At 38.5% G+C, this 139,358-nt stretch overlaps 3 protein-coding genes across 3 annotated transcripts; all 3 read left to right on the top strand.

Annotated features, from left to right (window-relative positions):
* The first annotated feature begins 29,156 nt into the window (after positions 1–29,156).
* Positions 29,157–117,267, top strand: ntn4.L (netrin 4 L homeolog). Its single transcript, XM_018252404.2, has 10 exons — positions 29,157–29,582; positions 49,897–50,426; positions 61,519–61,797; positions 70,848–70,974; positions 74,866–75,054; positions 94,480–94,693; positions 95,326–95,438; positions 103,850–103,918; positions 114,500–114,670; positions 116,521–117,267. The coding sequence occupies exons 1-10, from the start codon at positions 29,528–29,530 to the stop codon at positions 116,655–116,657; spliced, it is 1,884 nt and encodes a 627-aa protein (XP_018107893.1). The 5' UTR covers positions 29,157–29,527; the 3' UTR covers positions 116,658–117,267.
* Positions 117,268–119,319: 2,052 nt separating this feature from the next.
* LOC121401237 lies at positions 119,320–121,122 on the top strand. Its single transcript, XM_041585572.1, has 2 exons — positions 119,320–120,352; positions 120,478–121,122. The coding sequence occupies exons 1-2, from the start codon at positions 119,840–119,842 to the stop codon at positions 121,120–121,122; spliced, it is 1,158 nt and encodes a 385-aa protein (XP_041441506.1). The 5' UTR covers positions 119,320–119,839.
* Positions 121,123–130,845: 9,723 nt separating this feature from the next.
* Positions 130,846–136,678, top strand: LOC121401492. Its single transcript, XM_041586313.1, has 2 exons — positions 130,846–130,962; positions 135,778–136,678. The coding sequence occupies exon 2, from the start codon at positions 135,817–135,819 to the stop codon at positions 136,420–136,422; it is 606 nt and encodes a 201-aa protein (XP_041442247.1). The 5' UTR covers positions 130,846–130,962; positions 135,778–135,816; the 3' UTR covers positions 136,423–136,678.
* The last annotated feature ends 2,680 nt before the right edge of the window (positions 136,679–139,358 follow it).

The following is a 139,358-nucleotide window of genomic DNA, read 5'->3' as shown; positions in this document are numbered from 1 at the left end:
AAATTAAAAATGATTTGCTTTTTCTCTGTAATAAGAAAACCTTGTACTTGATCCAAACTAAGATATAACGATCTTTATTGGAAGCAAAACCAGTCTATTGAGATTATTTAATGTTTACATGCTTTTCTAGCTGACTTAAGATCATAGTATATAAATGGCCCAAATGTATTGCCATAGCGGGTAGCAATGCTGTTTAATATACTGTAACATGTATTTATAGATTTGCATCACTTTACATACTAAAACATACAGGAAAAAGATTAATATGATTTGAAGAGGAAACTAGAATAGAAATTATTCTAACAATGTCAGAGAAAATCTTATGGGCAAATTCATCAAGGGTCGAATATCGAGGGTTAATTAACCCTCAATATTCGACTGGGAATGAAAATCCTTCGAATATCGAAGTCGAAGGATTTTTTGCAAATACTTCGATCGAATGATCGAAGGAATAATAGTTCGATCGAAGATTAAATCCTTCGAATCGAACGATTCGAAGGATTTTAATCCAACAATCGAAGGATTATCCTTTGACCAAAAAAACTTAGCCAAGCCTATGGGGACCTTCCCCATTGGCTAACATTGGGTTCGGTAGCTTTTAGTGGCGAACTAGGGGGTCGAAGTTTTTTCTTAAAGAGACAGTACTTTGACTATCGAATGGTCGATTAGTCGAACGATTTTTAGTTCGAATCCTTCGATTCGAAGTCGAAGGACGAAGTAGCCCATTCGATGGTTGAAGTAGCCAAAAAAACACTTCGAAATTCGAAGTTTTTTTTCCTTCTATTCCTTCACTCGAAGTTAGTGTTCATCAGTCTATTTTTAAATCTCTGCTAAATATAATCCAGATTCTTGATCTTTTTAAACATCCTCACTGTGTTTTCTTCTTAAATCCCCTGATTTTCTGGCCAAGAAATTTCATGCATTTTTGCTTACTGAAAATCCTGTCTATAATGCTGAAGACCTTTGATGACCAGGTGTTTTGATCCCCTGTCTCTAATTTCTGTTTCGTAATGGAGAAAATTAATTGGTCGAAAACTGAACTTTGGACTTAGGGATTTTCTTTTTAATAAATACTGCCATGTTAGGAGAAGATAAAATGTCTCATCAATCAGTGTTCATCAGTCCCATCCAGTCTTGGAGGAGTCATGTGAGGTATGTCCGCATGTCTGTGGTTGCCTCTGTGCCCCCTGGATATTATAGCAAGAGAGTAAGTACACTAATAAGCGATTAACTCCTGTACCTACATAAGCCATTATCATGAATGATGATTTACTAGTGCTTGCCTTGACTGAAAATAAGAAGTTTTTTTTACAAACAAGGATTATTCAAGTTGTTGCAGTTTTTTTTTATGGTGGAGCTATTTCGATGTGATGACTTTTACATCAGTATTGTCATATACTGTACTTACTAATATAAAAGTATTAACAACACAGGATTATTAGTTTCTTATTTTTTTTAATTCATTGCTTTTGGTTTGCCCCTGTTTGGCCAGAAGGACATGCTTTCTTTTGGCTTTTTGTTAACGAATTTAAGGTCAACAGGGGACATATAGTATATAATAATCAATCCCAAGAACTCTGCAAGGTAGCGATGGGAATAAATGTACACTTTGATATCCTGGTAAAATGTATAGGAGAGCATACAAATTAAATCATTAGAGAGACAACTGACCAAACGTAGGGCTGGACTGGCCCCAGACCTTCTGGTCCCTGCTGACCCAGACTTGGTCCCTGCTTGCCCTCTGCTGCCCTCCCTCCCGATTGTGGAAAAAGTAAGTATAAGGTGTGCACGGGGGGGGGGGAGAGTGGTTGGGTGTTTTTATTTTATGTCACATGATAAGAGCTGTTTCAAATTCTAAATATTAACATAATTGTGCAGTTTTTTTTTTTGGCCAAAGAAATCTTCAGTAACCTGCCTGAATGACAACCGCCCTGTTGCACTAACCCCGGTCATCATGAAATGCTTCGAGAGACTTGTGATGGCACACATCAAGAGCACCCTCCCCCGCTCACTGGACCCACTACAATTTGCATATCGGCCAAACAGGTCAACTGAGGATGCCATATCTTCTGTACTCCACCTCTCACTAACTCATCTGGACAAGAAAGACAGTTATGTGAGAATGCTGTTTATAGACTTTAGCTCAGCATTCAATACCATCATCGCTCAAAAGCTGAGCCCTGTGCCCAGTGAGCCCTGCCGACCCAGGACATCTAAGCATTCAAACAACAGATACCTGTAGATGCCTTCAGCAAACAATTCCATGAGGTTTGTGAATTGTATGCCTTATTGTCAATCCATCCATGCAATACAATAACTCTGTAAAAAGTGTGCTCTTTTTAAAGGTGCATTAGTACAGTGGGTTTCAATTCTCCCAGCTGTCTAGATCTTTAAGATATAAATCAGCAAGGGTTTTTAGCCAATCATATAGTGTACTTCAACTAAGTAAGAATTGGAAGGATCCAAAACATGTTTTTGAATTTCATCTCTCTAAAGAGTGATTGACAGGTTGCTTAACTAAGCTATTCAGTCATTAACTTGTTGTAACTAGCAACATATTTGGGAGGTGCAGTTTAAAAATGGAGGGACAACTTCATCACTTTCTCATATATCTGCCAATCTCTATTCTTTGAATCTCCTTTTCAAGAAATTAAAACGTAACACACTGTCTATTCTGATAACCATGCATACTGGTATTATAATAATTAACACTGAACCCCATTGAAGTACACAATACAACTCTTTTCCCCCTTGCAGTACTAATTGCTAAATTCAACTACTGATGCTAAAGGAGAGTCTTTAAGAACTGCTGTTGATTTATTTCATTTAGCTCTCTCAAGTCATTATCATCGTTCCTTAAAGGAGAACTAAACCCCCTGTACCAAAAAAGCCCCATATAACTGCCTGGCATTGCCCCCTCCCCTCTCATTCCCTGTATGGTGCAGTAGTAAAAAAAAAAAACCCTTAAAAAATTCTGACCCTAAAATGCAGAGCAGCGTAGCTCCAAGGCACCATATTCTTTTGGGACTCAATGCCAACACGAAGCCTGCGGAAGCATGCACATTGGCCTAGTCAGGAACCTGCTTCATCTGCACATGCTCAAATCAGAGTCCCAAAAGAATAAAAAGAAGTAGAAGATGGTGCCATGGAGCTCCGCTGTCCTGCTCTGCATTTTAGGGTCAGATTTTTTTTAAGGTTTTTTTTTTTTTTTACTAATGAACAGTGCGTATAGGGAGAGGGAAGGGGGGGGTAATGGCAGGCAGTTAATGGGGGCTTTCTTTGGTATGGGAGTTTAGTTCTCCTTTAATTTTACTTACTAACCTTGCAGATAATAATGTGGGTGGGGCCTTAGCACCACCACCATTCAACAACATTTCATCTGCAGTTTCCAAGATTCAAGCTCATTTTGTATTGAGCATATTCACCCAAAATATTGTTCAGACTGTGCTACACATTAATAGCATGTAATGAGTAAAGGGAATAATAGATGAGCACTTAAAGGGGTGTCATTTATTATAGGCAGGGTTTGAAATACAAAAAAACAGAGCACAGAAACGTGTGCCTGCATTGAGCTGCCTTATAGTTGTGAGGAGTAGGTGGTGGTGGTGGAATGTAGGCCCATGTTCTACATGTCCTCTAACTTGCACATCATTCAGATAAACAAGTTAGGGAATGCTGCAAGGTGCAGCCCACAACAGCCAATTAGGACTGGGCTGCCTTGAGCCCACCGACACTGATAATCTCTAGTCTACACCTTGCAACATTTTGTTATGATACCGCGGGGGCAGGCTGGTTACATTGTGGGTGGATTGATGATGTGCCAAGGGTGGGTTGATAGGTGGAGCCATGATGTGGCGATCAGAGATTGACCGCATCAATCTTAGGAAATCATCATTATCAAACATGTTTTATTCATCTCAGCTTGGTTTATATGGCTCACATGATTAACTATTGTCTTTGAAACCTCATGCCACCAAATCTGATTTACATATTTCATTGCAATTGTACAAACAAAGACAGAAAAGAAAAGACTGCTCTATTCTATTCTAGTTATTCTGTTCTAGTTCTATTAGCTAAGTGCTCCGTTGTTATACTGCCTGCTTTTGAAACACATGCAAACTCTGGAGTTAAAGATGGAGGAGTAATAATAAGGGTGACATTTAAGTGAACTAATTACACATTTATGAAAATAGAAGCTCTTCAGTATTAAAAGGGGCAATATAACAAGGGAGTGCTGTATAGTACTACTCTATTGCCTATAAAAAAAAAGAAATGTGGCCTGGCTCGGCTGCCTTTTCATTTATACATCCTCAAAATGATGTGGTGTGCTGAAAGAGAACTCCCGGAGCTGAGCATAATTTTGTGAGGACACTTAGCATTTTGCAGTTATTAAGTACTGATTCAAGTTCAAGTGCTGATTAAAGCTGGTGAAAGGCACCTTGTAGAAATAAACTTCAAAACCTGTTTTAAATCACTTGCAGCAGTAAAGTCTATCCAAGAGATAATCTTGCTAGTCTTCTGTTTAGCAGAACAAGATTCTACAAAGACGAAAATTCACTGGGCAATTAAGTTGTACACAAACATGCATGGTCCTGTATATTAAGCCTGTCAAAAAAGGCAATCAAGTCACTCTTAAAGGCATTAAGGGGAATCTTAACATCACCCAGCAGAACATTTTACAGCCTTACACCCCTCGTAACTTTGCTTCAAGTGAAAACTTCCATCAGTCTAAAGAGGTGGTCCTTGTCCCGACCCTTCATGTATGTGTGAAAAAATAACCCCTAATTTGTCTTAAGGCCCTCTACTGTATTTGTAACGTGTTACCCTCTTTCAAGCGCCTTTTTTCTAGAGAAAACAACCCCAACCTTGACAGTCTACCCTCATAATCGAAGTCTTCCATCCCTCTAACCAGTTTAGTTGCACGTCTCTATGTTTCAGGCCAACATTCCTTAATTTAACCAGTAACCTTCTGTGTGGCACTGTATCAAATGTTTTAGCAGAATTGAGGTCCCTACTTACCTTCCCATAAAAAGAAATGAATTAGTCTGACTTTTTACGCATAAAACCATGCTGGCACAAACTCATAGTATTATGATTTGCTATGAAGACCAGTATCTTATCCTTTAATAACCCTTCGAAAAGCTTTCCTACCACTGATGTCAGACTAACTGGCCTATAGTTTTGAGGCTGAGAATTGGATCCTTTTTTGAATAGCGCACTACATTAGCAAAATGTGTTTTACTTTTCACCACAGTTTTCAAAAATCAGAAACAATTGTCTGTGCAGTATTGGCATGAATTTCTGAACGTTGTATGCAGTGATTATTCTGTATGTAAGTAAAAAAAAAAAAGCTCATTTAAGCACAACACATTTTCATAAATCCCAGGCTGCTCCATGAATATAGTCATGCAAATTTCTTTGTATGTGGGCTGTAGCCCTACAGCATTTAGTTTACGCAGATACCAACAGCACCACTGTGTGCCTGCTGTTAGTAACTGCCTTCAATAAATGCTGTAGGGCTACAGACCACACATAATGAAGTCTGCATGACCTTCCCTTCTATGCAAGTAAAAAAACATGGGCTATTATCAAATATCTTGTTTTTGAAAATGACCAATCTATTAAACACATACAAAAGAAATAAAACATAGTGCATATGAATGTCCCTTTTGTATAAATATTGCCACTGAAAAAATAGCCGGTGCAAAGCCATTGCTGCTTCAAAATGGCAAATTTTCAAGTGCCACAGGGTTAATGTAGATATTAAAAATTCAGAGCGGGTGATTGTTTGTTTAGCAATCTGATGATCTCTGTAGCATCTTGTTTAAAAGTGTGTGCAGATTATAAAATGATCTTGCAAACAAGTTTTTGTTTGCGTGCATGTCATTCCATCAAGAGAATTCCACAGATTCCTGAATATTATTTCTGCAGAGAGCAATCTTTCCCTGAGGGCCTGTATTACTACCCACACATCATTCATTAGATTTCACAATTCCTTTTCAGTCACCCATGCCACAAGGTCTTTGCAGTGCAAGTGCCTACATATGATCTGTTTTGATCGCCCTTTTGGCACTTATTTTCACTATGAAACATCTATGTACATATTTCAGACAACTGTATACACATATAAGTATTAAGAATGCCTTGAAATGCTTCAGGCCTTTTAAGAAGGTCACATAACTAGGTATACAGTACATGGTTCATGTTTTTAAAGAGGTTAAGGTGTTTTATGTAGGGGTCACTCCATAAAGACTGATTACTTTCTTCTTTATGTTATTATCAGTGAAGCATTTATTCTGCCTCAATACTGAGGTGCTTTTGGTAGCAATTCCCATCTCAGGCTGGCAGCTGTTTGCCATTTCAGTTAAAGGGAAGCCTGCTGCTCATTGGGGCATTGCCACACTGCTTAGCATTAAATCAGTATAAATAAGGCATACTAGATATTAGTATATATAGTTTAGTGAGTGTATGGAGGGGTTGGTGTGAGTGGGTGTATGTATGGATGCTGGGTTTCATTTGGAGGGGTTGAACTTAATGGACTTTGGTCTTTTTTCAACCCTTAACTATGTAACTGTGCTTCTTCTCCAAAAATGGAAAGTGGCTGTTGGTGGAAAAAAACTATTTGTTTGCTTTGGTTGTCTCTTGTCATCTAAGATTGACATTATTGGAAAATACGGCAATTATCGACAAAAATGCCGTAAAGTAGCATGAAAGATTTTAGCAAGAAGGATTTCCACACCTAGGAGTAGTGAGGTTTTCCAGGTAACTGAATATCTGATCTGCAGCAACTGTGGTCAAAGAGACCCAATGTTGCCCTAGACTAAGATTAAATATACAGGGCTATAAGGAGATCTTAGAAGAGACCAGTATCAATTCATCTGATAATAAGCTGCCAACAGGGCCACAAGGATGTCAATCAACTATGCCAACAAGCAACTGTGCCAATCTGGCCCTCTCACCCTGTCAGTGATGTATGGTACAAAAGCAAAATACACATACATGTATAGGATGCGTTATCCGGAAAAGCATTGTACATTTTGTTGCTGTGTTTGGCTTGTGGAATGAACTAGGAAACAACCCATGGTCTAACTTGCGTTACATTACTTATGTTTGTTAAATGGTGCAATTGGTAGAATTAACTATAAGAGACAAATTAGGTGGAGTGCACTTTACAAGGTCAAGTTGTGCATTCTTTTGAGTGACAAATTAGAATGGGAATGCATTTGAGCAGTAAAGGATTAGCTATGATGCAATAAGTAGATTGTGTATGTTTTTAAAATTGTATTTGTATTTATCCCTGTCACACTACTATATTAGTATATACCATGCTAAAGCAAATATTTACATAACGTATTTGATGCTATTATGAGGGCCGGGTGCAGAATCTTAAGGTAAGTTACTGATATAGTATTTATAAACATATATTCAACCTAATTCCTGCCTGATTCCTGTCTTTATTGGCTCCCAGAATACTCAGTGAATGGTTCAGCAAGTGTTGAAATCATTGGAATTTTGATGGTTTATTACTGATGAAACAATTTAGAGTAAGGTCACCTTTGAATTGTATCATATAGCAATTACAATTTGAGGGAAAGTTTATCACATGATTTAAGGTTTCTATAGAAACCCCTTCCATTAGCACCATTTGCCAGTGGATGCTAGTAAGTGATTTGGAGCCACCTGTGTCTTAATGATTTATAGGGAAACTCAGCAATGAAGTGAAGGTGGGAGAAAGAGAAATTAGGAAAAATAGAACTGTTATTATGTCTGTTCTTCCTTTATTTACAAAGATACCGTGTAAAGGACTGGCATGGAGGTTATACCAAGGCTTAGGGGGTTATTTTTTTTTTCATAAATAACCCCCTAAATGTATTCATACAGCTGCTCTGTTTTTACATGGTCCAAAAAAGAGGTTAATGTTCTATTACATCTCCAATTCTCCATAGAAAGAAAATAATATGGCTACTAACCAAGTGTCCATCTAGGTTAGCTATGCATATGCTTTAAAGTAATTTTTATTTAAAATGTCTGCTACTTCTGTACACTCATTGCTTTTTTCAGTCCCCTGATTCAGTCAGTCTGACACTGATTGATGTAGTGGTAGCCCAGCCTAAACACAATGGTGGTAAAACAATGTCATTGCAGGGCTCGCTGATACTTCCATAAATGAAATAAGGTTATACCTATTTATATGCTTCTGCTTTTCTTGGGTTGGCTGTTATTGAACTCTCACTAATGCCCTTTCACAAGTAGCACAAAAAGATACACACCTTAAGTAGGGTAGTTGTATGAAAAAGAGGTTATGGGCAATTCTCTATGAATTCCCGTGAGGTGGTTTGTAATGCCTTCCTCCAAACAGAGATGAATCAAGAAAAGCCCACGTGTAAGAGCTGTAGCTCAAGTTTCAACCAGGCCTTTCACCTTTTTACAATATTGGTTGTTAACGAGACACAACATTGGATTAAATGATGTATGAAGAGTGGGCTAAAGGGGTCAAACCACAATGAGCTATTAAAGAAGCAATTATCTATAATTAATTATGAATTCCTTTTTGAGTAACAAGACTGTTATTAGTCTTACCTAGATAAGATCAGTGTTTGTTTTCCTTTAAAATTCAGTTGGACAGGTTTCCTTGTGCCTCCCCCCCCTCCATATCCTGCAGGACAGTCACATATTTCACCTTCATGTGTTTGGCCTGTGTTTGACCACAGCTTGAACTTTTCATCTAAAAATGGATTAACGATTTTAACCAATAAGTAATTTGGCTATTATAAGGTAATGGGATACATAGATATACATAGGCGCAGTCCTTGGGTGCCACATAGAATCAGGGGAAAAGGAAAATTTGTTTCCATCAAAATTCCATGTTTAATTTTATTACATACTAGACATTAAGCCCGTTAAATTAACGGGCGCTAGAACATATGTAGTCAAACATTTATAAAAACAGAATTGTTCTAGTCTAAAAAAAAATTCGCCAGAGACAGTCCGTGGGGCACATGCGCAGTAGCGCAATCCCACGGACACAGGGACTGGACGCAGAGACCACTTCAACTTTATTATATAGGATTATCCTCACTGAAACTGTCAGATTTTAATATCTCTATTGTGGGTATCATACAAACTTTGGTAACAGTGTCAGGGATTTTAATCAGACATAGGAAAGGTTGTTTGGGAAAGGCAACTACAACAGGGAAATGTGTCATTTCTGGTATTTGCATACAAATACAGAATATTCCAAGCTTTCATATTCATATTTTATTTAAAATTAGTTGTAGCCTTGCTTTGGTACTATTCAGTATGTTGGAAGTTTTAGTGGACAGCAAAATGGAAACCAATAATGATAAGGATTATTGAACTCCTTGCCTTGAACATGACACTAGATGGCTCTGTATTTCAGCATTTTCATTCCTGTATGGCGTGCCCTCTGGTGAGCTCATAGGGCTGACTTTCTTTAACAATCACTTGTTTTTACTGTAGTAAAAGTCTTTTTAAATTATTGGGTCGGAATATGTACGTAATAGATAGATTGCTTTAATGTATCATGTTAATACTGCAGTTAGTGTTAGACTCATTTTTCTCCATGAGATATATCTCTCTGCAAAGTGACCATGCAAAAGTTGCACAACAGGTATGGGATCTGTTATTTAGAAACCTATTATCTGGAAAGCTCCAAATTACTGGATGGCTGTCTCCTGTAGACTCCATTTTATCCAAATAATCCACATTTTTATAAAGGATTACCTTTTTCTGTAATAATAAAACAGTACCTTGTACTTGATCCAAACTTAGATATAATTAGTCCTTACTAGAAGCAAAACCAGCCTATTGGGTTTATTTAATGTTTACTGATTTTCTAGTAGACTAAAGGTATGACGATCCAAATTATGGAAAGATCCATTATGCAGAAAACCCCAGGTCCCAAGCATTCTGGCTAACAGTATAGAGAAACCACAGTGTAGGGCACACGGGACCCATTTACTTAGCTCGAGTGAAGGAATTGAAGAAAAAATACTTCGAATTTCAAATGGTCGAATATGGCTACTTCGACCATCGAATAGGCTACTTCGACCTTCGACTACGACTTCGAATCGAACGATTCGCACTAAAAATCATTTGACCATTCGACCATTCGATAGTCTAAGTACTGTCTCTTTAAAAAATACTTCGACCTCCTAGATCGCCACCTAAAACCTACCGAGGCCAATGTTAGCCTATGGGGAAGGAAAATCCTTCGATCGATGGATTAAAATCCTTCGAATCGTTCGATGCAAAGGATTTAATCGTTCGATCTTAGGAATAGCGCTAAATCCTTCGACTTCGATATTCGAAGTCGAAGGATTTACATTCGGCAGTCGAATATCGAGGGTTAATTAACCCTCGATATTCGACCCTATATAAATCTGCCCCTATATGTTGATCTCCATTATGGAGTTCTTGGAAACAAATTTGCAAGTGAGAAACAGTGAGTAACTGCAATAGGAAACTTCATTAATAGTGGAGATAAAAAATAAATGTCAATGTTGGCATCTGAAATAAAGAAACAATGCATTTCTGTGTTTTATTTGTTTTTCAGTCACAGAACAATAGAACAATGTCAGAAGTTCTCACAATTATATTTTAACTGTAAGCATCACTCATAACATGAGAGATTTCTTTTTTTAAACTGTTGGAACAGTCTCTACAAATATTCTTTTTCATACAAATGTGATTTTGAAATTCTTAGCCACATCTTGCACACGCACAAATTGTGTTAATTTTTATGCTTCTGGCATAACTATAACTTAGCACTTGGTCTGTAGGTTCAGTGTTCCATATGTCTTTCTAAATCTAAAGTAATGTACAGTAAATAGACATGTGTGGAAACTACTAAATGTATTCATTACAGAATAACAGTTCCTTATACACATGATTTTACTAGATTAAATGAGAATGAGAACTAATGCTAGAAAGTTAAAGCTAAAAATGCTGTTCATTATATTTTGGGGTTCTGTGCCAGATCAATGCCCCAGTAACTCCCATCTTCTTTTCTGCTGATTCACTGCACATGCTCTGAGCTGCTGTCATTTGCCTGAACTTAGGGGCAAACTCACATTATACTGTATATACAGAATATAAATGTCCTGATGCACGGTAATTCATTTAGATTCACGTCATTACATGGCAGCTCTGAAACAAATGCAATTTGTATTAGAAGTAATTAATCAGCCCTGTAGCATTTTGTTCTGCTTCACTGACACTGCATGCATATTTCTGTACATATTTTCTTGACAGTGAAGTGTGCCATTAATGCCTCTGCTTAATAAGATCTATTTATTTTAGAGGGCAATATTTCAAATACTGTACTTTCTCTGCAGTTTGGGTATTGTTAACAATCTCTTTGATCAGTGAGTACTGGCTCTCCTGTTGCCAACATTTCTAGTTCGTTTTATGTGCCTCATCATCCAGGTAATTTCTGGCTGATGTCTGATCTGACCTGGCACATTGTCATCTTTTCCTTCTCTGCCTGAATCAAAAATACAAAATGGTACAGAGGTGTACTTTTTGTCGAGGAGCAAACAACTGCTTAAGATTTAACAGTGTCATTTCAGCACTGGAATTCTTTGTTCCAGTCCAAAAAATAATTGTTTGAATTCTTTCTACGCAGCTGCTATATACTTTGGGGTGTCACAGTGCTGCCGCTGAGAACTGTATCAAATTTGATAGATATGCCAGTTAGTTAATGCTTTTCTGACTGTCATGAATGTTTTGATACATTTTAAAAATTGATCAGACTGCCGTGCACCTTCCTGGTTTCCCCATTTAAATCAGCCCCATGGTTATAGAGGTAAAGTATGAGGCCTGTTATTCAGAATGCTCAGGACCAGCGTTTTCCCAAATAATGGATCCTTTCGTAATTTGGATCTTCATAACTTAAGATCCTAGAAGATAATTAAAATATTATATAAACTCAAAAAGATGCTTTTGCATCCAATAAGGGTTAATTATATCTAGTTTGGAAGTACAAGCTACTGTTTTATTATTACAGAGAAAAGGAAATCCTTTTTAAACATTTGGTTTTATTTGGATAAAATGGAGTCTGTGGGTGACATCCTCTACGTAATTTAGGAACCTTCTGGATAACGGGTTTCTGGATTACAGATCTCATGCCTGTACCACCGTGGATGGTGATTCCAATTTGACATGGCACCAAAAAAGAGCAAAGGCGCAATGTATATTTAAATGTATTAGCACTTAAGGCATTTACATATATAAAAAGGATCTAAACACTCCAGCAGACATACACACTTAAAAGCCCTATAATTAATAGGAGCAAATATGAGTAAGATTGTATTACTGTGTTCTTAAGTTTCCTTAAAAATACAGACTCTGCTTTTAGCCACACTTCTGACTGGATTCACAGGGAAAAGACATCATCCATTTATGCATTATCCCAGCATGCAAAGCAACGTGCAAAGGGAATGATACTGCTGTATATTTAGTGTTGCTTTATATTCTCTTTCCTCTTGATGACATCCTAGACTAAACTTAGAACCTTTGCCAATGAATTGTTAATATATATTTTAAAAATAAAAGTTAAACATCCGGAGCATATGTGAATTAACTGTTTAAGGATGTTGTTTTTTTAGATTCCACTAAACCTCACAATCACAATGGAAAAAAACTTAGACTTCTCCTTTTAGAGATACCACTTTTTAGGGATACCAGTCTTGAAATTTCTGCTATACCATCCCCAGGGCTTTGGCAATTAAATTTATTTTTCTAATTGCCAAATGTTTGGGGCTACAGCAGCTTCATTTCTTAGCCTGACTCAATATGGAGTATTTTAGAACATCGGGCTGCTGTGTACTCCCACAGAAATGCAGCGTCTTATTCTCCATGGTGAATAGGCTGTAGAAATCCCGAGGGCTTTAACCCTGAAAATAGGCCATTGTAAATGTGCCTCCCTCAGTATATAAGGTCAAAATATAAGGTTAAACTTATGTTGGTATTGCATTATACAATTCTGTATTATTTGCAGGTACGTACTGTATATTTTCTGAATCTTAAAAAACCTTAGATGTGTGAAACTGTATTTGATATTTTGTAATATAATATATTTTTATTGAATATGGCTTAATATGTTATTGTGCCCCACATCAATGCAAACTTACTGAACTTTCACACAGCATAGGGCCCTAAATGGCCTTCAGCACTACTGCCCACACCTAGGAAATACAGGGACTGTTTCCCTATTGTTACCTGCCCTACACATGTTATTGGGAAATTTCCCCAATTCCACTTGGTTTTTTTTTTAACGTTGCCTCTGGACACCTGCTGTAACTATGTAACTATATGGTTTAATACAACACACCTTACTCTAAATGTAAGATCGCATTTTGGACACAACAATTAAATTTTAATAGTCACCCCAAATATGAAACTGTACTGCTTTTTAACATGATATATTAGCAAATAGCAGCGGCAACTCTTACTCTGACTGGATGGATCTATCTTGCAACAATTCATCCATGTAAAGCAAGAGATAGAGCAAAGTCACTATGGCTGTTGGGCTCTGCACCACTAGTCTGAGACCCCGTTGCACTAAAATGGTCTCTAGCCCTGCTCCTGCCATGACTAATACAAATAAGATTAACAGTTAAAGCCAGAGTTAATTATGTAATGTTATTAATGAGTACCATTAAATTGATGGGTCATTTATCAGAAATACTTAAAGCCAATTACTGAGTATATTTATCATCACACCAAACTTAAATGCCTCGATGATTAACTTTTTCTACTGTAATGAGCCAATAAAACACTTGAAACGCAACAGAAACCTGTTTGTCAGTGTGCTATGGTCGTATGGACTGAATCGATGATTAACTGAATGATTTTATTGTAGTTCACATATTGTGCCTGTATTTTTTTTAATAGAATCAGATGGTGTTTTTTTGCCAGCTTTAATTTTGGACAGAGATTCTAGATTATTATAGTATTACATATATGATTAGTATTATTATTTAATTTCAAAACTTTTCTAAACTAGCATGAAACATAAGATCAACAAATCCGTCCTTTGGGCCACTTTACCCTTTATTTTGTATTTGTCTAGTGGAAACTTTTAGAGGTGATCATTTTTTAGGGAGTGTTTTTAATTTTAATTTGAGCAGGTTTTTCATTGGACTCCTAGGGGCACATTTACTAAGCTCGAGTGAAGGATTCGATGTAAAAAAACTTAGAATTTCGAAGTTTTTTTTTGGGTACTTCATACATCGAATAGGCTACTTCGACCTTCGACTACGACTTTGACTTCGATTCAAACTAAAAACCATTCAACCATTCGATAGTCTAAGTACTGTCTCTATAAAAAACAACTTAGACTACCTACTTCGCCACTTCAAACCTACCGAGCTACAATGTTAGCCTATGGGGAACTTCCCCATAAGTTTGCTAAGCTTTTTTTGCGGTATATCGAAGTCGAAGGATTTTACTTCGAAGGTCGAATATCGAGGGTTAATTAACCCTCGATATTCGACCCTTAGTAAATGTGCCCCCTAGTGTTACAGTTGGTACAAAGAGATATGCTGGAGGCGCTTTGCCATGAAATGCTGGGTACATACAAATCTGTGGTTACTGTGTCATGAAATGCTAGTATCACTGTATAATTTACTGCAAGGGTCACCCTAGGGCCCCTCTGTCATGAAATGATGGGGTCACTGTGTATTGTAATGCTGGGACATGCATGTCATATTAAATGAGACCCAGAGAATGTCATTCAGACACCCAAGTTATTGAGCTCTTATGGGACATGGTACAAAGGACCCCTGCCCTTCCCTTCTGCACTTTGGTTGGCAGTAATTACATGGTTGCTTTGTGCCTGCCAGCACTTACCTCTGTACCAATACAAGGTGCAAGCACTGATATTCCCCTGATAAAAGTGTTTGTTGAATAAGCCACTTTTGCCTCCCTTAGTGATGCTGTGTTTGGGCCAGAGACATAGGCTTAGGTTGAAAAAAAGAGACATGTCCATCAAGTTCAACCTTTTAACTTTTTTTGACCTGCCTAACTGCCAGTTGATCCATAGAAAGGCAAAAACCCCATCTGAAACCTCTCCAATTTGCCTCAGATGGGGAAAAAATTCCTTCCTGACTCCAAAATGGCAATCAGTCCAGTCCCTGGATAAACTTGTACTATGAGCTATCTCCCATAACCCTGTATTCCCTCATTTGCTAAAAAGCCATCCAACCCATTCTTAAAGCTATCTAATGTATCAACCTGTACAACTGATTCAGGGAGAGAATTCCACATCTTCACAGCTCTCACTGTTAAAAAAAACTCTTCCGAATATTTAGGCTGAACCTCTTTTCTTCTAAACTAAATGGGTTACCTTGTATCAGCTGGAAAGACCTACTGGTAAATAATGCATTAGAGAGATTATTATATGATCCCCTTATATATTTATACATAGTTATCATATCACCCCTTAAGCACCTCTTCTCCAGCGTGAACGTCCCTAATTTGGCCAGTCTTTCTTCATGGCTAAGATTTTCCAAACCTTTTACCAGCTTAGTTGTCCTTCTCTGTACCCTCTCTAATAGAGTATCGAGTTCCATTAAATGACTGAATATTAAACTTGTATAGACACATTCCCATAATTTTTTAGCTACTAGGTAAATTTGCTCTGACCCTACAAATGGCTCAAATGCATAATCCAGCTTCTGCCACTTGCTCACAAAAATACATACCACAACAATGAACACATATAAGGACAATCGTAAAGTATATACACCTGCACAGTGGAGTCCCACCAAGATTAATGATGGGGTTTAATGCCCCAGGCACAGATGTCTTGCTGATTTAAATGTTCCTGCAACAACTACCAATTTTCTTCTGTGTAATATAACTTTTTAATGTTTTTAAGCTCATGAGATTTATTCAAGTTCATCTCTATCATTAAATGGGAAAGAAATGCTTGACGTTGTTTTGTCTTTCTATGTGGCTGCTGCTGAAAGCCCTTGTGAGGTGCTGAAGGCACTTGGCACATGAGACTCTCCTAATTAAATTACGCACCCAGGGCGTATTCGGATTTAAACACAGCCTCATCTTTTCTTACAGAATACATGATCTGAAGAACTCTAGTGTGTGTCTGGAGAGTGTATGGCCCCAGGTATTGTATTACAGATGGTGCTTTCTGTTTTCATTCAGAAGCTCAGCTTCTGGCACAGCTATCCCTGGCCTGTCTGGCGAAAAGTTTGATTTTATCTGACACAGCAGAAAGCGGGAATACATTAGCCTTGCCTACATTCTATTAACCACACATCACTGCAAAACATCTTGTTAAACTGTAAAATACACAGACAGTAGAATTATGCACAGCCTAATAAATGGACTTTGAACTTATGTGTGGTTAAATATTAAATTTCTCACTGTGCACATTTCAGGAAGTGGATCTATTTTTTCAGAGAACATAGTGGGCATACTTAATGAAATAAACCCTTGGTAATTGGATTCCAATTCAGACAATATACAGTATGGTTGTATGTAATGTATGTATGTATATTTTTATTTGTAAAGCGCTCCTTGAGGGCAAAGCACTGTACAACAAAACAATAAATTAGTAGTAACAAACAAGGGGTCATTGGAATAAAAAGTAACAATAAGTGCATTATTAGAATACAATTCAAAAAAATATAAAATATAATTACAATGCAGATTAAGTGCTCAGTGTCAAGGAAACAAAAGGCTAGAGGACCCTATCCCGTAGGGCTTACAGTCTAAATGGGAGGGTAACATACAGACACAATTCAGAGGGGTATTAAGGTGCTGTGGGTTACAGTTTGTTATACTGTTATATAAGTGCTAGTTCAGGTGTTATCCAGGTGCTCCCAGAGGTAGTCTTTGAGTTTTGTTTTAAAAACATTGAAGGAGGATTCTCTCCTGAGAGATTCAGGAATGGCATTCCATATATAAGGAGTCGCAAGAGAGAAGGGTTTGATCCGGGAAACAGCAGTAGTAGTGGGGGGTACAACCAAGCGGTTGCTCTGAGAGGAGCGGAGGTTTCGGGCAGGAACATATAGAGAGACAAGAGATGAGATGTAGTTAGGTGCTTTTGGATGAGAGGAGGATAATTCTTGCAGCAGTGTTTAATACAGACTGTAGAGGAGAGAGATGGGAGTTAGGGAGCTGTTTTTGAGTTTACTGTTGCTGCTATTGAAGTGGCATCTTTATGCAGCTGTTAGGGAACAGGTTGCAAAAGCCCATTTGATATTTAAAGATACATATTTGTATTGTAGGTCAATTAATCTCCTGTTGAGGAGAGAAACTGTCACTTACCCATTAGCTAAGATGATCCAGTCATGACATTTTATAGGTGACCATACACAGGCAGATTTAAGCTGCTTATTCGGTCCAATAAGACCAAGTCGACAGCTTATCTGTCCATGTATGGGGCCTCCAATGGGCCTGCTCAACCGATATCTGGGCAGATGTCAATTTGGCAGATCTAAAAAGCCCATTGGGAAGAGGACCGCATTGGCTCATTGATGTGGTCCTCGCCTCAAAAGCTTGTATGTCTGTCATTATGAACCTGTCAAATTGGCAATTTCACCAAAAACATGAATCTTTCCATGTATGGCCATCTTGAGTCCTTATTCTATGTTTTTATTCATTTGTAACATGTGAATATGTCTTAACAATATAAAGACTAGATAATTGTCACCATCATCACACTGGTTAGATCACAGGAGTGAGCTGCTATAAAGATTACCCACCCAGCACAAGAGTTAGAAGAAGAACTTAGCCATCGATTTTGAACTGTAGATGTAGGATTCTTCTAAAGTCTGTGTAAAAAGTCTGTAGTCAAGATATATGACATATCATATTGTATCGTAAAAAAGAAGTTAGAGCTTTATACGTGTGGTGTGGTTACAAGACTGAATATAATGTTATATTTATCATATGTATCCACCTGTATTAGGCACATTTACCGTATATACTCGAGTATAAGCAGAGTTTTTCAGCACTCAAAATGTGCTGAAAAAGTCTACCTCGGCTTATACTCGAGTCAGTACCTGCAGACAAGCCCTCTCCCGCTGCCTTCTCTCTGCGCATGCCCCTGGGAGTCGATGAAAAGGAAGACGTGGGTGGTACAGAGGCGTGACTTAAGACTGTACGACGGAAGTATGAATGCGCACTGTTTGCGCGATCACGTTTACTTGACGAGCGGCGCGTCCTGGCATGTATGTGAGTGTGGGAAGTGATATCTGGAGTTCGGCAGCGATACAATCCGACCTGGTTTCGGCAGCAGCAGTAGCCTCCCACGTACACAGAGGAGGGACAGGCTGATTCGCCGCCTGCAGGTACCGGATTTTTTTTCTACGAGTGCAGCTAATTAGGCAGCAGCATGCAAGTCTAACGCCCACTCACCGGGGACCCTCGGGCTCTTTGGGCAACTGCCCCCAGCTCGGCTGTGTCTCCACCACAGCCTGTAACCTGCTTCCCTTGTTGGAGCAATTATACTGCACGTTTTGGCTGTGCTAACAGCGCAGCTAGCACACGAATAACCAGTGCTAATTTAGCTGTCCAGTTATATACATTAAATGTCAATATAAACTGCTCATCAAGAGGCTGTCATCCCTTACTTAATGGAATTCCTTGCAGAACAGCAGTCATTTATGAGACTATAAAGGGTAGTGGCAGAAGGGTTAATACACTCTAGGACTGTGGCTGTGGGATAGCAGTGACAATTCTGAAGGGAGGGGTTAAAGGGCTGAGCAAGCAGGACAGAAGCAGGAAGAACATATGAATGAAGCAGCTGAGCTGTTTGCTTTTCAGAGACCAGAGTAAGAGGTATGTAAAGAATGTAGTGAGCCATTTCATTAATTAGATTTTTGTTGTGACCAAATTTAGGAAAACTTACCAGTAGCTGCTGCATTTTTCAACCTAGGCTTATACTCGAGTCAATATGTTTTCCCAGTGTTTGTAGGCAAAATTAGGTACCCCGGCTTATACTTGGGTCGGCTTATACTCGAGTATATACGGTAGTCCAATAATTGCTTTCATGTAAGTGGTCTGCTAAGGCCCTATTGATGTGGAAAGTGTAAAATAAATAGAAAGAAGCCAACAGTTAAAAAACAGAATATCTTTATTCATATCCTTGAAATGTTACCATCTACTTCATATATTCACTACAAGAATTATTCTTAATGTAGAACAGTTTGTGCACAATCTACAAACCATCCCTCCCACAACCGGAAAGCTCCAGACCAGTCTAACTCCAAACAAAAATAATTATACTATATACCAGATGAAAATCATTTGAGCTTTTATTAAACTTATTCTAGCCAGAAACACAAATATCATCATATCTATTATCATTTTAAGCTATGCCAGATGCCCTGTTTGCCAGTAGGCACAATGTACTCTACATGAAAAGGCCGAACTACACGTGCAAGTAGTAAGCTATAAGCTTCTTATCGTTTCCCAGTGCCAATAAAGTTCTTAACAACCTTCCGCAGACCATCTGGCACAGAAAGAATGTTCCATGCTGCCAGAACATATGATTAATAAAATAATGAATCACAAATATAAAAGGCCAGCCTATTTCCAGTTTGGTTCTATAAAACTCCCTCATAATCCACACTGCTTGCAATAGAAGGATGTGGACAGTGAAGTGTATTATAAGAATGGTTTAAGAAAAATGTATGTAGCCAAGAAATTCCATATCTGTTATATAAAGACTTTGTATGTTTCATCGGTGCTTTTGCTTCTCTAAAGCCTATGCAGTCAATTAATGTTTCCTGATTTCCTAACAGAGTTCCCCATAACTAGCTAAAAATGAATCCTACTAACCAAATTTTGAACCTATTTTTTATCTACTTTTATCACAAAATCACGTTTTTTTGTACTCCTTTACTCTGCCTCAGCCAATGTCTGTTACCAAATATTTTCCCCTATTCTCCCCATGCAAGTAAAGTTAATAAGGGGAAGAGTGAACCATCATCTTTTGAAATTTAGAAAAAATCTGGTTTTCCAGCTATAAATAATATCAGCAATTCCATCCCATATTTGGATTTATGCATACAACTATGCAATTACCCACATCTGTGCTGCAACTGCATTTTTCAAATTGTTGATCATCCCTTCATATTATGAGTTATTAGATAGCTATGGCTGAATCATCCCTGTGTTATTTCTGGGGAAAGAAATCAATGCAAAAAGGCGCAAGGCTCAAAACAACAGGTTAGTGGCATGAATATAAGCTATTGTTCTAAGAAGAAATTATGATGCAATTTAAAAATTGCTGAGATGGTGTTTCTGTGAAATGGCAGGTTAAATACACTGTGGCTGTTTAAATCTTTGTCATACTGAACCTATAGGAGCAGATTTATTAATTGCAGATCAATCAACTGTATATGACATTGACTGTATATGATATTGACTGATTTTAAATGAAAATAAAAATAAAATTGTGCTTCTATAGCTTAAACCAGTTGTTACATTTGGGGTCTAAGGTGTCAAATCCATAGAAGCCTTTGATAGTGTTAAAATGCAGAATTTGATCAAATGAATTACACTGATAGGCTAATTTGATGGGATCAATCAAAATTCAATTTTGACTGAATACCTAAGAAAACGGTAACGGCAGGATTTCCCATTCAGTCTTTGATAAATTTGCCCCACAGTTTTCAGATACACCCTGATCTTTGAACAAATTCATGGAAGATTTAATAAAAAACATTTGCAAGGGGGCTCTTATTATCAATCTTCTAAACTAAATAGCCATGGAGTATACCATTTCATATCTATGGAAAATGCGGGCAAATGTTTTTGCCCTTTATAGAAAACAAGGATTATTCATACAAAATCCAATGTCCTGCAGCTCTTAAAGTGAATATCAACCCAAAACATAATTTTTGCCTAATAAAAGAAAACATAATTCTAAGCAACTTTACAGTATATTTTCATTAAATTTTTCTATGGTTTTTAAGTTATCTGTATATGTATTGCTACTGAAAACAGTGTGTGTTCATCCCTGTCTATTCTCTGCCCTAGTGGCTCAAACTGTCGATACAATGTAAGAGAAGCCAACTGATTAACAGACCTGTCTTTGTTGGGGAACTAAGACGTTAGCAACATTGTTTAAAAAGTAACAAACAGGAGTTAAGGAAATTGTACTTTCAATAGCACTGAAAATTGTTAAAGGGGTTGTTCACCTTTGAGTTAACTTTTAGTATGATGTAGAGAGTGATATTCTGAGACAATTTGCATTTGGTTTTAATTTTTTATTATTTGTGGTTTCTGAGCTATTTAGTTTTTTAGTCAGCCTCTCTCCAGTTTGCAATATCAACAATCTGGTTACTAGGGTCCAAATTATCCTAGCAACCATGCATTGATTTGAATAAGAGGCTGGAATATGAATAGGAGAGGGGCTGAATAGAAAGATGAGTAATAAAAAGTAGCAGTAACAATACATTTGTAGGCTTACAGAGCATTTGTTTTTAGATGGGGACAGTGACCCCCCCATTTGAAAGCTTGAAAGAATCAGAAGAAGAAAGCAAATAATTAAAAAATGATAAAGAATAAATAATGAAGGCCAATTGAAAAGTTAGAATTAGCCACTCTAAAACATACTAAAAGTTAACTTAAAGGTGAACCACCCCTTTAATAAAAATATATTGGAAAGTTGCATAGAATTATGTTTTCTTTTATTAGGGAAATATTTATTTTGGGGTTGACTTGCCCTTTAAGAAATCTTTCATTCTTTATTTATTTTCCATTGTTAAAATGAACATCTAACATGATTTTGCTTTAGGTCCCAGAAACTTTTATTCACTCTACTGAGCCCAAAATAGATATCTTCAAATTTAATCATATAAAAACAGTATACTATTTACCCTGCTAAATTATGCTTAGTACAGTGGAATGGTTATGCTAAATAGTTTTATGATACCTCTTTGCAAAAGCTATGATCAAATATGGCAACTTTGCGTATTTGTTTTTATCTGACCATAATGACAAATATTTCGGGCCACAACCTAATTGGCTGTCCTATAAATTTTGTATTTAAATCTTCTTGTTTCCATTAAATAAATACAAAGCTAGAGCTAAAAGCGTATTATGTCAACAAATCATTGAAATAGAAACACATATTGCAAATGGTCAAAAATACAACAATAAACCATAATGCCTATAGCAGACACTACTATTGTAGTCCTGTGGGGGTAGTTTCCAATTTAATCCAGTATAAAAGGGAAACATTTGCTGTTAGATATGTGACTGTCAGCAAGGAATTCAGTCATATAGTTAAGGTAATTAAAGAAAAGTCATTTTTATGGTTGGGAATCAACGATTTTTAGAAGATTAGATTTTTTGCTCAGTAGCAGTGGCCTATCATTAGACACTGGCTTGTACTCAGCATTTTCTTCACATCCTTCTTCACTTTTTTTGCAATGTATAAAATATTATAGCTCTAAACTAACAACATAAACCTAGGGTGAAGCTGCTAAAAATCCAATGTAAATCCACTGTTGATTAACCAGGACTACAATGCTTACAAATGTTATCAGCTCATCCTAACAATCTACACAAAGAATATGCTGAGCTGTATTCACTTTACAACAGCTATTTTCCTTCTCTTTCTTGTAAAGAAAAAACACATTCAATTCTAGGTTTTTCAGCATTTGTGTTTTATATGGGTGTGCAAATTGATGCAGTTCCAATATACAGTGTGTGATTAGCCAGTGGCCACTCCAGCACTACAGACAGCAGCACACATCATTAACCAACCACCATCTCAAGAATGCTTTCAAGAACCACAATCAACCTGTAGGGACCCTAAGGGTTAATTTCCCCTTTAGTTGGAGCCTCATGGTATATACAGGGTTTCCTAAGGGGCAGAGCCACAAGGTGTCGCTGTGCAACAATATAGAACTAGATGCCATGTGCTCAGTCAGCCATTACATATTACAGTTTTACAGTTTTTCTACTGAACCTTATTCACTGTGGCGATAGTGAATCCTATCCGGCAAAATGTAGGCAAAAGGGATAGGCCTGCCAAGGCTGGGCAGTGAATCCTATCCGGCAAAATGTAGGCAAAAGGGATAGGCCTGCCCAGGCTGGGCAGTGAATCCTATCCGGCAAAATGTAGGCAAAAGGGATAGGCCTGCCAAGGCTGGGCAGGATCCTCCAGTGCCTGAAAGCTCAACCAAGGAGGGTTTGAAGTTTGGATTTCCGGATTTGTATGTTTACACTATGGAGAGTGTTGAGAGCTGCAGTTCAGCATGGATGTCGGGAGAGCTCACCCTATAGACAGTGTTGAGAGCAAATACCCAAAGGATTCAAGCCTTGTTATGTGCTCGACTGGGAGAGTCTGGAGCCTATAAAGAGATCATCGCTGTGGATAGCTCTGTGTGAGACTACCCGTCTGTGTGACTCCTTTGGGGTGAGTGTTACCTGAGGGAAGGGGTAGGAAAGGATAAGGATCCAGCGATCTCCATTTTGGAGAAACAGGCTGTTTGTGTGCCTGCCACGTGGGAGCAAATACTTTCCATCGGGAAAGGTATTTGGGCAGGTAGCGCTACCTAGGACTGGTACTCTTTTGGGGACAAGCGATGGAGACTCTTGGGCTGCCAAAATGGAGTTGCGGGACTTTTCCTGGCAGGGAATTACCAGGACTGGACTGCTACAGGTTCCTAGGGTAGTGGGTCATGCTTTGAATGCATTTATTTGTATAATGTTACAGTTTACTTCCACTTTTAAATTGCACTTCTTTGTATAAAGTTTATATTTTTATATAATAAAGTGTGTGATTGATTTGTTTTCTAATGGGACGATCCTCAGGTGTATTCAGGGACCCCATTAGGTGGAGGCACTGCCAGAGAGGAGTTTCCCAGTACCTTTCACTTAGCAAAGGGGACTCAGGACCTGCATCGGTAACAATTATGTGATGTACCACCTTGGCACCAGACGGGTGGCCAAAAATGGGTTACAAACCTGTAAATTATATCCTTATAATTCAGTGATATCATTAATTATAATTGGTTCAGGTGAGGTCATTTGTGTAATATTACTCGGAGTTCCATGATTTCTATAAAAGCCGGTCACGGAACTCCTTTTAAATTACAATAGAAGGGTACATTATTTCACACACACACTTTTGTCAGACTGCAGTTATCAAAAACTCCAGCCACAAGGAACTGTATTTCAACAACAGTTAGTGTGCTGAACACCTACACCCGCATGTGAAGAGCCATCTGTGTAATATAGATTCTGCATTATTGATTACTGATTGGTTCTGTTATGTAAAGGCGATAGACAGAATAATGGCAATAGAAACATTTTAAGTTGGGTTACCAGATTCTGTTTGTGTGGCCTGTATTCTATATGGAATACGCTTGGATAAATCTAAATTACTGAAAGACTCATTTTCTTTTCATTGCCAACAGTGAAAAGTGGTTGCCATTCAAGTAAATGGTACATAGCTCAGGTGGTGACAGGCTTTTCTCCACTGGCTGAAATACACCGGCAAAGAGAACACTACATGCATAAGGGTGAAGGTTTTCCATCTTCCAGCAGAACATCTGCCAGTTCTTTTAGTGGGGCTAGAATTGTCTTGTCAACACTATGAAAAAATACAAGGGCAATAATTCTAAACAAGCAAGGGGTAATTCATTGCCTCTTAGTGATGTGCGGGCCAACCCGAAGCTGGTGGGACCCATGGGTCGGACTGGTTCGGGACGACTTCTGCATAAAGTTTGCAGGCAGGTGAACTTTAGTCTGCGTCCACCCCGCCCGTGACCTTTTAGTGCTCCACTTCCACCTGGATGTGCTCCTTTTTCATAAACTCGCACTGGTGTGCCCCGTTGTCAAAAATGCAACTCCTGGTAACTTAAAGAGACACATTTCTGGTTTTCTTCTAGCGCAGAGAGCGCTTTCTGTGCTAGCATCCTGGTCCCCTCTGCCAACATTGTGGACCTGTCCCCCTATGGCACAAAAAGGTGAGTGAGCTGGGGAGGGGTGGAAGCAGCAAGCTGCCTCAGGCAGCAGAGGGGTCAGGATCCCCCCTGGGTGCGGGTATACAAATAGTAGTGTACAGTGGGTCAGGGTTGGGTGGGGGTTCTCCACGGTCCAGTGCAGGTTGTTTTTCTTGACCTGCACATCACTATGCCTATAAATAAGTACCAGTGGGTATGAAACGGGTAAGATGGAACACCGATTGGTCTGTATGCCTACTCTTTAAATTCTATGTTAAATAAAGATTAACTTTTTAACTTTATTGTAGAGTTTTTGGGATATATTTTTGTATCTGATATATGTGTCCTGTGAACTGGGGGCTATATCCCAGCAACTATGACCCTTTAGACAGGCCTTACAGACTGCAGGAGACAAGTGCTATATTTTTGAATCTGCACATCACTACTGCCTCTATTATTAATCTCTGACAAAGAAAAATCTAGTGTATACACTGACCCTATATTTCGATAGACATTGTTATATATCACAAGCACTTGTGATTCTGAGCCCCACGCCATCATGAGGTAGCCTTCCCAATGATGCCACCCAGTGTAGGACTGGCCCATCGGATACCAGGAAAACTCCTGTGGGCCCAAGTTCCAGTGGGCCCTCATGCTGCTAAACATTTGACCTATTTCATGGCCATTACCTATTTCTATGAGAACAAAGAGGCTAACTAGATGGAATAATAGATTATAGTATGTAAAGAAAAGAGACTAGGAGAATAGAGTGAGGAGAGGAAGAATAATAGCACTGAGAGTGGGCCCCTGGTCTAAGGTTTTTGGGTGGGCCCCCAGTGTCCCAGTCTGACACTGATTCCACCCCTCACTTCAACAAAAATAGAACAGGTCCCCCTCCCGGCACAGGAAAATGTAAGCTCTGGGGGGCGGCATTGCTTTGCCTCAGGCCAGTGCCGGGCCACGCTGTGCAGGCGCCCTAGGCAGGCCTGGCACTCACGGCTCCTGTATAGTGTGCGCTCGCATGCGCATGCGCAAATTTGCGCATGCGCAGAAGCGCACAAATTGCGAAAAGTCGGCAAGAGAAGGGAACCGGACTTGGGGTAGGTGACAGAGGCGGTACGTGCCTGGCGCCCTCCCAGCTTTGTGCCCTAGGCACGTGCCTACTCTGCCTACCCCTAGTTCCGGGCCTGCCTCGGGCAGCTCCTGCATTAGAAAGAGCGCTGGAGTAAGGGATGGACTTAAAAGAGAACTAAACCCTAAAAATGAACATGGCTAGAAATGCTATATTTTATATACTGAACTATGTTCATCTCTATATGTATATGAATTATTTACTAATCGGCCTAATATTGTGACATTTATATATATTCTGTATATTGTGGATCGGTCCCTAAGCTCAGTAAGTGACAGCAGCACAGAGCATGTGCAGTGAATCAGCAGAAAAGAAGATGGGGAGCTACTGGGGCATCTTTGGAGACACATATCTTGTCTGCTAAAGGGCTGTGGTTGCCTTGGGCTGGTACAGAAGCACAAATCACAATGTACAACATTTCTAGCTACTTCTTTAGTTAGGCTTTAGTCAGGGGCGATCCTGTCCCCTCCGCCGCCTGAGGCAGCAGCAGTTGCAACTGCTGCTGCCTCAGGCGGCGGAGGGGACAGGATCGCCCCTGACTAAAGCCTAACTAAAGAAGTAGCTAGAAATGTTGTACATTGTGATTTGTGCTTCTGTACCAGCCCAAGGCAACCACAGCCACAGCTGGGAGGGCGCCAGGCAACTCCTGGTAACTTAAAGAGACACATTTCTGGTTTTCTTCTAGCGCAGAGAGCGCTTTCTGTGCTAGCATCCTGGTCCCCTCTGCCAACATTGTGGACCTGTCCCCCTATGGCACAAAAAGGTGAGTGAGCTGGGGAGGGGTGGAAGCAGCAAGCTGCCTCAGGCAGCAGAGGGGTCAGGATCCCCCCTGGGTGCGGGTATACAAATAGTAGTGTACAGTGGGTCAGGGTTGGGTGGGGGTTCTCCACGGTCCAGTGCAGGTTGTTTTTCTTGACCTGCACATCACTATGCCTATAAATAAGTACCAGTGGGTATGAAACGGGTAAGATGGAACACCGATTGGTCTGTATGCCTACTCTTTAAATTCTATGTTAAATAAAGATTAACTTTTTAACTTTATTGTAGAGTTTTTGGGATATATTTTTGTATCTGATATATGTGTCCTGTGAACTGGGGGCTATATCCCAGCAACTATGACCCTTTAGACAGGCCTTACAGACTGCAGGAGACAAGTGCTATATTTTTGAATCTGCACATCACTACTGCCTCTATTATTAATCTCTGACAAAGAAAAATCTAGTGTATACACTGACCCTATATTTCGATAGACATTGTTATATATCACAAGCACTTGTGATTCTGAGCCCCACGCCATCATGAGGTAGCCTTCCCAATGATGCCACCCAGTGTAGGACTGGCCCATCGGATACCAGGAAAACTCCTGTGGGCCCAAGTTCCAGTGGGCCCTCATGCTGCTAAACATTTGACCTATTTCATGGCCATTACCTATTTCTATGAGAACAAAGAGGCTAACTAGATGGAATAATAGATTATAGTATGTAAAGAAAAGAGACTAGGAGAATAGAGTGAGGAGAGGAAGAATAATAGCACTGAGAGTGGGCCCCTGGTCTAAGGTTTTTGGGTGGGCCCCCAGTGTCCCAGTCTGACACTGATTCCACCCCTCACTTCAACAAAAATAGAACAGGTCCCCCTCCCGGCACAGGAAAATGTAAGCTCTGGGGGGCGGCATTGCTTTGCCTCAGGCCAGTGCCGGGCCACGCTGTGCAGGCGCCCTAGGCAGGCCTGGCACTCACGGCTCCTGTATAGTGTGCGCTCGCATGCGCATGCGCAAATTTGCGCATGCGCAGAAGCGCACAAATTGCGAAAAGTCGGCAAGAGAAGGGAACCGGACTTGGGGTAGGTGACAGAGGCGGTACGTGCCTGGCGCCCTCCCAGCTTTGTGCCCTAGGCACGTGCCTACTCTGCCTACCCCTAGTTCCGGGCCTGCCTCGGGCAGCTCCTGCATTAGAAAGAGCGCTGGAGTAAGGGATGGACTTAAAAGAGAACTAAACCCTAAAAATGAACATGGCTAGAAATGCTATATTTTATATACTGAACTATGTTCATCTCTATATGTATATGAATTATTTACTAATCGGCCTAATATTGTGACATTTATATATATTCTGTATATTGTGGATCGGTCCCTAAGCTCAGTAAGTGACAGCAGCACAGAGCATGTGCAGTGAATCAGCAGAAAAGAAGATGGGGAGCTACTGGGGCATCTTTGGAGACACATATCTTGTCTGCTAAAGGGCTGTGGTTGCCTTGGGCTGGTACAGAAGCACAAATCACAATGTACAACATTTCTAGCTACTTCTTTAGTTAGGCTTTAGTCAGGGGCGATCCTGTCCCCTCCGCCGCCTGAGGCAGCAGCAGTTGCTGCCGCCCCCCCTCCCCTGTGCACTAACCTTTTTGCGCCTGAGGGAGTCCAGGGGGGTCCACGAGGGCGGCAGAGAGGGCCAGGACGCTAGCGCAGAGAGCCTTACTGTGCTCTCTGCGCTAGAAGAGCTGAATTTGCAGTTTGAAAACCAGAAAATTTGTCTCTTAAAGTACCAAGAGCAGCATTTTTGCCGCCCCGGTACATAGTGGGGTCCTGCCGTCTGAGGCCTCAACTCGCCCCTGGCTTTAGTTCTCCTTTGGAGAGGTGGAAATTCAAGCCTCTTCTGAGCATTCATATAACCTTATTCTTTCTAATATTTCCTTTAAAAGGTGAGAGATACCTCGAGTTGTGTTGTAATAAATGGCACTTTATTGTATTATACTAGTAGACACATTTCCCTTTTTGTACTGCAGCTACCCACAGCACAACTACTACTAGTGGTGTCCATCAAACATTGCTCCAGATATAAGGCAGGATCAGACTGATTGTCCACTTGCTTACTGTACCTCATGGCTGCACACAAACCAATACGATCCCGCATTTGCCTGAAATGTCAATTATCCAACACGGGATTTTTATTTTTTAAATAATAGATGATGTAAAGTTGTATGAGCTCATGTGCACTAGTGTGAGCGGCCTGTGTGAAGGAGCTGTGGGAGAGCTGTGCTCGGGGCAGGACTTGGGCGGGGCCTAAACACTGTAGCTGCACTAGTCTGCCTGCCTGTCCCAAGCTTCTCCAGAGACACGTTTGTCTGAGTAACAACAGAGACGAAAGCGCAGTTGTATATGGAGGAGCCCCGACTGTAGCGCAGGGACAAAACTGGGCAGGTTGGCAGTAGGAAGCCGCGGGGGGAATGAGAGCACTGATGTGGGGACTCGGAAAATCGCAGGACTGTGTGGGACACTGAGACAAAAACAAGAAGTTATGCCCCACGTTCCTACCGACGTGACCCTGCTTTTATTACTATATTGCCTGTTCACTCGGCTGTTGTAAAGAACCTCTGGATCCCATGAAAGCGCTACAGGGCTAAGCGCAATCCTTGCACTATCCAGGAAACTTTGCGCCTTGGCACCATGGATTGCCCGGGCTGGCTGCTGGTGTTGCTGGGATGCGTCTCTCTCGCCGCAGGTTGGTTCAGATGCTCCTTACCTCTATCCTTTGGCACTAGCCATACATATTACACTCCATCACTGTGATCCTTCCAGTAGCCTAGGCAATCGGCTCCAGTGCCCAAAGGGCACCAGCTACACCTGTGTGTGCCTATACCCATATTACCCTTATTATTTTTATTCATAGTAAAAGCACCTGGGTGGTGTTTAATGAACATATATAAAGTTTGACAGAGCATATTTATTGGTAACCATCCTCTTCTGCCCCTTTGCTTTCAGGTTGCTAGGGTCAACAAGCCTAACAACCACAAGTGCTAAAGGTCGGTGTGTTCAGAATTTAATATTTACATTTAAGGATTCCGTTTCCATTTACTTTGTAAAGATACCAGGACATGATTTCTTAAAAGTAATGTTTTCTTCAGTCTGTGACACTGGGGACTGATCTAAATATAGATGCAATGTAGCTGAATAAGTCCAACAGTCTTACAGAATTATTACACATTTAGGTTAGAATTGTGTGGTCCGGGAAATGTAAGGGAACTGCCATGCTGTGGGTATCTTATCAAAGGTAAACCTACACAGGAACCTTCCTGGGCACAGAGGCCATCAACAGCCCATGCAATTAAATGTTTTGTTTTTTTATTTTAATATATGTTGGTTTCTGATCAGGCACCAAACTCGCATCCCAGGACAACATTTTTAACGTGTCATCTATGGGGCCCCCTGTGTAGCATGATCACAGGAGGTAAAAAAAAAGAGTAGAGAACATGGCATACCAGCATTAGAAAAATAGCAAATCCTTTATTTCATAATATTAATTTGAAAAAAACCCCAAGGCATTTCAGCCACATGTAAAGGGTTTTGTTGGGGGAACATGCAAAATAATACAGTGCAGGTGCCTTTTTATTATTGCATGTGACCCTGACGAAGACCCCTTACATGTGGTTGAAACACATTGTTTTTTTTTATTAATATTATGAATTAAAGGATTTGCTATTTTTCCAATGCTGGTGTGCCATGTTCTCTACTATTTTTGATTTGAATATTATGGAGTCTAACAGGTAGCCCCGTACAGTGAGCATAATATAATTATCATATGGTGTGCCAAACTAACACATTATTAATATGACCACAGGAGGTAGGCTGTGAGAACATTACATAGTGTCACTCTATGGGGCCACTAACAATCTCATGTACAGGGGCCCTTGCATGACTTGTGTCCCTGCAAATACCTTTGGTTTATATACTGTGGAGCAGTACAGCATATTAAAAAGTTCATATATCTTAATTCAACAAGTTGCAATAGCATACCTCCCAACTGTCCCTTTTTCGGAGGGACAGTCCCTCTTTTGATAGCTCAACCCGCAGTCCCTCATTTGTACTGGAAAGTCCCTCTTTTCTTTGCACTGAACAGCCAGTAAAAGAAACAAAGTTTCTCACTTAATTGGCTTTCAGCAGAGAGCCCAGAACAACTAACAGGTACAAATAAGATACTTTGTAACAATTTTGAGACACAAAAACACCGTTTAGATAAGGAGAAATATTTTCAAACTTTCATAACCTGCCAAATTTTGTAAAACAAACATGCTAATTAGGGGGTGTGGCCACAGAAAGGGGTGTGGTCAAAAAATTGCTGCGCTACATGTGGAAAAAAAATTTGTGTCCCTCTTTTTACTTCCAAAATGTTGGGAGGTATGCAATAGTGCAGGTTCTCTGTCCACTTAAAGCTGATGTGAGCAGTAAATACAATGTGCCTGGGACTGTACTGTAAATAAAAGAGCTGTCAGTCACTCAGCGTGTCAGACTTAATTACTTTAATGATTCGCCATTGGGCAATAGCAGTGCTCTGACACAGGTCATGTCACATTCATGCACATAAATGCAACAGTCTGGAAAGGTGGCAATTCAAGCAGTACATCATTTCCAGATTTAAAAACAATGTTTACTCTGTATGGTTTATATCAATGAAATGTAATGCGGTTCATGTCTGAATGACTGGATACACTGCTGTTGTGCCATTAGTGCATGTTAATTAGTGCACGTGTTATACTGAGTCCAATCTGTTTCATATGAGTTTATAAGCAACGTATATTCATGTTGCCCAGTTGAGAGAAACAGAGCTGTGGTTCTGGCCTGACTTATGGACCTCAATAGTGACTCCACCTAACACGCAGGAAAGTCACATGGTGTTTATTAGGGATGCACCAAATCCACTATTTGGGATTTGGCTGAATCCCAGAATCCTTAGTGAAAGATTTGTCCGAATACCGAACTAAATCCAAATCCTAATTCTCAGATGCAAATTAGGGATTGTAAAGGAAAAAGTAGAAATAATTAACTTTATGCCCCTATCATATATATATATATATATATATATATATATATATATATATATATATATATGCAAATTCAGTTCGTCCAGGCACAACGATTGGGCCAAATCCGAATCCTGTAGAAAAAGGGCAAATCCTGTCTGAATCTAGAACCAAATACTGGATTTGGTGCATCCCTAGTGTGAACTGGTGTTTAAGACTGCTAGCGGAGTAAAAGGGTGATGTTCTTAGCCAGTGTGCGTTTAATATGCAAATCATATATAGTAATATCATTCACTATACCCTACTATTGGATGTAATTACTTGAGTTGCCATCTAAGGGATTTAATATGGTGTGTGTTTGAGGGGGTGTTAATTTATAGGTGTCCCAAACAAATAAATCAAAAAGATTTAGAACTTTACCAACTATGCTGCAAACTTCAACCAATAGATGGCACATATAGATTCAGTTTTTTTTCTTCACACCGGCCAGGTGTTGGTTGTTGTTTTGTTGCTCTGCGACATTGTTGGACAAAAAGTAGGCACATTTTTTCTTTAAAGATATTTATTTATTTTCCTCTAATACACATAGTTGTGTATTATTTGCACCATACTGCCTGCAATGTTTTGTTCATTAATTGGATATTTTCTTAGCCTGCAGCAAACTGATAGTGAAAAAAAGATCTTATGCTTTGTAAGAGCGCAGAAGAAATATTATCTCATTGTAACAGTAATTTACTATCATTCTTTGAGACTCTGAAAGGTAATTCTGGATTTAGTGGAAAACACCTATTCCTAAAATTGGATATTTTTGGCATGTGACATTGTGACATTGCTTAAAGGGGTTGTTCACCTTCCAACACTTTTTTTCAGTTCAGTTGGTTTCAGATAGTTTACCAGAATTAAAGACTTTTTCCAATTACTTTCTATTTTATGTGTGACCATTCTTAAGTGTAAATCTAATTTTTCACCTTTCTAAAGCAGCTCTGGGAGGGGGGTCGCCGACCCTGTAAACTGTTCTACATTTATACATTTAGTTGATACATTTCTTATCTTTGTCCCTGCTGAGCATAATCCCTGTGTTTTATTAAAGGCAGCTGTTACAATAGTTGCCAATACTCCATAGAAAATGAATCAACTAAATTTTGCAAAATTTTAACAGTTTTGAGTCTGCATCTGAATTACTGAACTGCCAGACTAAAAAACCAGACAGAATTATTTAACTCTAAACTTAAATTTTGGAAAAACAGTAAAAAAAAAAAAAAAAAAAAAAAGAATTGAAAAAAGTCTTTATTTCTGGAGAACAATCTGAAAACAACTCAACTGAAAAGGTGTTTGGAAGGTGAAAAACCCCTTTAAAAGACCAGTAACATAAATTTTTTTTAATTTTTTTTTTTCGTATACCACGAAAAAAAAGGCCACACATCCACAAGCCATCGTGCGGCGCTTGATTTCTTCTCCCTGGCTATCTCCTATAAGGAAGGCAGGGAGTAGAAATTGAGTGCAGCATGATGGATTGGCTTTTCTGAAGAGGAGCGCAAGCGGAGTTTCAGTAAGTTATTTCTTAATAAAGGCTGTGCGATTTTAAAGTTTAATTAGTCTTGGATTTTTTTTTTCGTGGTATACTAAACATTTTTTTTGATGTTACTGGTCCTTTAAGAATATTTTATATGTGAAACAGATTCTGTTTCCAGTACAAAAAAACAATTAGTCTATTCCTCACTATTCTGATAATTTAGGCCACATGGTCAACAATTAAATCACAAAACTGGCAACAATTGTTCCCAGCCGTTAAATCATGAAACTGGCAACATATGTAGATATTTTAATTTGGCCCATTCAGATCCAGCAATAATTATGTGACCACCACCATATACCACAAAAAGTACAATCTAAATGCAAGTTAATAGCTCAGACCAATCATGTGGTCTCGCATATAGGGTAGTGGTGCACCAGTGTAGCTGAAATTAACCAAAGAAACCTTTTTTGCACCTAATGTTCTTTACTGACAGGAGAGACAATTTGGAGTTTTGGCAAGACCTTGGGAATAAAAAAAATATTTGTACATTATTAAAGTAAAAATATAATTATAAAACAATGTGGTGACATTCCGAGAATTAGTGTCAGTGGTTTCAAATTCAAAGCTACTGAAACTCAAGTAGAGTCCTGGAAAGTTTAGAAAAGTCCCCTTTGCTAGTAACAGAGACTTTTATTCTTCACCTGTTATCTAGTTAGATAAAAAAAAACCTACTGACAGATCTTATTTAGTATAATATATCATCTATTGCTGGTGGTACCTGGTAATGTTAAAATGGATTTTTCTGGGTAAACATATTAACTTCATATGTATGTAAATTTGCTTCAGATCTAACTGTGGATTGAAAATAGTACTGTATTAAAAATATGTGAATTCTTGCTTTGATATTCTGCTGAATTTGTCCTCCGCTGTGATAAATATCAGTGGTATTTTAAACATGCACAGCTGAAATTAGTGGTAGTAGCACAAGTATCATGCATTCCCTGGTTTTCCCCAGAATGCCATGATTAAGTTCTCTACATTTTCAGCTCGGGTTACGATTTTTATACTATAGAGTGTGAAACATGGTAGTATGGGCCAAAACTGCCTATTATACTGATGATCAATGTACAGAACCAGTACAAGCGGCTTGATAAAAGGCGATTGTACGCCTGAAACGTCGCTGCTATTTTGTTCATGCTGAAATAAGCCCTTTTGGAATAAAGGCATTTTAAGAATTTACCTCAAGTGTGGTGCTGTCTGCTTTTCTACATTGTGTTTACAAAACGGGTGGAAGTGGCCACCTTAGACCTGCACCTGCGTCCAATATACCCTATGGGTGAGTGCTGACTTCTAATCTCTAATTCAGAACCAGTACAAACTCATTTCTGATTGGTATTTGTGTGTTACAGGACTAACTGGAAGGTTCAAATTATAAAGATAAATGACTATTCACAATGCAGGGTGATCTTAATGTGAACAGACCCATATGAACTTTATAAAGGTATATGGGTAGTGTTGATATTTGCCAAATGTAAAGCCTGTCTCTTTCTGTATATGATAGGCATATCTCAGTAACATATAAAATGGCAGTGCTTTCATCCCACTCTCCTTGCATTGGGTAAGGCAAATGCTCTACTTCAGCAGGTGGTGAAAAATAGTGTACATATATAACATGCACTGTTAAAAGAAAATGAAAAGTGCAATGTAAACATTTTTCAGTCGAAACAATGGGCAGACACATTTTTAAAGTATGTCCTACTTACTTGCCTTATTTTGAACACAGATGTGCATTTTTTCTTCAAGTTTTGATAATAGATGCGAAAAAACCTATTGAGTTCCAGATGCAGAAACAGCTGTAAATTTTGCTTGTTAAGGAAGGAACACAAAGGCAGTTGTGCAGTTTACAAGAAATAATATACTTTAATAATAATATACATTAGAACTTTCATCTTTATGAATTTCAGTTTTGAAGCCATAATGGTTTTATACAAAATACAAGTTTTTTTTAACTGCAAAATTGCTCCAGAAAGCCCTGAAACCAAGAAATTCAATCATAAAGCCTCATTTAAGAACTCAAAGTGAAATTTTGCACAATGCAGAGTTTTTTCCGATAATTCCAGCAGAACTTGTTGCTAAATTGTAACATAGTAATCCATCAAGATCAAACTTTCAAGTCTATATATAACCTGCCTTCCTGACTCCAAGATGGCAATCGAACCAGTCCCTGGATCAACTTGTTCTATGAGCTATCTTCCATAACCCTGTATTCCCTCACTTGCTAAAAAGCCAGCCAAACCCTTTTTAAAGCTATTTAATGTATCAGCCTGTACAACTGATTCAGGGAGAGAATTCCACATCTTCACATCTCTCACTGTAAAAAAACCCACACTCTCTAAATTCAATAATGTCCCGTTTGAGCGCTGGAGACCAAAATTGTATCACATATTCTAGATGGGGCATTTGCAGCTCTCTATACAGTGCCTTCTTAGTTGTGTGTTTTGTGATTGGTTGTGCATGGTGTTAAACAGCATTTGAATCTGATTTGTTGGTAGTAGCAAAATCAGTAGCAGCTATTGACACAACCCATTAGCAGAACCCTACAGCCAAATCAATCTTTAAGCTGGCAATAATGCCAGGGTTCACTGGAAGCACTTGCACATTATTTTATTAGAGCTGGGTGGGCACATTGGCACTGGCCATAGGTATCTAGGTTTTTTTTTACGCTTTGCAATTACAGTTGTAATTTAATTTGTTAATATCTAAGGTCTCTACTTAGACAACCACTGTATTTTTGCATCTGGTTAAGACCATGCCCCAACAGCCCACTTCATCTCAGGGGTATATTTATCAGAGTGAAGTTAGAAATCACCACAGTCCACTAGAGTGATATTCCACCACTCTCCATTCATTTCTATAGCATTTTTTAAAGGCATGTTTATCAAAGGTCGAACTTTCATTTTCAATCATTTGATAAATACTCTTTTAAATATCCCATAGAAATGAATGGAGAGTGGCAGAATTTTACTCTAGTGGATCTTTTTGAGCCAAAGGACAAATATTAATTAACAAAACCTCCTGAGTCACTCACACCATTATTCCTCCAACACATTGTTTGGGTCTAGACAAACAATTAGGTTAATTCTTAATGTAGTCTATCTTGGCCTGTGGATAAACACAGGCCTAGAATCTGCTCCTATGCTTCTTGGATGTGCCACCCTTCACCAGGATACATTATGTTGGCCAGGGTGCAGGCACACGTGGCAGATTTTGGTGCCAAACTCACATTTCAGCATTGAAATCTGCCAGCGTAGGAGAGGAGGGCCTGTGTTTCTCTACAGAACAAGATCTGCTGCATCTGGCATTAGCCTTAGGCTTGCATAGAATACAAGAGCAGAGAGTGGAGGGTTATAAATCTTACTATTACTGCCCTGCAAATATTCAGGTAATGCATTTGATAGTACCAAATGTGTTATCACCCACAATAGATACCACAGCAGAAATGCTTACACTTGAGGCCTTTATATGTAAAATCACCCCTCTTACTGTTGTCCCGAAAGACTAGTTCGTTTTCAAACGTAGTCATTAAGTTGATATCAATAATTTATTTTGCTGGTTGAGTTTATAGTGAATTGCTTTCATAGGCCTAAAGGAACTGCGCAAGTTTCAGTACCAGGGACAGGGGCAGGATTGACACGGTCTCATTCCATGCACTCTAAACAAAGGAAGCACAGAACTTTCACAAAATTTAGTCAGTATTAATAATTGGGGGAAGTATGTTGCTGAATTCAAATAGAAGCGTTTGCCTTACCTGAGCAATGTCTGGTGCATAGTTTCACACCTTATATAGATTAATTAATGCCTATATTCCATAATATTGTGATGCTGACCATTTACTCCTAAACTCAACTGCTGCCAAAATAGCAGTGCAAAGGGAAATACCATAGCGGCACATGGATTTATTGAATTTCAAAGGCCCATAATGCACAGTGGTTTAAAAGAAGCACATTCTATTTACTGAATCTAGTGAATGCTTTAAGATACAAATCTTAGTGAATCACTCTGTAGAGCCCCCAGGATAATTTATGTGGAGACGACTGAAAACTGCTAAAGTGGGTTAAGTACAGGGGGAATATATGTGATGATGGCATAGTTGTATGGCATTTCTTTACATGGATAATAAGTGAACAGAGGGGGTAGATCCTACTGCAGCTATAGCTACAGTATGTTATTCTCATACCATGCATTTTTAGGCATCTACTGAAATCCCTTGCCACAGAGATGAAGTATGGAGATTTTGACACTTCAGAAGGACTGTGGGGGCGATAGAATGGCATAACCAGAATGATTGAGCACACTGTTATTTGATACAGGCCTTGTTCCAGATCTTTGGACTTTGTGTGTTCTGGTGCCATCTTGTAGCTATGTTTTCAGCCACTTCCAAGGCTGTATAAATATTTACCTTCAAATTTTAGCCTATATGTTGAGAGGAATGCCCCCCATCTTCCACAATTTTTGGGTCCCTCTAGGGGTAGCAGCTTCACAATTTATAGCCACTATCTTACACCTTGTTTGGCTGCCCATGCCACAAATTTTCTACATCCCTAGTTCCCTGGGCCGCTAATCCATACCATCTTGTAGTTTACGGTGAACATGCAAATTAAAAGAGTAACTGCTTCAAAAAAGCATTGTAAAATTTGGAAGGAGTTTTAAGGGTTCCGCATCTGAAAAGGCTTCAGAAAAAAAAATAAAACAGTACCTAATAGCATTCCATAGCCACAACAGTATGTTTACAATTAGCTTACAAGTAATAGCCCTCATTGCTAGGTGTGTTTTACCTTCACTGATTGACTTATATCATAGTACATATGCAAACAAAAGTCACCTGTTTGCATATAGCAAATCCAGGAGCTTTAAAATGAAAAAACATGTTGAAGAAATATGCATCTCAGCAAACTGCATCTAATAATAAAGTCCCTGATTTTGTTTTTCAAATAATCTGGAAACCGTAGCATATCTGATGGCCTGTGCCCTTAGAGGAGAGAAAGCAATACATTTTCTGTGCAAGCAGACGCTAAGAGATTTTCTTTTGAACAGCCCATGGAATGAGTAATACATTTCAGATGCCTTACTCAGTGTAAACAGGATCTCATGTGATTTTAGTAACAATCTTCATTAGGCAATCAATTGTAAGTTATCCAGCCTCTGCACAAACACTGCAACAGGACACCGGCACGAGTGACTTTTAAGGGAAGTGCAGGCGTTTGGGCATTGTTTCAGGGAAATATTAAGAATCTTAACATGTTGGGTCTTTTCTAGGGACAACAATATGTATTACTATTTTGAATAGCATGGGTTTCCAAAATATTAAACTTGTCCACCCTTGCATACATGAATCTAGTGCATATACCCTGATGGACCACAGGTGAACCAGCCAATTGCTGACCCTAGCAACAGGGATATCAGTGACAATAAACACTGTGCATGAATGATTTCAGCACATTTCAAGGTATGTACCTTGAAATGTTCCTTAATAATGTATGCACTGTGTTTTGCCTTAGCATGATTTACGTTGAAATCATCATCCTGTGATATGTCTAAATGGAGGAAGCAGTAAGATTGGCGTTAAGGAGGCTACAAGGAGCCAAAAAGCCCTTCACTGTCTATCAAATAAAGTAAAAGCATTTTGTAAAAAGAAGGTTTGTAAATACCTCATGGAGCATCACTTCATGTATATAAAAAACTGAGAATTTAACTAATACTTAATACCAAATCACTATTTTTTGCCCTTGCACAAAAGGCAGGGTGTAATTAAAATGAATGAGAATTACTTATGAATTCAGCCAACAGCAACTCCCCTTTCCTATATGGAAATTCTCTCTTTCAAGTACCACTTCATTTAAGGTGGGCATACATATAGTGATAAAGTCAAATGTTTTGCACAGTTTTCAGTCTATGCTGGGCAGTTGATCTAAACCTATATGCCCAGCTTTACATGAGTAATAGACTTGCCCCAGATAAAATAAAAGGAACTACTCCTATAGGTAAAAGGCATAATGCTTGTCCAGGTGCAGTAAATATAGCAATCAATAAGATGTTTTCTTTTAAACAGGTGACCAGTAATAAAAGATCCCTGCTGATTGGTTGCTATGGGCCAAGCCTAGTTCTTGGGGTACTACTTTTTTCTTGCCGTCAGCTTTTCTCTATACTTGTATAGAGATGTAGGGTGTGAGTTAATAATACTTCTCTGATGCGTGGTGCAAAGACGCGGGGAAGGGTGAAAGTACAAGTGCATGTGCTATTTACAAAATTTGCAAGCAAGCACTGTAATGTGCATAACTTTTATGAGTACGTTATACACTGATGGTAAAGTGTTTGCAGTTTCTTAAATATTGCACCACATTTTTCAAATCGACTCCTTTATTATCTATGATATTTTATCTTCCAATGTTCCCAGAGTGAACCCTTTTTTGTTCACTAACCCTATCCATATTCCCATTAAAAATAGCTAGACTCGTAGGCATGACAAAACATGACAGGGCGCTTAAAATGAAAGGAAGCAGACCCAGCCAAACAAACAACATATCACATAAAACTATTTTATTTACACCAAATCCCAGATTTACTCATTGGTTATAGTAATAAATAGAAACATAGTGCTTGATGACAGTGTCCCTTTAATTGTGAAACAGTAAAATGCTATATATAATTGCTAGAGTATTTCAGTTTGCTGGTTTATCTACCACAGCTATAAAGCTGAATGATTTATAGATATGATAAAGACAGCAGGCACTGGGTGGTAAGAGGACTCTGCTCAGAAGGTTGCAGTCTAGAGGGTAAGAGTAGTATGGCAGGCCAAATAAAGACAATTTAAGAAAAACATGCAGAAATTAAAACCATTTAGGTTCCATTTAGAGCAACCATTGTAGAACAAATAAGACTTTTTCATGGCAGTAAGATAGGAAAAATATGTTTTAAACACAGGAATAAAATATATATTGGCTATGAGCAAAATATTATTGATCTACATATTTGTCTTTATACGTAACAATGAGAATTTCCATATCTCTTGCTTCATCTCCAACTTTACTAATTGTCTTTAAAATTGACTGCTAACCACAGAGATGGGCACTATCTTGATTTGTATTGCAAAAAAAGCAAAAAACTCGTAAAAAAAATCCTTTCACTTCTAGTTTTCTGTGGCCCTTGTTCTCACAGTTCTATTAATGATCTAAATCAGTGCTGTCCAACTGGACAACTGGCGGCCCCCCGCTGTGTGACCCCCCACATGAAAGTCTGCCTTCTGTGACTGCTTACCTTGTGTGATCTGAAAAAGGTATCAGTACTGAGATTAACTGGCATTAACTGTATTGTTTAACTTCAAATTCAGACAGTAAATTCCTGCTTCGTTCACACCTGTAATCCCCCCTGCATTGTTTACACATGTAAAACCTCTATTGTTCATACCACTAAAGACAGAGTCACACCTGAAGATTCGGGGAGATTTTGTCGCTCAGCGACAAATCACCTCTTCTTCCGGTGACTAATCTCCCCGAAAAGCCTTCCTGCGGCTAGAATCTAACTCGTCGGCGGGGTAGCACTCGGAGTGCTTTGTTTTCCCAAATAGCCCGAAGTTTCCTGGTGAGGCAACTTCAGGCGATTTATCTTTGTGATATTCTGCTATTCTTCTGCAGCTTCACTGTTGAAATATTTTTATATGAAATTAAGACTACAAAGTTAATCTTTCTGTTTATTTATGTCTGCACTGTGTTTACAGTTGTTGTGTTGTAGTCAACACTTTTACACTATGACGCAAAGTTATACACATCTGCACTCGACAAATCTGGGCCATCTTCAAAAAGTGTTTGATAAGTATCTTGTTTCTGAGGAACAAATCTTGAAAGAGTTTTTGTTTGAAAATAAATTGTTATTGGATAAACAAACTCACACACAGGTTTGTATTTATGATCAAAATGCAAAATCCTTCCTTGTGTCTTTGAACATGGAATACAATTTAATTCACTAGGTACTAGGCTGATGTCAGTTTACTTCATGACAAAATTAAAATAAACATCTCCCCAGGCAATCGTTTTTAGATCGATGTTTCATGGGTTTGTTTTATTCATCATGCCTTTTGATGTTTGCCATTAGCAATACAGTTCTAAAGATTAACGCAGTAGACCTTAGTCTTGGTTACTGTACAAAGTGTTACTTTATAAATTAATAATACATTTTAGGTACAACTAGATGAAAGATATAATGCAGCTTGTTAGGATTAATTGAACAGTCTCCGGTTATTATATCTCAAGGTAGCATCCTAGTGTGTGTGAGGGTCTGGTCAGTAAAGAAGGTGTTAAAATAAGGAAAATGTCACTGATTTCGACAAAATGTCCCTATTACTATAGTACTAGATACAATACAATTCAATACAATACATAAAAACAGGCCATTTTAATGTTTGGGTTAAGATGTCATTCATTGCCACTAATATTGGATGTTTCTTATTTTGCCCACTATGTGTATATTGTATGGGACCAAAACACAGGCTGCAGGTTTAAAAACAGGCCATTTTAATGTTGGCTAAAGATATCATTTATGGGGCAGATTTATCAAAGGTCGAGGTGAATTTTCGAAGTTAAAAACTTAAATTTTCGAGCTATTTTTTGTGTACTTCGACTAGGGTATAGTCCTAATTCGATTCGAATTTAAAAAAAACTTCAAAATTCGAATATTGAAATTTATCATGTACTGTCTCTTTAAAACTTCGACTTTGACCATTTGCCATCTAAAACCTGTCAAAGTGCTGTTTTAGCCTATGGGGGACCTCCTAGAACCCATTTGAAGTCAATTGGTGGACTTTGAGAAATCAAAGTTTTTTTGGGGAAAAACTTTGAATCAAATTCGATTGAATGTGGTAATCCTTCGATCGTACTATTCGAATATGGACCTCTTCCACCCAAAAAACCCTTCGACTTCATTTCGGTTGGTCTTTTTGATTTCGAAATTCAACCCTTAATAAATATGCCCCGATGTGTTGCTAATACAGAACATGTATTTTATTTTGCCCATTATGTGTATATTGTATAGGAACAAAACACAGACTACAGGTTTTGGGGCTTTGTCTGGTGCATTAGCTACCATTTAAATATGATGTTCCAAACAGCTTTTTCTGTGTATTTTCTAACTTTGGCTATATGTTCTAGTTTTAGTTGTAAACAGGATGTATACGAATGTCATGGTTATTTATTTTAGGGTTGTGTAATGGTATTTTAAAGTGGCTTATGATTTTTATGGTGTAGTTTTTATTTCTAAATTACATTAAAATTCTGTTGTTTCTCCAACTCAATGTAACTGAATGTATCTTAGTGGGGCCCATATTTTACTATTCAGAGCTGTTCTTGGATCTACCAGGCAGCTGTTATCTTGTGTTAGAGAGCTGCTATCTGGTTACCTTCCCATTGTTCTGATGTTAGGCTGCTGGGTTGTGGGAAGGAAGGGGGGTAATATAACTCCAACTTGCAGTACAGCAGTAAAGAGTGAGTGAAGTTCATCAGAGCACAAGTCACATGACTGGGGGCAGCTGGGAAACTGGTAATATGTCTAGCCCCATGTCAGATTTCAACATTAAATATAAAAAAAAATCTGTTTGCTCTTTTGAGAAATGGATTTCAGTGCAGAATTCTGCTGGAGCAGCACTATTAACTGATGCATAGTGATTTTTTTTCCCCATGACAGTATCCCTTTAAGGAATTATCACGTAATGGTATTATAAGAATGGTATATATAATATTTGTAGGTAACTGAATTCTATTTTTGAATAGCTTGTAGTCCAAAAGATTGTGCTAATTCCTCTTTATATGCAGCGAGCCCCACCTTAGCTACTCAGTGGTGTAGGACATATTGGTAACTTCAAGCATATTTTTTGCATTTGTTAATGTTTGTTGATATTTTGCTTGGCCCAGTACAGTGGGTTCTGCAGAGATATTTTGTGTCCCCTGGTAACACGTAATGTGTAAGGCTTCTTCTTTTATTCATAATAAAACATGAATTCTAAATTATTTAAATGATAACTTAAGGCTCTTGTTTTCAACTATTTGGTCCAGTATGGTGCTAACCTGCAACAATGTATCTCTGCGCAAACTCCCCTTGCTAAAGGTCTGGGACATTTGTATTATTCATTTACCTTTGGCAATGGCTTGTGCTATATCATTTTGACCATGGAGTGTGAAGAAGAGACCAATGGAGGTTTTTTTCTACCCTCAAACCCATGCTTAGTTCTATTCTCTTATTGTGAATTCTCCCAGGCACCTTGAGTCCAAGTGAAGCAGTAGAAGAAGCATAGAAGAGTTATACTGCAAAGGATTGCATGCCCAAAACATGTTGTGTGAACAAAAATAAAAGTTTTGCAGGTCATCCTCTTGGCTTCTTCTACAGTTTCCCAATCTGTGTCAAAACAAACGCAGTTGCACCCCCAGTTTCATGAATTGGTGCAAGTTGTGGTCCAAATTGTCAGATTGTCTGGATTTTGCTCAGTCTTAAAATGATATTTACATGTGATTCTTTGGGTGCAAGTCTGTCGCGCCTATTGACGCAGCCCGCATTGGGATTTACCACTATGTTTAGGGTAGCTCCTGCATTCCTCTGTGTCAGTAGGTACACCTGCAGACCATTCAGACTGGCCAGATGCAAGGTGCTTATCAAAACCTTAATGAAGTGCAAGTACCTTTAATAAGTAGCATTAATACGTACTACAATTGCATCTATTCTAGTGTGACCATTAGCTCAACTGCAAGCTTGTTCATTAAGCCCCGGTGTTTTACAATTGTGGAACTTTTATATTGCAATTTATTTCCTGTTCTTAAAGTGCTGAGGTTACGCTTGGGCAACTAGAACCTCAAATGCACTTACTCTGAACTTGTTTAGGATTTTTAATGTATAAAAGTCCCATGAACTGTCTATTGGCCAGTCCTCCCTCCCACCCATGCGAACAGAGTGAAGCTAAGAGTCACAAACAGTAGTACAGATGTCTTGTACATAAGCAGGAGAGAGGAGACATCAGATAAAGGAAGCCTTGTTGTCCACCCAAAATGTTATGTTGCTTTCACACCCTGTGGCCAAAATAATGGGTAAAACACAATTTTAAATTCAACTTGTATGAGTGGCTCCTACAGTGTAATTTGTTTTCCATTGCAGTACAAAAAAAAAGAAGCTCAATCCAGAGAGAGCCAAAGGCTCTTGTAGTTTACTGATCCTTTATTGCTGCATATCTTAGTGTAAATGTGTGCGTAGTTTTAGGACCATTTTAGAGCAAATTACCTTCAGCTGTACATACAAATCTCTGTGCACTGATAAACATAAAAGACATTTTGATAAAAATCTAAATCCTTATTTTGTTTTGCTATCTGATAAAAGGATAAAAGTAGCTCTTAACCCATCCATAAATATTTATGTGAATATGTTTTTTTCTTTTAATCATTTTATAGCAGCCATAAATGCATGAACACTGTAAAACCCCAGACATCACAATAGCATCTGAAAGTGCAGGCAGTAAATACAAATTAACTTTTAGATTGTAAGCTCTTCATTGCAAATCACTTTTACCACCAGTACCTGTCTCCATTATAATGTGACCTTGTTGTAGGTTTACAATTGCATTTTAATAATGAAATATAAAAATAATTGGCTTTATTAATATATAATTACGCAATAATTTAGATATCTAATTTATAACACCTATCAATGTACTGTGACTTTACCTATAATTAAAGAAAGTTTAGCTGCCATTGGTTGGCTCAGATTGCAGCATTTTGTTGGGGTAGAAGACTGATTAGCAAAACCATCACTGAAGTGATTTTGAAGTCGGAGCTTTAACAAAGTCCCTGGAGCTGCTGTAGGGCTTCCCTATATTTTATATTTTTCAGTATTATTAACATTGTCATCAAGCAACATTTTTACCTGCCAGGGTGGTAAAATTCAGCTAGGTGATAACCCATACAGGGGGTGGGGGTTAGAAATATACGCATGGACTCCAGTGCAATTTTAGTGTCCTCCTCATCTCCGCCAAACAACAATGACCCCTATGAACACCAGCTCTTTACATCCTATTCCTTTCTCCCTGTGTATTGGGATTGCCTCCCATCCAGAATGCTTGGGACCTGGGGGTTTCTGGATAATGGATATTTCTGTAATTTGATCTTAATACTTCATTGTACTTCATTTAATAAATCTAATAGGCTAGTTTTGCCTAAAATAAGGATTTAAATAATAGCTGTGATGCTCTGACTCACTTACAATCCAGTGATGTAGCTGCCCCATGAATAATGTTATATCTGCATTTGGTAAAATTGTATTCTTTAGGTAATGGGAAGTTAGTAGGTATACCCTAGTGATGTGCAGGTGGTCGCGGGCAGGTTCAGGTTGAGTTCTTCTGCCTGCTCGGGTTGGGTGCAGGTTAAGAAAAACCGACCCACACATCACTAGTTTACCCCCCACCCAACCCCCTGCCTATCCCTTAACTGTCATGTCATAGGCAATGGAAATTTTTATTTAAAAGATCACTTTACATTAATCAATTCAATTCAATCAATTCATAAACCGTTTACAAATCATACAACAAAACAAAAATAACCAAAAATCCCACAAACCCCCCATACACCCTCCAGCCCGCAGAGTCCATCCCTCTGTCCATTGGCAACTTTTCTATCAAACACACCAAAAGGCCAGTTTGCAAAGTCTTGAATTGTCCATACGGCCTTCCTTCCCCCACCACCATCCCAAATGAGCAAACTTCTCCTGTTTTCATCACCCAACAAAAACATCATACTTTCATATTCAAATCTGAATAAATTCTTCCAGGCTACAGAAAGCTGCACATCCAGCCTCTAGAAAAAGAGAGGAGCAGTATCAGTGCCCAGGGAGCCATATACAAACAATAAGTATATACCTTGAGACGAGGGCATGTTCATGAAGATGAAAGAGTAAGGTTCACCCCTCGCCATAGGTTCTGATATGATGATGACCTCTTTATCTCACTTCCCTTCAGGAAACTCAACTGAGCCAGAGCTGCCTTCACTATATTATCTGGGGTAGCGCCCAACTGGCCAAAAGATCTCCTGCATCTATGCTGCCAGATCTGGTACCGCGTGCATGCAAGTAGGATATAAATTATCTCACGGTCCAGTGGGTGGTGTATAGCGGGAACCCCATAGGCTGAGTCTGCATAGTTCAGACTGTTCAGGAGTGTTCAGGCTGCTGCCATCTGACTATAGACATCTCTAGTCACTGGGCAACTGACAAGAAAATGCTCTTGGGTCTCCACCTCCCCACACCCCCAGGGACAATCTTTGCTGCCAATGGTAAGATAAGTCAGGTTGCCTCGGACATAGAGTTTCCCTTGGAGTGAAAGCCAGCAGTTGTCAAAAAACTTAGAGGGGAGTCTCTTGCCATTAAGAAAACGAAGGCTTTTCTGAAGGATGTCACCCATACAATCTCTCAGAGCAAGAGGAGCAGCAAAATAGTCCCTGATCACCCTGTGATACAACTGCCTTCGGGAAGATGTGGCCAGCTCACCCACCCTGACATCCCACCTCTTCAGAATCCTCAGAGCGAGAACTAGGATGTCATAGGCAATGGAGGCAGGCCACAATGGGGTCTTGTGGTAGGTGGTAAGGAAAGGGCTTTCCTGCACCCAGCAACACTGTGCCCGGGGTCTTAGTAAAGATCCCTACAGTTTCCACATGGTTGACACTATATGAGACATACCCCCATATGTAATACAAGGCACTAACTTTGCCCAGGAGCAGTAACCCATAGTAACCAATAAGATATTTGCTTTTAAACAGGTGGACAGTAAATGCTACCTGCTGATTGGTTACTATTAGTTGCTGGTCCTGTTTTTTAATACATAAAATCCATGAGGCACATTTATTTAAGGAGTCTAAAGAAAAAGATGATTGTAACTTAGTTGAAGCTGTAAATTAGTTGTATATAAAGTTTAGTTTACTACTGCTTTTAATCTAACAGGTGTTACTGGTCTTATCTTTGACATTCTTTGTATTGCTTATGAATTCATTCATTGATGGAAATTTTCTCTGTTTATTAGGCAATAAAGTATAACTATCATAATTACATATTGTTGTTAGATTCCAGATCTGGTTGCTGTGATACTAACGTTTAATTGTCAAATGTCTTATATTACACTTTTTTTTCATTTTTATTTGGTGGTTTCAGTCTTTTATTTCATTCATTAATCCAAACCACATGCCATGAAATGTGGAAAATGCATTATTGGTCCCCTCTGAATCAAAAGAATGTTTGTTAGTAATCATACAGCGTATTTTTTATATTACAATTAACCATGATAAACAGTATCACCTCTAGCTAATAGCAGTGAGCTTAAGATTTAAATATAACTGGATAAATGTAGCCAAAGTTAAGTCAAACTTACTTATATATACTACCACAAAACTATGATGTACTGATTAGGGATGGGCGAATTTGACCCATTTCGTTTCGCCAAAAATTCACCGCCGACACCAATTAAAGTCTATGGGCGTCAAAATTTTTTTGACGCGCAGCAAATTATTTTTTTGACACATGACGCCATACAAGTCTATGGGTGTTATTTTCTGAAACAAGGCGAAAAAATTCACCCATCCCTAGTACTGATTATTCAAAAACCAATAATGCTGCTAGAAATTCTACTTTCCTTCTAGGTTAAATGCAGTTGTGTTATACTGCATGTCTGTGTATTATAACATTATCTTTAAAAAGACCTCTTGACATTGTTTAAATTGTGACTTGCTAAATAGCAAAAAAAAAAAAAAAAAAAAAAGACATAACTAGAAAAAAACACTGATCATGCAGGGCAAAATATAAATGGCAGCTTCACCCGGAAAAGACTGGTGCGATTTTCTTTTACCATTCTTATTTTCTTATTGGACACTGTTTAGTGGCTTGGATGATGAATAACTAAATGCTTTGGGGAAGCTCTGTAGTTACGCCCCTGCATTAATCAAAATGTTATTTCCTGCAAGCAGGATATTGGTTCCAGAACATTAGAATGCACTGTGCATCCTGCACTAAGACTCAGCAGATGAAGGAAAGATGGGTTTCAGGGAGTGTTTAAATTTAGAAAACTTTTAAAGGGGAGAGCTGATTAAGGAGAAGTCTGGTCAGAGAGGGGTTTGCTGTAGCCAAGAGGATGCATAACAAGTAGAGGAAAAGGGAATGGCGAAGAAAGTGCTTAAATATGACTTATGAAAGAGATGACAGAATTAATACCAAAACTTAGGACGTGGAAATGACTGTTGGATTGCTTAGGGTCAGGGCGATTCCCAAATGGAACGATGTTTTATTTCAGTTTAGAAAAGTTTCAGGAAATTACTTAAAGGAACATCCCGGAGATGGAAGAGACAACAGAAATGCACACAGAACATAATTTAGATCAAGGATGAAGAGGTCAGGCCAGGAACACTTGCTTTGCTATCTTCAGCATTGAGGTAGTAGCAAAATGAAGCTGATGAGTTTTCCAAAGAATCTTTAAGTGAAAAGCAAGTTGTACGGAAGTTGCAAGAAAGAGACTGATTTACAGTAGACAGGCTGTATTGGTGTAGAGGGAACCATGTAGTATAATAATAGTATCCTTGTAAAATAATGCACATATAGGAAAAATGTTCTAAGCAATAAAATACTGTCAAAGCATTTATGACAAAACTTGTTCTTGTTTTATTAGAAAACAGCCCTGAATTCTTTAACATATAATTCCCTTTCTACAGGTAGATGACATCATTGCTGGCAGTACAGAACAGATCAGCAAATACATATATATAATCCCTATGCATTTCCACTTTATATTTTGTATCTTGCAGTTTGAAAACTAATAAAACAAGGCTTGTCTTGTTTCACATCACCCATTCTGTACACCAAAACCAGTGCACATAACTGGTGTCACATAATTATTATTATTATCCTTTATTTATATAGTGCCAACATATTTACAGAGATTATCCATCATTCTCCTAAAAATATCGAAATTTGTAGGTCTCCTTTATAATCAGAAATGATGTGCAAAATCTAAATATTCTCGTTCGCGTGCCAATAAATTGGACAATGTATTTATGGAATAGGCATGTTATAGATGTTTTCATAAAAAAAATGATTGATAGAATAATCAAGGGCACAATTATAGAGGAACAAAAACTTCAACTGCTGAGGGGACCAGAAGGTACAGGGGGAACTGACTGATGAGTAGTTTCAATATATGAAACATTGTCCACACTCATAGGTCTTAATTTAATGCAAACATTTGAGAAGGTCTAATTCCCAAAGCTTGAGGGGGGTGCTATAACTTTGTTTTTGAGCCCAGTAACTGGTAGTAATGCCACTGATGGAAATGATTAATTTAAAAATATAAAACAAAAGACCACTGGAAGACTTAATGCAATTTTTTAGAAATACTATTCTAGTTTTATATTTAAATTTTTTGCATCTAAATTTTGTTTTAGGGCTGAACAGCATGGTCCGAATTGGGTCTCAATGTGAAAAGGCATGTAATCCCAGAATGGGAAATCTAGCCATTGGCCGGAGTTTATGGACAGAGACAACCTGTGGTCACAATAACACTGAACTCTACTGCTCATATCGAGAGTACATTGAACAGACTTGCACCGAGCCAAAATGTGACAAATGTAACTCCGCAATGCCACGACTCTCTCACCCTCCTTCAGCAATGGCAGACTCCTCCTTTAAAATTCCACGAACTTGGTGGCAATCAGCAAGGGATACTCAACGGGAGGTCATAAGAATGGATTTGGAAACAGAGTTTTATTTTACTCATTTAATTATGGTGTTCAAGTCTCCCAGACCAGCGGCTATGATTTTGGAGAGGTCACAAGATTTTGGTGTCACTTGGACTCCATACAAATATTTCTCCATAAACTGTTCTGCAACATTTGCTATGGAAGACGACGTCCATGAGAAAGGAGCGCTTTGTACTTCACGTTACTCCCAGGCACTTCCTTGTACTGGAGGAGAGGTAAATATCTTTTGTTCAAAACTGCATTATTATTATGCATGGGATGTTTCTGTGCACTAGTGATCTTATTCATTTCCTTGCAAGAAGTAGAAACTTGGGGGCAGATTGATCAAAACGTGAGATAAGAGCTCACTGCAGAAAAATTCACTCACTTTTTATTCATTTTATTCATTCCAATCTGAGAAATTGCATCATAGCGGGGTTAGTAAGATTAGAAGAAGGATAAAAAGATCTCACTTCCACCGAGTTCTTTTTAAAACAAGTTATCAGAAGCAGTTATTTAGTTAAGGAGTCTTGCAAAGTCAGCATCATTTTTCTAGTATTAGTCATATTATATTACAGAAGTTGTCTATGAACCAAATTTAATTGGGACAGAGGCCAATTTTATTACAATGAGGGCTGTCTATGAGATTACAAGGCAAATGGAGTCTGCATTTACTACAGATAGTATCATTCACATTTCTGAGCCAATAGAATATTTCATGGGTCTCTGCAAGGAATGCTAACTTTGAAATGCAATAAACCCGACTAAGATTAATTTTTAATAAGGAAAAATGTTAATAAAGCGTTATCAAAAGTAACTGTGTCACAATCATGATGTTCCCTTTGCTGCTGAAGGAACAGAATAAGACAACCAGAAAATACAATTGGATCCCTTCATATCATGATACAGCATTGACAGCATGCTTGATTTTCAGTTGTTATGAGGCACAGCATAGATGTTGGAAAACTGGTCTATGTATGGGCCTAAAACTATCCTTTTCTGGATTCTTATCTAAAGGGGATCATTCATGTATTATTCTGACAGTCTTCTCATAGACTGTCTGTGTGATCAGACCATTGGGCCAGACACTTGTGAGGCAATTGGCCAATCAAGCAGATGTTTCTGCAGAAGGCCAACTTACAGACTCAGGGCTTCTCTCATCTAGTGCTGCTGAAAGGAAATTACATTATAACTATTGTTAGATTGTGGTGCTTATACCAATATTCCGTTCTATAAGCTTTTTTTCAACATTTAAAATACTCAGAACAAAGAATTCAGTCTGAATTTAAACATCGGTTGATAGACTCTTTCATAAACGAGTTCTCAATTTAGTTGATTTACTTATCACATAATCACATAAGAAATGCATATAAACTTATCAAAAAGATTTTACATTCTAATTTTCTTTTCTTTATGGCTATATATATAAAAAGATTTATAAACAAAGTAGTTAAACCTTCCCTCCAGGGAATTAAAAAGACTAATTAAAATTTCTCTGTGTTTCTTTTGTTTACAAATAAGAAGTGCCAAGGCTTTATAAATAACGGAAGCCCTGTTTGAGGTTGGCGCGGCTTCCAGATGCACAAGAATTTGCATTTATCTGCAGACTACACAATGTACCAGTGCAGAAAACACTCTCTTTATCCATATTCCTGATAGGTTATCAACTGAAGAAATGTCACCTCTCCTCTGAAAGTTACAGTTTAGCATTCCACTGGTATCATTTGTTTCTAGGAGACACTGGGAAGTGTGAATTGGAGAAAAGTGTCTTTCAGTACTTGCACTTGTTTTATTTTCCATATACATTTGAATTTGACAAAAAGTCAAAGGAGAAGAGAGAATTCTAATTTTACTCATTCTAGCTCAAAAAAGTGCATTTTTCTCACAGAGATAAACCATAGCAACAGTTGAAAGGGAATTCTGTGGACATTGTTGAGATCTACTGCAATTTCTTACCAGTAGAAGCATATAGGTAACTTGCTCAATGAGGGAATAAATACTAGAACCTGCAAGAAATTATACTAAGTAATATGAGAATGTTTCTTAAATGTTAGTATAAATGCCCAAAAGAGCTGGAGACAATTGTCCTGGACCTTCTTTACATGACTATTTTTGTTGCAGACTTGATTAATGCCTAGGATCAACTAGACTATAAGACTAGTTTTTCTATGATTTTTTTTAGACAGATTGGTACTGAGCCATGCATGAGGAAATAGAGCAAGATAACATAGATTGTATTCACTGTAATAAATGTGAGCATTAAGAACATCCCACGAGAAATTGCATTTTAACTGAAGGCAGATGTAAATGAATGGTAACTTCAAACATTGTTTCTTTTTTACATTTCTTTAAAAAGCAATTACCCATGGTATGATACTGACATGACTTATGCTATACATAAGTAAAATACGCTTAGGTGTTTGTGGCATTAGTATAATGCTTGAGTTTATTCATATGTTGTGATGGGTGGACTGGGTAAAACTAATTTGACAGCTGGTTGGCAGATTTTCAACTGTGAGCTAATTTATCTGATGCCAAAATGGTATCAAAATACACTTTTGAATATTTTATTATCATTTTAGGACTAGAAAACATATTGTTTCATCTATGAGGAAAAAACTTGATTTCATAAATTCGACTTTACTTCTCAGTCTCTTGTTGGGAGAGGTGTAGGCTGAGTGTATAGTGTATATACAGGTATGGGATCCGTTATCCAGAAACCAGTTATCCAGAAAGTTCCGAATTACAGAGTGAACATTTCCCATAGACTCCATTATAATCAAATAATCCAGATCTTTAAAATGGATTCCCTATGTCTTTGTAATAATAAAACAGTAACTTGTATTTGGTCCCAGATATAAGCAGGGTCGGACTGGCGCATTTGGGGCCATCAGGGTACAGTGTGCATGTGCGAAATCCTGCACACTGCGCCACACATATTTTTTTTATTTTCTACCGATCAGGGATTGGATCTGGGCCTGCAGGGGCCCATGAGGATTGGGGCCCACCAGGTTTTTTCCCAGTGTCCCGTCAGCCCAGTCCAACCCTGAATATAAGATATAATTATTCCGTATTGGAAGCAAAACCAGCCTATTGGGTTTATTTAATGTTTACATGATTTCTTAGTAGCCTAGGTAGATCTGTATAATGGAAAGATCCGTTATCCGGAAAACCTCAGGTCCTGAGTATTCTGGATAACAGGTCCCATACCTGTAGCACTATTTAGGTTCCAGTGGCTCTTAGGGTCATTTCTTCAGAAAACCCAACAAAGATGCCTAGTTCTTCTGTAAAATAATGTACATTTGCACTAATTGCTGAAATGTTTAAGATTTTAAGGATTTTTTTGCTGCTCAACTACCCTAAGGTCAGGTTGAAATCAAGTCTCTACCCTCTGTGTTTAATAGACTTAGGGAATTTGGTAACTTTTTAACCTCAGTCCATTTATTAATTGTTGTGGCAGGCCTATCTTAATGACAGGCCAAAATATCTAGGAAACACAAGGCAGGATGGTCAGAATTAAGAACAATAAGATAAACAATGCATTTAACATAGCTTGAGAACATGCCACCAGTTAAGTTCCATAAATACACATCCAGTTGCAGAACACAGTCCGAAAATGGGCACAGGGTCAGGGCAAGCAGCAAATAACACATATCCAGATAACAGACCAAGGTCAAAACCAGTGAATTAGAACTAAAAGAGACAAGGGCTGGGCAGGAACCAACTTACAGGACAGGAACTCAGATGGCTTGTACAGATCAGTATAGCTAATTATTTAGCTCAGTTTGTAAGAAGAGACAGACTTAAATTGCCCCCTAATTGGGCTATTGCCCGCATCTTGATTGTAGGTGGTTACTTGATTGGTTACCAGAGAACACTGACAGGGATAAATTATCCATCAGTCCCAAACTACACTGCCCCCTGTGGCTGAACCCAGGGGTGCAGCGGCCAGAATACCTCAGGTCCCTGGTTCTAGATTAGGGAGATCCTGACAGGTATTTATTTAGCAAGCTGTGTAAACTGCATCTTGACAGCCTTAGACTATTGAATCGTAATACATTTCTTGCTATAAATAACTGCATGTATCTTAGTTAACAACACAATCCAAATAAATTGTACATACTTACCTAGCCTGAATGATCCTTTCCTGAACTGGCAGGATATATAACGGGGAATTAAACTTCAACATCTGTACCCCTGCCCACAGCTATAATCCATAGAATTATAGTTTTGTGAATTGAAAAAAAGAAATACACAAATGTGCTCAAGATGTAAGCTTTCGCATGTTGGTGACATTCTCTAAAGAAGGCAAGATCCCCAGGGGAAGTTCTTGCCAATATTGTACGAGTATGAATAAAAACAACCCTTCCTGCCATCTAGATCAGCATTCACTCCACATACATTAATCCCTGTATGACTAGATATCCTGCTCTTTTAAACAAAGACCTTTTAACTAGCACAGATTCTTTTACTATTCATCCAGAGAGGATACTTATTTTCAAATCAGTAAAGTATGAGTTGTGTATCCTATCATACAGAAACAATGGCTAAATAATACCATCCACCTATGTAAGCATGAGTTATGCTCAGAAATATGTGTTTTATGTGGCTGTATATAAACTCCAAAAGGACCGCGGGTGTAGGCACGCACTGTTATGTCACCACACACCAAATGTGCACGCTCACATGAGAATCTGTGTGTGGTACCTTTCCGAAGAGGCCACATTTGAAAATATAAACAATACCTGGCCCCTCTTTCATTGCCCAAAATGGCTCTGTTTATACAGTTCCTGCCAAAGCCTTTGCTGATTTTATATCCTGCCTATTGACTTGTCTGGTTCCAGACTTTGCTTGAATGCTGCCTGTCCTGACTCCTTGGCTGTCTTTGACCACAATTCTATTTAACCCTTGCCACCTGTTGATCCTCAGTATAAAGTTCTGAGGCCCCAAAAGGGAGTTGGTGAAGACCGGATCAGGTAGGGCTTTCTTGCTCACTAAGAGTGCAATCTTTCTAGCAACCTCCAGGGTTTTTGCCATACGGATTGGGACAAAGGCATTAAAAGAATCTGGCATGACATTTCCCAGCAGGGCATTCCACAACCTCACTGCCTTCACCATAGAACCATTTGAGCTACTTCAAATGAAAGTTAATTCCTGAAGTCTAATGGGGCTGCCTTTCGTTCTTTGATAAGGGAGAAAAGATCCCCCGCTATCTGTCTATAATGCCCTCTAATGTAATTGGAAAGAGTAATCATGTCCCAATCATGTTTCATCTCCACAATCTTCTTGGGGTGAAACGGCTGTCATCGAAACACCTGGAAATGCTTGGACCCTGTGCACAACTTATGCTCTTGCCAAAAATATAAAATAATCTCACGCTCACAGCCTCCTCTAGTTTTATGTTTTCCTATCTGGCAGCCTATACACGCGCTTCCGAATGGACCAATTCCAGCCTTCCTGCTATGGGAATGCATGGGGCTCATATTATCTTTCTCTCAGATTTGTCTCTTTTTCTCTTGAACATGTTACTTTGTTATTGCACAGCTGTGGTTGGCATTTAGACTGCTTATATTGATATGTGTGTAGTGTTAAGAGATGGGAATATTCTGTGGAAGCAGACTAGAGCAGATAGTAAGCAAGTGTCTATACATGTGCGAGCAGGCCTCTGTCTAGCTTGTACTGCACCTTAGGCACTGTTGTTTACTCACATAAAGAGCAGGTATTTCAAGAATAAGTCAAGCCAGGGGCCATAAATCTTTGCCTATGAAGGGGTGTGTGAGAGTTTACCTGAGGCAAAAAATACTTAAGTTCAACAACAAAACACAAAGTTATCAGTCATTGGTTATGATATGTACTGTTAAATGTTTCTTACCCACAGCCGTGTCAAAATAGGATTGGGAGAACCTATAATTTGATACAATGTGTAGCACGCTAGCATACCATTTGGAGACACTGAGAGGGATTTGAAAAATGAATAGACAGCAACTATTTCTCAGGAGCTTTGTACTGAAGGTTTTTAAATACTGCATGAATGCTTTGGGCAGTGAGCGATTCCCAGACTCTGGATGTTGTCCCTTTAGGGCCAGTTACAGTGAGATTTAGAGAGAATGTCTATTTGCTCTTATTTACAGTATATTTCTAGAAGCCCAACCTGAATTAGTGTAAAGTATTATTTTCTGCCGTAGATATTCTGAAGGGCATATACAGCAGTGTTATGTACAGGTACAGGACCTAATTACTCAGGACCTGGGGTTTTCCGGATAAAGATCTAACCATAATTTGGATCTCCATACCGTAACTGTACTTGATAATCATGTAAACTTTAAATAAACCCAATAGGATTGTTTTGCCTTCAATACAATTTAATAATATCTTATTTTGGATTAAGTACAAGGTACTATTTTATTATTACAGAGCAAAAGGAAATAATGTTGAAAACTTTGGATTATTTGGATAAAATGGAGTCTATGGGAGACGGTCATCCCATAATTCGGAGCTTTCTGGATAATGGGTTTCAAGGTAGCAGATCCCATACTTGTATATCTACACATGTTTACTTATAGCTCTAAATAAGCCCTACTATGAGTTAATTTATTGTATTGAGGTTGATTTTTTTTTTTTTTTACTAATTGTTCCAAATAGTTATATAAGGGGATGGAAAAAGTGGACAAATACAATATAGGTGCTTGAGCAATATAATTCAGGGTAACTGGAGACAGAAGTTATATGTGAAAATATGATTAAAAGGATCCAGAGACGTAAATTGTTGCCGACTATTTTAGTAGGAAGTCAAACAAAATGTCTGGTATGTGACACAATGCACCTGGCAAGGTATCCGTGTTTATCTAATTGCATAGCAGAATCTGAACAATTTTGATATATATTTTGTCTTATATCTGCACATGGCGGTTTAACTCATTCAGTAATGTACGAGTATTACTCTAAATATATTCAGCAATAAATATTTGAGAGTTCTGCTTTTTTTAGGAAGTAGTTTCAAGGAGAACAATTCACCAAGCATCTCTAGAACCTGAAAACTATGGAAATTCTTCTTGCAGAATAAAACAGTCATATTCATATCTAAGAGAGGATTTGTTTAAAGTATACAGTTGAGCTAACATTCCATAATTTTCCAAGCAAGTGGCACTGTTGTTCTGGAGTCTGGAATATTGGCTATTTGCTGGTAGGAAAATTCAGTTGTAAGCTTTACTGGGGAAGTATCTGATGCAAATGATTGAACATTTTCTATAAAGTGCTGTATAAGGTTTCAACCCTCTCTATATATAAAAACTAGTAAATAACCCTTGCTCATATGTGATAGAACTGTGACAAATGTGTATGTCTTCTGATGTCTCAGACCAAAAGGTTTGGGGTTAACTGTTAATAGGGGACAGTTTGAGATTATATTCTTATTACACTGTATCTGGTAGCATTTATTTTCCACCGATTTAGAAAAGCCTGCTCTGTTAATGAGGCCTGAGCTCTGCACTTCAGCCTGTTGGGGCAAATATTAGGTATCTAGCTGTGAAAGGTTATCAGGGCTGGAATTATGGAGAAATTTTAAAATTAGAGCAGATGGCATGTTGTCTTTCTACAACTCTTGAACCTATAGATGTGGGTAACATATTCCTCTTGTAAATTTGATACATCATTTTTACATGATATAATATGTTATTTCATGTGCCCTCACTCCTGCCCCAAGGGGCCTCTTTTATTTTGGAGACCTAGAGCATGTTCCCTCTTCTACCCTAAACCAAAACTGTATGGGTCTATGTTGGCACCTGCTGTGACTTTCAGGTCAGTCTGTTGAAGTGGAAGTCTGAGTTTATGGCATCTTGATCACTTCAAACTGGGGGATTTGTAAATAAATAGGAATCCTGCTTGTGGCGCTGAATAGAAGTTCACTTCTGTGATTTCATAGGGAAGTGTAATGAGTCAATGACGTTCTCCTATCTTTCTTTCACAGAGCATCAGTTCTGTTATGTGTTCTGGGTCAGACTCTAGCTTTTAATAAGATAGTAGAGATAATTGTATAAGAAAGCTAGCAATGTATATGTTTAGTTACAGAAAGCTGCCCAGCAATTATTAGAAATGCATAAAATGAAACAAATATTTAAAAAGGGAGAATTAAGGAATTACAGCATGATAGTATCATAGAGAGAGACCAAGAGTGGGTTTACCACAAAGCAGAAAATGTGTGTAGGGTCTTGTTATTTTTGCAAATGATTCACTCTTAAATTGAATGGAAACCAATAAAAGTGGTTTAATTTAAACCACATGCACAGTTTTAATTTATTACATGCTTGGTCTTTAGGGACACAAATGTTAGCAAGATTAAAGGAGTTCGGCTGAATATTTTTTTCTGATACAACAGACTTTGGGTTCATGTTTTGAGACTCTGAGACGTTTATATCCTGCCAGTGATGGATGGGTTTAACAGCTTTCTCATTCATTGCCAAAAAAGATACAATAGATACTAAACAGCTTTGCAGATTTATTTGAAATCATATTATCTAAACCATTTGTTTATTTTTAATCTATCTATAAGATTATTGTATCCATAATCTGGCTCAAATATAGATATGTAGATATGTAGTATACTGCACAAAACTTCCATTTTCAGATAGACTTCCTTATCTTGTAAAGTCTGAAAAATTGTGCCAATCCGATTATGTGGCCCCAGGGCCAACATTCTAATCATATGAGAGACTGAGCAAGCAGATCTGTTTAGAGTGGACCACAGCAACAGCCACATGTGATCATTGTCCAATAGGACTTTCCCAAATTCGCGTTGAATAGCTTACCTAGCACTTAAAACAGTGGTCCCCAACCAGTGGCTTGGGAGCAATATGTTCTTCACCAATATCTTGGATGTTGCTTCCATTGGCCTCAAAGCTGTGTTTATTTTTTCCTCCTGGCTTGGAGGAAAGTTTTGATTGCATAAAAACCATGTGTATCACCAGAGTCTCTTGTAAGCTGCCAGTTCACAAAGGGCCTAACAAAAACAACACAGCCATATTTGGAGCATCCCAGGAACTTTTTTATGCTTGTGTTGCTCCCCATATCTGTTTAATTTTAAATGTGGCTCATGGGTAAAAAGGTTGGGGACCCCTGCTTTAAAATATTGAGAGGAGTGCGATTGTTTCCAGGCCAAAGAGCACAAGCAAAAGAGTTGGCAGCTGATACCTGTCTGTATCTAACAAAGCTAGTAATCATTATAGTTATTTACCCTTTTTCCAGAAACAAACTTTGTGCATATCAGCAACAACCTGCATTCTACTGTTTTGGTGCACACCTTGGAAACAGGAGAAATCTAATCTAATCAAGAAAGCCTTGTATGTTGGGACATGGAGATGTCTTGTCCAGGGCACAGCAAGTTGACTGTAGGATATGTGTAGATTGAGATCTTAACTTTTTTTCCACATCACCTCACATACTTATAATAGGCAACGCCCAGGACTCTGTTTGAAATACCACTACCAAATGTGCAGGTGCCTGCAAAACATGTCTTCACTGTGAAAATAGTATTATTGCAGTGTATATGGCACACAACTTTTGTGGTGCTCAACAATGATGACAGCAATTGTTAGTGTTTTGTACTACTCCTGCTCTCTGCTTTAGGCCCTGGACATACGTGCGGTTTTAAAAAAAGCCGACCGCTAAGCAGTTTCAGTCTTAGGCAATGGCACCTACGGTAGCCTATTTACGTGGTGCTGCGGTCATCTTTTTTTAAAAACCGAGGCACTAACCAAACCAGAAAAACGCTTGTGTGTCCGGGGCCATAGCAACACAATGGTCCAAAATTTCCTGTGTCATTGGGCTTATGTTAGAAATGCAAAAGGAAATCACACCTCACTAGAAAGGCAATTTTGGCTAGTGGTAATGTTTGAGACTCACTGCTCACTGCAAAGTCTTTGCTTTAACTCTCTTTCTTCTGTACCTGTTATCCAGAATGCTCGAGATCTGTGTTTTTCCGAATAAGGGATCCTTCTGTAATTTGGCTCTCCATAGCTTAAGTCTACTAAAATATAGTTTAAACACTAATTAAACCCGATAGGATTGTTTTGGCCCCTATAACGATTAATTCGCCTCTTAGTTGGGAACAATTACAATGTACTGTTTTATTATTATAGAGAAAAATAAAATCATTTTTAAAAATTTGAATTATTTGATAAAAAAAGAAATCTATCACATTTTCTAAAGAGTGAATAGTGTTTTTCTGATGCATTTTCTGATGCACAAGACAATTCGGAGCGACATTGCCAATTTGCTTAAATGACGAGCAACGCACTTTGCTAGGGAATTAACTTGTCGCTGGAGAACTTTCGCTGCATTTCGTGTTTGAAATCTGGATCGTAAATCCACTAATTTATCAAAGTGTGAAAATTTCAATTTGTTACCCTTTTCATCAAAAGCTATTTCACCAGGTTCTGACTGGCGAATGAATACAATGAAACTACATCTGTATTCTAAAAAAAGTCATAAGCAAAAGTCAAAATGCTGGTGTCTTTTCATATTTAAAGTGGGATTATGTTTACAAGTTGTAACTGTTACACATATCTTATTTACAATTTTTTTACATTTGAAGCTCATACCACATTTGTTTTAGAGTGGGTTAGGACAATAGAAAATCTCTGTCTCCCTTGGACATTTTTAACAATTGCCCACTTCCAGCAATTTCACCAACATCACTAATAAATACATAAATATGATTTTTTTTTATACCCACTGAATTTAAATTGATGTTAGCATACATAAGTTAAGGAAGTTTCGCTAGGAAGAAAGTAACGGTAGGGAAAATACGTTATAACATTTTTGGACCAACAAATCATTGTTGATGAAAGTACGACAACATTCTTTTGCCGAGATGTCATTTGGCATTTTGATTAATACACACTTTTTTTGCGCAAAGTCTGGCGGAGACTTCCAAATCGAAAATTTGCACATAAATAAATGTGCCCCTCTGGCCTTCTCGTAACTCAGAGCTTTCTGGATAAAGTGTTTCTGGATAACTGATCACAAACTGGAGAACTGCTGAAGAAAAAGCTGAAAAACCACAAAAATAAAAGATGTAGACCAATTGCAAATTACCAGGGGTTGTCCCTTACTTCCAATGTTCAGTTTAGCACTTACAGAAAGCAAAACAAGCTTAGCCTCTTGCAGCTCAATAAAAGAACAATATTGGAGATACTGAAGTTAATGCCTGAAGCAGAGTAGGGAATCATTTGAAGGTTAACTAGTATTATGACATACAGAGGCCTAATACTTTGTCCTGCAGCTTTCATTTTCCTCTTGTCTGATTGAATCTTGTGCGCACCTGTTTTTTAGGTTATCTATCGTACTATGTCACCTCCATATTCGGCTCAGGACCCTTACAGCAAGGAGGCACAAGATCAGCTGAAGATCACCAACCTTCGAGTGCAACTGCTGAAGCAACAAGCATGTCCATGCCATGAGAAGAACCCTGACATTAAACCTCAGTATTTCACACACTATGCTGTCTACGATTTCATTGTAAAGGGCAGCTGTTTCTGCAATGGACACGCAGATCACTGTGTTGCTGCAGATGGTTTTCGGCAAGTCAGAACAACTAGCAAAATACAGGTGGTAAGTGTACAAGTTATGTATAGAAGTGTCATGTTAAGTTGTTCTGCAGAATCATTGTGTATGCACATATAACATTAAGCACAAACCTTGCATAGACCTGGGGCAGCACAATGGTGGTGGAGATGTATATGTAGACACAAATATATGTATTCGGCAAATGTTCTATAAGTTTACAGTATATTAATCAGATACTACACTTCACAGAACACCAGCTGTAGGCTGATATGGAAATATAGATATAGTAGATCAGTATGAAAAAAAATGGCAAGATGGAGGCCGTAAACCTCAATGTAAGTGTTGCCCAATCCATGGGTCTTCAGATGTTGAAGTACACCTCCTAGCATGGACCAAAAGCTGAAGGCTGCCAGTGTGTTAAAAAGAGATGTAGCTCAATAGTGGAAGTGCTATAGGCTAGACTAACTATCTTTATATAATTTAAGGGGCAGCGCCATAAAGTCTGTTGGACCACAACTTGTGTGAGTTGATTTCTGATGTTTTGTTTCTGTAGTCTGGCAAACTCAGAAGGTAATCTCAAAGGACAATACAGATTTCTAGAGCAATTTCATTTACAAATAACGTTTTAAAACCTTTGAAAATGTTTTAGATATAAAATAAATGGCATTAGGATAGTTTGAGGAGGATGTTCCACATGCTTGTTACTAAATTCCTGCTATAAATATTACTAATAGGAAGTCTGGAAAATATGTAACTATGGAATTCTTGTAAAAAGTGTTGAAGAATTGATATCTTTGTCACAACTGCCTCTGTGCAGTGAAACATTGTTCAGCACGGATTCTATTATATTCACACATTTTCTTATGTAACAGCAAGTTATAAACTATAGTTTTGCAGCTGCAACAACTTTTACAAGATCATGAAACACACTACATTTAGGGGGTTATTTATCAAACTCCGATTTTATCTCAGAATTTGCTGCTACAAACTCCGATCAAAGCCGCTTGGGTTTTTTAGGCTTATTTATTATGACATTTTCCCCGAAAATTACCTTTGCAGGAAAAACTCAAATTTTCACTTTTTTGGGGGGAATTTTTTGGAGTTTTCACCCAAAAGCTCTGAAAACATTGTGGAATTGCCCAAAACCCCCAACACAACCAAAAATCAATAGGATTGTTCACATTGACTTTTATGCAACCTCGACAGGTTTGAGATGCCGTGTTTTTATATTCGGGCTTTTTAGCCCTCAGGGTTTAATAAATTCCTAAAAATTCGTGATTTTTTTAAAAGCCTATTATAACACAAAAAATCACGAATTCTTCAGATTTCTGAGTTTAGTAAATAACCCCCTTAGACATGGATAAATTCATCCTCTTTAATGTTTGTTATACATTTGACTAACTAATCCTTAAGGCTTACTTACTAGAGGGGGTCATGTAGCAAAAAACAGCTCCCCCACCCCTATTCTTTTGCATCCATCTCTGACAGGAGTCCCAGTACCTCCAAAGAGTTCCTTAACTTACAGCCTCAACTTGCACCTGACATGTAACCGGGCAGATTCCAATTTTGTGCACCCTAGGTGCCAGACACACACCCTGTACCAAATGTCTGTGTTGCTAAGTGCTGCACTCCTTGTATCTAAAGCTGGCCATACTCTGCCAGATTTGCTTGTATACACAGACACGTTCTTATACAACAGGATATTCAAACTTGTCAGATTGATATCTGGCCAGTTTTCAGACAGATGTTGGTTGGACAAGTCCTTCAGTGGCCCTGCCAATAAGCTACCGACTTGGTCTGAAGGGACCAAGTCAATGACTTTTAAAGTGGTTGTTAACCTTTGAGTTAACTTATAGTATGAGGTAGAGAGTGATATTCTGAGACAATTTGCTATTGTTTTTCATTTTTACTTTCTATTTTCTATGTGTGACTGTTTTTCTAATATTGTAGTGTAAAGTGTAATTTTTCACCTTCTAAAGCAGCTCTGGGAAGGGGGTTGCCGACCCTGTAAACTGTTCTAAATTCATACATTTTAGGGATGCACTGAATCCAGTATTCAGTTTGGGATTCAGCCAGGATTCGGCCAAATCCTTCTGCCCGGCCGAACAGAATCCAAATCTTAATTTGCATATGCAAATTAGGGTTGAGAGGGAAAATGTGTGTCTTTTTGTCACAAAACAAGGTAGTCAAAAATGTTTCCCCTTCCCACCCCTAATTTGCATATGCAAATTAGGATTCGGATTCGGTATTCAGCCGTATCTCTCGCGAAGGATTCGGGGGTTCGGCCAAATCCAAAATAGTGGATTTGGTGCATCCCTAATACATTTCTTATTTGTCCCTGCTGAGCAGAATCCCTGAGTTTCTTTACAGGCAGCTGTTAGAATTGATACAATCGTTGCTAATACTCCAGAGATGCTGCTGAGAAATGTATCAACTAAATGTTGCAAAATTGTAACAGTTTAGAGTCTGCGCCTGAATTACTGAGCTGCCAGACATACCAGACAGGAGAACATTCAACTTTGATTTTGGAAAAATGGTAAAAAATAAAAAATTGAAAGTAATTGAAAAAAGTCTTTATTTCAGGTGAACAATCTGAAAACAATTGAACTGAAAAAAGGGTTTGGAAGGTGAAGCACCCTTTTAAAGGCACATATATGGCTAACTTAATATTGCAAAAAGGAACAGTAGGCTCAGGGCATAGAATGCGTTTGTCACTGCACAAAGAGCAGGAACAGGTGCTATGTGTATTGAGTTCCAAGGGGTGCAATTTAGCATTTTATCTGTTATAAATCAGCTCTCTTATTTGTTCCATTTCTGTGTAGAGAATTGTGAACTTGTTAACCACCCCTGTTCTGCTCATACCTGTCATATTTCCAGTTTGGACTTACCTACAGCTTTGCAGTTTTAGGGGTTATACTGGATGTATACAAATGGCCATATAAAAGTTAAATTGTTCCTGAGCCTAGACAATGCTGGTTGGAAATCTTTACTATATTATAACTGGCTAAAGCTAATTTTGTTTGCTGCTTGTGGGCCATATCAGCCTAGAGCTTTCAGAAGACAATGCAGCAAGAGCTGGAGGGTGCAATATGGATATCCCTGAACTGCAATCAATAGCATTCATATGCTCTGACAGTGATCTGCTTTGTTCTGTTTGGCTATTGTACAGCAGTGTCCGGAGACTCATTCAAACATTAAAAAGAATAGAAACATACAATAACCTGACAGGAGTAATTGCGTCTCCTTAACAGAACTCTGAATTTGTAACAGTGGTCACGCTACGGAAATAACATTGGCCGATTACACACCCCATCCAAATACAAATGGCTCATGATTCACTGACGCAGCCTGTCTCTTCTAATCCCTTTCAATCTGATCTATGACAGATGTGATTCCTCTACTATGAAAACAATTGAAAGAGTGGAATGAAAGGAAAGCTGCACCCTTTTTAATCACTGTACATATTCAGTTTTAACACTATAGCTTAGAAATGTCTTTCGTTTGTAACAAACAAGGCATTGTTGGGCTTAGACTGACTGCACTTTATTTTGCGATAACTAGATGAGTGGGTGCACTTGCACTTTTTGTACTTCAATTGTGAAAGCTGAAACTGTTTATGTTTATATGTACAGAGATGTATGACTTGCCTGCTGGGAAATTCTCAGTCGTGTAAATGTGCTGGGGCTTTCCTCCTTCTTTATCTGTTAAATAACTGTTTAAATCACAATATCAGACATCCTCACAATAATAACCTCTGGCTTGAGTGTGGATAACTCACGTGATGTCCTGTGTGATAAATTGTAACTGTTTGGAAAGGGAAAGTTGCCAGTCCGTGAGGCATGAGGATAGTCTTGTCAAGCGAGTGGCACAGCGTTTCTCCTAAAAACTCCATGGAATGTCATGTGAACTATTTGGTGCCAAGCTCTAGACTAGCTTCCACTTTTAAACATTTACTGAGTATGTGAGTTCAGACAAGGTTCAGCAAATCTGAAATCTCTCACACAAGCTCATATACTTTATATTTATTGTGGGTCCAGTTTATGGGCCAGCCTCCACAGTACCTTGCTGCAAACAGCTATTTATTCATATTTATATGGGACAAAAAGCTGAGCTTCCTCAGGCCACAATGATTGGCACGGCATGTTTTTTTCCTCAATAGTTGCAGCACTTGTATTGTTCACCTCATTCACATAAAATATTAAAGGGGACCTGTCACCCTAATAAATAATTTCAAATTCTTTTCTATCATGTTAGTTGAGCAAAATAAACTTTACTTACACTGTATTTTTTATTTAAATTTTGTTTCCTTCTGTCTTGGAATTATACAATCACAGCAAGCAGGCAGCAGCCATTTTGTGGACACGGTTATTAAGGGAAATTGTGTATCACCCCAAAATCTTGTGTATGCACCAGAATGGGGGACCTAATGTCTATGTCCAGTGCCCTACACAATTATAGAGCCTGAGGAGGGAAGGGGGAATGTGAGGAGAGCAGTGACATGTAGGAAGTGCTGAATGGAAAGTGAAAGTAATTGACTGCTCCTCCTCTATGCCACGGGCATAGAGGTGGGGCAGGTAATATTTGATTGACAGTTCAGATATTTAAACACCTTTATAACAGGTATGGATGTTTTAATGAAAACATTTTTTGGGGTTTCATATTTAATTTGCAAAGGATTTTCATTATGCAGCTTTTTATGTGTAGGTGACAGGTCCACTTTAAATAGAGTATTTATTATTCACATCACGTTGATGATGTCACATTAGAGAATTAGGTGGAGGGGCGCCAGTCCAAGGAAATGGATACAGTGGAAGGGGGACTGGTGAGGTCTTAAATGAGTCTGTCGGGGTGGGGCACAGCAGTGAGAGAAGGACAGGGAATAACAAATTGCCCAGCATATGTTATAGTGCCCCTGGACATAGCTTGTGATTTTCAGGCCATGTTGCAATCTATATCTAAAAAGTAAATATTCAGGTAAGAAATGATCTCTTTGCACACATATTGATTTATACACGTATACTGGAAAGCCCAGTTAACTGCAGTGGGTGGAAACATGTTAGGCACCCCCAGAGAATTCAATTGTTAAGTTTGTTTCGTTGCTTGTTTTAGTAGAAAAATGAACTGGCCCAGGGGAAAATGTAGTTCAGAACCTCTACACCATCTTACCTTTCATAGGAGTCCCTCAGCAGACGCAAGGACATATTTTTCAAAGAGCGAAACAGAGCTCACAACAATTTGCCAGAGGGAAAAAGGAAATTCCAACTCTCTCTCTCTCTGTTGATTTCTATGAGACTTTTAATGGCATATTTATCAAGTGAACTGTAACTTTCTTTAATTGATAAATATATGCCTTTAGAAATCCCATAGAAATAAACTGCTCCCATCCCCACAAAATAGAGCATCAGCACCAATGCCAAAAAATCCACTTGCCCTTCACTCACCCTAGGGGGTGCACCACTGTGCATAACACGTAAATACATTATAACACTTGCATTTGTACATTGCTATTTATCATGTACAAGTCATGTGATATAAGGTGCAACTTTTGCTGTAGGTCTAGTAACTCATAGCAACCAGTAGATCAATAGCTTTTGCTATTGGTTAATAGGCCAGGGCCAACGTTTTGCCTTTATTACTTTTTCCCATTAATTGCATGTATTTAAATCACTGGTGTGATGCTGGCGTTCTGCTTTCCTTCATGTACTCTTCAAAGAGTTGCAAGATATCTTAACTGGAAATAGCTGGACGTATCACTTTCAGGGTAAGGCCACACTGGGGGACACATTTACTGAGCTCGAGTGAAGGATTCGAAGTATAAAAAACTTTGAATTTCGAAGGTTTTTTTTGGGTACTTCGACCATCGAATAGGCTACTACGACCTTCAACTACGACTCAAACTAAGAAAACTTTGAATTTCGAAGTTTTTCTTTGGGTACTTCGACCATCGAATAGGCTACTACGACCTTCGACTATGACTCAAACGTTTCGAACTAAAAAACTTTGACTACCTACTTCGCCACTATACTGAGCTTCAATGTTAGCCTATGGGGACCTTCCTCATAAGGTTGCTAAGCTTTTTTTGATCTAAGGAAAATCCTTCGATCGATGGATTAAAATCCTTTGAATCCTTCGAAGGCTTTTACTTCGAGGGTCGAATATCGAGGGTTAATCGACTAATCGCCTCGTCTTTGTGGCGACCAATCTCCCCAAACGCCTTCCCTCACTCTGCTAAAATGAAAAATCGCCGGCACTAAACACACGTGGCGATTTGTTTTCTGAAGTCGCCTGAAGTTTCCTTGTGAGGCAACTTCGGAAAACTAACCGCCATGTGTTAAGGTTCCTTATGGTTTCTTTTATATTGGATAAACCTGCAACACATTTTAACAAATATTGTATCAAATTAACAGACTGTCTGGAGGAGATCCAAGGCTTCTTAGGATAAAGTCCTCAAAAATCACTGCTGGGAGTCATATTAATTGGCAGTTATTTTGATACAAACAAAGTACTCTGTACAGTGAGAGATATATTATGTTGAATGATGAGTGTTTCTTATCAGATATTTCCCCAGGAGCAAAAATTCTGTGATTTACCAATGTCAAAATATTTCAGATCACTAATCGGTCATGCAGCCTCTTACTGCGTTCTGAAAGATTAAAGGTAAACAGAGATCATTCCTCAGTGCACAAATATAGCAGGCTCATGCCCCAAGGACATGCTAAACTTCTAAGTACCTGCATGTACCATCAGATGCCTCATCTCTGCAGAAACTGTTTTGTGGTGCAAATGATAGAAAGATGATGAATTCTGATAAACTGAGAAAATTAGATTGCCTACATCTAAATCTGTTTACATGAAAATACTTTTGAAGTATTGAAATCATTAGTGTAATTAATATGATCGGCTAAAAAAAGGGGTATTAGAAAGCCTCTGAGCAGTGTCTACTTATTTAGCACAAAGTGAATGCACTGAAGACTTATTTGAACTCTAGTACATGCTTTTATTCCCATATTTCCCCAGAGTTTAAAAAATAAATGTGCTGGCAGTTACCGATGATCTGTCATAGCTGCTAACATGCACTAAAATAGTAGCATAAACAGATGTTATTGAGCCCTACAGCAAAACGTCCAGAAGTTAGACTTTTTTACCAATATACGTTGAAATATTCATTAATTGGGACAATTTTCGTGGCTGCAGACGCCTGGGGCTGTGGCATTTATGATGCCCCCCATCCTTATTTGTGTTTGATTGAGTGTCAAGGAACACAATTATGGAAATTCACCTCTTAAAAGTTACCAGGGCAGCTGGTAAAAGTGCAGCTTGAGGCAAGCGTCTCACCTTGACCATGGCTAAAACAGCACCGGGTCCCTACATTCCTGACACCCACAGTAACCTCAGGGTATGCTTCCTCTATAGTACACCCTGACCCAAACTGTAGTGGATACTTTTACAATAAGTTGCTTTTCTTATCAATTTATATCCGTTTTATTACAGTAGCTTGATTCCTTAACCTAACATTTTCTTTCCTCCCTTCAACAATTCATACAAAATATATGGCAGCTGCACATTCCAGATAAGTGTTTCAGCCATGACTTTTTAACTGACGATTCCCTTTGAGAGGGCTGAGGATTGATGTAAATGAGGTATAATCTCTGAAATGCATTGTGGAAAATGTTGACAATATAAAGGATAATCGTTATAATCATAATACCTAGGTTATTTTTTACTAGGAACGCAGAAAGCACTACCCATTTGAGTTGTACCCAGTCAAAAGGGTTTGAGTTTTGCTTGTAGCTTTTGTATACCTTATATAATGACACATTTTACCAACTGCTTATTCTCACGTATGAGGTTCTGCATTCTTTTGTCCCTCCTATACCTCTGTTATACATCAGTGTACAAATATATTGCACTGCACACGGCTGTGACTTATCCCATTACTTAATATTTTTTGTCCTTCTAAAATAAAAGATTGTAGCAGAGAATGTCTTCTCTTAACATTTAATTATATTGCACCTAAAGTATATTGTATCAGTAAGCCTGTGGGTGTTGGAGCATTTATAAGTTCAATACATAGTTATATGGATGTGCCAGTTGCTTCTGCCTGGCACTTGTTTCAGGTATGGCATTTTCAATAAACTATGCAATGTGTAGAAAGTCTGTTGCAGATGTGCTACAGGTCTAATCACCTATACAACCAATCAACCAATCAGCATTTACTGGTCACCTGTTATTGGATGCTATGGGTTACCACCCCATGGCAAACTTTGTTTCTTTTATTACATACAGTATGTGGAAAGACTGTAGAAAGATTTTTTCTGTTTTATTAATTTTCAACTGGGTTTGTGTGAGCTTAATTGTGTGGTTAAAGTACTTCTTATTTCAGTATGCTGAAAGCTTATATTAAATGTTCATTTTTGCAATAGTTCCCCTTTAAGATAATTTTCCTGTGGGCAAAGATTCATTTTACCATGTCTTTTACATACAATGCAACTGTTTCCCCATCATTTCGGTGCAATATTGGTCAAGAGCAGGGTTGGACTGGGCCAGCAGCAGGAAACTGGGAAAAAACCTGTGGCCGCCGCTGGCCCAGACCTGAACCCCGCTGGCTCTTCTCCAGGCCACTGATCTCCTGCACCCACCAGTCTGACCCTGCTGAAGAGGAGGTAATGCGCATGAAGCAGTTGCAACCAATACATTACAATACATGCAGCTGCGCTTGCACTATGCAAAATGGACATATTTGCACTCAAATATTTGGTGCTCGTATTTTGTCACTTCCAACATTCAGCAGCAAAATGAGGTCTGTGTCTGATTCATTTGATGTAAGCGCACTGTGTCTATTGATGCAGGGTACTCTGGGAATACTGAAGCTACAGCTAAATGAGAGGGATACATATGTTTATCTGATTTTTTATTTTGCAAATTTTTTGTGCATCTGCCGCACACACAGCAACATCCTTTTCCTTTTTGAAATAAATAGTGCACTATGTGTAACGTGTGAGCCTTTGTTGCACAAATCTGTTTCTGTGTACACTTTTGTATGACAAACAAAAACACCATTTTATATGGCTTGTGTATATACTTTTTCAATGCAGGTCCATGGAAGGTGCATCTGCAAACACAACACTGCAGGTCTCCACTGTGAACACTGTGCAGCTCTGTACAATGATCAACCATGGCAAGCTGCAAATGGTAAAACCGGGGAACCTAACACCTGCAAAAGTAAGTGACCTTTCTCTTATATATGATGAATATACTGTATGCTTGCATGCCAACTTTATATTTGTGTACTTTAAAGTAAGTGACTTGAGAATTTAGTTAGTCTAAAAAAAAGTACTGGTTAGTAGTAGAGACACATGACTGTCAACTCAAAGTACAAATATTTAGAATACTGTTTGATATCCTGCCTAAAATAATGTTAAGCATCAGCTGAATTAAAGGATGAGTATATAACCAACGAGGCTTGTCCCCTTGCTGTATGTACCATAAGTATCCTTACTGGTCATTGATATTTATACAGGTGAAACAGCAGCTATATAACATCAGCTTATATTGTGCTCAGCTCCGGGCCTCAATATTATTGCACAACATTTCCAGTACACAGCACTCAGGTTTGTGCTTGTGGTAACAATAACCTGAAACTGTGCACAGTTATGAAGCCTTGGGCAAGGAGGTGCAAGACAGGGACATAAACTGTACTGACAATCTACCTTCTGTGGATTGTGAATTAGCAAGAAACAGTTTCCGTATAACTTTAATAAAAAGGGGTTTAAATATTAAAAATGGGGAAATAGCTTAACTGATTGGCTGCTATCGTACAGTACTAAGTGAACAGAGCTGGAACTCTTGAAGGATAGTACTGTTTTTGGAAAAAAAATGTATTTGCTCAAAGGGTAATATCAAATTACAAGTAAGGGATCTCTTATACGGAAACCTGTTATTCAGAAAGCTCTGAATTGTGGGGAAGGTCATCTCCCATAGAATCCAATCAAATAATTCTGATTTTTTAAATTGATTTAGTATTTCTCTGTTATAATAACATAGTACCTTATACTTGATCCCATATGAGTAAGTGCCCTAACAGGCATGAAACACATTAGGCATCCACTTGTAATGTCCTAATAAATATGGTAACTACTATGTAACTACTATTTTCACCTTTGGACAGGGGTGATCTTTGAGTATTGCCTCCATTTTTTGATTTTTTTACTTTATTAGATATATTATACTTTGGTAGTGTTAGGAATCGGCTTCCAGCACCATTCTTGTTTATTATTTATAACATCACTGGCTAGGGTCGAACTAGGGGGCCCACCGGGGCTGCTGTCTCAGGGCCCCCCTGCAAGAGCCACTCAGCAGCCGCAACCCCCCTTTAGCCTGCACGTGCATGCACGTATCTTCTTTTGCCATGACATCTCCTGGAGAGGGTAGTCAGGGGCAGGGAGCAGGCCTGGGCTGGTGGGACCCACGAGAGCTGGCCCAGTCTGACCCTGGGCCTCTGCTTGCTTCTCTGCACTTACAGTCACTACATTGGCCTGGGTGCAGACACACTGGAGCAGATTTTGGCATGAAAATGTATACTCTCGCATTTTTTCATTTAAATCACTCTGTGTGTCTGGGCCCAGGCCGAAGCAGTGACTGTAAGTGCAAAGCGAGGAGCGACCCTGTCATCGGCAGTCTGTAGAGGAAAGTGGCATTAAATGCCTTTCTTATTGCAAAGAGAACTGTAGCATATGGGACAAAACCTGACATGACCATAGCTGGGACTTCTGACCTCTTATTGTCTGATGATAATACAAAAATAAAGTTGACCTGTAAACTATAAAGCTCATTAGTTTAATAATAACTTAAAAAAGAATACCACGTACTTGCACAGATCTGCTTATATTGTATCTTTAAAGGGATACTGTCATGGGAAAAAAACTTTTTTCAAAATGAATCACTTAATAGTGCTGTTCCAGCAGAATTATGCACTGAAATTCATTTCTCATAAGAGCAAACAGATTTTTTTTATATTCAATTTTGAAATCTGACATGGGGCTAGACATATTGTCAATTTCCCAGCTGCCCCAAGTCATGTGACTTGTGCTCTGATAAACTTCAATCACTCTTTACTGCTGTACTGCAAGTTTGAGTGATATCACCCCTCCCTTTCCCCCCCAGCAGCCAAACAAAAGAACAATGGGAAGGTAACCAGATAACAGCTCCCTAACACAAGATAACAGCTGCCTGGTAGATCAAAGAACAGCACTCAATAGTAAAAACCCATGTCCCACTGAGACACATTCAGTTACATTGAGAAAGAAAAGTGCAGACACAAGTCACATGACCAGGGACAGCTGGGAAATTGACAATATGTCTAGCCCCATGTTAGATTTCAAAACTGAATATAAAAAAATCTGTTTGCTCCTTTGAGAAATGGATTTCAGTGCAGAATTCTGCTGGAGTAGCACTATTAACTGATGCGTTTTGAAAAAAACATGTTTTCCGATGACAGGATCCCTTTAAATGCTTGTCACATTATATACTTTGCTTCGGCCACAAAGTACCATTCTGATTTATTAAGCTTCTGGTGTATAATTGCTGTGCCATACTCTACATTCCATTTCTTTCTAAACTGTTTAAGTATGTTATTGTAACCTTTACATTGTACTTTCAGCGTCTATTGTCTTTTACTGTACAAACCCATCTATTCTTTACCTGTCTTACTTGTATCCATTGTCTCCATAATTAAAATCCTTTAGGCGGAAACAAGAAATTCTGCTGTGGCTGCGGAATGCTTCCTTTTGTAAACAGCTGATCTTATGTTGCATAAATGTGCTGTTTACGTCTATGGACATTAAGACCTAGAAAAAACTATTTGTGGAATGCTTACTTGTGTTACCAATTAACCTTGACAAAGCCATAGAAGGATACAGAATATTTTGTATTCCCGTGACAGTATTAACTTGTTTTTGTACTTAACCTTTTTTTCCTACACAATTATTCTGCTGTTCATTTTATAGAACGACTTTATATCCTTCAAAGCTGCTGTTTTACGTTTGGATGATATAAATTATATTTTTTTTATTTTAACTGTGTTAACACTATTAATATGGCCTTGTCCTAGGGAATTCAGTGCTGGTTGCCAGTGAAACAATGATATAGAAGCATTTGACAAGGTTAAATCAAGAGCAAGAACCCACCTTAAAAACACTCTGCTTTTTCCATTTTTCCAAGACATATTATCTTTGAAGGTTCAGTCAACATGGCAGCCAACTTAAAGACTTTCCAGGGGCTTCATTCTGTAGTGCTTGCCTAGAGCAAGGGAACATCTAGTTTTCTGCTGACATTGAACCTTTTTTAGTGGACATTAGTCCATAATAAACTACAGCTTTGAGGCTTGGGAAAAGAAATTATTGTTCAAATTATTTTTCTTTGGTATTATTTTTAAGCTGTTCTTTTTAAAGATATGTTATTGATACCAAGTCTCTCGATTTTCTTTTAGCACTGAAAATAAACTCTGGGAAATGAAGACTTGCATGGTTATGGCACATGCAGACGATTATCATCAGACAACATGGACATCTTTGTTTTGAGGCAACAGTCATTTGCGTATGCCATAAACGTTTCCCAGAAGCAGTACTCAGTGTTTTAGTCCCAGCAACTTTCCTTTAGGAAAAGCTGCCAAGGAAAAATGCCTAAAAACATCCTGATTGCAAATGGCTTTTGATCTCTAATACAATGGTCACTTGTGTTGTCGGTTATTGTTTTGCTCTCCAGAGTGACTTGGGGTTAACAAACTTTATTTATCAAAATATTAGGTAGTAGCTATGGGTTTGTATTACAGAGCCATAAATATGCACAAATACAGTAGTTCACTTTCATCCCTAAAATGAGCTGTAGCCATGAACTGAGAAGGACAGTTTGTTCCCTCCATTAGAAGTCCAGAAATGATATCCGCTGCTGCTTTTGCTAAGTTTTTACCCTAAGCATGTTGGCAGGTAACCTTATTTACTTCTAAATAATTCAAAGCTATAATAATCGGCATAATTCCAGTTATTGTGATTATATTTTTTATTTATTCCATTTAACCCTAGTTAAAAAAATAATCTTTCTTTGGCTGTTTTGCAGAGTGTAAATGCAATGGCCATGCAGACAGTTGTCACTTTGATATGGCTGTATGGTTGGGCTCAGGAAATCGCACAGGAGGGGTGTGTGATAACTGCCAACACAATACTGAAGGATCACAATGTCAGAGATGTAAACCTGGATTCTTCCGTGACCTAAAGATTCCATTCTCAGCACCAGATGCCTGCAAAGGTAAGTCTATCTTGGCCCCCATATTTGTTCTGCACTTCTAAAGAATTCCTAATAGTTCTTTTTATGATGTATAAAAATGATGTAGTCAAAATTCCACATCAGGCTCCATATTTTGGAACTCCAGTTATAATTTAATCTGTAAAACAAGCCAAATTGGGTTGTCCTACTACTAAAATAGAAACATTCTTCTTCCGAAAAAAACAGACCAAATTCATTAGCTGGCTTTGCAACTTGGAGCCTTAAAAGCCTATTAACTGAAGACCTTTGAAGTCCCATTCATCTAGGATGCATTTGTTTCTTAAATATAAACGTTAATCACATGACCCACATAAGTGAAGTTATTTTATGGAGAATTAGAAATTGATTGATGGGAAGACATAAGAGGGTGAACATAAAGTGAATCTAAGCACCTATGATTAAATTGTTTTTTTTCTAGCACCACTGGGAACATTGATAGCAGGTTCAGGTTCATGTAGTTCAGTCACGGCTCACCAATCCTCAATTTTTCTCATACATATATTTAGTCTGAACTACTTTTAGGGTCTAACATAGCAGCTACTGCAGCTTTGGTTTTTTTCACTTGCATTATTCCTTATGAACCAACATTCAGTTATTTGTGAATAAGGTATATCTATACTGCAGTTTTAGGTAATGTTAATGGTTTTTTGGACGTTATAAAATAGTCTTGGTGAACCTAATGTTTTTTTTCTTGGGCTACAAACACTCGTGCTGTCATAAGAGATTTTACCTTGTCTAACATAGCACCATGGTTGGCTTGTTTGTAGCAGGATAGAATATTAGGTAGCAATCTTATCAAATATTTATATCTCAAAACGATATATGAAAAACAATTAATATCTATCCATTAATTCTATGTTTCTAGGAATTAGAATTCATGCATTAACCAGACTTCAGTTACATTTATATTCCTCCAGTTCAGCAAAAACCAGTTCAGCAAAAACAAAAAGCTATAGTAGTTCAAACATTATGGGAATGTACATTAACAGGCAGTCAAATAACAGATCAGTTGGTTTGGGTTCCTCAGCCCAAGCTACGCACATGTAGATTAAATTGATAGATGTGGGTAAAATAAAGCCAAAAAAGCTCACATACTTCATAATTTACATAGTCCAGGTGCACAAGCCCCAGACCATTCACAAACTGATGTTATGAGCATATAAGGTTACTGTGAGTGGTCGGCACTCCTCTGGCAGGTAGTAGTAAATAGGCAGATTAGCCAGCATCAAGAAGGAAATTCATGACACCAATTTAAAAACAGCTCCTGGTTACCCCTAGATGTATTTGCCTTCATTCCTTTTTTTGCTGCTGATCTACTCAATAGCTATATTTCTATCTTTTACATATAAAGATGTATTCTGTAACCCCTAAAATATATATAAGATCATTAGTGAATATGTACAATCTGTAGGTAAACTTATGTAGTATTTGGTTATTATATTGTATAAAAAGTTAAAGCATCACAGATATAAATTTTTTTTGATATATTTTGATATTTATGTTAAAAACCTCAGCACTGGAACTATAACCTGTAAATAATGACACCAAGCTGGTCAGTGCATTGACAGGAAATATGATAAATGTCTGACAGCATTTCTTCATTCTATTCTCTTCTGTACAGCTCTCGATAACTTCTAGTTCATCATTAGCTAATAATAACCAAGCCAAACTCAAATTTATGCCAGACAAACTGACAGTGGTGAGGGTGGCACACCAACCCTGGAATGGGATTCAAAAGAGGTCCTGGTATTTCAAGTACACAGAGGCACAAACACTCCCCCTCCCCCAACCCACTTAATAGGGTCTGTCTATGGCATCTTAAAGCAGCCCCTGTGGCATTTGCCAGAATCCATAGATTGCCAGTCCGGGCCTGTGGCATACTAAACATGAATCAGTACTTCAATGTGTCAACTTTAGTTATTTGTTTTTTTTTTAAATATATCTTTGTTTGTCACTAGTGATAATCTGAGCTAAAAAGGATACTGCTATCATGAATCAACCTTCTTTTAATCTTTTTTATATATTTTATTAGTTGTTTATTGAAATACGTACATGTCAAGGGCTTACCTTTATCAGTCACCATTTCAGGCTGTAGTCATTGGTTGTACCTCTTATGGACAAGACTCCATCCAGTGAGAAGTCACAAGGAAAATCTGGTCAATGAATGCAGCTTACAGGCCAAATGGTGTTGCACTCAAGACTGAGAGTTTCACTACATTTCTATTATTGCTAATTTTCAGTAAATTTCGGTAAATGTAGGAAGAAAAATTAGGTAGGTTATAATCAGCTGTACTAATTCTAAAATTAATTAATAGTAGTCCCTAGTCCTATATTGTCACAGAAAGTGTTACTTAATATGTGTTTTTCCTGGCCTGTACACAAACACATAATAATTCATATAATACCATAAAGTTACAAATGCCATACCATCAGGCCCAGATTTGTGGGCAGGTCACAAAGGCTTGGTCCTAGAGAGCAAAATTTAGGGGGGGGGGTGGCCACGTTGCCTGTTGGTCTCATTACCACTGGACAGGAGATTTTGACAGTGATTTGAATCTCCTGCCCACCCAGTCCCCAATGGAAAAGATCACAATGGGCCAAAAGAAGCAGAGCTGGCAGGGGGAAACAGGTTGGTGCAATGATTGTGAGCTGTGAGTATCGTGTGTGAGCGCTGGGGGTACCTAGGAGTGCAGAATCTGGAACTCCGCTTAAACTATACTTTTTTTTATACATTTCCTAACCTTACATTAATTTAAACACTGAACATAAAAATGAACCCAGTCATTACTGATGCACACTGACTGCACACACCTATACATATGTATATGTATTTATTCCATCCAACAATATGACTGCACATGCCTAAAAAACATATGCCCATTGTCACACAGATTCCCAGGCACCATGGCACAGTTTTCCCTGACAGCACACATATGGTCCTTATAGTCCTGAACTGAACAAGATAAAATTGTAATCAAATGACATTTGTACAATTAACCAATGGTTTATGTTATTTTTACTTTCACTTATATTAGAATATAAATATAAATGTTTGGTCGTTACATTGACAGATCTTATGGGCTATGCCAGTATTTGTCTTTAAAGTAAGTATCTTTTCTAAGCATCTAGAAAGAGCTACAAACACAATGATGAATTGTGTTTTTATGTTTCCAGGCACACTGTGCAGGTGTCTGATTCCTTGACAAACAGGTGGGGAATCTGGAAGCAAATGCTTCTGGCAGGAGAAGCCATGTCTTGTAGCCAAAGTAAACAGAGACAGAGTATAGACAGGTTGGCTAAAGCAACATGTAACATCATTGGAGTCTGGGTGATATGCTGCCCCACAAGGCAGGATCCAAATCCTTACAACATATACTGAATGACATATTTTATAGCTGAAACATTCAGATGTGAAAACAATGAGGAACATGTAATAACGATTTAGTTTTTTTAATATTTTTCATTACAGTGTATTTTACCCGGTACAAGAAAAACTCAAATCAAACACATTTGGAAGGATTCAAAAATACATTGTACATGTTAGCATTGATAATAATTTGTTCTAGACGTACAATTGTGATTAAAACTGCAAGTAATTATGTTGGGATGCTGGGGAAATGAGGAAATTACCCCTATTATTATTATTGATGGGTGGACTGGGCAATCAAGTAAAATTAAGGGTCAGGCCACACTGGGCGTTTTGGGGAGATTTGGTCGCCTGGTGACTAATCTTCTCGTTTTTGCGGCGACCAATCTCCCCAAACGCCTTCCCTGACTCTGCGCCGGCTAAAATGAAAAAAAAATGCCGGCGCTAATCACACACGGCGATTCTTTTTCCGAAGTTGCCCGAAGTTTCCTCGTGAGGCAACTTCAGAAAACGAACCGCCCTTTAGGGAATCTGCCCCTAAGTGAGGGAAATCCTTGGGTGAGAATGACAAGGCAGTATTTGTGGATAATAAACTTGGTTGTAGCAAGCAATATCTGTCAGCAGCAGCAAGGGCCAGCAAGATTTTGAGCTTTATTAAAAGAACATAGATTCTAGAGAGCAGAGACTAATTTTTCCCCTTTACAAAGCACTAGTGAGGCTTTATTTTGAATATTCATGTTTGTTCTCTCCAGGGTTCAAAAGGGGATTGTCTGCATCGGAGGAGAAGCCTTTAAGAGGGATATGATAACTATATATAATGGTGGCCATACACGGGCAGATAAAGCTGCCGATATCGGTCGTTTGGACCGATTTGACAGCTTATCTGCCCGTGTATGGGGGCTTCCCGATTGATATCTGGCCACGATATCGATCGGGAAGGTTGGATTTTTACCCGACCGACCCGTCGGAGCCGCTTGGCGCATCGTAATTCGATCGTTCGGCCATACGGCCGAACGTTCGAATTACCCCCGATATAGCCACGCAGTTTAGTGGCATATCGGGGAAAGATCCGCTTGTTTGGCGATGTCGCCAAACGAGCGGATCTTTGAGTCTATGGCCACCTTAAGTAATAAGGGGACAATACAATAAACTCTCTGACCCTTTATCCACCAGTAGATTTTTGCAGCAGATGTGAAGGTACCCATTTAGATTAGAAAAAGGTTCTATATTAAAATACAGGCAAAGATTTTTTACATTTGCGAATTTGTGGAAATCTCTCCCTGATATGGTTGTACTGTAGCCACTGAAGATACATTAGGTAGTAACTAAGTCAAAGTAGAAATGCTAAATACTATTCAAGCACATAGAAACACAGTATAGTGCCACATACCAAACCCATCCATTCTTTATTTTCTGGGCATTCAGTTTGACCAGTGGTAAGAATTTTAGACACACGTGAGTGCATAATCTTAAAAATGCTCACTCCATGTTTATATACACAACTGCTTATCTCTCCCTCCTTTATATATCTAACTTTCACAGTGCAGGTATTATCCAGATAGTTCAGAATTATGGGAAGGCCATATCCCATAGTCTCCATTTTGATCAAATAACTCAAATTTGTATAAATGATTTCCTTTTTTTTTCTGTAATAATAAAACAGAAACTTGTATTTGATCCTAACTAAGATATAATTGGGGGAAATGCAATATTGGTTCTTAACGCAAAAATCATTCGCAATTTCTTTGCAATGCTGTTTGCCCCTCACACGACAGTAGGTTAGTGATTGTGGATTTTAGAGGTTGCAATAGAGTGCGATGTATGTAATAAATCTTCTTAATGAAAAAGTCAAAGTTTACGCCACCTTCAAGCAAGTGCTTAAGATTCAGAATGTGCAATTAATATTTGCAGTGCAATAAAATCCTAATGAAGACTATTACATTGTAACATGGGAATTTTTATTCGCAAATTTGTTCTCTTTGCAAATTTTATTACATTTCCCCCAATGAATCCTTATTGAAGGCACACCAATCCTATCGGGTTTAATTAATGTTTAAATGACTTTTTTGTTGAGTATGAAGATCCAAATTACAGAAAGACTTCTTATTCATAAAACCCCAGGCCCCAAGCATTCTGGATAATAGATCCCGTGCCTGCACTTATTATTTAGAAGCACGAGTATTTATCATTTGTAAATCCTCGAAGTTTTGGATTGTGCCTATACACAAAGCCATTTTATTGCGCAGAGGCAATGGCAGCAGTTTTTACATATATATTCCATCATGTTCATGTTTTGCTTACAGATGCACATTGCATGATATAGTGGTTTTGTCTGCCCACTTTGCTCTAGAATTACACTACAAGAAATCATTACACAGATTACACTGGATACCACAGCAGAGGAACACAATGCCAGCATTACTAAGCAGTTAAATGTGCGTAGTCTGGAATAAGAAACACAAGTCAAATCCTGCAACTTGAAATGTCATTGTCACATTTTTCTGCTCTTTCGTAAGCACTAAAAAAGGTTCTACATTTGACCAAGAGACCCAGTAGGAACTGGGCTGCAGGGGAAGATTTTGACTGGATATTAAGAAAAAGTATTTCTCAGTTTGTGCTCAGCAATACAAATGGTGTGGAAAACTGTTATAGAAATAATACAGATTAACATCAGAAGCATGGAAATCCATTAAGCTCTTTCTATTTGACACACATTTTAAAGGACACTCATTACATAAATGCTGCTGTAAGTGACAGCTTGGTGCTGAAAACTTAGAATGTAAATATTATCTTACCAAGGAAACATGACCAAAGTGAACTCATAAAGCAGTTTGAAAAGTATTAACTTATTTTCAGTTTTGGATTCTAAGCCAAGATTCTACAGCAGAGCAGAAGAAAAAATATCTGTGCCCTGTGGGGTTCATTTATGAATGCAGTGCAGAATGTAGATATAATTGCCATATTTTATACCCACAATGCAGTCTTTTTTCCTCAGAATTCCATCTTAATTTAAGATATGTGTGTACACGCAAGTACCTCTAAAAAATGGCAGTTCATTTGCGTCCACATTTGCTTTTGTTGTCGTAATTGAGGTTTGTCATTTCTGGTTGTGAACTCCATAACCATTATAACTGCAGTGCATAATATATGGAGTTCAGGTATGGGACCTGTTATCCAGAATGCTCAGGAACTGGTGCTTTCCGGATAATGGATCTTTCCATAATTTGGATCTTCATACCTTGTCTACTAGAAAATAATTTTAATATTTAATAAACCCAATAGGCTGGTTTTGCTTCCAACAAGGATTAATTATATCTTAGTTTGGATTATGTACAAGGTACTGTTTTATTTTTACAGAGAAAAAGGAAATCTTTTTCTAAAAACTAGATTACTTGGATAAAATGTTGTCTATGGGAGACGGCCTTCCTGTAATTCGGTTCTTCCTGGATAACGGATCCATACCTGTAGTTGTATAAAAAACAATTGCATCTTTGATCTCAAAAAATTTTGAGCCACATTTACGTTTAAGGGTGAAATATTCTTCTTCTATTTTCAAATATACTACAGGTCCGGGACCTGAGTTATTTCCATAATTTGGATTTACATGTATATAATTTAGGCCTACTAAAAAAATATTTAAACATTTATTAACCTAGTAGGATTATTGTGTCTCTATTAAGGATTGATAATGGGTTTCAGGATAACAGATTCTATACCTGTTACTTCTGTTACTGTACCTTTTACTTCTAAAACAAACAGTCTTTTTTTCCTCCCCACCTTGTTTTCTGTTTAACATTATTTGGATTTTCATTTAGGTTTGAGTGCTTTGTAATTGCCTTTTATCTATGTGTAACCACAACTAAAATGGGCAAGGAATCAAAGCCTAATTGATCGGTAGTCATTCACAGTTACTGCTGAGGATCTAAATATTAACGCCGCCAATTGTTGGCTTTAAGGGTAAGGGCACACCTGGCGATTTGGGGAGATTGTCACCTGGCGACTAATCGCCTATTCTTTGGGGCGACTTAACTCCCCGAACGCCAGCTATAATGAAAAGCCTGCAGCATGGCACACGCGCCGCTTCGTATTTCGAAGTCGCCCGAAGTTTCCTCATGAAGCAACTTCCGAAAATGAAGCTCTGTGTGTGCCATGCTGCAGGAGATTTTTCATTATAGCTGGCGGAAGCATTCAGGGAGATTAGTCGCCCCAAAGAAGAGGCGATTAGTCGCCAGGCGACTAAATCTCCCCGAATCGGCAGGTGTGCCCTTACCCTAAAGGAGCAGGAAAGGTATAATCCTCCCGGGGTTGCCAAAATGTTAGTCATCCTCCAGTGACTAAAATCTCTTACTTAAGACCCCGGAAGCTGCTCCTGTTCTTGCACCACCTTCTTCTTCCTGGATCCTCTGTACTGTCCTGGTGCACATGCACGGTAGAGCAAAGAACCAAACTTAAAGGGGTGGCTCACCTTTAAGCGAACTTTTGATATGTTATAAAATTCCTTCATTATTTATTTTTTATAGTTTTTAAATTACTGTAGGTTAGGGCCAGTGTCAGACAGGGGACCCCAAGGCCCTCCGGGCATGCAGCCTCAGGGCCCCCCCACACCATCCACCGGGCCCCCAACCGCAAAAATCGGTGCCACTGACGACACCCCTGCACGTGATTTTCCAGCCCAGCAAATTATGAATTATGTATCACCTATTTTAAAAGATACAGGAGTTCAGTGATCTGTTTAAAAGTCATGGAAATTCCTTGATAGCTTCTAGTATGCTTATATTTTACAGCAGGGAGAACACCCACATCAAGTGATAGAATCAGTATAATTTGGCTATTCATACCTGTGGCAAAAACTCGGTCTTTATTAATGTTGATTATTGTATAATTTATTATAATGATACAGACCGACAGTATTGTTTTGTTTAGTTTATGAAGATTTTTAAAGGTAAAACATTTATGTAGCACTTCATATGCCAAGAGAGCTATTTTTATCCCTATTTCTTCTCACTATAATGTTTCTCTCCTCAAAGGGTTCAGCTTCTGATCCTCATATGGCGCCTTGTATTAAATTTCAGTCCAGCTGTGTGAACTAATATTTTTTTTTAATGGATGCACTTAGTAACTCCCAATAAGTTTGATGTTTATGTTTCAAGGCACTTTTATCTCAGCACCCTGAAATAAAATCCTTTACTGTAAAACAATCTTGAATTCCCGTAAACATTTAAAAGCACAACACATTCTGTCCATTTGTGGTTCGACAATGGGAGGAAAAACAAGTGTAAGATAAGCTAGTATATACTCAAATTCTGCAGTTGGGAGGCCTCAAGATTACAATCTGTCGTCTGTTTTTGTATCTATGTCTCTTAGACAAATGAGATATGAGAGCACAAGTGGTCACCCTGTAGTGCTTCAGCAAGCATTTCTCCCCCTGGACTGGCTGCGGTCTGTAAACTCCAGCATCAGGTGGCACAAACCAGTCCTGTCCTTACCACCTGCCATAGGGCATGCAGTTTAATACAGGACCTTAATGCGGCATGCATCCTCTGCTGCTCCCTAACTTGCGTATCTGAATGACATGATTGAAGGTGGCCATACACAATATGATCCGCTAGTTTGGCAAAGTCCCCGAACGAGCGGATCTTAACCCCATTTGCCCAACAAAGGCAGGACGATTTTGGGTTAATCCGATCGTAAGAAATTCTTGCTATAGGGCAGCACAGAGGCCCAGTGGGTAGCACGTGTACCTTGCAGTGTTGGGGTCCTGAGTTTGATTCCAGCCTGGCCACTATCTGCAAGAAGATTTTAAGTTTTCCCTGTGTCTTTGTGGGCAGGAACTGATGGGAATTTTGTATAATCACTGTACTGGTATGGGACCTGTTATCCAGAATGCTCGGTACCTGGGGTTTTCCATATAATGGATCTTTATGTAATGCAGATCTTCATACCTTAAATCTACTAGAAAATTCTATAAACATTAAATAAACCCTATAAAATGGTTTTGCATCCAATAAGGATTAATCATATCTTAGTTTGGATTATTATTACAGAGAAAAGCAAATACTTTTCAAAAATTTGGATTATTTGATTATAATTGAGTCATTGGGGCAAATTTACTTACCTGCGAAAATTCGCCAGCACTGGCTTTGCGCACATCGCCTGGAGTAAATTCGCCTGGACAACGCTAATTCACGAAGATCCGAAGTTGCGCACAGGGTACCGAACACTTGCAAAGTTGTACTGGCGAAAATACGATCAGCAGCTGGGGTTGGCTAATTTGCATACAGCTTGCAGTTAAAGTACAATGGCCGTATATGCTGCAGCAAATACATTATTATAATGTCCTACACATGTGCCCTCTGTTTAGGTGCCATATGTTATCAAATGTAGGGGGGAAGGAGGGTACCCCAAAAAATTTTTTTGATCTTTTTCAGCCTATCACCCTGTAAAAAGGAAAAGACGCCAGCGTTTTTTTTGGGACATCGAAAAAATTTCAACTTTTTTTGGACCAAGCCCTATCTACTCTATTGCACTTTGCCTGGTCTGAGGTGGTGAAGGCAAGTCTGGCGATAGAGGTAATGTTCAGTAAAATCAAAAACGTAGTGAATTTGCGTAGTAACGCTCTTTCGCCAGAGCAAAAATTCGTCTGTCGTTAGAGTGCGAAGCTGCGCCAGAGTCTCCTAATTATGCTAGCATAATTATGCTAGCGCCCGTTAGTAAATCGGTGAAGTGCCGAAATTATGTCAGCGTTAGCCACTTCACCCTTTAGTAAATTTGCCCCTACAGGAGATGGCCTTCCCGTAATTCTGAGGTTTCTGGATAATGGGTTTCCAGATAAAGGATCCCATACCTGTTCAACATGTCTAAATGTGTCAGTACTATATATATAACAGATAAAATAATGAAGGGAGATATATTGCCCTCAATTTCTAATTTATGTTAAAATGTAGTAATTAAGTTATACTTAGGGGCGGATTCATCAAGGGTCGAATATCGAGGGTTAATTAACCCTCGATATTCGACTAGGAATTGAAATCCTTCGACTTCGAATATCGAAGTCGAAGGATTTAGTGCAAATTCTGCGATCGTACGATCGAAGGATTATTCCTTCGATCGAACGATTAAATCCTTCGAATCGAACGATTCGAAGGATTTTAATCCAACGATCGAAGGAATATCCTTCGATCAAAAAAATTTAGGCAAGCCTATGGGGACCTTCCCCATAGGCTAACATTGACTTAGGTAGCTTTTATCTGCCGAACTAGGGGGTCGAAGTTTTTTTTAAAGAGACAGTACTTCGACTATCGAATGGTCGAATAGTCGAACGATTTTTCGTTCGATTCGTTCAATTTCGTTCGAATTCGAACGAATTTAACCAATTCGATGGTCGAAGTACCAAAAAAATACTTCGAAATTCGAAGTATTTTTCATTCGAATCCTTCACTCGAGCTTAGTGAATCAGCCCCTTAGTGACCAATCAGCTGTCTATACAATTCTAGGGCAGCTAGAATAATAAGTAAATTAACAGCTTCTTTGGTTTACTGGGCGTGGTGAAAAGCTGATTTGTCTTTGTCAATAAGCACTGCATATGTCTCTCAAATTGTTAACAGACATTTCAGAATACACCATATGTCTAATTGCAAACATATATATATTTGTGATTTCAGTAGGATATATACAGGAAATTGACTGTGATAACTACGCTATCGTAGATTTATGAGGTGACTGAGAAATGAAGGCCTAGATTTGTGGCCACGGGCCTAGGGTGGTAGGAGGCCGCATCTGAATTGGTTCAAAAGCACTGGGGTCACGTAAGAGATTTGATAGCTCCTTAAATCTCCTACATGCAAAATCTCCAGTGCAGTGGACCTGACGAGTGAAGACTGAACACTTGTGCAAAGAGGAAGCAGGGAACAAAAAGTGTTGATGTGGTCCGCCTGGCCTACGTATGTCTGTTTTATAAAACTGGGCCTGGCAGCAATATTTGTACAGTAGTATTTCATCATTTCCCTAACTAGACAGTATACAGCATAGTCTCTGCACCGAACATGCCCATTCACTAAAGGACTTCAACGTGGAAGAAACAGATAAATACATAATACAACATGAATTCCCTTAAATTGACGTGGCTCAGTAGGTAACACATTTTTAACCAGAAGGATTTTTACAGATACACCAGTTTCCACCTACTCTACAAAAATATAAATGCAACTTGATTGCAATGTACTTACTGCTTAGTGTAGGCAGGTGTTTGATACAGGGCCCCCGTGCCCCAGAGCATATCATGCACCAAAGTAAATGCAAACAGCAGTAGTGCAGGGTGATAGTAACATTTTGCAAACTTAAAGTTGAGCTGCTTTACCAGCAAGTACTTTATTATTTTAACTTGTTATTTTATGTACTTGTTATTATACAGATTATTGAAGACAGCTAGCAGCTAGGCAGATCAAGGTTTTTAAGACGTTCTAATGCTTATCCAGCAAGCAGCCGACAGCCATAAATTCAGTTGGTGGGTGGTTATTTGATCTTATCAAATGCTTTTTTTTTTTATTAGATGCTAAAAGTGCTGCTTCTTCAATTTTCTCCTTCGTTGCTTAGTTTTTTAGATGTAATCACATCAATCAATACTATGCAGAATTGTGTTGTTGGATGAACAAATCACATTCTGGCAGGAAAATTCTTCCAGAGCTTTTTTTTGTTCACAACTTGCTGATTTTTGTCTGCCAGTATCAGATTTGTCTTGGCACATTGCACACAAACACCATGACGCTTATTTGGCTGGTGTTAGAGTAAATGCACTGGTGGTCATTGATAATGCAGAACGGAACGACTACAGTTTTTCTAAGCAGATTTATTGAGTATCTCTGAAACACAAATAATCTAAGCATGATTCTTTGAAGAACAGCACTGGGCTTGGGCTTTCTCCCAAGGCTTTGTGTTGGTGATTCAGTTTAGAACTTTGCCCAGCACTTGTGTGGCCAAAGCAGAGGATGACTCCATATGTAGGCAGACGCTTATCCTGTAAATAAGTTACTCTAGCCGCTACATGTTCACAGGTTTTTATAATTCTACCTGTGCCCCTGCTGCTCTGATGCCAGTCTGGTGCCTAGACCATGCCACACAGCTGTTTTATTACAAGAGGCAGTGGTTATATACGAAGGGATCTCAATATACTTTTACAAAAGTTTTACAATTTGTTTAGGTGCTCAGGGGAAAAATAAAAACCATAAAACAGCAGACCTGTCTTTGCATTTTGACATATTGGTCCCTGTCTTGTTGAGTCAGATTTGCTCTAGTAACATTAACAGGTGGAGAGCAGAGTTGTTAATGTTATTTACTTGTAATGTTAATGAGGCTTTGCTACCAAAACAAGAGTGGCCAGATGAAGCAACCCATCTTAAGAAGTATATTGCTTACTAGGTGTCTGTGGCTTTAACTGGTGCCCTTCTAGGGGGACAGTTAATCAAAAATCGTGTTGGTGTTTTTTTATTGAATTGAGACAGAGAAAAAAAGTGGACGCCAAAAATAAATAAATTTGTGAGTATTTTGTGAAACCTCGAATAGCTGGAATAAGCTAGAATTCAAGAAAAAAAGAGTTGCACAAGTTTTGTCTGTGTTTTTTTCTGTCCACATTTTTTTATCACTCACATTTTGATAAAACTGCCCCTAAGTGTCACCTGAAAAGCACTTGCACATGGGTTTACCAGGCAGTTATCATAACGAACAATGAGGAGGTGACCTACTAATATTGTCAGCACCAGGGAACAGGTTAGGTGCTTCATGTGCTCTTGCCCTGAATGAAAACATTTCTCAAAATTAAATCAATGCATGGTTGCTAGGGTAATTTGGACCCTAGGAACCAGATTGCTGAAATTGCAAACCAGAGGGCTGCTGAATTAAAGGCTAAATAATGAAAAAAATGAAAACCAATTGCAAATTGTATCAGAATATCACTCTCTACATCATACTAAAGGTTAATTTAAAGATGAGCAGCCCATTTAAGGCAGAGACACAAGGCCACTAATCTCCCCAAACGGCCTTCCCTGTCTTCCCGTCGGCTAGAATGAAAATCTCCAGTGGGATGGCACTCAATTCATTTTCTGAAGTCGCCCGAAGTTGCTTCACGAGGAAACTTCAGGCAACTTCGGAAAACAAATCGCTCCGAGCGCCATCCCGCCAGCAATTTACATTGAAGCTGGCAGGAAGGCAGTTCGGGGAGATTAGTCACCGCGAAGAAGAGGAGATTTGTCTCCCCGTGTGTCTCTGCCCTTAAAGTTTTGTGGAGCTTGATGTATTCAGTTGTGCAACTGTAAATGAAATAAATCTGGAATTAGAGGAAATGCAGTAGGTTCATTTGTCTCTAATATCCTGCACATAATAACAATGTCATCTTACACCAATTCAAGAACTCAAGAAAATGATTGTGTATAAACTATTGCTGAAAATGAGTAGTAGACCTAATTACTTACTGCAGACATATAAACACAGCCTAATAAACAATATAGATCATTATAGGGACATATGTTAAGTGCTGATTGCTTTATATACACAGCTAATAAAATATAGGAACTACACTGAGATCGGCATCATGCATGTACATACAAATGACAAACTTGAATGTAATGTCCAACCGCAAGCAATGTAGGAAAACAAACAGAGGAAGGGCTGTGTCTAATAATACTTAATCTGGAAGTTTTAGTTAGGATTATCCAGTAATACCTTTTGTGTGCTAAATACTTATATTTAGCAGTGCTTAGTAAGAATTAGCACTTGAATAGCTAAATTGTTTATGTATTGTAGTGACTGCTAATTGTTCTTTGTGGTCGTTAGACCCGTACAAAAGGTCCAATTAGGTTCAACTATTCTACTACTAGGTTAAAAAAAAAAAAGGAAGTGGAAAGGTATAAAATTCCTTCCTGTGTCCAAGTTACTAATCAGCCTGTACTGTGAATAAACATATGTCCCACTGCTGGTAGAATTTTCTACATCTTGATTAAGCAAATCCTCTTATCATGTCCTGCCATAGACTGGCAATATGTGTACCCAGAAAATCATGTTTTGTAAGATTTTTGCTATGTGTATGCTGGCTAGAAGATCTCGTGCCATGAATATCAGTTCGTTCATCAATCAGGCAGGTTTGTTGGCCATTCTGTTCCAATTGAAGAACATATAAAGATACGGTAAGTAGGAGATCTGCTTCGCCCATGGATCAGTTGATTGATACCTCACATGATTGGCCAGATTCGAGTTGCCTTAAGGTGGCCATACACGGGCCGATAAAAGCTGCTGATTGGCCCGTGTATGGGGCCCCGCGACGGGCTTCACCGATCGAGATCTGGCCGAAAGTCAGCCAGATCTCGATCGGATGGGACAGAAAATCTCGTCGGATCGCGGCCGCATCTATTCGTTGATGTGGTCCCGCGATCCGACTGCCCGTTTGGGCATCGTTAGGATCCGATCGTTGGGCCATAGGGCCCACGATCGGATCAGCCCGATATTGCCCACCTCAAGGTGGGCATATCGGAGGGAGATCCGCTCGTTTGGCGACATCGCCAAACGAGCGGATCTCTCCATGTATGGCCACCTTTACAGTCTAAATCATTCTTAAAAAACAGTTCATCTATGGTATGGTGATATCACCATTGTGCAATGGTAATGCAATGAAACTTATGATGTATGTGGGAAGAGCACAGAGATAAGATGAACAGAGATATGATGGAATAGAATATATGATTGTTCTTGCATTTTGGAGAGCAGGTTGTTTTCTGTAGACTTTTCCAAGAGTCCACCTTAAAGGGGTTCTTCGCCTTCCAACACTTTTTTCACTTCAGTTGTTTTCAGATAGTTCACCAATTATTTGTGGCCATTTTTCTAATATTCATTTTTCTTTCTATTCATTCTTTCTAAAACAGCTCCCATGGGTGGGGGGGGGGGGCACTGACTCTGTAAACTGTTCTTAAAGAGACATATTGTGTAATTGTGCAATACTTTTAAATATAGAAGGATTATGCTTAAAAAAGTAGTGTAGGACTGTAGTATAGGAACTAATCAGCAGCTAGGCTGACCTGATAGGGACATGTTTGAGCACTACATGTTTCGGACCACACAGGTCCTTCCTCGGGTGCATGCGAGGAATGACCCATGTGGTCTGAAACATGTAGTGCTCAAACAAACCACACAAAGACTTGAAAAATGATCTACAGTTGTTGTTTGTTACATGTTACTGATTTGGAGGTGGCTACTCTACCAACCGTCACAGAGCCTAAACAAAACAACAATAACTAAGCTGTGGATCAAGCAGGAAAATCCTGACCTGATAAAGAACTGAAGTCTGTCTTTGCTTGTGTGACTGGTTGGCTATCCCCTGCCTACTGAGCTTCTGGCAGGCACTGTTAGGACACTCCCACCCCTCATTTAGGAAAGGGTGTGGTGCCACCATAGGTACCGGACTTAAGTATAACACCAAGTTGCACAGGCAATATCACTTCTGCCACTCCACGATGTGTACTATACTCCCTCACTCCCAAGTTCCGCCACCGTATTTACAATGAAAGACTCCAGTGGTGACTGGGGAGAGGTTTTTTATTTATTTATTTATTTTAAACTTAGATTATAAATTAATTTATTTCTTGGCCCTCATCTCTACATTCTTGGACATACTATATCAGAAGATGCAAAAAGCATTACTCCTACATCATTCCTTCTCCCATTATTGTCCAAGAATACTCTGTCTAAGATCATCACTCAGCAATCTCCTGTTTAATCTATCACTGATCGCTGTGTAAGTAGCCCCCTGTATATTTTAGAGCTGTCAAACACATTTACCTTCATGGTTTTTGGTTATCAAAAAAAAAGCAATTGCAGCATCTTTCTTCAAACCTTAATGGAATGTTAAAATCGCAGGGATGTTGTGGAAGCTTCTGATTCAATGGAACAAGTAAGTGGGGCAATCACAGCTACTTAAAATGATGGAGTCATTGTGCTTCTTGTGTGATTACTTTCATTCTTCTCTGTGCGGCACTTGTTTGCTTTGTCTTCTACTTCATTTTCTTTGTGAGTAGCATTGAAACGCAGGGTTCAAATCTGGGAGGTCTTTGCTTCCCTGTCTTCTTTTTAAATTCAGTCAAGCTTTAGATGCATTTCAACGACCTGCCAATAAAAGTCAAAGGAATCAGACAGCTGTCATATTTGTCTGTAAATAAATTAAGATTGGGGTCATATTTGCTGCTGTATCACTTTAGGTGCCAACACCATTTTGTACAGAAATGCTTTTTTTGCAACCTCGCACAGTATGGTACAGGTATCCTCATCGGACCTGAGGTTTTCTGGATAAACGGTCTTTCTGTAAGTTGGATCCCCATACTTTAAAACTGATAATCATATAAAACCAATCGGATTGTTTAGCCTCCAATAAGGATTAATTTAATCTTAGGTGAGATCAAGTACATGGTAGTTTGATACTAGAGAGTTTCAATTTTTTAATTATTTGCTTAAAATAGAGTTTATGGGAGATGGCTAACCTGTAATTCTGAGCTTTTTGCATAACAGGTTTCCAGATAATGGATCCCACACCTATACCATAAATGTGTTGTCACACATTCTTCTGTGTTCAAATATATAGAAATATTGATTTGTTTCACACTACAAAGAGATTTAACATCAGCAGCAGCATTCTAGTTAGGATTCAGTGCACAGGCAGTTTGGGGCTGATTTCACTTTAGCGAATTATTATCACTGTAGGACTTGTTTATTAGTTATGATGAAATAAGACCAAATGATGGTGATTACAGTGATCGAACTTGTATCTTCATGTGTGGGCAGTTGGCTGTTCATAGAGCTTGGTATTGCTAGAGATTTCTAATGAGATGGTGTAAACAATAGATTGCACTTCCTGTGATGTTTGGCTGAGTGGGCACCCACACAATGAAATATGATAAACCATCTTCTCCCAGAAACCTATTCCAGCTCATATGGATGTTTTGGTATAAGCAATCATATCAGAAGGATGGATTGTGAAGTGAATACTTCTTAGCAGGAATGTGTCTGCAAATGCTGTCAGGCAAAGCCAAATAGCTTTCCTAAGTTAAGAATGCCATAAATTGTATGATATCTCAAAAAAAGTATTAGTATATTTCATCAGTCATAATACAAGACACACACTTGGGAAATGTATCAATAGAGTACCTAGCTTTTAGTTCTCCCGACAAAATAACCGTTTGTTTGAGCTCACCATGGTTCCTGTTTAAGTAGCATAACATTGAATATTTACTAAAAATAATATAGTGCAGGCAACAAAATGTATTTATTTACTTTAAAACACTTTCATCTTTTAGTGTTACTGTTCCTTTACGATAATATGTTTGGGGCAAAGTGCACAACCCTGAGGCACAGTTCTTTGTGATTTTAGAATGGAGCACAATAGTGGCGTATCTTGGGTGCATCGTGCCCCTCACAAAATAATCTACTGAGGGGGAGCGGCGCAAACAGTCCCTTCTCCACAGGCCTCATTCCTTCCCGCTTGTGCTGCACCTCCTGGCACTCACTGTGTGCCGTTATTTTAATGGTACTAGAGGGGCTGGGGGCTATAATGCAGCAGACCACGTGGTATGCACCCCCCCGTGTAGGTTGTTACACCACTGGAGCACAAAGGTGTGTGCTTTGGTCTCATGTAGCGCTATCTGCTTTTGTGACAGATCAGGGCAGCAAGTGGCACCCCCCTAGCTTGAGCATCATTTAGATGAGCGAGCGAGGAAACACTGGCTGCTACAAGTCACAGGAGAGAAATGTACTTACCTGCTTATGTACAGGGGACAATTGTTACTGACAGTACTGCACTTTACACCTTGTGCAAAACTTCTAATCTGAGCTCAGCTTGCACCGCCTCATGCCCAGGTTCAGGTGCTACATGCCTGGGCCCTAAAGGACACAACCTTGCACTTTAAATTTGTTCCTAATGAGTCCTATAATATCCATGGAGAGAATCTAGCTGAAAGGAGTTTACAGTGTAAGAATTCAATAGGAAACAAATGGCAAGTGTTACATTTTCAAATTCATGAAATTGCAAAGCATTTAGTTAAGAGCCATACAGCAGCTGTAAAAAGTTGACTTTGGATAAATTGTACTTGCCTTGAATTTACTTTATCTATCCTGTAATTTACCAGCAATTACATTATAACCATGCAACTACAAACTACACCTGAACCAGTTTCACATCACTCCCCCCCCCCCCCCCGGGCTCTCACCATCAAGGGAAACTCTCACCCTCTGTAACTTCAGAGCACTTGGGCTTCTCACTCAGCTTTGTTGGCTTCGCCTCCTGGGACTCAGGCTCACTAGCCTCTGCCAGTCCCTTCTCCCCTCCAACGATTTAGTCTCACAGCCTCTGCACCACCCCTTCTGCCAGGCACTGTCTCTCCCAGCAGCACCACACTTCCCTCCACTCTAGGAGGTTTCTGGAGAGCCCTCAGCTGTGGCAACACATCCCTTTTACCTTTCCTAGGTAGCTCCTCTCTCAGCTGCCACTTAATTACTTGGCTGAGAGGGAATATATCTATCTATCTATCTATATATATACACACACATACACACTGGGTATCCCTCTGCAACCCATATCATGCAGTTTAAATGCACTCTTTTCAATGCATTTTCCTCCAAGACAGTGGTATTTCCCAAACACTGTGTCAAAGTGCCTTTAGAAAATCATTAAGTAATCCATGATTCAAGGGCAAAGTGATTGTACAATTGTGACATTGTGTGTACTCAGCCTAAGCATGCGTACTTGGAATTTTGGTTACCAGGAGGGTGAACGCGGAAGTAAGTAAGCCAATTTTGTGTAAAGCACTCTGCCAAGTGCATTCCATATAAAGTGTATAGCGTGGCTCCTTTCTCAAGCTTAATGAATATCTGCTGCTTTATTCACAGGAAATTCTTTTATCTACAAATTGCCACCAACTAGCTAGGTGAACCCTTTAATTCTTCCAGCAGACACACTATATAACAACAGTTTGTTAAACACAAAAACAAAATAACGTCTTTATATTTTACAGCATGTTCCTGCCATCCCATCGGATCAGCTGTACTTCCCTTTGGTAACATCACATTATGCGATCCCACAAATGGAGACTGCCCATGCAAGCCAGGAGTGGCTGGTCCTCATTGTGATCAATGCATGGTTGGCTACTGGGGCTTTGGAGAGTACGGTTGCAGGCCATGTGACTGTGCAGGCAGTTGTGATCCACTTGCTGGGGATTGTATCACCAAGTAAGTTCTGCAATGTTTAGGTTGCTTGTGCTTAGAACAAGGTTATGCTGGCCTTATGCTGGAAACTAGTTAGGCTGGCCTTACAGGGGTTGGTTCAGGACCTGAAACATATAAATCTTAATCTTTGCTGATTTGCACATCCAACTGGTAGGCTAATACTGGTTAATCCCGTGGTTTAGATTGCATAGAGGGTCTGTGTATTCCCGTCAGTAGGGGATTGCATTTAAGGCCTGATATAGTCTTTATCTGATGGGACCTTACAACCACCCTTATGACCTTCCTATACTAGGAACCACGCCACAGGATCTGTTAAAAAGGCATCCTTTATTTACCTTCTAATAGATTCACAATTAGAAAAAAAATGTTCTTACAAACAATTAAAAATCCTTACGACCTTCAATGCACATGCAAAAAAAGCCAATCCATTTTCAGAGAGGAGAAAAACCTTTTTATTTTCTTACCTCTAAATTTGCAATCCGTTAATTTCCTGGATCTGTTACCAATGGCAACTACATCGCCATATTTACCTGAAAAGACTTCCAACCCGATTTATAGCTGAAATTAATTTTCCAACAATTTGCTGCTACTCGCTTGTACTCGCTTTCAAACAATCAAATTCCTCCACTTCACAGCCTGGACATCGACTGGTATCGTGAATTTCCCCAACTCTTGTCTGTGTATAATGAGAGTCATCTATCCTGGACCTGGGAAGATGAACAAGGATTTTCTGCTCTTCGCCATTCAGGTAAGATGTTGCTCTGGTCATCCCAAATAATTAAAGGAAAAGTATACCCTTTTTTTTAAGTAGGATTTGTGGAAATGAAAGTGTTAACGTACACTAATGTTTGCGAAGCCCATTCTATTTCAATATTTCTATACAAATATGACCTAGGACACAGGTCCTAAAACTAGACAATGAAAAGCCAAGTAACCAAAAGGTCAAAAACTACCTACCCTACCATGTAGAGTTCTTTTTGAAAAAATCCAGTAGCACGCTGAAATTTCAAGGTGTTTATATAGCCCATATAATACAGAATAAGGCAACATTCCTGGTCTCTTATGGTCTTTTCTCAAGCCTTATGTGTCTGACTATGATCTAGTCACTAGGACAGAAGTCTCTTCCTGGAATCTAATCACTAGAACCGAGGACTGACCAGTACAAAAGGCTATACATAGAATCCAATCACTAATGTAGCACCTCTGACTAGGGCACAATCACATGTACAGAAGCCCTTTGCTACAATCCAATCCTATTTTCTTGGCCTTTGCTACAATCCAGTTCTATTTTTCAGGCCTAAGCATATTTACTTTACTTTAATGCTAAATCATTTAAAATACAGTTCACATTCCCATTATCTTTCAACTGCCTTCATAGTGGTGACTTCATATCACTTTTCATCCTGTTTAGGTTTGCAGGATACCTAGGGACAAATCAAGCAAGCGAATATTAAATTAAAAAGCCTGTGGTACTTTGTATAAGACCGCCCGCCCCCTGTTCAGAGTTTTCTGTGTGATACTGTCCAAGTGTTATTTATCTTCATAAAGATCTTGGCACTAGAAGTAGCATATCTGAATCAGAAAAAAATGTGCAGTTCCTCATCCAAATGATTCTCTTCCAAGAGCTTCTTCTGATCTAGTAATCCTTCACTTCTGTTGAGTTGGTAACACACTTGGCAAAAGAAGAAAAATACATTTCATTTGGGATGCAAGCCTTACCAAACTATGCTAATTTAAAAGGTTAAAACGCTATATGAAGTTTTCTGCAATTTGCAAATTAGGATTTGTTTTCGGTTTGGCTAAGCACAAGGATCCAAATCCTGCTGAAAAAGGCAGAATCCTGTATTCGGTGCATCCCAAATAACAAGACAGTGTGGCTCATTTACCATCCCTATGATATCAATTACTTGCTTCCCTTAAGGCCAATTCACAGAACATCACACCAGTATGATTGGTGGTGCAAGCTTTGCACTGCACTATACAGCAGATGCAGAGTCCATCACTTTCAGGTCCAGTCACGCTGAGGTCTGGTATCCCCTTGTCTGTCTGACACATAATCTAGAAGCCATTCCTGAGGACTCCCACATGCTGCCTCTTTTGGATGCACACCCACCAAATGAAGTAAAAGTGCAAAAAAACTGCTCCCAATTGCATAGTGTTATATTCACATAGCATCTGTTTCTACATGTTGCAGCTTTGATGGAACTGGCCAAGTCAGATCATTTTGGGATTAGAATTCTGGCCAGTGGATGTAAATTCCATTGTAACATCTCTCAGTTGAGCTGCAGCCAAACCAAACACATCCTCAGGGATGGCCTGGCATCATTTATAATAATGTAGTTATCACGTCTCTAGATGAACATTTATTTTCTGCTGTTATATAATAGTTTATACTGTGACCTGAGGTTAATTCATCTTAAAAGTGGTTATACTATTTATTACTTAAGTAAGACAACCTTGTAGAAATCCAAATGTTTTCCTCCAGAAACACAAACACAGAAACTGTAGAAATATAACAAATCCAGTTTTTCATAATCCTCTTTATCTAAATGAAATAGTCTCTCTAAGCTATCCTTGTGTTATACATACACGTAGTGCTGGAACTAGACACACATATGGCTCTAGTATATTTTATAACATTCTGGATAACAGGTTTCCAGATTATTCAGGTTTTATTAATTTGATTTGTCAAGACTGCCAGAGAAAATAATACAAATATTCTCAGTAAATGGGTTTGCTGGTTTTATTAGCTGTTTAATTCCTGTTGTAAATTCTCTTTTCTTTGTTTACTTTAAACAGAAATAAGACTATGACGGCATACCTTACTTAGACTGTAAGCTCTATGGGACAGGGACCTCCTTCCGGGGACCTCATTTGCCAGTTTGATGCGCAGTTTCCCAATTTAGTCTGCATAGTGGAAGCATACTGCATAAAAGTTATAATTTAGCACAATTTTGTATCAGCAAAAATAAAGACTGCTCACAATGCCCACCTCAAGGTCATTAATTAACTAGTTAAAAAGCAAAGGGCCAAGGACAGACCCCTATGGTACTATACCAACAACACTAGTCCAATTAGAAAATGAGAAAATGTTACACTTTACTTCTTTTCATTCTAAATAAAAAAGAAAAAACAATGGAACGGAAGTCCACTTGCTGATAAATGCAAGTTTCCTCTACCACCCAGTACTGAAAAATAATGTTTGTTCAACTCCAGTCTCTAGAAGCATCCGCAATAAGCAATATAGCCATTTGTAGAGCTGTCAGTATTCCTTAACATATAGCTCATTCATTGTTGCCTAACAGGGCATGAAATTGCTGTCTTTGAACATGTATTGTGGTTTTTATAATCCTTATTTTATTTTAATATTCCATTAAGGTTCAATTATGTCAATGAAAAATGCACTCACTGTGGTTTGTTTCTGTTGGACTGCACAAACATTCCTTCTACTAATTATTGAATTGACTGGGGGCTGCTCCCAGTTTGCTTTTACTCTCTCTGGAATGTCAGCCTAGGGAGTGCTGCTGTTCTCCATGCACCTGTACTGAGGCTTCAGGAGGAACATTAACTCTTTCCTTACAACCTGCGGCCCTGTAGGCTTGTCTCTGCCCTGTGCCCCCCCAAAACCATAGGGCCAGAGGTTGGAAAGTGCAACCTGCATGCTTTAAGATGCATATTTTTTTTTTAACACAAAAATAGTTTGTTATAGGAATATTACAGTGCCCAGGGTACCTAACATTGCCACATGAATATCTGCTAGCAGTATGGCAGGTTTTTGTACAAATAACATTTATATTTACTTAAATCCCTTACTAATGTACTTTTTATCAGAAGAGCTTTTTCCAAATACATCCCTTGCAAATTCAGTGATTGTGGTACATTATTATCCTTCCTCTATGAAAGGGGCGTTGGCTCAAAATAAGGTATTTTGGCTGCACATTTGCCACATAATATCTTATTAGCTTTCCCACACTTTTTGAGATCGCATGAGCTATATTATTTGTGTTAGACATATATCATTATTTTTTTCTTATTATTTCACTCTGTGAATGAAGTCACAATAATAAGAATAAGAAAAAAGGTAACTAAATACTGCTTCGTCACACTGAAGTCCCAGAGGGAGCTCTGTATGAACTATCTGCATTGAAGATGGAAGCAATTAAAGGGCTCTTTTTGATTCTTGCATGGGTTTGCTCTGGCTTTCCAGCTTATGGTACAGTGAGTGACATCAACTAACCCCAATTCCTTTTTAAATCGATTTTAAATCAAGGTCTGTGGAAGGGCAGTTTCAAGCATTTTACTGCTGCCCAGTTGGAAATCACATGGGTGGCACAATGCTTGTAATCTCACTGCTCTAAATGTTAATCAGAAATAAGGTCCCAAAAATACCCTTAATGATGTTCACCTTTAAGTAAACTTTTAGGGCTCTTACACATGCGTGCGTTGCGATTTCTTCCGTTCAGCCGCAGGGGGGCGCAAGAGTAGACGCACTCAATTATTGTGAAGGGGGCTGTACTCACACAGCCGCATGTATGCGCTGAACGCAGGTGAAATGCAACGCGTCCCACCTGCGTTTGCCACTTACATGTGTCTGTGTGAGTACAGCCCCCTTCACAATAATTGAGTGAGTCTACTCTTGTGCCCCCCTGCGGCTGAACGGAAGAAATCGCAATGCGGGGGAGCGCAGGAGAAAATGCCCGTGTATAAGAGCCCTAAGAATGGTATAGAATGGCCAGTTCTAAGCAACCTTTTAATTGGTCTTCATTGTTTTATACAGTTTTATTCTTTTAATTATTGGCCTTCTTCTGACTCTTCCCAGCTTTCAAACAGCAGTCACTGACCACATCTAAAAACAAATACTCTGCAAGACTACACATTTATTGTTGTTAGTACTTTTTATTACCCATCTTTCTACTTAGGCCCTCTCCTATTTATATTCCAGTCTCTTATTCAAACCAATGCATGGTTGGTAGGAGAATTTGGACCCTAGCAACCATATTGCTGAAACTGCAAACTGGAGAGCTGCTGAATAAAAAGCTAAATGACCTAAAAAATGAAATGTTAAAAAATGAAAACCAATTGCAAATTGTCTCCGAATATCACTCTCTACATTATACTAAAAGTTAATGACATTTTGTTAGTTGGCAATGGTAGATTGGTAGGTGTTTTGCCACTAATGGTCTCTTGGGATACCCCTTGTGCTGCCTACCAGCCTAACAAAAACATGCTGCATAACATAGAATTTGTGTAAAGGAGCTGCAGTTCCCTGATAACTAAGAGAAAAAAAACGGTGCCCTAGATGAAAAAATGAGCAGATTGCATTGTACTCTCATCATACATGAGGCCCACTGGCTTTAGAGAAACTGTTTTCCATTGTCTTTGCCACCTGTCAGTCTGACAATCCTTTTACAAGGAACCAGCAGGGGGTTTGACCTAAAATCATTGTGGGTGTGATCAGGGAAAAGCTGTTGGTCATTGCATTAAAAAAAAAAGGAAATCAACCACAAGCCGAGCTTATATTCCCAGTATATAATATAATAATACCTACGTACAGGTATATGATCTGGGAAACCCGTTATCCAGAAAGCTCCAAATTACAGAGAGGCGTCTCCCATAGACTCCATTATAATCAAATAATTCAAAATTTTTTAACTTATTCCCTTTTCTCTGAAGTAATGACGGTACCTCGTGCTTGATCTCAACTAAAATATAATTAATCCTTATTGGATGCGAGACTATTGGGTTTATTTAATGGTTAAATGATGTTTTAGTAGACAATGTATGAAGATCCAAGTTACAGAAAGATCCCTTAAAGGAACAGTTCAGTGTGAAAATAAAAACTGGGTAAATAGATAGGCTGTGCAAAATAAAAAATTTTCTAATATAGTTAGAGCCAAAAATGTAATGAATAAAGGCTGGAGTGACTGGATGTGTAACATAATAACCAGAACACTACTTCCTGCTTTTCAGCTCTATAACTCTGAGTTAGTCAGCGACTTGAAGGGGGGCCACATGGTACATTTCTGTTCAGTGAGTTTGTAATTGATCCTCAGCATTCAGCTCAGATTCAAAAGCAACAGATATGACCCATGTGGCCCCCCCTCAAGACACTGATTGGTTACTGTCTGGTAACCAGTCAGTGGAAACCCAGAGAACTGAAAAGCAGGAAGTAGTGTTCTGGCTATTATGTTAGACATCCAGTCACTCCAGCCTTTATACATTACATTTTTGGCTAACTAACTATATTAGAAACATTTTTTTCTATTTACCCAGTTTTTATTTTTATACTGAACAATTCCTTTAAGGTGGCCATACATGGGCAGATTAAAGCTGTCGATATCAGTCCTTTAGACCGATTTCGCAGCTTATCTGCTCATGCTTGGGGGCTCCCGACGGGTCCTCCCGATCGATAGGCCAAATATCGGCCAGATATCGATCGGTCAAGTTTGATTTTTCGTACGGTCCAGGACTGCATCTGCTAGTTGATGTGGCCCATTTGTACTATTGTAATCCGATCTTCGGCCCCAGGGCAAAATGTTCAGATTCATCCGATATTGCCCAGCAGTTAGTGGGGATATCGGGTTAAGATCCGCTCGTTTGGCGACCTTGCCAAACTAGCGGATCTTAGTGTGTATGGCCACCCTTATTCAGAAAACCCCTGCTCCAGAGCATTCTAGATAACAGATCCCATATCTGTACTGAGCTCAATCCAATATGAAGATAAAACAGGTTGGCACACAGAGCGAATTAAGCCGGGGTCCTACCCCTGGTGTGTTTATTGCGTCACACAACGTTTCGCCTGTTTTATCTTCATATTGGATTGTTAGGAGTGCCGTCTCCCTTGGGTCTTGTGCACCAGCAGAAATTGTTCGAAGGGCCTGAGTGTGCACGTGACCTTTCTACACTAAGCTCAATTCAGTAATATGTACAGGTTAGTGTTCCTTTCATTGCATACATAGGTAACACCATTAGGTAGAGCTAAGGGCAAATAAAGTAGTAGTGCTGTGCAGTTTACCTCTCTGTACAGGCCTCAAACTGAAAGTTTTACATCTAGTAGTGGGGTAGGGCTCTGCGTGATTATTGTTAGTCCCTCAAGAAAGTGGGTTCCTTGAAAACCAGGCAGAGACCCTTAATTTAGTAATCAGTAGCATAAACGTATTAGTCAGTGGTGGATTACAGTATGTGGATAACTGGAAACTGCAGTGCAGGGACCTCCCTCCTCTGTCTCAGTATGGCACTTAATCTCTGTCACTCTGTTTATATTTATTTATTGCAATGTTTGTTCCATCTATCCGTGCTATTAATTATTGTAAAAATGTACAGTATTGCATACACGATTAGAGCGATATAAATAAAAATGTTCATACAACACATTTGCCCATTGTTGTACAAAAGAAAAAAAGATTTAGCAAGGGTTTGTATGTGGGGGTAAAAGAGATATTGGAGTAAAAAAATAGTAGGCAGTTAACTTGTGGTAGAAGGAAAAGCGTCACCATTAAAAGGGATATAAACGCCCAAATAAAATGTAGTCAATATTTGTATGTATTAGTTATTGAAAGCAGTATTGTTGTCTCTTTCTCAAGCACTGGTTCTTTCTTGTGAAGCAGTAGCAAAGTCAGCCTTGCCTGTTTCTTCACAGGTCTGTTCATTGGCTGCCTTCTGCTACATTGTTTCAAAAGTCAGAATCACCAAATGAAAGACACATATTGCTTTTAAAGGGGTGGTTCTCCTTTAAAGGGGTTGTCCACATTTAAGTTAACTTTTAGTATGATGTAGAGAGTGATATTTTGAGATAATATGCAATTGGTTTTCATTTTTTATTATTTGTGGTTTTTGAGTTATTTAGCTTTTTATCCAGCAGCTTTCCAGTTTGCATTTTCAGCAGTCTGGTTGCTAGGGTCCAAATTACCCTAGCAACCATGGACTGATTTGAAAAAGAGACTGTAGGAAAGGGCATGCATAGAAATATGTGTAATAATAACAACAAATGTAGCCTTACAGAGCATACATTTTTGCTGGGTTCAGTGATATCCATTTGAAAGCTGGAAAGAGTCATAAGAAGAGTAATTAAAAAAAAAAAAAAAGAAATAAATAATGGAGACTGACTGAAATGTTACTAAGGCCATTCTATAACATACTAAAAGTTAACTTCAAGGTGAACCACCCCTTTAAGTTAAACTTTAGTATGCTATAAAATTGCCAGTTCAGAGCAACTTTTGAACTGGTCTTTATTATTTAATTTTTTTTATAGTTTTTCAAAATGATTTACCATCTTCTTCTGACTCTTTCCAGCTTTCAAATGGGGGTCGCTGACACCCATCTAAAAACAAAAGCTCTGTACGGCTGCAAGGGGGTTATGTAATTAAAGGTACTAAGTTTGCCCAGGAGCAGTAACCCACAGCAACCAATCAGATGTTTGCTAGTGACTAGTAAAGTCTACCTGCCTATTTTTTCTTACTGATCGTTCTATTCAGGCCTCTTCTATTCATATTCAAATCAATGCATGGTTGCTGGGGTAATTTGGACCCTAGCAACCAGATTACTGAAATTGCAAACTAGAGAGACACTGACTAAAAAGCTGAAAAAATGACTTAAAAACTACTACTACTAAAACATGAAATTGCAATTTGTTTCAAAATATCACTACTTCATACTAAACATAACTCACAAATGAATAGCCCCTTTAATAGCAGTTATAAAGTTCCAAATAATTTTAAAAGCCACAGAAAGTTGTCATTCATCTATATGGGAAAGTTGCTTAGAATTGTTATTTTGTTTATAAGAGCACATTGCATTTTGGAGTTAATATTCCCTTTAGCTGTGAGTCAAATCGGAGGGACTTGCAAAGTTCATTTCCACTTTTTATTTAGCAAGATAAGCCCTTACTGACTTCTACTGGAAACATTTACTGGGCTTGGACTAATATCAGTGTTTTACTTATGAAAAAGCACAGGCAGCAGTAGTGTCAGTAAATCACATTACCACTTTGGATACACATTTATTTATATGGAATTTAACATTAATCAAATCAGAACCATATGGCACACTAATTACAGAGCAGATGTTTCTTCCATATGTTAAGGAAAGTGATTATATTTGGGGAAGCATGTCTTTAATATAAACGGATTGGCTTTAACTCTTATTTTTCACTCTTTCCAGGGAAATGTGAATGCAAGGAGCAAGCATTGGGAAAGCCTGAGGTGTTTTGTGGCATGAAATACTCATATGGTAAATATTCAGTGCTTGGGAAAGCTTTCATTTTTCATGCTTGTTTATGCCAAATTTATCAGCCCACAATTATTAGCAACATTAGTAACGTTTGCATCCAGTAAGTCATAGCAACTGATACACATTTCGTTTTTACCCGTCCAGTGCAGTTTGAAGAATGGAAAGAGTTGACTGGTTTTTGTGGTTAGGGTTGCCATTTTATCCCTTTAAAACCGAACACATATGGAATCCACAGCCTGCATGGCTAATTAGCAATTCATTTAGATGCATGGCTGCACATAAATCAGTCTGCAGCAGGCATCTAAATGAATTGCTAATTAGCCATGCAGGCTGTGGATTCCATGGGGCAAATTTACTAAAGGGCAAAGTGACTAACGCTTGCAAAAATTCGCCCAGCATGACATCATTTCGGTACTTCGCCAATTTACTAATGGTTGTTGGCATAAACTCGCTAGCGAAGGAGATAGACTGTAGCGTTTCTTCGCTCCCTAACACCTGGTGAAGTTTTGCTCTGGAGAATGGACATAACTTTACTGAACTTTACTGTTACCTCTTGCCCCAGACTTGCCTTTGCCACCTCAGACCAGGTGAAGTGCAATAGAGTAGACAAGGAGTTCCCCAAAAAATAGTTGAAAATTTTTCTAAGTCCCAAAAAACGCTGGCGTATTACTTTTTTCAGGGTGATAGGCTGAGTGTACATTTTTTTGGGGGGTAACCAGCTTCCCCCCTACATTTCCTAACATATGGCAGCAAACTATATATTCCCTATATATGTAGGGAAATATAACTTCACCAGCATTCAGAGCCCTGGAGGCAACTTCGGATTTTAGTGAATTAGCGTTGTCCTGGTGAATCTAGTGTTGTGCTGTGAGCGAAGCCGTCGCTTGCGAATTTTCGGAGGTTAGTGAATTTGCCCCCATATGTGTTTGGTTTTTATGTGGCAACCCTAGTTGTGGTCCTGCTGCAGGTGGATTTTTTTTTTTTATCAGCTAACTATGTCCAGCAACTTCAAAATACAGGTATGGGTTTCACTTATCCAGAAAGTTCTGAATTAACCCTTTAAGTGCCACAGAACGTAGAATCTACGTTCTGTGGAAAAGTAACTTGAAATGCCACAGAACGTAGATTCTACGTTCTGCAGCACTTCCGGGTTCTGGAGCGGAGGAGCGGCTGTTAGAGCCGCTCGCTCCGTTCCGCATCGATCCCCTGCCCCTAGGCAACGAGCAGAGCAGGGGATCGAGTGGCCCCTGGGGCGCGATCGCCCAGGGGCCCAAAAACAGCAGCAGGCACGTGTAACTTACGTGTCCTGCTGCTGCAGCCTACACCGCGCTGGATATCTCCGCCCCCACAGCACAGGCACACAGAGGACGTCGCAGATCTCTTCCTGAGGCCCTTCCAGATCGCCTGCAACAGTCTCCAGCGATTTTTTCAGGTTAGTGCAACAATTACACACACAAACACACCAACACACACTTATTACAGTAATACACACTTAGATTCACACTTACACACACTTACACATACATTTTTGGGGATTGGGGGGGTCACTTACACTCACTGCACTTACACACATGTGCACACACACACACGCGCACATAACATGTAATTTACCATTTGTACACACGCACACGCACATACATGGCATTGTGGCTTTTTTTTTTTTTTTCTTATCGCATCGTTTCTTTTTTTGGCTGAAAAAAATGTTTTATTGCCATTACGAATAGCGTATTCGCTAACCGTACTGTGCAATATCTTTTTTATGTTATTTCGGTGATTATATTGCAATTTTGGGTATTTTGGTGCATTTTTAGCCATTTTATTGAATTTTTAGCCATTTTATTGCATTTTCAGCTCTGCGTATGTTGTGTTCACTTGTTTCTAGCCGTATAACCTGTTTGGCCCAGCTAAAATATTCAAACTGTGATTCTGACGGCCGATAACACTAGTCTGGAAAAAAAACATCGATTTTTGTGGTTTTATTGGATTTTTTTGCATTTCACTCTTTACTGCCTTATTTTGTTTTGCCTTGTAAATTTTATTTACTATATATCCATTTGGGGGTCTCTGTGCGCCACATAGTTTGGTATATCTATGCATATTGGGCATCAAAGTGTTCAGTAGACCCCTGGCGTTCATATTTAGGATGTTTTATGCTGATATGTTACGAAATGTGGGGCATATAATGGGGTAAAATTCAAGCTTTGTGACGATTTTCAGAAATTTCATAAAAACCGTTATGTTCAGCATTGCTTTGCAGTTTGGCAGTTTACAGTAGAAACATTTATTTACCCATATTGTATTCGTCAGAATGTGTACTTTCTGAAAATATATGGTTTTCTGGGGTCTCTGTACTGTTAGGGGGGTCTAATGTCGCATAATACACCAGGTGCTCAAATTGAAGCAGCCAGCGCGTCAGCCGTGAAAATGTATATCCACTATTGTCATTTGGGGGTCTCTGTGTGCCACATAGTTTGGTATATCTATGCATATTGGGCATCAAAGTGTTCAGTAGACCCCTGGCGTTCATATTTAGGATGTTTTATGCTGATACGTTACGAAATGTGGGGCATATAATGGGGTAAAATTCAAGCTTTGTGACGATTTTCAGAAATTTGATAAAAACCGTTATGTTCAGCATTGCTTTGCAGTTTGGCAGTTTGCAGTAGAAACACTTATTTACCCATATTGGATTCGTCAGAATGTGTACTTTCTGAAAATATATGGTTTTCTGGGGTCTCTGTACTGTTAGGGGGGTCTAATGTTGCATAATACACACACCAGGTGCTTATATTGCAGCAACCAGCGCGTCAGCCGTGAAAATGTATATACACTATTGTCATTTGGGGGTCTCTGTACGCCACATAGTTTGCTATATCTATGCATACTGGGCATCAAAGTGTTCAGTAGACCCCTGGCGTTCATATTTAGGATGTTTTATGCTGATAAGTTACGAAATGTGGGGCATATAATGGGGTAAAATTCAAGCTTTGTGACGATTTTCAGAAATTTCATAAAAACCGTTATGTTCAGCATTGCTTTGCAGTTTGGCAGTTTGCAGTAAAAACACTTATTTACCCATATTGGATTCGTCAGAATGTGTACTTTCTGAAAATATATGGTTTTCTGGGGTCTCTGTACTGTTAGGGGGGTCTAATGTCGCATAATACACACTCCAGGTGCTCATATTGCAGCAGCCAGAGCGTCAGCCGTGAAAATGTATATACACTATTGTCATTTGGGGGTCTCTGTGCGCCACATAGTTTGGTATATCTATGCATATTGGGCATCAAAGTGTTCAGTAGACCCCTGGCGTTCATATTTAGGATGTTTTATGCTGATAAGTTACGAAAATGTGGGGCATATAATGGGGTAAAATTCAAACTTTGTGACGATTTTCAGAAATTTGATAAAAACCGTTATGTTCAGCATTGCTTTGCAGTTTGGCAGTTTGCAGTAGAAACACTTATTTACCCATATTGGATTCGTCAGAATGTGTACTTTCTGAAAATATATGGTTTTCTGGGGTCTCTGTACTGTTAGGGGGGTCTAATGTTGCATATTACACACACCAGGTGCTTATATTGCAGCAGCCAGCGCGTCAGCCGTGAAAATGTATATACACTATTGTCATTTGGGGGTCTCTGTACGCCACATAGTTTGCTATATCTATGCATACTGGGCATCAAAGTGTTCAGTAGACCCCTGGCGTTCATATTTAGGATGTTTTATGCTGATACGTTACGAAATGTGTGGCATATAATGGGGTAGAATTCAAGCTTTGTGACGATTTTCAGAAATTTGATAAAAACCGTTATGTTCAGCATTGCTTTGCAGTTTGGCAGTTTGCAGTAGAAACACTTATTTACCCATATCGGATTCGTCAGAATGTGTACTTTCTGAAAATATATGGTTTTCTGGGGTCTCTGTACTGTTAGGGGGGTCTAATGTTGCATAATACACACACCAGGTGCTTATATTGCAGCAGCCAGCGCGTCAGCCGTGAAAATGTATATACACTATTGTCATTTGGGGGTCTCTGTACGCCACATAGTTTGCTATATCTATGCATACTGGGCATCAAAGTGTTCAGTAGACCCCTGGCGTTCATATTTAGGATGTTTTATGCTGATACGTTACGAAATGTGTGGCATGTAATGGGGTAAAATTCAAGCTTTGTGACGATTTTCAGAAATTTGATAAAAACCGTTATGTTCAGCATTGCTTTGCAGTTTGGCAGTTTGCAGTAGAAACACTTATTTACCCATATTGGATTCGTCAGAATGTGTACTTTCTGAAAATATATGGTTTTCTGGGGTCTCTGTACTGTTAGGGGGGTCTAATGTCGCATAATACACACTCCAGGTGCTCATATTGCAGCAGCCAGAGCGTCAGCCGTGAAAATGTATATACACTATTGTCATTTGGGGGTCTCTGTGCGCCACATAGTTTGGTATATCTATGCATATTGGGCATCAAAGTGTTCAGTAGACCCCTGGCGTTCATATTTAGGATGTTTTATGCTGATACGTTACGAAATGTGTGGCATATAATGGGGTAAAATTCAAGCTTTGTGACGATTTTCCGAAATTTGATAAAAAACGTTATGTTCAGCATTGCTTTGCAGTTTGGCAGTTTGCAGTAGAAACACTTATTTACCCATATTGGATTCGTCAGAATGTGTACTTTCTGAAAATATATGGTTTTCTGGGGTATCTGTACTGTTAGGTGGGCTAATGTCGCATAATACACACACCGGGTGGTTATATTGCAGCAGCCAGCGCGTCAGCCGTGAAAATGTCTATACATATTGTCATTTGGGGGTCTCTGTGCGCCACATAGTTTGGTATATCTATGCACATTGGGTATCAAACTGTTTAGTAGACCCATATGTTTATATTTAGGATGCTTTATGCTGGTAATGATACATGGACAATACGATGCTGGAAAGTTGAAGCTTTGAGGCAATTTCCAGATATTTCACCAAAACCGACAACTTTGGGAAAGCCTTGCGACTCAGTAGTTTGGAGCAATAAGGCATGGGTACCCATTTTAGATTCTGTAGAATGTGTACTTTCCAAAAATGTATGGGTTTGGGGGGTAAACATATATTTCTGTGTTTTTACCCCACAAAAATGCAGTCAATGTGTTGATTTTTCATTAGCTGAAGTTACCCACGGGACTGTTTGTATGCGCTAACTTCATTTTGGGGCCTCTAAATGCCAGATACTTTGGTAAACCTATGAACAATGGCCACCAAACTGTTCGGAGGAACCCTGGCAATCATATTTAGGGTGCTTTTTCTTGGTGCATAACGATACATGGGTGATATGGTGCTGAGAAGTTGAAGCTTTGAGGAAATTTTCAGATATTTCACCAAAACCGACAATTGTGGGAAAGCCTTGCGACTCAGTAGTTTGGAGCAGAAAGGCATGGGTACCCATTTTAGATTCTGTAGAATGTGTACTTTCCAAAAATATATGGGTTTTGGGGGGTAAACATATATTTCTGTTTTTTACCCCACAAAAATGCAGTCAATTTGTTGATCTTTCATTAGCTGAAGTTACCCACGGGACTGTTTGTATGCGCTAACTTCATTTTGGGGCCTCTAAATGCCAGATACTTTGGTAAACCTATGAACAATGGCCACCAAACTGTTTGGAGGAACCCTGGCAATCATATTTAGGGTGCTTTTTCTTGGTGCGTAACGATACATGGGTGATATGGTGCTGGGAAGTTGAAGCTTTGAGGCAATTTTCAGATATTTCACCAAAACCGACAACTTTGGGAAAGCCTTGCGACTCAGTAGTTTGGAGCAGAAAGGCATGGGTACCCATTTTAGATTCGGTAGAATGTGTACTTTCCAAACATATATGGGTTTTGGGGGGTAAACATATATTTCTGTGTTTTACCCCACAAAAATTCAGTCAATGTGTTGATTTTTCATTAGCTGAAGTTACCCACGGGACTGTTTGTATGCGCTAACTTCATTTTGGGGCCTCTAAATGCCAGATACTTTGGTAAACTTATGAACAATGGCCACCAAAATGTTCAGAGGAACCCTGGCAATCATATTTAGGGTGCTTTTTCTTAGTACGTAATGACACATGGGTGATATGGTGCTGGGAAGTTGAAGCTTTGAAGCAATTTTCAGATATTTCACCAAAACCGACAACTTTGGGAAAGCCTTGCGACTCAGTAGTTTGGAGCAATAAGGCATGGGTACCCATTTTAGATTCTGTAGAATGTGTACTTTCCAAAAATGTATGGGTTTGGGGGGTAAACATATATTTCTGTGTTTTTACCCCACAAAAATGCAGTCAATGTGTTGATTTTTCATTAGCTGAAGTTACCCACGGGACTGTTTGTATGCGCTAACTTCATTTTGGGGCCTCTAAATGCCAGATACTTTGGTAAACCTATGAACAATGGCCACCAAACTGTTCGGAGGAACCCTGGCAATCATATTTAGGGTGCTTTTTCTTGGTGCATAACGATACATGGGTGATATGGTGCTGAGAAGTTGAAGCTTTGAGGCAATTTTCAGATATTTCACCAAAACCGACAATTGTGGGAAAGCCTTGCGACTCAGTAGTTTGGAGCAGAAAGGCATGGGTACCCATTTTAGATTCTGTAGAATGTGTACTTTCCAAAAATATATGGGTTTTGGGGGGTAAACATATATTTCTGTGTTTTTACCCCACAAAAATGCAGTCAATGTGTTGATTTTTCATTAGCTGAAGTTACCCACGGGACTGTTTGTATGTGCTAACATCATTTTGGGGCCTCTAAATGCCAGATACTTTGGTAAACTTATGAACAATGGCCACCAAAATGTTCAGAGGAACCCTGGCAATCATATTTAGGGTGCTTTTTCTTAGTACGTAATGACACATGGGTGATATGGTGCTGGGAAGTTGAAGCTTTGAGGCAATTTTCAGATATTTCACCAAAACCGACAACTTTGGGAAAGCCTTGCGACTCAGTAGTTTGGAGCAGAAAGGCATGGGTACCCATTTTAGATTCAGTAGAATGTGTACTTTCCAAAAATATATGGGTTTGGGGGGTAAACATATATTTCTGTGTTTTTACCCCACAAAAATGCAGTCAATGTGTTGATTTTTCATTAGATGAAGTTACCCACAGGACTATTTGTATGCGCTAACTTCATTTTGAGGCCTCTAAATGCCAGATACTTTGGTAAACCTATGAACAATGGCCACCAAACTGTTTGGAGGAACCCTGGCAATCATATTTAGGGTGCTTTTTCTTGGTGCGTAACGATACATGGGTGATATGGTGCTGGGAAGTTGAAGCTTTGAGGCAATTTTCAGATATTTCACCAAAACCGACAATTGTGGGAAAGCCTTGCGACTCAGTAGTTTGGAGCAGAAAGGCATGGGTACATATTTTAGATTCGGTAGAATGTGTACTTTCCAAAAATATATGGGTTTGGGGGGTAAACATATATTTCTGTGTTTTTACCCCACAAAAAATGCAGTCAATGTGTTGATTTCTCAGTAGCTGAAGTAAAGTCCTGAACAATTTGGATGTGCTAACTACATATTGGTGTCTCTAAATGCCAGATACTTTGGTAAACCTATGCATAATGGGTATCAAATTGTTCAGTGGACCCCTGGCAATCATATTTCAGGTGCTTTTTCTTGGTACCTAATATAGTTTGGGATATGCGGAGCAGCAAAATAAAACCTTTGAAATGATTTTTCAGAATTTTGAATTTTTTGTTGAAAAACCGCTATGTTCAGACAAGCTTTTATGTTTGGTAGTTGGGAGTAGAGAGACATAGTTACCCATTTTGTAATCGGCAGAATGTGTACTTTTCAAAAATGTATGGTTTTCTGGGGTAAACCTACGGTTTCAGGATTTTTTGCCTTGGAATCTAAAGCATGCCGTTTTCTGCCTTAGTGCTTTCAAAATTCGGTAATATACTGCCGGGAGTTTTTGCTGTACAGAAATCCTAAATCTCCCTAAAACTATACATATCTGGTATTGGCACGTTCGAGAGACATAAGGCTTTCCAAATCAGTTGGATTTTCATCCGTAAAATGAAATATTTTTCTGGTATAAATTGATATACGATGAAAAATGGTAATTTTTCATTTTTTTTTGGTATTTAGCACTATAAATTTTTTTGCACAGGTGGAAATACATGAAAACTCAGGCAGATTTAGAAAGCTCAGTTTCTACCGAAAAAAACAATGTATAGTTTTCCTAGGTAAACTATAGGTTTCCCCTCAGAAAATGCCCCTAAAGTGAGAGAGCACAAAATGTTTCAAAAACGGCTGGCATTTCGCGTAACCAAAATGTGAAATTCTGCTGGCACTTAAAGGGTTAAGGGAAGGTGTCTCCTATAGACTGCATTTTATCAAAATAATCCATATTTTGAAAAACAATTTCCTTTTCTCTGTAATAATAAAACAGTACCTTGCACTTGATCCAAACTAAGATATAATTAATCCCTGTGGAAGGCAAAACCAGCCAATTGGGTTTATCTAATGTTTAAACTATTTTCTAGCAGACTTTATTTTTGAAGATCTAGATTACAGAAAGATCTGTTATCTGGAAAACCCCAGGTCCCAAGCAGAGGTCACTGCATTTTTTAGTTTTCATGGGTAAATAAAATATGTGCACGTACCATGCAGTGCAGTGATATATTTGTGTTCCACTCCCTTCATATTTTGTACATAGTATGTGCACCTGTTTCATTTCGGGAAGGTCAGGAGATAAGTCAGAATTATGACAGCTCTGCATATATGATTAAAATGGTGAGTGTTTAGACACAATGGTGAGTCTTTCTTTACAGGAATGAAAGCAGCAAACTTGTACATGTTTCGAAAAGTTCCCCACCCTAGAAGAAGAAACATTAACAATGACACTATAATCTTGAATGCTAGTGAAGGGAAAAGTGACATGAAAATGTTTGTTAGAAGGTGCTGACCTAATGTAGATGTATACTGTAAAAGTAGGAGTTATTAAAAAGTGAAGCAGTCACTCTGCAGCACTATTAACCTGAGGCCCCTGTTCATTTGGGTTAGCCAGCATGCAAAACAAACCTATCCACATGCACCGACTTCTGACCTCTGCTGCGGTGTTTGTAGGGTGCTATAAACCTTCCACAACCCAATCCAGCGTGTCCATTTACAGTAGAGTAGAGGTAAGCACACCAACATTTCAATGGGCAATTACATGCGGAATAGCTTTCTTTAAAATATTTTACATGAAGGGATGCAATTCCCATCGAAATGTTGGTGTGCTTACTTCTATTCTCTTGCTTGTAGTTAGCCTGCAGCCAAATGTGCGACTGTGAGTGCAGGGTCACATATGGTTGTATCCAGTATGCAGACATATAACTCATAGTGAACGCAGGATGACTTATTCAGCCAGCCAATGAGTGATTGTGAGTGTAGGATCAATGTGCCGTTGCCAGCATGCAGCCTCACATGTTATTACTATTAGGAAATACCTGCAGTCGAGTGCAAAGGAAAGAAATAGCAATTATTTATTTTCAGACCCAACGGAAATGTGTTTCTTTGTTGGTGCTGGAAAAGATGTGAATGAAACTGTAACTGAGGAGCTGCAGTTGGCTATGAGAGGGGTTCTTCAGAAACTGGATGGTTTGTCACATAATCTTTTGGTTTGCTTTGATCCTAAATCTAGACAAAGACAAGAGGTCCTCTGCAATCAACCCATTATCAATATATTAAGCACATTGAGTCATTTTGTTCCTTTAAGCCATCAAATAATGACCTCTAGCAGGGAGGATTGTTTGTCCATATATTGCAATATATTTAAGCTGGCCAATTACATCAAAGTCATCCCTAAATATAGACAATTTTAACCTGCTGAATTGAGATGGCAATACATCTGAAGATCTGATGATGATCTGATCACATAACAATAAGTTTATAATAGAGGCCCATGGAGACCCATTACAAGAGGACCACATAAGAAGCCAAATATGTCCCAGTGCAACATGACTTTCAAATCTGCCAATAGGTATCTGGGAATTTTTCAAACAGATCAATTAGGCAGGCTGCTCCCCCCAATACAACTACATTACTTGAAGTTTTTAACTTACTAAAACCTACCAAAAGCATAATGACTGAGGCTGGAGCATCTCTCTTTTTAAGCAGCTATTTTATGAAGTGATTCTACTACTATATTTCTAGAGGAAAGACTATACATCCAGAGAGAGTTTGATTGTGGAACAACTAGCTTGATAAGGTCTCAGTAGAAATCTTCCTGTAATAGTACAGTGAAGTGCATTTGAGGTAAATGCTCCACCAATTTCTTTCATGTATTACAGTTTAAAGGGTTCCAAGTCCAAGTTCAGAAAACAAATGGAAAAAAGTTAATTCTGCTGATCCCTCCCTCCAGGAAATACAGCTTTAGACTGTGTATAAATACAGCTATAGAACTATATTGATGTAATTGTGACAAACGCTAGGATATAATAACTTTATTGCTGCAAAACTACAGATCAGAAATCTTCCAAAAAATGTATTTTTTATTTGGCAAGATGTTTTGCGCATTTGTGTCACTTTCTCCTTTTTTTCTCAATAGTGCTGAAAGTAAAGATCTTATCAGCCCATGATAAAGGCTCGCATGCAGAGGTCAACGTTCAAATTAAAAAGGTGTTGAAAATGTCAAAGCTAAAGATTCTTCGTGGAAAGAGAACACTTTATCCAGAATCTTGGACTAACAGAGGGTGTACATGTCCCATCTTAAATCCAGGTAAATATTAGTTCTGTGGTTTTGTGTTTAATAAATGAAAATGATACCTTTCTATGTTTTTTTATATCTGAAGAACAAAATGATATGAACATTTCCGCTGATCCTCACAACTACATTTCTGATTCATGAACCTTACCTTACCTAGATTTTTCTTACTAGTTTCAATTATAATAATGTGTCCTTGCACAGGTGCTTTCACTAAACACTATGTTAAATTTACATTAGCCAGGGACTGAGACTTGTTGAATATTAAGACAACAGCTTAGAAAAACTAAACTGTAACTTAGGTTTATTTTCGTTACATTAGGTATTCTACGTACATTTTACATATTGATATAATAATAATAATAATAATAATAAACAACACTACACTGATTTAAATGATGATTAAGTAAGAAGTTAGCAAACTGTGGGTCTGGCCTACGGTTGCCACCTGTCCAGTTTTGACCCAGACAGCCCTGTGTTTTGAAGGGCTGCCCGGGTCAAAACTGCCCTATAATTGACACAGCGATAGGCCAATCGCCCGATATCACAACCTGCCCCCCGCAACATCACAACCCCTCCCCCATTGCCCCATGGCTGCCCCGCCTGCCTGGATTCAACAGGGCCAAAAGATGGCCCCTCTACAGAGGCCCAGAAAAGTAGGTGGTGCCCTGGCTAAAGGAGAACTAAATCATATAAAGAATATGGCTATAAATGCAGTATTTTATACAATAAACATATTGTAAAATCTCCAAGGCTCTGCAGCCCTAGAACAGTAATGATCCATATCTTCAAATTCCTCTCCATTGTGAAACTTGTTAGGCATTTTGCAGCAGCACTGCACATGCTCAATGTTTTCTGGGCTGCTGATCAGAAATTAATCTTAAGGGTCGTTGGTAATAATCCAAACATTGGAAGAAAGTGAGGTTACATCTGACATAGAAGCTCATGAACTGCTTATTATTTGAATCTGTGATTATGTGATTCTGAATGCATTATCAATTGTGATGTGAATCTAAATTAACAATCTTAATTAACTAATCTTTCAGTTAAGTGTGTTAAAGGGGAACTATCGCAAAGATGACAATTTAATATAAGCTTCATACTGAAGTAAGAACATTTCTAAATACAATCAATTAAAATTTCTGCATTGTTTATGAAATAATCAAGTTTATATTCACTATTCCTCTCTCAGCATCGGTTTCTCTTCATTCTGTCTTCTTGCAGCAGTTGGGTTCAGATGAATGATCCAATATATCTAATAGGGGGGCTCCCTTTCCTAGCAGATGTATTAGAGCTCACTCAAATAACAGATTTCAGTACAAACAAATAACTGCATTTTGCACAAATTCTGCATGTAGAGACAGGATTTCTGATAATTTTAATAAAGTGAGCTCCAATACATTTTCTAGGCCAAAGGAGCCCCCTTATAAGATATAACCGGATGCTTCATCTGACACCCAATTCCTGAATGAAGAGAAACATATGCCAAGAGAGGAATAGTGAAGATAAACTTGATTATTTCAGAAACAGTACAGAATTTTTAACAGATTATATTTAATTTTCTATTTCAGTATGCTGAAGCTAATATTAATTTTTCATTTTCACGATAGTTCCCCTTTAAGATATTTGTCACCCCATTATGAACTAAGGGAAGAGGCACTGAAACTGGCCTTGAGTGGCAGCAGCACACAGGTTTCTAGGGGCAGAAATAAAAACCACTCCTGATCTTTTATTTTTTAAATTGGAATTTCGCTCTTCTAGTGCACTAGCAAGCCGGAGAAAACTCCATGAGACGCCAACTTAAAAGACACATAAGATTGCATTTGACTGTGTTTGATTTTTTATTTTAAAAATCTGCTTTCTAGGCCTGGAATACCTTGTGGCTGGATACGAAGACATACGGACAGGCCGTCTTATTGTCAATATGAAAAGCTTTGTCCAAATTTGGAAACCAGCTCTTGGAAAGAAGGTTCTGCAGATACTAAAGCAGGACTGCAAATGAGAAGAGGAGACCCTTGTGATTTTTTTACATGCACAAACAATTTACTTTATTGGGCACAGTGGGTAAAGGACAGGGAGGAAAGCCTGATGATTCCTGTGTACAGTACTTGGTTGAGATTATTATTCAGACGGACAATTCACGTTTCCTTAACATCCTATTCGGATTCCTTCCATTTTGAAAATATCTGGAAATATAAAATTCAGTGAATGTTTTATGGTGACAATGTGAAGATATAGACTGCATGATCTAGTGATGGCTGGATTGGTTTCCACTCCCCAGGCAATGCTATAAATAAATTATTTTTTATACATTGAAGGTACAGTCCAAAACGACAATACCTTATATCCTTGAAGCATTCTAAGTGTTGTCCTTTAAATATAAATATTACATTATAAAATGCACTTTACAGTCTGCTAAATGAAATTGTGAAACTTTTTTGCCTTTCCGTGCTGTAAGCATGGCATCGAAGTGTTCCAACCATGAGCGTATGCCACATACACACTCTGCAAAATGGTCTTATTTGTTTTGTATTCTGTATTGTTTTGAAAGCTTAATTTATATTGAACTATATTTCCATGAAAAAATAAAATGCAATTGTTTTTGTTTTGCACAATTTTTATTTTATTCTCAGTTATAAATGATGGGACCCATTTTAATTTCATGTCTCTTCCATGTCAGTAGTATTGCCCCATCAACACAAGGAAGTAGGACATGTAACATAGCCAGCCCAAATGAACCATGATCTATAAATCCAGCTGACTTTCTATGCTCAACACTGTTGTTTGTTGTGCTACTCGACAGGGAGCTAAGATGTCCCCTCCCTAAATCTTGGTATAAGAGAAGCCCTTTTTTTTTCCTTTGCATTGTTTTTACTTTTATGTACCCAGGATCCTAACTTTGGTGCTAAATTATCCAACCCCCCTGTCTGATGTCTCAAACTGCACAATATTCACCTTTGGGCAGACACAAAAAAAGCAGCTTTACTGGTTTGATTGTGGTTTTATTGTGGTACAATCCTATAAGATGTCTATTTCAACATTGGTGATTTCATTCATATCTATTTGTTGGTTTTTTCAAGTCTGTCTTGAGACAAGATTTCTGTGTGTGTTGAACAGTATACAATTTCTTCTTGTGGGCTTAGGGTGAGCCTATACGTTTACGGCACTTGTTTCACTTTAGTTTTTGGGGTAGGGTAAAACTTCAAAGGGAATTTTTGGAGTAGGGTAATACTTCACAGTAGGGTTGGCACTTTTCTAAAAGTTAAATAGTGGTGGGGGCAGGCAGTGGAGTGAGGGGCAGGGTGATGATGAACAGGGGCAGAATGATGATGTGAGGGGCGGATTCTGGATCAAATTGGGGTGTATAATGGGCAGAAAAAAATTTGTATACATATTGTTAGGCTTTGAAGCTTTTGTTATTTCATACACTAGATGGCTTTTTGGTTGGGTGTTTGCATGCACAGTTGTTGGATTTTTGTGCTAGTGACAGTAACTGGCCTCATTTTATGCAGCTGGGTTTTATTCCAAAAATCGCATGTGTGAAACTTGCTGGTTTCATGCCAAGGTTGGCTTACAATCAAACAGTCATCTTGCAAATTATTTTACTTTTATTGTAGCTGGCTCTTGCACCCGTGCATGTAAACATTGTAGCTGGAATTCTTTGTATCCAGTGGCTATTGGAGGACTCAGAACTACATGATGTCTGGTGGGATACTGAATGCAAAGCACATTATTTTTTTAGAAGGTTTGGTGGATGGAAGGTGCCCATAAGTATTTTGGCCTAGTACCATATATTTAGAGCAGTTCAGTTTACACAGAAAATCTATTTGTACCAGGTTACCAAGGTAATAAAAACCACTGGTTACAAGTAAACCTTGACTGATAGTATATATCAGTTTCCTTAGGGAAATATAGTATGCCTTTTTTATAAGGAAAGTCAGGCAATGGGGAAAAGTTGCTGTTACATGGCATAAATTCAGAATTCTGCTCTCTAAGTTGGATGTGTTAAAATGCCTTCAGCTTTTCAAAGTTATCAAAAACTCCATTTATAAGTCCGGGGTTGTCACAGCAAAGCAAGAAATGAGCAGTATATCCTACATTGCAGCAAGGTTAGTAATTATCAAAAGAAAATTATTTTGACTTATCCACAGAAACAATGATGATAAGATTTTTTACTAGCAGCTACGTACCATGGTCTTTAAAGGGAATTTGAATCAATACAGTTTATATAATATTGATTGTGAATAGTATTGTGAAAAGTATGAGACGAGTATGACAGATGCCTTAATCTTTATTTATACCTAATCTTTATTTATTTAAATGAGTGTAAAATTGGCCATCAGACATGACTCCTGTGGAGCTTTCAAATGCAGTTCATGAATGAAAGTCTTTCCTTAGAACAATGATATGAACGTAATTGTAATTCTATAAATACGCTTCTTGTTCCTGGTCCTTGCAATGTCCCCTTATCCCTGCTCACTCTCACAGTATTACAGAAATCTGCCACTGTGGGGTCTTAAAAGGGTATTTATACTATAATAGTTGGAAAATATGATCAAATGTTACACCAGCAGTCCTTTTCAAAGACCCTTACTCACACAGTTACAAATCTACATGCTATAAAACTGTTGAAAACATTCAAAGTGTTAAAATACAAGTACCGTCACATACAAGGAGTTCACCCTGAACACAATCTGCAGCCAGACCCACTGCAATATGGCATCATTAAGCAACTCATTTAGGTGGTACACTGCTGGGCCCAGTTAAGAAGGGGAAGCCACTGCTGGTTTATTACTAAAGGAGAAAATGTAGAAGCTGGGACCATGTGGCATAAAATAAAAACACTGGTATTACAGTTCATGTAATACACAAACTCTAGCTTATGTTGAACCAGCTAGTATAGTATATGCACATTGTATTGACTAGATATGCTCTGTAATTTAAAGTAAAATAGTCTCTCACTAATGTTTTTTAAAATCTGTAGATCTGTTAAGTGCTTGCAAACATATAACAAAAGGACAAGGTTCCTTATCATTCTGTTGTATGTTTTCATTTCATGATTGTGTTCCCATAGCAACAACAACTTCTACTACACAACTGAATTATGACATCACAATGACTCTGACATTGTCCAGATGATCTCAGGCTGTACCACTGGCAGAGCGTCGTTGGCATTGAGTAGAGATGGATCTATCCTACTTTTTGCTCGCGTTTTATCTTTTTATCTTATCTTTTATTTTCAAAATGAACCAATTTAGATTTATTTACTGGATTTTATTCTGCAGTTTACTAATTCCCCATGTTTGTTATGGAAGTGCAATGGATCAAAGACAAAAGCCTCGCCATAACTCCAAACCAATCAGGCAGACGGATGCACAGACTGATGAAATCCTATTTTTCATGGCTGCTGATATTTTCCTGTGGATTTTCCTGATTTGTTTTTACTTACGGAGAGAGCTGAGTTTCTGTGTTTTTCTCTGGCTGATTATTGTTAAAATTGGAGACATCATAGTACCCTCCTGGGGCTTAGTGTCCAATATGTTCCATGATGTCTACAGGATCTTCTTTTCAAGCAAAGTTAACCCGACAGAGGCTGAGCTAGAAGCCGTCCAGAGAGTTAGTAGAGTACTAATCCTTTGCCTCAGCAATGCTATGGTGATTTTTGTGAGCATTGTTGGATTACGTCTGTGGAGCAAGGTGAGTACATTTATAATCAGGGGTAATTTAGAGCAGGATAAACACAGACCCTAATGAACTAATTCCCATATTATCCCCATAAACAATAACAGCATGTATCATGTGTGTCTTATCTTTCTGTACAGGTGACTATAAGGCAACTGATAAATACTGGCCGAACTGTCATGCAGTTTATATCAGCAACAGTTTCTGACTTGTACGATATATACACGGTAAAGGAGGCAGCCAACAAAGAAGCCAAACCAGCCAAAACGAAGAAAACTGGCAAAAAGAAATGCAAAAAAGTAACATTTAACCTAGTACCACAACTCATAGTCGACCTGGAGCCAGAAAATTCTGCTCAAGATATTGAGGAGCCAATAAAGTCTGTCCAGGAGATTGTAGAGCCAGGAGACTCTTCTGAGAAGACAGTGGCCTCATTATATCCTACAATTATAGATATCAGGCAGAAAATTATCCTTGTGGATGGTCTTTCACAAGGGAACAGTGTGGCTGGCCATACAGAAATTCCCTGTATGAGGAGTGGCTCTGACTATAATACGGATATGAATAACAGTGTTCTGCCTTCAGTGCCCACTGTGAGCCAGGCAGCAGCAGATGTCCCTATGTCTGTGAAGAAGAAGAACAACAGCTTCTCAAGATTCATACAAAGTCTCAGGGACAGAGCCACCAGGTCAAATAAGAAGAAGAGTGGGAAGTCTATGAAAAACAAAATTATCGTCAATGTAACATCGTGTTTCCGGTGCCACTCAGTAGAATCTGATACCTGAGCCAGAATTTGCAGATGTTGCATCTGTTTTAACTGGTGTTAATCAGCCTTTACACTGCTAAACTTAATCAAAATGAAGAGAACTGATCCTATCAGAATGATGGATAAAGAAGGCAGTACTGGTGACCAATCAAAGATCAAGCAATACATCATAACCGTCGATTAGGATAACCCTAACCTAGATCCTGAATTTCCCCCTTTCCTAAATATATGTTTGTTATTTGTTGTTCTTAATAAACATGTTATCTGAAGGAATTAATGAGGAGTCAGAATGTTTCTTGAGGAGCTGAATTACATTATATCAATGGGAAGAGGTATACCTAACATACAGGATCACTTCATTCTTCAATTTAATCTACTCCATTTGACGAGGAAGCCAAATAACCAATTATATCATAGATTGATTTATTTACTGTTATGACAATACTATTTTATTCCAATATTGACATTTCCCACTAGTACATTTATTCCTGAAAGGCTCCTTGCTAGGCTATACCTCCCCAACTTGGACCAATCACAAGAACTTTCTTTGAATGTAGATTCCCTTTTGTCCTTCGCAGTAAGCACACAGATTGTAGGGGGGGGGGTGATTTTAATCTAATGTTTGACCCTTCTCTGTTATACTGCTAACTCTAGCCTTACTTTTTGGCAAATTGTATACTGTAAAAAAAAATTGCTACCGTTTTTACAATGAACTGATCCTTGGCACATTCTGTACTAAACAGAAATGCATTACTACTTGTACTCACATGGACACCATGCATACTCTTGAATTCATTATGTCTCCCATAATTTACTACAAAAAGGTGTAATAGCTACCAGACTGACCACTCAGTGATTATTTTATCCCTCCAAACCCAGCAACAACACCAAAAAATTCCATGTGGTGTCTCAACAAGGCACTCCTTAAAGATGACATGCTGCAACTAAAAGAACAAATGACTTTTTATAGATTTCTTCCACAGATATATCCTGGTGCCTGCATGGAGACACACAGATGTCTGTACTGTCACATAGGGTATTCTTGGCTTGTGTATAAGCGCAAGCTGAGAAACAGCCCTATGTTGGTATCCACTGATTTGTTTAGCTGTATCCAAAGGCACTGCATGGGGTTGGTGTAGACACACAGATCAGATTTTGCATGGAAACAGGTGAATTGGCATTTTTGGCACCAACATCAGTTCCTCTGTCTGCACCAAGACCCATACAGTGTCTCTGGGTGCAGACACACAAATGAGTGGATGCCAGCAGTTGATTCTCGCCCCATGCTTATATAAATGCTGAGAATCAGTCCCGTTTGACATTAATCTGATAGAACACAGAACCCAGGTGCACACTGCCCGGGGATGCGATACGCCCGGGGCAGTGTGCACCTGGGCGCACCATTCAAAACGGTGAGATATACGTTGCTATTTTATACCGTCACACCATTGATATTGTAACAGTCTAAGGGATAAAGCAACACGCCCGGGGCATACTGCACCCGGGTACCTCATGTTTCAGGGTAAGAAAGATGTACACCAATTGTTATTGAAATCCAACTATACACCCTAAGTGATACGTCTGGGGCAATATTGCACCCGGACGCTCCAATTATTTGGTGAGCTTGGCAATATTATGATAATAGTGGATGATCCTGATTCTATATCCTAACTATTAAATTATATCATCTTTATCAGCTAACTTAGATGTAAACCCTAAAGTTGGGCCCTAAAGGACTGATTGTCTAATGTACATCCATATAAATGTAACTATAGGCTGCTATTTATATGCTTACTTGGCCGAATAAGGAAAATGCAGGCTGCTTTGTATATACTATAATTTGGGATAAAGTCATTGATAATTGTATATGATCTGATCTAACCTCTAGCCACTTGCTCTATTAAGTACCCTTCAGGGGTGCTAAAAGTGTTTTTTATTTCATATTGAAATTCTTCTCTCTATACTGGCTCATTAGATACCTGGGAGGAACACCATAGCTACTTTAGCTCTAGTAGACTCTCTGGGACACCTATGTGTGAATTATACCCTAAGATTCTCTAATTTCTTGGTGTAATAAAAAAAAAATTTCCTTTTCACTTTTTTTATTTTTTGTATTATCGGTTCACCTTTTTTTCACTATGAATGAATTATGGGACATGGATGCACGCATCCTGAAGGCCAATTCTGTTTTAAATACAGATATAGATACCTCCAGTGATTATTCAAATGCTTCTTGGATTTTTCGGGATTTTGAGCACAAGTTAACTAAGGAATTACACATTTGGTGGGAAATCGCTTCACTTGAAAAATATGTTACTTCACAAATGATTCCACGAGGTTTACGCATTAAAAAACTCCCATCCGTTTTTGATAGGGATGAGGCAGTTGGAACAAAATTCTATCGGATTGTTCATTTAGGCTTATGGAATTGATGACTGAATATAAAACAAAAATGCACCTGAGTGTGAAAAATGAATTGAGATTGATTGAGAAAGATATAGAACAATATAAGACACAAACACGGTTTGATAATTTATATGAGTCTATTAAAAAGAACATTAGGAAACTGGAGAGTGATATAATGGAGAACAAAAAGAAAAAATATAATTGAGATAGTATGGACTATATGAAAGATCAGGTATATAATTGGGCAAGTAACAGACGAGAAAATATAAGAGAATTCAATAGTCAACTTCGATTCTCAAAAACACATACTCCTAAGAAGGTTAGCTTTTCTAGTGTTGATAGAGATTTTGTGGATGGTTCCCTTGCTGGCTCTTCTCCTATTTCTTCAGTATCAGGAGTGAAAAAGCGAAGGACGTATTCTTGGGGGAACATCATTTTTTAAAGAAAGCTCATACGGCTGCTGGACAATGGACACAGAAAAATACAAACAGGGAACTGTGGAAACGGCAACCAGAAGAACAGACCAGGGAACAAGAGGACAAGAATCAATATGTCCTGCGAAAGAAACATCCGAAAAAATATTGAATCTATCATCAAGGGACTGGACGCTATTGCAAGTACAAGTGTTAAACGAAGGACTTTCATTTTCACCTGATAGAAATTTTTCTATATTTGATACAGTGGTTGATGTAAATAACTTTGTACGGAGGGTAGTCCTTAAGAAACATTTTTTACAAATAAGGCAAGAGAGTGTACCAGTGACACCAGTAGGTGAGAATGACCAGCAGGTCAATGAGACCAAGGGGAGATTTAAAAATAAGAGTGATTTTTACCCAATACAGTTGAGAGGCCCTCTAATTGAGCAGTTCCAGAGAAAAGTAGAGGAGTCTATGGGAATTAAATAGCAAGGTGAAAGAACAAAGAAGTAAGCTAACCAATCTAAGTGTGAAAGAAAAGAAAGCATTGAGAGAACTGAAGGAAGATCATAGTATAACCATCAAAAATGCAGACAAAGGGGGGATGGTGGTAATACAGGATACCACAGTATATAGAGCAGAAGCGCAGAGACAACTAAGTGATCAGGAGGCATATGTTATACTTAAGGGGGACCCCACAAAACGTTTTAAAGTGGAATTGGATTGCCTGGTTCAAAAGGGGGTGGAGGATAATTTGATAGATGTTGCACTACGTGACTATTTGGTCCCGCAGGCAATAACGGTCCCTACATTCTATCTTCTCCCAAAGGTTCATAAAAAAGAGAGACCTCCTTTGGGGAGACCAATTATTTCTGGGATTGGTTCCTTAAATGAACACCTCTCAGAATGGATTGAAGTACATCTTCAACCATTAGTAACACGACTAGATAGTTATACCAGGGACACTACACATGTGCTACAACGTATAAACACTCTAGGATGGGCAGCAAATAATGCATGGGGTACACTTGATAATTCAATATCATTTGATGAAATATAGTGACTATTCAAGGGAATTGATATACTTCCTGTTGGATGCTGTCAGGTTCCTCCTGGAACATAATTATTTTACCTTTGATGCCAACTTTTATTTACAAAAGCGAGGGACAGCTATGGGTGCGAAATTCGCCCCCTCATATGCTAATTTGTATATGGGGTGGTGGGAGGAGACCCATATTTCTATTGAACAGAAGAAACATCTAAAACTATACCTGCGCTATATAGACAATCTTTTGTGCATATGGCAAGGCACCCAGGGGGAATTTGACGGCTTTGTGAAGGATATCAATGCAAATGAATTGAATTTGAGGTTCACTAGTCAGTTCAGTTTAAACAAAATAGAATTTTTGGATGTGATGTTGGTGGTAAAAGGGAAAGAAATAAATACTAGCATTTTTCGCAAACCCTGTAGTGGAAATACTCTCCTGCATGCTCGTCCTGCCATCCCAGAAGGTTAATTGAGGGCATACCAGTTGGACAATTCTTGAGGCTTCGAAGAAATTGTTCCAGCAACAAGGATTTTTGTAAGCAGGCACGAGACATGCGGGAGAGATTCCTGGAAAGAGGATATAAACAAAAAACTATACAGAAAGTGTTTCAGAGAGCAAAAGGGAGTGATAGAAATGATCTGCTCAAGGGGAATGGTAAAAAGGACTAGAAATCAGGATTGGATGGATAAAGTGGCACTTACCACCAGCTATAGTAAGCAATTTTTCGAAATTTCGAAAATTATTAAGAAATTTTTGCCCATCCTTTTCGGTGATGAGCACACTTCTTCAGGATATTGAGCCCGGGGATTAATGTTATCCCTAAATGGGCTCATACCCTGAGGGATATGCTATCACCGAGCCATTTTAGATCAGAAGGACAGAAACGAGATCTGGGACCATTAACATCAATAGGGAATTACAAATGTGGGAGCCATAGATGCATAACCTGTAAACATATGAATGTATCCAAGAAATTTAGGTCGACAGTGACAGGGAGAGAGTTTGACATTAAGGGGTACATTAAATGTAACACCACTTTTGTGATCTACCTGATCACGTGCTTGAAGTGCAGGAAACAGTATGTCGGCTGCACAACGAGAAAACTTAAAGGGATACTGGCATGGGAAAAAACATTTTTTTCAAAATTAATTGGTTTATAGTGCTGTTCCAGCAGAAAAATTGGATTTGAAATCCATTTCTCAAAAGAGCAAATAGATTTTTTTATATTCAATTTTGAAATCTGACATGGGGCTAGACATTTTGTCAATTTCCCGGCTGCCCCAAGTCATGTGACTTGTGCTCTGATACACTTCAATCACTCTTTACTGCTGTACTGCAAGTTGGAGTGATATCACCCCCTCCCTTCCCCCCCCCTGCAGCCAAACAAAAGAACAATGGTAAGGTAACCAGATAACAGTTCCCTGACACGAGATAACAGCTGCCTGGTAGATCTAAGAACAACACTCAATAGGAAAAACCCATGTCCCACTGAGACACATTCAGTTACATTGAGAAGGAAAAACAGCAGCCTGCCAGAAAGCATTTCTCTCCTAAAGTGCAGGCACAAGTCACATGACTAGGGGAAGCTGGGAAATTGACAAAATATCTAGCCCCATGTCAGATTTCAAAATTGAATATAAAAAAATCTGTTTGCTCTTTTGAGAAATGGATCTCAGTGCAGAATTCTGCTGGAGTAGCACTATTAACTGATGCGTTTTGAAAAAAACATGTTTTCCGATGACAGTATCCCTTTAAGGAAAGAGCAAGGGATCATATTAGTCAGATAAAAAATCCTCGAACAGCAGAAAAGAGTAACATCACTAGACACTTTGCAATATGTAATGGGGGAGATATAGATGATTTCTCCATTCAAGGTATAGAGAGAGTAAGACTGGAAGTAAGAGGAGGAGACCAACTTAGACTATTGGAGAGGAGAGAGGTCTATTGGATTTTTCATTTAGGAACATGCTTACCCTTAGGACTTAACTATGAATTTGATGTTACTTGCTATATTTAAACTAGCTAAATACATAGATTTGTTGCAATTATCAGTTTTAACATAAAAAGAAACCTCTTTTGATAAACATATCGACGTTTTTTATAGCTAATAATGTTTGCAAAGTAACTAATTTAGACTAATTTTAGACTTATTTATATAATATTACACATGAATTTAACTAAGTGTGTTAAAAACTAAATTTGTTACTCTAAATTACTACTGAAGATATATGGATTAAGATACATATGCCCCACAGTGGAAGCTAAGGGAAGATATTGAGAATATAGGGTTAATCCCCATTGAATGTTGATTGGTTTTAAACTTAATGGGAGGGGTTAACAGGGAACAAATACTAGTTGAAACATGCTGTTGACCGAGACACCTATGATTAAGTGCCGGGGGGTACGAAACGCGTAAGGTGGACCATGTGGGGTCAGTATGTCTCACTTTTTTTAATGTAACTTAAATAAATATTATTACATTATTATATTATTACTACTGAAAAGCCTTGGGACATATATCTTTTGATATAAACTCTTTTGTATGTTGATTGCCTATGGAACTGGGGCAAGTCCCTTTGTCTTAAAGCACATAGAGATTAATTGTGGACTCCCACTCAAAGATTGACAGAACACAGAACCCTGACTTGATTAAAGGGGAACTAAAGTCTAAAATAGAATAATGCTAGAAATTCTGTATTTTGTACACTACACATAAACATGAACTTACTGCACCAGAAGCCTAATTAAGCAAATGATTTATGCTTTCAAAGTTGGCCGCAGGTGGCTGTCATCTTGTAACTAGGCACATGCTCAGTGTGGTCTGCGCTTCAGTTGGGAGGTTAAACTTAGGGATCGTCATAAATTATCAAAGCAGCACAAGTCAAATAATATCTGCCATAAAAGTCTATATAGCAAGACTAATTAATAATCAGAATATGCTGGGTCTGTGGATATAAATCTCTACACAGCCACTGGCTCCCCCCTGCTGCTTGAAAGTGATACACATTTTTTTTTTATATATCTAAACATTTTTCCCAATCCTATTTTATCACATTAGTCAAGCAATATGAACTTAAATTACACTATATCAATTATATGAATCTCGTTTCCTTCAGTCTGGGAATTCATAATTATAGCAAGCAGGCAGGAGCCATTTTGTGGACACTGTTATAAGTGTGAGAATTAAAAACACACTGAATTTGCTGTGGATCTCCAGAGTTTACGTTTAAGCTGATAAAAAGGACTTATAAGTGTGGTCAGCTGCAGATATGAGTTTTAAAAACGTAAACAATTTCAGAACGTTTCTCTATTGATCAAGACAAAACCAAGACAAATCTGTACATGCTCCAGAACATATCACATAGACTTCTGAACAATTTTACATGGACCAATTACCTGATCATTGACTAAAAAACCCTGGCCTAGATGGCTTTACTACTTTAAATTATAAAATGTATAAAGACAAATTATTTATAGATTTGCTACAAACTCAAATTGATATTGAAAAGTTTTTTTTTTACTAAACACTCTTTGGAAGTCCAAATAAATTAAAGCTTTGTTAAAGCTAACATTTTGGAAGTTCTCAAGTCTGAAGAGAAGAAAAAGTATACAATAAACTAAAGCAGGGACCACATCTCTTTGTGTATTTATTGAACCTCCAAATGGTTGTTACATTGTTTAACACACACACTAACATATACAATATCTATATCTCGATCTATCTATCTATATAAAACATACTTATCAATGCATATCTTTATTTATTTAAATGAGTGTAAAATTGGCCATCAGTCATGACCCCTGCGGAGCTTTCAAATGCAGTTCACGAATGAAAGTCTTTCCTTAGAACAATATGAACGTAATTGTAATTCTATAAATACGCTTCTTGTTCCTGGTCCTTGGCAACGTCCCCTTATCCCTGCTCACTCTCACAGTATTACAGAAATCTGCCACTGTGGGGTCTTAAAAGGGTATTTATACTATAATAGTTGGAAAATATGATCAAATGTTACACCAGCAGTCCTTTTCAAAGACCCTTACTCACATAGTTACAAATCTACATGCTATAAAACTGTTGAAAACATTCAAAGTGTTAAAAATACAAGTACCGTCACATACAAGGAGTTCACCCTGAACACAATCTGCAGCCAGACCCACTGCAATATGGCATCATTAAGCAACTAATTTAGGTGGTACACTGCTGGGCCCAGTTAAGAAGGGGAAGCCACTGCTGGTTTATTACTAAAGGAAAAAATGTAGAAGCTGGGACCATGTGGCATAAAATAAAAACACTTGTATTACAGTTCATGTAATACACAAACTCTATCTTATGTTGAATCAGCTCCACCAAAGAAGGGGGGGGGGTCTTAAAGGGGTTGAGTTAAGTTTTAGTTTGATGTAGAATTGTAGAGTGATATTCTGAGACAATATACAATTGGTTTTTATTTTTGGTTTTTAGTTATTTAGCTTTTATTCAGCAGTCCTCTAGTTTGTATTTTCAGCAATCTGGTTGCTAAGGTCCTAATTACCCTAATAACTATGCACTGATTTGAATAAGATACAGGAATATGGATAGGAGAGGTGTGAATAGAAAGATAAGTAGTAAAAAGTAGCAATAAATTAGTAGCCTTACAAAGCATTTGATTTTTAGTTGGGGTCAATGATCCCTATTTGAAAGCTGGAAAGTGTCAGAAGAAGAAGCTAAATTGTTAAAAAAAACCTTACAAAATAAATAATGCAGACCAATTGAAAAGATGATTAGAATTAGCCATTCCATAACATACTAAAGGTTAACCGCTCCTTTAAAACACTGCACTACAGAATGGCCTTTTATATCTACAAAAATGGGCCACTCAGGCAAAGGGGGTAGATCTAAATGTAGACTAGTCTGCACCTTGCTTCTATATCGCTGTCCATTAAAGATGTATCACATTTTGTTTTTTATGTGCAAAACAACAAGATCTGTTATCTTTCTGTAAAACAAAAATGATGATTTACATGTAATAGTATATGCACACTGTATTGACTAGATATGCTCTGTAATGTAAAGTAAAATAGTCTCTCACTGATGTTTAAGATTTGTAGATCTGTTAAGTGCTTGCAAACTTATAACAAAAGAACAGGGTTCTTTATTATCACGCCATTTAATTTCTACTATGTACTGTATTTACTGTATATGGATGAAATGACAATAAAATCCACTTGACTTGTATGTTTTCATTTCATGATCGTGTTCCCATAGCAACAACAACTTCTACTACACAACTGAACTATGACATCACAATGACTAACATTGTCCAGATGATCTCGGGCTGTACCACTGGCAGAGCGTCGTTGGCATTGAGTAGAGATGGATCTATCCTACTTTTTGCTCGCGTTTTATCTTTTTATCTTATCTTTTATTTTCAAAATGAACCAATTTAGATTTATTTACTGGATTTTATTCTGCAGTTTACTAATTCCCCATGTTTGTTATGGAAGTGCAATGGATCAAAGACAAAAGCCTCGCCATAACTCCAAACCAATCAGGCAGACGGATGCACAGACTGATGAAATCCTATTTTTCATGGGTGCTGATATTTTCCTGTGGATTTTCCTGATTTGTTTTTACTTACGCAGAGAGCTGAGTTTCTGCGTTTTTCTCTGGCTGATTATTGTTAAAATTGGAGACATCATAGTACCCTCCTGGGGCTTAGTGTCCAATATGTTCCATGATGTCTACAGGATCTTCTTTTCAAGCAAAGTTAACCCGACAGAGGCTGAGCTAGAAGCCGTCCAGAGAGTTAGTAGAGTACTAATCCTTTGCCTCAGCAATGCTATGGTGATTTTTGTGAGCATTGTTGGATTACGTCTGTGGAGCAAAGTGAGTACACTTATAATCAGGGGTAATTTAGAGCAGGATAAACACAGACCCTAATGAACTAATTCCCATATTATCCCCATAAACAATAACAGCATGTATCATGTGTGTCTTATCTTTCTGTACAGGTGACTATAAGGCAACTGATAAATACTGGCCGAACTGTCATGCAGTTTATATCAGCAACAGTTTCTGACTTGTACGATATATACACGGCAAAGGAGGCAACCAACAAAGAAGCAAAACCAGCCAAAACAAAGAAAACTGGCGAAAAGAAATGCAAAAAAGTAACATTTAACCTAGTACCACAACTCATAGTTGACCTGGAGCCAGAAAATCCTGCTCAAGATATTGAGGAGCCAATAAAGTCAGTCCAGGAGATTGTAGAGCCAGGAGACTCTTCTGAGAAGACAGTGGCCTCATTATATCCTACAATTATAGATATCAGGCAGAAAATGATCCTTGTGGATGGTCTTTCACAAGGGAACAGTGTGGCTGGCCATACAGAAATTCCCTGTATGAGGAGTGGCTCTGACTATAATACGGATATGAATAACAGTGTTCTGCCTTCAGTGCCCACTGTGAGCCAGGCAGCAGCAGATGTCCCTATGTCTGTGAAGAAGAAGAAGAGCAGCTTCTCAAGATTCATACAAAGTCTCAAGGACAGAGCCACCAGGTCAAATAAGAAGAAGAGTGGGAAGTCTATGAAAAACAAAATTATCTTCAATGTAACATCGTGTTTCCGGTGCCACTCAGTAGAATCTGATACCTGAGCCAGAATTTGCAGATGTTGCATCTGTTTTAACTGGTGTTAATCTGCCTTTACACTGCTAAACTTAATCAAAATGAAGAGAACTGATCCTATCAGAATGATGGATAAAGAAGGCACTACTGGTGACCAATCAAAGATCAAGCAATACATCATAACCATCGATTAGGATAACCCTAACCTAGATCCTGAATTTTCCCCTTTCCTAAATATATATGTTTTTTATTTGTTGTTCTTAATAAACATGTTATCTGAAGGAATTAATGAGGAGTCAGAATGTTTCTTGAGGAGCTGAATTACATTATATCAATGGGAAGAGGTATACCTAACATCCAGGATCACTTCATTCTTCAATTTAATCTACTCCATTTGACGAGGAAGCCAAATAACCAATTATATCAGATAGATTGATTTATTTACTGTTATGACGATATTTTAAGGAGATAGGACAAAACTGTTTAATGGACAATATTTTATTCCCATAATGACATTTCCCATTAGTACATTTATTCCTGAAAGGCTCCTTGCTAGGCTATACCTCCCCAACTTGGACCAATCACAAGAACTTTCTTTGAATGTAGATTCCCTTTTGTCCTTCGCAGTAAACACACAGATTGTGGGGGGGGGGTGATTTTAATCTAATGTTTGACCCTTCTCTGTTATACTGCTAACTCTAGCCTTAGTTTTTGGCAAATTGTATTCTGTAAAAAAAAAAAATTGCTACCGTTTTTACAATGAACTGATCCTTGGCACATTCTGTACTAAACAGAAATGCATTACTACTTGTACTCACATGGACTCCATGCATACTCTTGAATTCATTATGTCTCCCATAATTTACTACAAAAAGGTGTAATAGCTACCAGACTGACCACTCAGTGATTATTTTATCCCTCCAAATCCAGCAGCAACACCAAAAAATTCCATGTGGTGTCTCAACAAGGCACTCCTTAAAGATGACATGCTGCAACTAAAAGTACAAATGACTTTTTATAGATTTCTTCCACAGATATATCCTGGTGCCTGCATGGAGACACACAGATGTCTGTACTGTCACATAGGGTATTCTTGGCTTGTGTATAAGCGCAAGCTGAGAAACAGCCCTATGTTGGTATCCACTGATTTGTTTAGCTGTATCCAAAGGCACTGCATGGGGTTGGTGTAGACACACACAGCAGATTTCGCATGGAAACAGGTGATTTGGCATTTTCGGCACCAACATCAGTTCCTCTGTCTGCACCAAGGCCCATACAGTGTCTCTGGGTGCAGACACACAAATGAGTGGATGCCAGCAGTTGATTCTCGCCCCATGCTTATACAAATGCTGAGAATCGGTCCCGTTTGACATTAATCTGATAGAACACAGAACCTTGACTTGATTAAAGGGGGACTAAAGTCTAAAATAGAATAATGCTAGAAATTCTGTATTTTGTACACTACACATAAACTTACTGCACCAGAAGCCTAATTAAGCAAATGATTTATGCTTTCAAAGTTGGCCGCAGGTGGCTGTCATCTTGTAACTAGGCACATGCTCAGTGTGGTCTGAGCTTCAGTTGGGAGGTTAAACTTAGGGATCGTCATAAATTATCAAAGCAGCACAAGTCAAATAATATCTGCCATAAAAGTCTATATATAGCAAGACTAATTAATAATCAGAATATGCTGGGTTTGTGGATACAAATCTCTACACAGCCACTGGCTCCCCCCTGCTGCTTGAAAGTGATACACATTTTTTAATTAAAGTATATTAAATATCTTTTATTTTATATATCTAAACATTTTTCCCAATCCTATTTTATCACATAAGTCAAGCAATATGAATTTAAATTACACTATATCAATTATATGAATCTTGTTTCCTTCAGTCTGGGAATTCATAATTATAGCAAGCAGGCAGGAGCCATTTTGTGGACACTGTTATAAGTGTGAGAATTAAAAACACACTGAATTTGCTGTGGATCTCCAGAGTTTACGTTTAAGCTGATAAAAAGGACTTATAAGTGTGGTCAGCTGCAGATATGAGTTTTAAAAACGTAAACAATTTCAGAACGTTTCTCTATTGATCAAGACAAAACCAAGACAAATCTGTACATGCTCCAGAACATATCACATAGACTTCTGAACAATTTTACATGGACCAGTTACCTGATCATTGACTAAAAAACCCTGGCCTAGATGGCTTTACTACTTTAAATTATAAAATGTATAAAGACAAATTATTTATAGATTTGCTACGAACTCAAATTGATATTCAAAAGTTGTTGTTTTTTTTTACTAAACACTCTTTGGAAGTCCAAATACATTTGATATCAAGGATTGGAGCAGAGATCCATCTCACTTATAAATGGGGATAATGAATTGTTTGCTAAGGTACTCTCAGACTACAAGACATCGTATCCTACACAGCATTATTAATTCATAGCAGATTTGGTCTTGATCCTAAATTACGAATAACCTAATTACAAAGGTGACTGCTTCAGTTATGTCTATACAGCTTTGTTAAAGCTAACATTTTGGAAGTTCTCAAGTCTGAAGAGAAGAAAAAGTATACAATAAACTAAAGCAGGGACCACATCTCTTTGTGTATTTATTGAACCTCCAAATGGTTGTTACATTGTTTAACACACACACTAACATATACAATATCTATATCTCGATCTATCTATCTATCTATCTATATAAAACATACTTGCAATATACAATGCATATCTTTATTTATTTAAATGAGTGTAAAATTGGCCATCAGTCATGACCCCTGCGGAGCTTTCAAATGCAGTTCACGAATGAAAGTCTTTCCTTAGAATAATGATATGAACGTAATTGTAATTCTATAAATACGCTTCTTGTTCCTGGTCCTTGCAATGTCCCCTTATCCCTGCACACTCTCACAGTATTACAGAAATCTGCCACTGTGGGGTCTTAAAAGGGTATTTATACTATAATAGTTGGAAAATATGATCAAATGTTACACCAGCAGTCCTTTTCAAAGACCCTTACTCACATAGTTACAAATCGACATGCTATAAAACTGTTGAAAACATTCAAAGTGTTAAAATACAAGTACCGTCACATACAAGGAGTTCACCCTGAACACAATCTGCAGCCAGACCCACTGCAATATTGCATCATTAAGCAACTAATTTAGGTGGTACACTGCTGGGCCCAGTTAAGAAGGGGAAGCCACTGCTGGTTTATTACTAAAGGAGAAAATGTAGAAGCTCGGACCATGTGGCATAAAAAAAACACTTGTATTACAGTTCACAAACTCTAGCTTATGTTGAATCAGCTCCACCAAAGAAGGGGGGGGGGTCTTAAAGGGGTTGTTCACCTTTGAGTTAAGTTTTAGTTTGATGTAGAATTGTAGAGAGTGATATTCTGAGACAATATACAATTGGTTTTTATTTTTGGTTTTTTAGTTATTTAGCTTTTTATTCAGCAGTCCTCTAGTTTGTATTTTCAGCAATCTGGTTGCTAAGGTCCTAATTACCCTAATAACTATGCACTGATTTGAATACGATACAGGAATATGGATAGGAGAGGTGTGAATAGAAAGATAAGTAGTAAAAAGTAGCAATAAATTAGTAGCCTTACAAAGCATTTGATTTTTAGTTGGGGTCAATGATCCCTATTTGAAAGCTGGAAAGTGTCAGAAGAAGAAGCTAAATTGTTAAAAAAAACCTTACAAAATAAATAATGCAGACCAATTGAAAAGATGATAAGAATTAGCCATTCCATAACATACTAAAGGTTAACCGCTCCTTTAAAACACTGCACTACAGAATGGCCTTTTATATCTACAAAAATGGGCCACTCAGGCAAAGGGGGTAGATCTAAATGTAGACTAGTCTGCACCTTGCTTCTATATCGCTGTCCATTAAAGATGTATCACATTTTGTTTTTTATGTGCAAAACAACAAGATCTGTTATCTTTCTGTAAAACAAAAATGATGATTTACATGTAATAGTATATGCACACTGTATTGACTAGATATGCTCTGTAATGTAAAGTAAAATAGTCTCTCACTGATGTTTAAGATTTGTAGATCTGTTAAGTGCTTGCAAACTTATAACAAAAGAACAGGGTTCTTTATTATCACGCCATTTAATTTCTACTATGTACTGTATTTACTGTATATGGATGAAATGACAATAAAATCCACTTGACTTGTAGGTGACTATAAGGCAACTGATAAATACTGGCCGAACTGTCATGCAGTTTATATCAGCAACAGTTTCTGACTTGTACGATATATACACGGTAAAGGAGGCAACCAACAAAGAAGCAAAACCAGCCAAAACAAAGAAAACTGGCGAAAAGAAATGCAAAAAAGTAACATTTAACCTAGTACCACAACTCATAGTGGACCTGGAGCCAGAAAATCCTGCTCAAGATATTGAGGAGCCAATAAAGTCAGTCCAGGAGATTGTAGAGCCAGGAGACTCTTCTGAGAAGACAGTGGCCTCATTATATCCTACAATTATAGATATCAGGCAGAAAATGATCCTTGTTGATGGTCTTTCACAAGGGAACAGTGTGGCTGGCCATACAGAAATTCCCTGTATGAGGAGTGGCTCTGACTATAATACGGATATGAATAACAGTGTTCTGCCTTCAGTGCCCACTGTGAGCCAGGCAGCAGCAGATGTCCCTATGTCTGTGAAGAAGAAGAAGAGCAGCTTCTCAAGATTCATACAAAGTCTCAGGGACAGAGCCACCAGGTCAAATAAGAAGAAGAGTGGGAAGTCTATGAAAAACAAAATTATCTTCAATGTAACATCGTGTTTCCGGTGCCACTCAGTAGAATCTGATACCTGAGCCAGAATTTGCAGATGTTGCATCTGTTTTAACTGGTGTTAATCTGCCTTTACACTGCTAAACTTAATCAAAATGAAGAGAACTGATCCTATCAGAATGATGGATAAAGAAGGCACTACTGGTGACCAATCAAAGATCAAGCAATACATCATAACCATCGATTAGGATAACCCTAACCTAGATCCTGAATTTTCCCCTTTCCTAAATATATATGTTTTTTATTTGTTGTTCTTAATAAACATGTTATCTGAAGGAATTAATGAGGAGTCAGAATGTTTCTTGAGGAGCTGAATTACATTATATCAATGGGAAGAGATAGGTATACCTAACATCCAGGATCACTTCATTCTTCAATTTAATCTACTCCATTTGACGAGGAAGCCAAATAACCAATTATATCAGATAGATTGATTTATTTACTGTTATGACAATATTTTAAGGAGATAGGACAAAACTGTTTAATGGACAATATTTTATTCCCATAATGACATTTCCCATTAGTACATTTATTCCTGAAAGGCTCCTTGCTAGGCTATACCTCCCCAACTTGGACCAATCACAAGAACTTTCTTTGAATGTAGATTCCCTTTTGTCCTTCGCAGTAAGCACACAGATTGTGGGGGGGGGGGGGTGATTTTAATCTAATGTTTGACCCTTCTCTGTTATACTGCTAACTCTAGCCTTAGTTTTTGGCAAATTGTATTCTGTAAAAAAAAAAATTGCTACCGTTTTTACAATGAACTGATCCTTGGCACATTCTGTACTAAACAGAAATGCATTACTACTTGTACTCACATGGACTCCATGCATACTCTTGAATTCATTATGTCTCCCATAATTTACTACAAAAAGGTGTAATAGCTACCAGACTGACCACTCAGTGATTATTTTATCCCTCCAAATCCAGCAGCAACACCAAAAAATTCCATGTGGTGTCTCAACAAGGCACTCCTTAAAGATGACATGCTGCAACTAAAAGTACAAATGACTTTTTATAGATTTCTTCCACAGATATATCCTGGTGCCTGCATGGAGACACACAGATGTCTGTACTGTCACATAGGGTATTCTTGGCTTGTGTATAAGCGCAAGCTGAGAAACAGCCCTATGTTGGTATCCACTGATTTGTTTAGCTGTATCCAAAGGCACTGCATGGGGTTGGTGTAGACACACACAGCAGATTTCGCATGGAAACAGGTGATTTGGCATTTTCGGCACCAACATCAGTTCCTCTGTCTGCACCAAGGCCCATACAGTGTCTCTGGGTGCAGACACACAAATGAGTGGATGCCAGCAGTTGATTCTCGCCCCATGCTTATACAAATGCTGAGAATCGGTCCCGTTTGACATTAATCTGATAGAACACAGAACCTTGACTTGATTAAAGGGGGACTAAAGTCTAAAATAGAATAATGCTAGAAATTCTGTATTTTGTACACTACACATAAACTTACTGCACCAGAAGCCTAATTAAGCAAATGATTTATGCTTTCAAAGTTGGCCGCAGGTGGCTGTCATCTTGTAACTAGGCACATGCTCAGTGTGGTCTGAGCTTCAGTTGGGAGGTTAAACTTAGGGATCGTCATAAATTATCAAAGCAGCACAAGTCAAATAATATCTGCCATAAAAGTCTATATATAGCAAGACTAATTAATAATCAGAATATGCTGGGTTTGTGGATACAAATCTCTACACAGCCACTGGCTCCCCCCTGCTGCTTGAAAGTGATACACATTTTTTAATTAAAGTATATTAAATATCTTTTATTTTATATATCTAAACATTTTTCCCAATCCTATTTTATCACATAAGTCAAGCAATATGAATTTAAATTACACTATATCAATTATATGAATCTTGTTTCCTTCAGTCTGGGAATTCATAATTATAGCAAGCAGGCAGGAGCCATTTTGTGGACACTGTTATAAGTGTGAGAATTAAAAACACACTGAATTTGCTGTGGATCTCCAGAGTTTACGTTTAAGCTGATAAAAAGGACTTATAAGTGTGGTCAGCTGCAGATATGAGTTTTAAAAACGTAAACAATTTCAGAACGTTTCTCTATTGATCAAGACAAAACCAAGACAAATCTGTACATTCTCCAGAACATATCACATAGACTTCTGAACAATTTTACATGGACCAATTACCTGATCATTGACTAAAAAACCCTGGCCTAGATGGCTTTACTACTTTAAATTATAAAATGTATAAAGACAAATTATTTATATATTTGCTACGAACTCAAATTGATATTCAAAAGTTGTTTTTTTTTTTTACTAAACACTCTTTGGAAGTCCAAATACATTTGATATCAAGGATTGGAGCAGAGATCCATCTCACTTATAAATGGGGATAATGAATTGTTTGCTAAGGTACTCTCAGACTACAAGACATCGTATCCTACACAGCATTATTAATTCATAGCAGATTTGGTCTTGATCCTAAATTACGAATTACCTAATTACAAAGGTGACTGCTTCAGTTATGTCTATACAGCTTTGTTAAAGCTAACATTTTGGAAGTTCTCAAGTCTGAAGAGAAGAAAAAGTATACAATAAACTAAAGCAGGGACCACATCTCTTTGTGTATTTATTGAACCTCCAAATGGTTGTTACATTGTTTAACACACACACTAACATATACAATAGCTATATCTCGATCTATCTATCTATCTATCTATATAAAACATACTTGCAATATACAATGCATATCTTTATTTATTTAAATGAGTGTAAAATTGGCCATCAGTCATGACCCCTGCGGAGCTTTCAAATGCAGTTCACGAATGAAAGTCTTTCCTTAGAACAATGATATGAACGTAATTGTAATTCTATAAATACGCTTCTTGTTCCTGGTCCTTGCAATGTCCCCTTATCCCTGCACACTCTCACAGTATTACAGAAATCTGCCACTGTGGGGTCTTAAAAGGGTAT

The sequence above is a fragment of the Xenopus laevis genome, chromosome 3L (assembly GCF_017654675.1).
Source record: "Xenopus laevis strain J_2021 chromosome 3L, Xenopus_laevis_v10.1, whole genome shotgun sequence".
Taxonomy (NCBI): Eukaryota; Metazoa; Chordata; class Amphibia; order Anura; family Pipidae; genus Xenopus; species Xenopus laevis.
The sequence above is the reverse complement of the archived record's forward strand: the minus strand, read 5'-3'. Positions and strand labels throughout refer to the sequence as shown.

Coding starts and splice junctions, on each gene's coding strand:
- LOC121401492 (XM_041586313.1), top strand. CDS start 135,817: ATGCAGTTTATATCAGCAACAGTTTCTGACTTGTACGATATATACACG.
- ntn4.L (XM_018252404.2), top strand. CDS start 29,528: ATGGATTGCCCGGGCTGGCTGCTGGTGTTGCTGGGATGCGTCTCTCTC. Junction 61,798..70,847: donor CAACTAGCAAAATACAGGTG/GTAAGTGTACAA, acceptor TTTTCAATGCAG/GTCCATGGAAGGTGCATCTG. Junction 70,975..74,865: donor GGAACCTAACACCTGCAAAA/GTAAGTGACCTT, acceptor GCTGTTTTGCAG/AGTGTAAATGCAATGGCCAT.
- LOC121401237 (XM_041585572.1), top strand. CDS start 119,840: ATGGATCTATCCTACTTTTTGCTCGCGTTTTATCTTTTTATCTTATCT. Junction 120,353..120,477: donor GATTACGTCTGTGGAGCAAG/GTGAGTACATTT, acceptor CTTTCTGTACAG/GTGACTATAAGGCAACTGAT.